Source organism: Corvus cornix, chromosome 7, assembly GCF_000738735.6.
Source record: "Corvus cornix cornix isolate S_Up_H32 chromosome 7, ASM73873v5, whole genome shotgun sequence".
Lineage (NCBI taxonomy): Eukaryota > Metazoa > Chordata > Aves > Passeriformes > Corvidae > Corvus > Corvus cornix.
The window spans coordinates 38,011,352-38,152,554 of record NC_046337.1 but is presented as its reverse complement, the minus strand read 5'-3'; the positions used below and the strand labels follow the sequence as shown (position 1 = coordinate 38,152,554).

The following is a 141,203-nucleotide window of genomic DNA, read 5'->3' as shown; positions in this document are numbered from 1 at the left end:
AAAGCAAAGAAGGAAAGCACATTTGTGTTTCTGGCTCATGACATCAAGGACTGGAAGGGACCACAAGGTGCTGCCCAGCCCCTCCCTGCCCCACAGCAGGATATTTTAGGCCAGTGTTCTAATGTGAGCAGAGCCCCCCTGCTCTGGAGCCAGGCTGGGAGAGCTGGGGGTGCTCACCTGGAGAAAGGAAGGCTCCAGGGAGAGCTCAGAGCCCCTTGCAGGGCCTAAAGGGGCTCCAGGAGAGCTGCAGAGGGACTGCGGACAAGGCATGGAGGGACAGGACACAGGGAATGGCTTCCCACTGCCAGAGGGCAGGGATGGATGGGATATTGGGAAGGAATTGTTCCCTGGGAGGGTGGGCAGGCCCTGGCACAGGGTGCCCAGAGCAGCTGGGGCTGCCCCTGGATCCTTGGAAGTGCCCAAGGCCAGGTGGGACAGGGCTTGGAGCAGCCTGGGACAGTGGAAGGTGTCCCTGCCCATGGAATGAAATGATCTTTAAGGTCCCTTCCCACCCAAGCTATTCTGGGATGCCGTATCAGGGCCATCATACAGGTCCATGGGACACACACGGACCAGCCCCTTTCCACTGGGATAGCCTGAACTGAACAAGCTCACAGCCACATAAAGCAGTTCAAGGCACGTCTTGGTTTCATGCAAAACGCTCTCTAAGAGGAGAGGCAGAGGTCCAAGAAGCCATTAAGCAAACTCCTCATGCTGAACACGAGTGTCAAGGTTTTGAGGAGCTCGAGTTCAAAGGCCCCTGTGACTCGAGCCTGAACCATACCAAGCCAAGTCCCAGAGCTGGCACTGATGGCATCCAATCCACCCATAGATCAAGAGTTTAACACCACACTTTAAATCCCCCAAAACACGAGAGGAGCTGAGCATTTCCTTGTACTCATACACAATGGAATTTATGAAACAGATAGCAAAAGCCATCCATCTTCATTTATAAGTCATGGCTTTTGCCTTTGTTAAATTTAATTGCTTCCCCTGTGGCTTCAAATCAAGGGCAGATTCTATTAAAAGTAATTACTTTGCTGTGCAGCTGGCATAGCAAAGTTGCTTGATAAAGGTTAATCTACTAAGTGATGGCAGCTCCTAAATGAGGGTGATGATTTTCATTAATAACTTCGCGGGGAGGATGATGCTGGAATTCATGCATGCATTGACATGATAGCCACAACAGCTCCAGAGGGTCCTGTGTCCTCATCCAGGAACCAGGACAAACATGACACTGGGACCTTGGGGTCTTGGCTGCCTGCTGGGGACACGGGCCAAGCACTGGCAGCTCGCTCCATGTCGTCACCCACAGGGTTTCCACTCACACTGATCCTCAGGGATGTGCAGACTGGGGTCTGCCCCATCCCTGGCAGCGCCCAAGGCCAGGCTGGACAGGGCTTGGAGCAACCTGGGATAGTGGAAGGTGTCCCTGGCCATGGCAGGGGGTGGCACTGGATGGTTCTGAAGGTCACTCCCAACCCAAACCCTTCAGGGCCAGTGTAGAGGCAGCACCCCCAGGTGATGAGCTCACACCAAGCCATTTGCTTTGGGGGATTCCTTGTGTTTTCCATACTTTCAGCAGAAGGGAAAGCAGGGGCAGGAGGCTCTTAATGACCATCAGATGAAGTGGGACCAAACTCAGGAGGAAGACTTCAGACAAACCCCTCATTTTTGTTTCTTTCCTTCCTCCCTGCAGAGCAGCACCCCCAAAGTGCAGCCCTTCCAGATGGGCTGCAGGATTCTGTGCAAAAGGCCACTTCTGTCACACATAACAGGAGAAATGCTAGAAGATATTAAAAAAAAAAAAAAAAAAAAATCCACTTTCTCCCCCCCGCCCCGATGCCATCTTTCAGCTGTACTGGAGGATTTTACTTCTCCCACTCACAACCAGAACATTCAGTTCCGCAGTAACAGCACTGCTGCTCACTCCAGACTAACTAAAGCTGGACTCAATGATCCTTGTGGATCCCTTCCAACTCAAGATATTCTATGAATCCTGTGGGTTTAGGCACCAGGACACGGCAATCCAGTGCCTACTGTGGCAGATTGACAAAAAAAAAAAAAAAAACAAAAAAACAACAACAAAACACCCAAGCATTTTCATGTTTTTAACCATCAGAACCCAGTTTTATGAGCAAGTTGTAGATATTTCATGGAAAATTAAACCAGCTCTCTCAACCACAGGGAAGTTTTACAGCATAAATCACAAATGCCTCTGAAATCAGGAGCTTGAGCAAAAAAAAAAAAAAAGGTTAAGAATTAGAAGCTTAGCACCAGCTATTTTTAACATAATACTGAGAGTAACACCCTGCGAGCAACACGCACACACGCTCTATGAATAAAGCAAAAATTCAGCCTTCTGCACATGCCTGCCCCTCCGTGAAGGGAGCTGCCATCTGCATGTTGAAAGGATTATTTCCCACGTGGGAGGCCAGAGAAAGGGGTGGGGGGGTGGAAAAAAATTCCCAGAAAACTGCTAGGAAGTGCAGTCAAAAGGGCAGGTTGCCTCCTGTTTCAGCAAGCAGAGGTGGTCCACATGGAATGGCTCAGGCAGACGGGATTGCTGCCTTTCCAGCCTTACACCATTAATTGCCCTTCAGGGAATTAATTAGGGAATTTGGTGCCTTCAGGGAAAGGGCTGGGGCTGCACAGACTGGAAGTTCTGAAAGGGGTGACTTGCTGGATCCCCAACTCTTGAGCATTTAAACTTTGAACCATCTTCCTGCAGGCCGGTAACACATTTTGGCACCTCTCTTCCAACCCAACTGCTCCGTTTTTACCTCATTAACCACAGTCACATAAAGTTCCAGCTACCAGGGCCCAGCCCCTGTCTCAGGCAAGTCCCAAACAGGACATCCAAGCTCCAGTTTCTCTCCCATTGATGAGCAGCCCCCACAAGCACCTCTGTTCCTGCTCCTCCAGCAGGACAAAGCCCTTTGAGAGCAGCAGGTTGCTGCTCCTTCCTTGCCTGCTGCACTTCACAAAGCCACTCGCGGCCATTCCCATCTCCCAAATCCTTGGTTTCCCTGTGGAAGCCAAGCTCTGCCTTGCATCCATGGCACTGAGGGTTTCAATTTCCCCTTGGTAGTTATCACTCCAGAGCAATAAAAATCTCCTCGGGTCAGATGCAAGCAACACGTGGCTCCAACTCCCTCTAAATCAACTTTTACTGGAAAGTCACGGGAAGCTCAACTATTCCCAAGACTAGAAAGAGAAAGGAGCTATTTATTCTTCCAGTTACACCAAGCGAGAGCTGAAAAGGTGTTACATTGCTGCCAGCTTAGCTACACATTCAAAAATAAATGTGCTTTCTTGGTGATGGTGAGAGTGCAAATCTCCAGGGAAAGCAAAATCAGAATGGAAAGGCGGAGAGGCAAAGTTCTTTATTCAGATTACGGCTGTCAGAAGGGTCTGTTCTGATCAAAGGCTGCTCAGGGGGAAAGGTGAGCAGCCCAACCTGCACCTGGCAGGTGAGAAAAGCAAAGAACTCCCCACCATGAGCAGGTGAAGCAGCCCAGCAGGGACATGTGGGACAGCCAAGGGATGAGCACCCAGCACCACCTGTGTGATCCAGCAAGGCAGGGCAGCAGCTGCGGCAAGGCCAGGGCTGTGTCAGGCTCTCCACGAGCAGTTTTTGCTTGCAATTATGTGAGGGAACAGGCAGCAATTTCACCAGAGCCTTCTCGAGTTTAATCAAGCCTTCAGGAGATAAATGGAGCAGTCACCACAGTCCTGCCGGGGTGTCACTGCTCTCATGCTGCTGGCTCCAGAGGAGAGGATGAATCCCTCAGGGACATGAGCAATCCCTCAGGGACAGGACAGGAGGGTGATTCGAGGGGGAAAGGATCAGGCCTCGTGGCACTGGTCAGCAACTGCAGCAACCTAGGTTAATACAAGTCAAGATGATGGATTTTCATTCTGCATCAAACTGCACTCTCAAAAAGAAAAAAAAGAGATTTTAGGCCCGTGGTTTAACATGAGCAGAGCCCCTCTGCCCTGGAGCCAGGCTGGGAGAGCTGAGGGTGCTCACCTGGAGAAGGGAAGGGAACAATCCAGGGAGAGCTCAGAGCCCCTTTCCAGGGCCTAAAGGGACTCCAGGAGAGCTGCAGAGGGACTGGGGACAAGGCATGGAGGGACAGGACACAGGGAATGGCTTCCCAGTGCCAGAGGGCAGGGCTGGATGGGATCTTGGGAATTGGGAATTGTTCCCTGGGAGGGTGGGCAGGCCCTGGCACAGGGTGCCCAGAGCAGCTGGGGCTGCCCCTGGATCCCTGGCAGTGCCCAAGGCCAGGTTGGACATTGGGGCTTGGAGCAGCCTGGGACAGTGGGAGGTGTCCCTGCCCATGGAATGAAATGAGCTTTAAGGTCCTTCTACACCATTCAGTGTGGGTGTGGGCTGGAATAACTTGGAAATAGGATGCGTGCTCCCAAATGATGCCAGCTCAGCCCCACAGCTCCAAGTACTTTCGACTGGCACGTGGCAGAAAAGTAAAATGCAGCCCTAGGCCTTGGGTATGGCTCAGTAAAACCCAGCCATGAACACGCTGAGGAGCATGTGACCCTCTCTGGGTATTTTTGGTAATTTTGGGGTAACAATGTGTACATTACACTGCAAGTCACACGGGTGGAGTGCTGCCAAATCCAAGGCGGGAACTATTCCTAGTGCCTCAAAGCTGAGGAGATATTACATTTCCAGAGCAATCTGATATTAAGAGCTTTAACATAAAAGGAGAAAAGAGGAGCTAAAAGTGAATTATTTTGTTTCAGTATTTATCACTGAGGGGGGGAGGGGAAGAAGGAAGAAAAAAAGCACACCAACACCCTAAAAACACTACCACCCTTCAGATTTTCAGCTAAAAATAGGGTATTGGATGCCACAGAGCTCCCTCTTCATCATTCTCTGTATAAATCAGACTGTGAAAGAGCCCAGTCACCTGCAGAGTGGGATGCTCGTGCACACAAAGCCAAGATTTAGAGCTAACCCAAAGGCAGAGCCTCTAATTCATCGCAGTTTTAATTGGTTTCAGTCCCAAAAGAAATACTTTGGTAGACATGAACTGAACCTGGCAGCCACGCAGGGATGGGAAAGAGGCACACAGAGATTCTAGAGAGAGATCTTTAAACCCCAAGACCGAGCCTCGGACACTCAAATTGGTTTCTGTGGAAAAGCTGTAATGAAATTTTATGGCTCCTTCAGAGCCACAATAGAACTGGCTGAGTTTGAGCCACCTTCAGTGAGAAACATACATAAAACAAACCTTTTCTTCCCCCCTTTTTAAAAGGAAAAAACCTTTCTGCTTTAAAAAATGAGGCAGGAAGGAGAAGCTAAAGAGAAACTGGATAAAAAATGCCCCCTTCCCCCCTCCCCCTTTAAAATCAAAGGTATTTTACCTCCCCTAAGGCACCTGAAAGTAAAGATAATCATGAAAAAGCTGAATGAAGCAAAAGTTTTGTGGAGGTTCATGTGTGGATTTGACCTAGATACAGTGAGCATTCTTGTGATTAATACAGAGGTTATAATTTTATACCAGAGTGCTCCAACTCCAGCTCTAAAACAAATTGGACAGAGTGTCTCATTACTCCCTCATTCCCCTTGATAGATCACTAAATATCTGCGTGCTTTAATTATTTGAAACAGACCACGATTTGTTATTCCCCCTTTGAATTCTGCTACAGAGTTGGATTTTCTTTCATGCCCTGCAAGCTGCATTAGGCTATAAAGGGACTGGGATACTAAAGGAAATATTAAACCCTTTGCCCACACGCCAAAAAATCTGTGGGAGGTACTGAGTGCTCATACCCACGCCACACACTCCACCTGAGAGATTGCTTAAAGCTCTTGCAGTTAAAAAAACGGGTGAAAAGGAAAATTTGAAAAGCAAAATAAAAGCAGGTGAATTAAAAAAAAAAACAAAAAAAACAAACCCAAAAGCATCTTTCTTCTTAGGTTTCAGAGCAATGAGGTTTGTTTGCCATCCCAAAGCAGGATGTTATGGAATGGTTTAGGTTGCAAGCAACCTTAAAGATAATCTAGTTCCAACACCTAGAAGTTTAAAAAGTCTTTAAAAACTCCAAACCAGTGTCACTTTTCCACTTCTGCTCCCATACAGAGCTGGGTTTCTTACTGCCAACAGGGCTTATAGCCAGCCACCCCTTCCCTGTTCCACGTGGGATGCCCCCAGGACCTCCCAGCCATGAGAACACAGCTGCCTGGCCTGGCCCCACTTTGGCTCAGTTACAGCAATTAAGTGACCGTGAATGTCTTCACAGCATCAGCTGATACCTGCACCCACCCAGCACCCGGATTTAGGGGCGGCTACACAAAATTCACAGCCAGCTTCTCCTAAACCAACAGCAGGTCAAGCATTTGCAGGAAACACAGTAGGGGGAAAAACTGAGGGGAGTTTTGTTAGAAAAGTTAAGCCTCCTTAGACATGTATTAAATTTCCTACGAGACACAGTGTCCTGGATCTGGGAAGAGGGAAAACACTCCTGCCTCCCTGACAGGACACATCCCCGGGGGATGCATTCTCACCCCATCTCACTCAATTAGGTGAAAAAATCATAAATTACAGCCTCCCTGCCCGGGCAGAGCTAATCTAAGGCCGGTTTGATGATTACAACCCCTGGCTCTGGCTTGTCAGGTGTGAGCATCAAATCACACCTCCATTCTTAACCTACTTCAGCTGGCTGCTGAGGCTTCCTTCTTTTTCACCAATTAAGCTTCCCCAGATCACCTTTTCTCAGCTTTAATTGTTTCGTGAGCATTCTCCTAGTTACCTGAGTAGCCAGGGCTGATTAATAATGCTCTGCAGGTAATTAATCCACGGATGCCAGCCTGAACAATCACAGAACACGCCAGGCTGGAAGAGACCAACACATTAAACACCATCTCATTCCAACTCCCTCTATCCCAGCCCCGCTTTCTCCATTTGTGGGGACAAATGGAGACAAATTGTAGGGACAAAAAGAAGAATAAAGGTTGCTTTGGGGAGAAGGAGGCAACAGAGGTACATTGATATCTCTATAAATATCTATAATAGCTGCCAGGAGCTTTGCAGTACCCGCTTGAAGAAGCGCAACCACCACCCCCAGTGGCTCCTTTTTCACCCTCCAAGCCCATCACTTGCACTGCAATCTGGCCAAGAGATGTCCCCAGGCAAGCCACGGAACAGGTCTTGGGATGTTTCCTCCAGGGGAAGAGGCCAGCAACGAGAGGGAAGCAGGAATATCAGAGAGCACAGCCAGCTCACTCAGGCATCTCCATCCATTTCACACTCCCAGCGTTCATCCCATACAAATTCATCTTGCCCTACAGACAGCATTCTGAAGAGAAGGGAGGAGAAAGTTCTTCTGTCTTCCTACTTTGCGCCCAGAAGGCCAGAATCAACACATCCCTGCAAACAGACTGGGACAGGTACTAAACAGCTGAGGAATGCACTTCCTCCCCTAGGCTACACACGTCTGAATGACATTTGATTCCACTAACAGCAGATGCATTTGGAAAAGCAAGCATGGAATGCGAGCTTATTTTTGAACGGAATCAGCATTGTGGTAGCCAAAGCTCATTAATTATGAATTTTATCAACTGCTCACTGAAATTTGTTCTGCTAGCACAGTGTAATTGCCTGCAAAAGCAGCGCTTTCAAACGAGAAAACGCCGTGCTATGAAATAACCCACATCCTTCCTTTTCCAGGAGCTATCCCTCCCCTGTTCCGGAACAATTACAAAGCTGGGAGAATCCTTGAGGTTCTCCAAGCATCTTAGCAGAGTATTCACCGCACCAAGAAGTGCTGAAGGGCATAATCAGGTGAAACATTAATCTAGAGCACAGGAAGGAGCTCTGCTGGGGTCCTGGCAGGGTGCTCCACTAAGAAATTCATCACTGAATCTTCCCATATTTTAAGCAGGAGGGGTATTTTCTGCTGCTCAGCCGGACTGTGAAACAAGGACTAAAAGCAACACCACGCCACAGCCCCAGGGCTCAGACAGTGAGTCAGCCCCGCTCAAGCACAGGGTTACACTCGCCCCCAAGAACCCCATTAAGTGCTGAACTCAGAGAAAACATCACCCGGCAGCTCCGCAGGGCACAGGCAGCATTTAACACCGCAATTATTGAGAGACGCTGATTTTAATCAGCAAGCAGAGCCTCTCGACTTAATTTCATTTCACATGCACACAGACCTACCTCGGCCAAGGCAGAGCAGCAGTTTGGAGGTGATGAAGAGGATCATCCTCCACAGAACAGCGCTCCCAAACACCCCTGCTCCTGGAGGAGCCGCCTTTAAACCGAGCCTTCCAGCCCAACCAGCACCCACAAACTCTTTTCACCAACAGCAGCTTTTTCTCCAGTAGCCCCTAGTGCTGCCTTTGCCCTTCCTTAAATACCATTTTTGCAGAGCTGTGGCTGATGGGCCCAGCTGTGCCTTGTGGAGAGTCCATTGGAAACACCTGGGACCTTCACCGGGACCTTCAGGAGAGCCCCTGCACGGGCACACCCCCCCAGTACCCATCACTTAGCACACAGGGATCAACAAGTTATCTATCTGTCTGCATTTGGCAGAGCTAGATGCTCTCTAAGGTCCCTTCCAAGCCAAACCGGCCTGGGATTCCACGCTTCTGCGTGTTCAAAGAGCAGCCTTTGGGCTAAAACCACGCTGCTTCCACCTGGGAAGTGATAAAGGACAGGAGATGTTCTCTCCCAACAGCTGAAATAAACCTGGGGAACAAAGGTGTGGGAGTTCTGCGGGAACTGAGGTCTTCAGAGCCCACTTTGGGTCCCAGCAGCAGGGGAGCTCTGAGTGAGAGCAACATCCCCACAACTGCGGGGTGACCTTCAGGGTTGCATTTCTGTCACCGCAGCGGCTGGAAATGAGGTCTGACTTGTCCCCCTTGTCACCCCGATGGAAGCATTAACTCGGCTGATAATTAGCGAGGCCTCAGCCAGGTATGTTAATGACTGTGTAAAGAGTTTCTGTTAATCAGCTCTCGGTGAACAATGGCGTTTCTCGGATGGTTTCCAGATGCAAAGCTCTTAGAGGGTATTTTCATCAATGAGCTGCATCACATTTCCTCCTAATCAAGTTCCCAGTGATCTTTTGATTGGGATGAAAGGAGATACAGAAGTACTACTCAAGCCTAGAATGATCTGTTTCTCGTGTTAACCCCTTCAGGTGAAAGCCCTTTAAACAGCAGGAGATGCTGGCCACCAGTTGAACCAAATTTTTGGTGACACCAAGAAACAAATCCTGGCCCAGCATGGCAGGAAGTGCAGTGGGGGACTCAAACCTGAGCAGCCAGCTCGGTGTCACCGCAGAGGCAAACTCCAGCAGCCTTGCCTGGTGCGAGCACAAGCCACAAAATGTGCTAAGACGAGATAGATTCACAAAATACCAGCGAGCTACAACGGCTTGAAGGCAGCGGGTGCAGAACAGGGAGCCATCTGTGCCTGGCTCCCAACAGCCAGCCTGCCAGAGCCTGTGATTAGCACTGGCCAGACAGATCTTCTCCTGCCTGCTGTCAGCAGCACTGTCTGTTCCAGAGCCTGCCCATGGCACTAACAGATGTCCCGAGCAGTTCAAACGCTTGCACAGAGCTCTGAGTTCTGCATTTCAATTCCCAACCCCCCACCCCACGGTGTGAGCTCTGGTGCTGGAAGACACGGGAAAGGTGCAAATAAAAATACAAATGGAAAAAATAAAGAAAGAAAGAAATCCTCTTCCTAGGGGGTTCAGTGAATAAGCTAAAAACACCCATTTGGCATCTTCTTGCCGCTGGAGGGAAGCTCAGCAGAGGTACCAGCACAGAAAGGCAGGGCCAGAGCTGAGCTGTCAACCTGAAGCAAGGATCTGCCCTGCGTTGGACCCTCCCTCCCTGACAACCCTCAGCAAACACTCCCAGCTGCTATTTTGGTAACATAACAAAGCTTTTACCTCTTATTTTCAACCTAGGATGTCTTGCAGTTATTCCTACAAGGTGCATTGCTGTTAAAATACAGGAAAAGATCCTGAAAAGTCTCCCAGGGTATGTTTTTCTAACTACAGAGGTCTCAATTAGTGCTTTTCAATCTGTTGACACAGCCTCGAGCCCAGCCAGGTTAGATGACCCAAGCCAGAATTGGAATTCAGCTCCGCTCTCCACTTGCACTTTCCCACTGAGAATTTCTCTCCGAATGAAACAAAAACCCTCCAAATAAATGTAAAAAAATAAAGAGAACAAAGGAAAAAAAAAAAAAATCCATCACAAACCAGACAGCTGAGTAGGAAATAAATAGTCCAGAAACACAGCAACAGCTTATGCATATTTGAAACACCCCACAGCTACGGGGTGTAAGCTGCGTGAAGAGGTCTGAGCAAAGCCTTTGGGGAGTGCTCTGAGTCGTGGTAGCTCGGAGGAGCAATCCCTGGGAGCAGTGAGACAGCAACCCTTCCCAGGAAAAGCCTCTCCGAAGCCACCCAGGGCTGTCAGCTTTGAAAGGAAGCAGCAGGAAAGCCAGGGGGAAGCTCAAGCTGCTGGAAAAAGCGGAGACTTCCTGGCAAGTGTTTTGTTATTAGGCAAAATAATTAGCTTACAAGGCAGTGGTTATTGTTGCTAATTAATAAACAGTGTGCTTAATATAAAGCTCTAATTCGAGTAGCGAGGCAGAGCATTAAAGAGGGATTGGGCAAGTGGAAAAGCACCTCCAGCTCCATGGGTTACAGGGGTCACTCTCCAGGGTGGTGGCCACGTTAGTCTCATCCCAAGTCATGGAATCATATCCCAGAATCCCAGAATGGTTTGGGTTGGAAAGGACCTTAAAGCTCTTCTCGTTCCACGGGCAGGGACACCTTCCACTAGACCAGGCTGCTGCAAGCCTTGTCCAACCTGGCCTTGAGGTCACCAGGAGACAACATAATTTTGGTGCTAAATCATTTAAAAGGACACCACGAGTGCCAGTGTCACCGAAATTCAGGAGGAAAATCAAAACCCTCTGACACTATATTTGAAATGATAGAGAATCAGGTTTTCTGCAGATTTATACACCAAAAAAAAACGCCCTCAAAGCAGTTCCTGGTTCATTGGTCCCAAATGACACAATTTTTCTAATATTTGGTTTCTTACTGGCCACGGATTCCTTCGCTGATTTAGTCCTCACTCCTTGATTTCCTTATCAATCTTTTTTGAACCAGGTGTCTCCAGTCACGCCAGGGGGCAACACCTGGGGGTGATGTTCCTTGATGTTGGTTGATGGCTGTTATCTTTTGTCTATCTTTCGGTGTCCCCTGAAAAAAACTCAAAATTCCTCTCCCCAGGGCAAAGGCGAACCAAGCCTGACTAGGGAAATAAAACCAAAACCTTTAAAAGTTATGTTATTTCCAACACCGGGGATGCTCGGTTTTGCTCCTTCCTTCACGACATCCCTCAGAAACCTGCTGCAAACCATAGCAAAGGTCATTTCCAGACTCGTTTCAGGCTGCTCAGCATCTGCAGAATCCAAGTTCCCTCAATTACCGCTGCAAAGAAAGCTTTTGAAATCCTCCTCGTCCGAGGGTGTTTTATCACCTTGGCTGAGAAGTGACAGGCAGCAAAGCTGGCCCTGAATTGGGAACTCCTAGTCAAGTTTAATGTGTAAAACTTCAGGGTAGTTTTGTCCCACTTTTTTTTGTTGTGAGTTACTGGAAAACCAGCAGGGATGACACCACCCAAAACAGAGAGTTTACATGTGACAACAAGCTGTTTGCCCATGGGAACTAACATCAAACATTCCCTGGTTGGAACCAGATGGTCTTTAAGGTCCCTTCCAACCCAAACCACTCTGGGACTCGATCTCTACCACCACAGCAGCATCACTGACTTGTATTTAAAAGTCATAGCATTTCTTGCGTGGCGCCAAGGTTGGACTCGACGACCTTGGAGGTCTTTTCCAACCTAAATTATCCTGTGATTCTGTGCCATACAGGGAACTGAGTCTGGGGGTTGCAGAGGTCAATTTTAACTGGTGCCTAACTGGGTGGCAAAAACACTCCTGGAAACCAAGCTCATTAAAGGGTGAAACGGGAATTGCCAGCAGCTTATGTATGCATGGACACGTTCTAAATGATCTCAACACCTCAAAGAAACGTTCCTGCCAGGAAGGCAGGAAGCCCTGGCTAGGGGCAGTATCCCCTCCTTCCCAGCTGGAGTGTAAAGAGGGACTGCTAGATCCAAGTGATGTTTTGTCCCAAACTTGTGTTGGCCTTACCAGGCCTGAAGGCAAAGACTCGGATTTTGTGGCTTTGTTTGCTTTTTTTAAGGACACAGCTGATTCATGCTACAAGATAAAAATTAGTCTGGGGGCAGAAGAAATAATCCTGAACGTTGCTGAGGACAGACAACCCGACTACTTGATAGCTCCTTGCATCGAGCCCTACTCTGTCCCAGCTCTTTACTGAAGTCACACCATTTACAGTTGGGCTTCCCCATGTTAAAGGTCTTTTCCAAGCTGACCAATTCTGTGATCTACAGCAGCATCACCACCCGCCCCCAAAAATCTGAGGCACAAACACCATTTAAACCGACTGTGGATGCTATGAAGGATCAGCTGCTGCAGGAAACTGCCCCAAGATCACCCACTGCTGCCCACGCTTGGCGTGAGAGGGACAGGAATAGGAAGAGCTGCCACCGTGAGGCTGGAGAGCAGCAACTGATGCTCCATGCCATCTGCCACTCTCACCACGTGGCACTTTTCCAACCACAGGGCTTCCAGAGCTTCTCTGGAGCCACATCCCACCCCCACGTGCGACCAAGGTCGGCTGCTCCCGCTGGAGGGTAGAGACGCCCTCCCTCCTCATGGCCCAGCTCCTCCTGCCAGCACAGCACAGCCTTTCTCCTCTCACATGTCACACAAGAACTAAATGCTGGAAAATGTGGCTCCCAGCAGCCCTGGTGGAAGATGCCAACATTCACACTGTGACACTTACAGTCTGTCATTGACGGGTGCAGAAGGGTGAGGGGGAGAGAGGTTCTTCTCCTCCACTTCTGACTCCAGCAATCAACAAAATTTCCGCTCCCATGCAGAGAACGTTTGGCTTCTCACCCTGATGAGCACAGGGAAGGTTAAAATACACACGTTTAAGCTCATTCACTTCTCAAGTTTCTGAGCCGTGGGGTGAATTTTAGTGTCTGCTGAAGTCATTCTCAGGGTGAGGAGGCAGGAGCCCTTTCTGGACATGCAGCGGGGTTGTTCCTGCTGTGGAAGAGCAAAGACGTGGCCAGGCTTGGAGTTCCACCTTTCCACCCTGTCTTCACATCAAGGTTAGGAACAAAGCTAATTTAAGGAGAGCCCACAGCTCCACCAGCCCTCTCCCTCTGCCTCTTCCACGCACAGATCCCACTCTCTAACAGGTTCCTTGTTCAACAAGCTGCTATCCGGCTCCTCCTGAATAATTTAAAATCCAGGAACACAAGCAGCAGCAAACAGGCTCATGCAGGACAGGACACACACCCCAAGCCCCTCGAATCCAGCAATGGCTTTGTGCCCGTGCTCAAAAGCTTAGGGAGGAGATGCTTCTGGAATATCACCTCACTTCAGCTTCCCAGCCCTGCTCGGGAAGCCGCCCGGGATCCACGGCATTCCTGCACGCCGCATTAATTCCAGCATCTCATTAGCTCGCTCCTTTCTGCTCTTTAGGTGGATGCCAGTGACACGGAGTGCTCACATTCTCCTTTGGCACGGCTGAAGGCTATGACTGAAGGGTGTTCTCAGCTTGATCCCTGTTCTCCACCAGCTGCTGGCTTCACCTTCTCTTGTCTCGCTCTGCCCTCGCTCTCTGAACTCCGGGAGCCTCCAGGGGCACTGCCAATTCGCAGCAGCTGTTCCCACCCTCCTAACACATTAGCAGGGAGCATTTTCCTGCAGGAGTCCTAAGAAATCTCCTTCCTGCGAAGCGGAAGCGTCAGTTTTCCTCGTGGCAAGGAATGATCCCCCACCCAAAACTTGTCAAGTATTGGAGCTGATATGGGCTCAAGAGTCAGATAGTTCGAGGTGAATACCCGACCAAAGGGTCTCCAAAAATAAAAGGAGCCGTTTCAAAAGAGCTCTCAGAAAGATTTTACAAAGGTGGGGGAATTTTCAGAGGACAAGACTGCAGCTGGGCTCTACCAACAATGGATGTCTTCTGCTTCCTAGAAATAAGCCAGGAACTGGAAGAGTTGAAGGTCTCTCCCTTACAGAAGGAAAATATATTCACATTGCTAGACCAAATAAAAGTGTTTAATGTGGGTTTTAGACCAACCTAGATGAGGCCTGATACATCACTAACAACACAGGGTAGGAAGAGAGAACAGGGACAAGGGGAAACAGAGCATTATTTACACTTGTAAAGATCACAGCCAGTTAGTCAGGGGCTCGGGGAAGAAGTTCTCCTCTAAGATTCAGAAGCTGGATTACAGAGCCCATTTCAGGGCAGTTCCAGGTGATAAAATCCATACACACAGGAGCTCAACACCCATTTCATCATCTTTCAGCAGGCAGAAAGCACCTGGAGCTCTGTGAGCTACTCCTGCCTCAGCATTTGGAGTTCAGCTTCTTCTGGAGCCCAGCTACACCACTGTGGTTACCCTGCTTATTTACAGGTCTCTTGGAAAAGGAGCCTCAGCCAGTTCTGAGTGGCGTAGCCAAAAACACTCCTTCCGAACAAAAAGCTGGGTCCACATCTAATGCATCGCAGGCTGAGTACTCAAAACACATTTTCCTGAGAAAAAGTGGTGGCTCACAGGGGAAAGCAAAGCCAGGAGAAGGGTAGGAAGGTTCTTTACTCCAGATATCCAGCTGGAGTCCTGGCAGCTTCCAGGGACTGGGGGTTTTGCTCAGCTCAGCGCCCAGCTCGGCTCGCCGTGCCATGATGTGGGGGCATTTAACAGGGATGGTGGCTTGGGCCCAGGTTGCTCTGCTCTGGAAGAAGAGCTCAGCTGCCTGGGCTGAAGAAGCAGCTGTTGCTGCTGGAGTAGCTGCCAGAGAAGAAGGGAAGTGGGAGGACCACAGACTTCAGATGCTCTAGCCTGGCTCAACTGGGAGCTGCCTATTTTTGCCCGAACTTTCCTGCCCACCCCACAGGAAACCCAACCCTTGTGGATCTACCCCCAGCCCTGCTTCCTGTTGCTGGGCGAGCCAAGGAGCTCGGACTTCTGCGGTGGCTTGGAGCGCCAAAACCATGAATGCCCTCATGCAAATGCTGCAGTAACACAAACCTGAAGTGACAAGCCATTAAGCAGCCTTTAATTCTCAGCGTTGTAAAGCATTTATTAAACTGCTACGCTTGCAAGGCCAGGACAAACAGGGAAGTGGGAATTCGAAATAACTTGGCCATCTCATGGCACCCTCAAGTAGCACGGTCATCAGCTGAACCCCAAATATTTCTCAAGGCAAGGTCACTGTTGTGTGCTGCACTGGACTTGGAAAGGGAAGCCCTAAGGATAAATCCGTTTGCCTGCAGCCCACATTTCGGATGTCTCGGCCCACGTCCTCCACTGCTGGAGCTGCTCTGCTGCCTCTGCCCGGTACTTCCTGGGGAAAAGTGGGAAGAGGGAGGAATGGCAGAGGAGAGATGTTATGGGCTGACTGCAAGAGTTCCCAGTCCCTCAGGAGACAGGGATAGAAGAGCTGGGAATGAAGGAGCGAAGATGAGCTTGGGCAAAGAGGGTTGGAGAGGAAGTGTTGTTTTAATTTTTGTCTTTGTTTTTCACTATCCACATCTATTTTATTCATAAAATCATGGGGGTTGGAAGGGACCCACCAGGATCATGGATCTAACCCCTGGCCCTGCACAGACCCCCCCACCACTCCCAGTCTGGGCATCCCTGGCAGCGCTGTCCAAACGCTCCTGGAGCTCTGGCAGCCTCGGGGCCGTGCCCATTCCCTGGGGAGCCTGGGCAGTGCCTCTGGGGCAAGAACCTTTCCTAAAATCCAGCCTAAACTTCCCCTGGTCACAGAGAGCTGAGACTGGAGCTGCCCCTCGGGAGGAAGCTGAATTCTGCTCTCAGGTCTCCCTTCAGCCTCCTCTTCTCCAGGCTGCACAAATTTTAGCAATAAATTAAATTAATTTCTCCCTAAGGCAAGTCAGTTTTGCCCATGACAGTAACTGATGAATGATCTCCCTGCCTTTATCCTGATCCAGGAGATTTTCCACCTTATTTTTTCCCTCTGTCCTGCCAAGGAGGAGCAGTGAGAGAGCAGCCAGGAGGGCACCTGGCAGCTGCCCAAGGCCAGCTCACCCCCATGTGGAGAGAAAGGGACCTCTGGAACAGAAAACTGCTCTCAGAGGCAGGCCTAATTTGGCTTGGAGTTCGGTTTTTTGGCTGTCCTATCCTCTCCCCACCCCTGGGATCTCATTTCAGGTTAAGGTGAAAGCAATGACAGCTGATTTTTCAAGGCTGGAGACACTCCCTTGACATTTGCACAATGCTTTCACCTGGGAAAGTGCCGGCAGCAAACTGGCTGCCACTTGCAGAGGAGCATCCAGCACTGCCTTCCGCTCACACCAAGAGCAGAGAGGGTGCAGCATGAAGACACTTGCTTGGAAAAGTGCCTTTTTTTTTTTTTTTTTTTTTGGATAAAATATGAGATGCTGTGAGAGCCAGCAGCTGCTGAAACCACCCTGTCAATCTCTTTCAACCTTCCATTTTGTTCTGCCCCGTTTTCTTCTTATAGCCCATCTTTTTAAAAAAAAAACGATTTGGTTTTTTTCTCTCCCGCTTTACTCAAAGAAACCTCAAATCACAAGTACAGCCTGGCTTCTGGAACAGACTCCAGCAACTGTCAGGATTCCCAACACCCTGAGAAGCGTGTGTCACACCCAGCAGAAGGGAAGGAGGACAGGTGGGAAGAGAGCATGACAAGCAGCTGAGCGTTACCCTCTGTGTTCCCAGCATCCCAGGGAGCCTGCAAGAGGTGCCCTCACAGGTTGCAGAGGAGTCTGGGAGCAAGGAATGGGGCTGTGACGTTTCTTCTGAGGCTTCTCAGCTCCCAAGACCTCACAGGAAAGCGGTGAGACCTCGCCTCAAGTGTTGCCTCCAGCTCTGGGGTTCCCAGCACAGGAAGGACGTGGAGCTGTTGGAGTGAGCCCAGAGCGTGATCTGAGGGATGGAGCAGCTCTGCCCTGGAGCCAGGCTGGGACAGCTGGGGGTGCTCACCTGGAGAAGGGAAGAGAACAATCCAGGGAGAGCTCAGAGCCCCTGGCAGGACCTAAAGGGGCTCCAGGAGAGCTGCAGAGGGACTGGGGACAAGGCATGGAGGGACAGGACACAGGGAATGGCTTCCCAGTGCCAGAGGGCAAGGCTGGATGGGGTATTGGGAAGGAATTGTTCCCTGGGAGGGTGGGCAGGCCCTGGCACAGGGTGCCCAGAGCAGCTGTGGCTGCCCCTGGATCCCTGGCAGTGTCCAAGGCCAGGCTGGACATTGGGGCTGGGAGCAGCCTGGGACAGTGGAAGGTGTCCCTGCCCACAGCAGGGGCTGGAACAGGAGGAGCTTTAAGGTCCCTCTCAACCCAAGCCATTCTATGATCTTATGAGAACAAGAAAAATTAATTCCTTGTGCCACAAAATCTTAACCAGTACCATCCCAGAAGTGACCAGTGCACTTGGCTCTTGTACAGCTCTTTTTTCTCCATTTCATGAGGATGAGATCTTAGAGATCTTTGGTTTCAAAGGCTTCCCATCCAACTCAGCTGCAGTCCAGTATTAGGGGCTGGTCTTGCCAACATGACCCTTGGTAGTGTTCCATGCCCTGGAGGCTTCAGCTGGAGGCAAATCTTTGGTTATTTCAGCAAGAGACACCTTTGCAGCAAAGGAAAGGCTGCAAGGTCTGGTTTTCCTGGGGTCCCACAACTCTGCAGCCTCAAGGAGAGCACAGATTACACACAGATCTCGTTTCTGCCTCCTTGTTTTAATCCCCTCCATTTAGAAAAGATTTGGATGGCATAGAAAGGAAGAAAAAACACCCCAAACCCTGACATTTGGATGCCTGCCTCTTGATGTTCAGCCAAAAAGAGGCACAGCTGCAGTGCCACGCTGGCATTTAACCCTCACAGAGCCCAGGCACGCGGAAAAGCCAAATTGCGATGGGTGATGGTTCACAGGAGTCCCAAGGAGGAGCCACCCGACAGCAGGAGTGAGGCAAAGGATGGCTCCTGTGCTTTCCTAAGAGCTCCTTATCTCCTGATGTCAAGGCCTTGCAGGAGGCTGGCCAAACTCACTGGCTCATGGCTTTGTGCTCACCGAACTGCCAAGCACCTGAAAGCCACCTCAGCGTGTCAAGGGTGGTGGCACCCAGCCCAAGGGTGCCACCCAAGCCTTCCAGAGAGCACAGGCTCCCCAAAGCACGGTTTTAGTGCTGCTAAGAAGAAGAAAAGAATGAGAAAAAGGACAGACATGCTGAAATACATCGGGTTTTTTTCCCCTTGACCTTTCTCCAAGTCATTCCAGAGCTTGCATCCAGCCCAGCGAGTAACCAGCAGAGTTACAGGGCTAAATTCAGGCCAGCTTCAAAACCCAGCTTTCAGTCCTCTGACAATCAGTTTTGTGGAAGTTTATTGCCCTTGGGGAAATGAACGACCTTGATACAGAGCTGGTTTTCCCTGTACAGCTCCCTGCAAAGCCAGCTGACTCTATTTAGCAGGAAAAGCAGGAACAGAGCCCGGACTGGTGTTACTCAGAATATCAGCTCGGCTTCCCGGATTCTCGAAGCAGTCACTTGGGGAAAGGGAGAGGTGAAGAAATATAGCATTTCTGTATTGTATGGCTTCTATACATCAATGTCCTCCTAATCAACAACAGCTGAAGGACTGCAGAGTGCAGGGGGAGAAGAAAATCCTGTAGCTGTTAAAGAAATTTTTAGATCTCTGTGTACACACGCATGGATACGTGCACATCCATACTTAGTCTCCAGCCACCCCAGCCAGCTGGCATTAAGTAACCAGGAGACGCTGTAAATCCTGGGAGAGACAGCATCTCCTGGGTGCAGCTTTTGTTCTAATCTTGGTGGTTTATTTCGGAGGGCGTAGCCACGCCGAAAAGGCGTTAGGTGGCCACGCCAGCCACGGGAAGCCAACGCCTGTGTCTGCACTCTGGAGAGAAGAAAGTTCACCTGATGGCTCCAAAGAGGCAGGTTCTTCAAGCTACCTCCCGATGGACAGGCTGGACTGGCACTATTGTGTGCTGCAAACATTTGGGTCTGAGCAACAGGGGTCTGGCGGAATCACAGAACGAGGCGTTTGTCTTTTAAACTGGCAAAGAACCCCCAACCCTCGAGGGCATGGTTATGTCATTCTAAAGGCTGACTCTATTAATCTAACAGCACATGCAACCAGTTCCCACAAGCACTCCCCTCCTTCCAAAACCTTCCGAGGAGTTCGGGCGGGGGGGGGGGTGTAAACACAGATCGATCTCTTATTTAGACTCCACTGACACAACTATCAGCATGACAGATTAGCTGTTATTTGAACGTCCTGCTTTCCTGAAAGAAGTATCTGCCAGGAAAAAGCAGAATGAGACCGGAACACCCCCCACAACTCCCCCAGGTCACTACTGTCCCCATACAAACAGCCCCTGGAAGCCCAGGAGACCCAAAATTCCTGACACGCCAAAAAAAACCTGGGCAGAGCCCAGGTGTTCAGTGGATGGCAGCGAAGGTAAGAGCAAAAGCGGTGTGTAAAATGAGATTCAAATTAAATTCTTTCTATTTGAGCTGCCTGAACAGAGAGAGAGAGCTGTGCAGATGGCAAATCCTGTACCAAATGATGAGTCAACCCTCCAAACAGGGGGGCATATTTTAGACCCCGGGGTGGGGTGGGGGGACAAGAAAGCCGACGTGAAGTTGACTTGAGTGATCTCCTTGCCTCGTGGGAGATGCTGCCCTTGCCCTTGTTCCTCTGCATCACTCACACCCACCCAGCTCCTCTGGGTTTGTGTCTTTGGGATCCAAACAGGAACGCAGCCCCACGCGGGGCTAATCACACCATTTCATTAATCATTTATCTCATCAATCATTTCGAGCCGTTCCCCTTGGGCCACCCAGCCTTGCCTGCAGCTGCCGAATTTCAGGCTCGTTTCATCTCTAACCTAGTTTCAGAGCTGCCTTGTCTCCCTGCCTTTCATGTCCTCAGCTCGTGTTTCCCTTGCACACTTGGACCGGCTGTCCCTGATCAGCGAAGAGCAGGACGGGGGGTGGGGGGGAGAGGGAAATGAGGGGAAGACAGACTTTTTGTGATGCTTGTTTGCTAAAATCAGTGTCTTGGAACCCAGATGGTGGCTGGCTGGTTTAATTCTCCGCTAGAAGTGGACTCAAAAGAGCAAGTAACCTCCAAGTGGGCAGCACTCCACGCTAGCAAGCACCTGCAGGCCCCTTAACCATGGCAAAACCTTCGCGCTCCGTGCCTCCGTGCAGCAGCGTGTCCTGTGGTGACGTTAATTGGGATTAGTGCAAGGGAACCTGGCGTGCAGTTCTGGCCCACGCTGGGCTCAGCCATTCAGAACATCCTTTACCAGCTCTGGAACGAAGCTGTTGCCATATTTATTAACACCTTAGGGGCTGGGGAGGTGTGTTGTCAGGACAGCAGGGCCATCCCTGTCTGCTCTCCCAGCAGGGAAGTGGTGAGACGTCCGAGGAAGGCAAAGGCAAAGTGCTCACAAGACTTTCAGCTGAGCCTCTCCTGAGCTCTGCCCACGTGTCCTGGGCTGCTAAGGAGTGAATTTACCACTCTTGGCAAATTGCACACATGGGCAAAAATGCATCCCCTTGGGTGAGAGCTGAAAAGCGTCTCTTCCACGTCAACACAGATCTCTTCTGTTTCTCCTTCTCTCTAGGAGCAAAGGGGAGGCACAAGCACCAGAAGCCTTTGGCCAGCTGGCCCTTGGCTCTGGCAGCTTTGAGGTGAAACCAGCCCCGTTCCTTCCACCACTGCACCCACCGAGGCTGTGCAAAGGGTGGCAGGTCTGGGAATGCTTAGGGTTGGAAGGAAAAACCACTCCCACCAGGTCCCACAGAAGCCTCATCCCTAAATGAACAGCCCTGGCATCAAGTAAAGAAAAAGAGAGAGTTTTAAACCCTGGACTTCATCCTTGCAGTTCCTCTGGTTGCTCAGAGGGGCAGATTCCAAAGAGCCCGCTCAGCTCCTGGTTCCTGGGCTTTGGAATCCCCTGCGAGGCCAAGGGCCCTGCAGTATCAGAGCATGGCTGGGAATACAAAACACGGGGAGTCTCCCGCACCAGCAGCACTCACATTCAACCCATGGCAGGCTCCAGCCTCCCAGCACATCCCCGTGGAATTCCAGCCCTCTGCCCCGAGCTGCTCGTCTCCAGCAGAGCCAACACCGCAAATGCCAATCGAAGGCAGGCACGAGCACCACGCTGAGGATCTCTGCTCTTGCTCACCGTGGGAGCGGGCAATGTTTTCAAGAAATAGTAAGTTCTCTTTAAAAACAGGGGTTTTTAGGGGAACTGGATTGCTGGCAACTTTCTGCAGAGCTGTTTCGGCCAGGGAGGGATGAGAAATGCAGAAGTGTCAGGAGACGGCCTGTTGCCCAAGAGCAGATAGCAACCAAAGAGTCATTTCGTGCTGAAATAGTCATAATGAGCAGTCATTTTAAAGACAGATACACAGTCATAGGATCGTGGCAGAAAACCAAGGCCTGTTACTTCAGCTCCAGGCTTTGGTTCCATCCTCTTTCAGTGAAGGAACTGAAATCTGTGCCACTTTCCAAAGAGCACCCAACCACTCCCGTTTGGTCTTTCCTCAGACACCTCCACTTCAACAGGTGTGTTTTCAAACTTTAGCATATAAGCTTTTAGGACAAAAAGCTGTGTTTTGGTTCACTGAACACATTGCAGATGCACAGATCCGCTGCTCCAACCCTTTAAAAGGGGGGGGTGTCTTTCTTGATGCATAAACCTCACGTGTTTGAGTCCCTTTCTCTCTGCTAGGAAAGGTGGTGTGGGGCCTGTTCCAGAAAATTCACCAGCAGGACCTGTGAATGCTTTAAAAGAGCTCAAGAAGCCGGAAAAAACTTTGCATGGACATGTGATTTTTTTTCTTTTTTTTCCAAGAGGATAAGAAGTTGGAAATTAATAAAACATCAGCTTAGAAAACCAAACGACTCGAAGGCTTTTGCAATCGGTTCTAGCATTACCTGTAGTCAGTGCTTCTTCCCCTCAAAACACCCTGGAAGACCATTCCACTAAGCAGGAAAGGTATAAAAATATGCCTTAGCAGCCCCTGCATCAGAGACCATCCCAGGGTTTTCTGGTTTGTCTTTTTTATCCACCCTACCTGCTCCCAAAGCCCCTGGCAAGCCTGCCTAACGGAGAGTTCTCACTGTTGAACAAGGCTGCCTCCAGCATTCAAACACAAAAGGAAATGAAAGACCTTTGAAGCACGCACAGAAAAAGTTACTGGGGTTTTGCTGCCCCATCTTTAGGCTGGCAGTTGGACTCGATGATTTCAAAGGCCTTTTCCAACCTGAAAGATTCGACAAGTCTATCCCAGTAACCCACAGGTGTCATGGAGCCCTAGGTTTAAATGTTTCTGGCCCCCATTCTTCTGCAGGGGACCTCTTCTTGATGAGATTATGGGGTTTCATTTTCTCTTTAAATCCACAGCCTTCCATTTGGGATGCTGGGGGTTTTTTTTTCCCCTCTCCATTATTCATTCCACATCAGGAGGCTCAGCCAGCAGCATCACCTTCCCACTGCTCAGAAAAAAATATTCCTTCTCCAAAAGCACATAAGATTCTTTTTAAACTCTCATTAATCAAGGCCCTGTAATCCCTGGGATCCTGCCAAGCTTTGTGGTTTTCCTGGTGGTCTCCTCCTTCAAGGCTCACAGATAAATAATACCCTAAACCAGTTTGGTCTCTGGAGGCCAACATGAAATCCCAATTTCCTTCTTGGGCTACGTTTCTCCCAGCTTAATCTCCCCCTGATTTAATCTCCAGCGAACATCTAGATCACTTCCAGGAGCTTTACTTCCTTGGAAGAGTTAAGACTCGTGTTTTAAGCTCCCCTTGCCAGGTCTAACGCTGGTTTTCCAGCCCGGACTCCTTGTTTGTCACAGAGGACAAGCAGTGCCCACAGACACGTCACCAGCACCCTCTCAGAAGCCTTCGCCACGGGATGATTGCCAAGTGCTGGCGCTCCATTTCCTTCAGAGAATCCCCACTGTGCCATGAGACAGAGGCAACAATTTGTCCTGGGAGAAAGAGCGGGGGGAGAAAACATCGGGATTTTAAAGCCAGCGGGAGGTTTGAAAGGAGCAAACACTGTGGCAGCTGGGAATGTCAGGCAGCAGCGAATTTCCTCCTGGTTGTGAAAGCATTAATTAGCACACCTAATCTTTAGAGCCATCAGGATGCTCTTGCTAAAGTTAAGCAGCTGCAGTGAATGAGCTGAGCTCCTGAGGAAGAGGAGAGGTGGGAGCTGGGAGCAGGTAGAAGACTTCAACTCTAAAATCAAGCCCTCTCCACAAGCAGCATTTATTTCCCTTAGCTTTCCTCTTACCAAAGGCACTGCACAGCCAAGGCAAGGGGTGGCTGGGAATTTTGATTTAAAGCCATTTTATCAGAAAGGGTAAGTCTGTCATGCAGGAGAAAGAAAATTCCACTGTCCCACGGAGTAAAAAGCAAAACCGTCTTTGTGCCTGGAGCAGAATTTAAGCTCTGGGCTGCCACAGGCAAAACAAGCACTCCAACCCGGCCAGGATTTTTTGTCTCAGTCACTTCTCCTCTACATCCCCTGTTCTCTTCACCATTTAAACACACCGAGCCTCCTTGCACAAAGGTCATTTTATCACGCAGCTGGCCAGAAATCAGAAGGGGAAAAAGAAAAAAGGGGAATAATTTGAGACCGGAGATGCTGCCTCCCTTTGCATTTATTCAATTCTGACATCTAGTGGGCATCAGCACCACTGGGAAGCAGGAGCAGGAGCGGCCAGCCACGCTCACCGACAGCCCTGGAATGAGCTACTGACCTTTTGTGCCACAGAGGATGTTCTCCACCCTCAGCACGGCTGTGTCGCCCCAGAACCCTCCCAAGGGTCCGTGCTGAACTCGCAGAGGCGCTGACAACCCCGCGCTCCACGGCAGAGCCGATGGGAAAACGCTCAGCTCCTGCTCCCAACAGCTCCCCACTCCGAATCAGGACACGGCTTTGGCAAGAAAGGCCTCTCCTTCATTTCAGGGAGATCATCCAGGGGTCAGTCTGGATGAGCAACCCGAGCTGAGGTTGCTGACAGCAGACCGTATGCCCGGAAATCTCCGCATTCCTCCAGGATGAGCAACAGCCTTCTCTCTAACATGGGCTAGGCTCCATCCAGCTGATCATCTCTGCTCTTTGGGAACTCTTTTAGGCTAGTTCCAGGCAGGACTGAACCCCTCCTGATCGCTGGTAGCTCCACCCACTCCCAGCTAGTCCATGTGAACAGAATTTGCCGTAGGGCTACCAACGCACCAGTACCAGTCCCGTGGTGGCACAAACCACACCAGTGCCTGGTGATGATCACAGAATCACAAACTGGGCTGGAAGGGATTGTAAAGACCACCTCAGGGCACCTTCCACTAGCCCAGGTTGCTCCAAGCGCTGTCCAGCCTGGCCTGGAACGCTTCGAGGGGTGGGGTGTCCATCACTGAGCATCTGTGCCATGATGCCAAAAAGAGGGTCTGGGAAATGAGATGCTGTGGCACCCTGGAGCCCAAATTCCACAAGTGCTGACTGAAGGCAGAGAAGGGAACTGAGCCCAGTTTTTCCACATCATCACTGTGTGGTGGTGTCCCTCATCCATCCCACACCACGGGAATTCCTGCCCAGACACTGTCAGCATAAAAAGTGTTGGGGTGTACAAAAAAACCCAGAGAAAATGAATGTGAAAGGAGTGATTCTGCCATGGATGCAGGTTTTACTGCTTTTCTCAGAGAGCAAGAAGTCAGCAGTTTCCACCCTTCCCTGGGGACAGACTGCAGTGCTGGAGGTCAGTGCCCCCACCACTGCGGGCAGCTGCAGTTGCTGCTGCTCATTCCCCAAATTACCACACAAATCCAAACCCTCACTTCTTGCCTCATCCTACAACTGCTTTGCATTGGAAGGGTGACAACGTTTCACCTTCTGGTGAGGCAACAATGCTTGAACAAAGTCCCTGCATGCAGCAAGCCCCGGTCTCATCCCTGACGGCTTTGCTGTCTCCCTTCCTTTTTTTGCTGCCTCAGAGTTTCTGAAGAGCCTCCAAGTCTGCAAGATGAGAATTTCTACTCTGCACATTCCTTCCAGGGCAAGTAGTGTCTCTAAGGGTGTGGGGAAAGCTCCCTCCCTGTCCCTGCTGCTGCATAAATCTTCACTCCCCAAGCAAAATCCACCAACAAAACTCATGGTTTGCTTACACAGACCAAACTCTCAGCCAGGGGAGTTGGAAGGGAGCATCCCTAGCAAGGATCATTGGTATGTTGGAGCATCAAGTGCTTGAGTCAGCGATTTGAGACCAGGAAAAGCTCAGGGAAGTCATGTGGACAAAGGAAATATTGCTCCCTGATGCCAGATAAACATCTGCACAGCAGATGCCACATCAGCTCCTAGGTGTGAAGGCATTTGCATGCGTGCAGCAAGGAGCTTAAAGCAATCATTCTGGCTGGGGGGGGGGATGACCAAAAAAAGTGGGTTTTTTTCCTTTTTTTTTTGTGTGTGTGTGTGTGTAGAGAAGAGCACATTTAATTATCACACATCAGCAAAATACAGAGTCGTGGAATATCATGAGTTGGAGGGGCCCACAAGGATTGTTGAGTCCAACTCCTGGCCCTGAGAACTGCCTGTTGGGAACTGGGAAAAGCAAGAGTGAAACAGGGAAGGGTACAAGCCCAGCCGAAGCTGGTTCCTGTGTCCACCCACCTCATCCCTTCCAGGAAACAAAGGCAGGTCTTGGAGGAACAGGCCAGGAAGGTCCTCTGCTCACCTGGGCCAGTAAGACCTGCATGAGAAGGCCTAAGCCACCATCACTTGAGGTCAGGGGTTTCAGAAAGCACCTGAGTTGTTCCTGTCCAATGAAGAGTCCTGGTTCTACCTAAAACCAGCACAGAGGTGTGAAATCAGCCCTACTGGGAAAGAAGATGCTCAGCAAAAATTGCTCAGCTGCAGCAGAGAGACGGATGATGAAGGACTCCGGCACTGTGCGTTCAGAGCAAAGGAATTGTGGAATCCCAGACTGGTTTGGGCTGGAAAGGACCTTAAAGCCCATCTCATCCCACCCCCCTGCCATGGGCAGGGACACCTTCCACTATCCCAGGCTGCTCCAAGCTCCATCCAACCTGGCCTTGAAGGGGTGATGTTCCCATCCTGTTCATCCAAGCAAAGCAAAACCAGCATGGAAAAGGAAAACATCCCTTTCTCCCTTAGACCTCCACACCTTATCAGCACCTTCTGCTCCCTGCTACCGGTGAGCATCGAGGGCTCTGACTACATTTTCTCAAGCTTTCGAGATGGAAATTCCTACAAATCAGGCTACCTAGCTGCAATCAGGAGGGAAAATAAAGTGAGAGTCAAACTAGGTGGGAGAGCGGCTTTAGAGAGAAAAATCAGTTGATTTTGACTGACAAAGCCTTAAAAAAAGAACCCAACAAGAACCCCCCAAGCTGCACAGTAACCTTTCATTTCCCAAAGAGCCAAAGGGTGGGCTCTGTGCGGGGAGTGGAGAGAACAGGACAAGACTGCTAAGACCTTCTTTCCCAGGTGAGGAACACATCAGAGCTCTGCTCTAACCCGGCCTTCTCCCAAAAGCCACCAGTACCTGACAACCACCGTCATTAGCAGCCCTCAGCTCTCCACATTGGCGCCCAAGTACCCATTAAAGCCACATTCCTGGTGGGCTACAACTCTGGATTTTGAGCAAGCAGGCTTCTCTGTCCGCAGCCCGGGGAGAAAGGAATTAAGTGTGGGTGGATCACTCTGAATAATGAGTAATTAGCCACGAGCATCACCGAAAATTACGAGCAAGCAGGGAGCAACCGCAGAACAAACAGATGGGATAACGAGCTTTTAATAGCATCATTATGGGATGGTGGAAATATCCTGGACACAGATAAATTCCAGTCCTCCCAGGGAGACCTAACACGTCAGAAGGGCTATGGATGGACAAGGGTGTATTTAGCATCTCATGAGCTCCTCCAATTGCCATCAGAGCAGAAAGTGAGTTTGGGGGAAGACTCTCACTCCACTGCAGAACAGTTTTTCACCAAAAAGGAAAGGCCAGGGCACCAGGTTCTTTCTTCCCATGCTGGATCTTTGAATCTTGATTGTTCTCATTCTCCAATCTGCTTTAAAAACAGGGAGGAAGGAGAAATGTCAGAGCTGAGAGTTTGTCTCATACGTCACAGAACCAACCAAACATCCTGGGGAGAAGTGTATTCAGCTCCAACAAGCTGCTTATTAATTTGCTTCCCACCATGTGGAATCTGCAAAAAGAAACCTGCGTACGCAAAACGTTTCATATGTGCTCAAATGTCATGGCAATGGCTAATTAGGGTTAAAAAAAAAAGGGAATGAGAAGAAGCAGACTGTTAGAAAAATTAACAACAGTGAAATAAGTCCCACGGGACACAAATCACCACACACGGTCACGTCTCAGAAGCAGAGGTGGTTGAGGCTAGAAGCTGATGTATGGTCTGCTCTGAAATGGATCTGAATTGAGAGTACAATACTCAGAAGAAGTCGGGGAGGTGTTTTTCGGAGGGAGCGTGTGACAGCTTCCCCAGCACTCCGTAGCCTACACTGTGTCTTCAGCAAGTTGGTCACCATGGCAACCTGAAATTTTTCCGTGAGACAGTTTTGTTAGTAAAATTTTAGACACAGATTCGGGCAAGAAAGGAAAGTCCACACACATGTGGAAGGGATTACATGTAGTGACTCTCTACGAACAGCTTGTCCAGGAGCCCCTGAATCCTGCCCAGCCCTGGAGAAGGGGGATGCCAGGCCCAGCCACTGCAATCGTTGCTGGGGACCAAGGGGCAAGAGAAGAAACAGGGAACCAGTGGGAACACAGGAAATTCCATCTCAGTTTAAGGAGAAAGTCTTCCCCCAGGAGGGTTCCTGTCTGGAGCCCAAAGAGGATGAGGGATCTCTATCCCATGGCATTCCAACCTCAGCTCCACAGCCCTGCTTTGAGAGGTCCTTCCCAACTGCCTGCTTCTTTGACAAGTTCATTTCCAAAATCCAGCACTGAGCAATAGGCTGAGGGCAGTGGAGAGCCCTTTCCATTCCTCCAGCGGAGGAAGCCCCATTGGTTTTCCCCTGGAATTAGATGAAGGGGCTTGTGCAGTGTAAGGGATCATCCAAGCTCTGCGTCCTCCCTAAGCAGGAACAATTTCCTCCATGCAGCTGTGGGTCTGATCCTTCAAAACAGATGGAGAAGAGGGCGACAAAGGGCAAGGAAAAAATAAAATTGCTGCTGTTTCACAGCACCAGGAGACTGTCACAGTGATTCTCCTCTCTGCTGCAACACCTCTGCCCCTTCCCCGCGCCACGCTCTGACCTCAGCAGCGGGAAAGGTCCTGCCTGGCTCTGCTTCACTCCCAGCCCTTTGCCTCTGAACAGACGAAAGCGTGCTGTCCCCTGCCACAGCACATCCCAGCTGCCAGGTGACACCAAGGACTCGGCCCTCACAGCCAGGCTCGGTGGCAGGAGCCATCAAACAGCAGCCTGTCATTTCCCCAAGGCACGAGCTGCTCCAGCTCTCGTTCCCAAAGCTCATCCGACACGGAGCTCACGCACTCTGCAACAGATCCCACTCTGCAGGGATTTTCCTTCCCTCTGGTGCTTCACTTGGGGCTTTTTTTCCTCCACAGAAAGCAATAAGCTGCTTTACGAGCGCTGTAGAAAGTGGGCGGGTGAACAGGAGAGGCAAAAACAAAGACATGAGGATATAAAACCGCAACTAAAATCCAGCAGCTCCTTAATGAGGACGCTGGGGATTAAAGCTCGTTTTTTCATACCCCAGGAGAGCCATGAACCCTGCTCTGTTATTATAGTTACAGGAGACAGATAAACAGGCTTCCATGTCACTCTGAAGGTCTGATCCTGGATTTCTTAGGTATGAAAAGAGGCCCAATGCTGCCTGTTACTCTTCCACTGAAAGAAAAAACCCCACCCTAAGATTTAAGGATGCCAGTCTATCCACTTCTGCACGTGCAGTGCTGCTCATCAGCTCCTCAGAACTGCCACCGCCACCCTCCTGCCAGCAGCAAGCTGTGCCAGGTGACAGAGACCTCAGTCAGAGAGCAATTGTGAGGAAAATACGGAGAACTCGAGGAGGAAATCACAGCCCCTCGGCTGGATGCTGAAGGAGGTTGATTTCCTGTTTCAAAACACTTTCCTTGCGTGATCAATGAGCAAGAGACAATCAGCATTCACCATCTACACGTATTTTGCAAAGGCAGGAACTTGCTCCTTGATCTTCCTGTTCAAGGACATGAAGCATTGCTGGGGAGACTCCAGATATAATTCACGGGTCAGGCTTCACCCTGCACAAGAAAAAACTGCCTTAGGCAGGTGATTTTGGAAGAGCAAAGCATCAGGGCCCTTTTGCTTCCCGAGGATCAAGGTGGTCGGTAAGTTCGAGCCATTTTTTGGCTCCTCGTTGCAATTCAGAGCCATGAGCACCATGAAGCAGATTCCAGCTCGTTGCAGGCTCGGGTTGTTAACAGGTGATCAGCTCTTGTACAGCAGCTTTCCCCCTTCCTGGCACTCCCCATGGGCCCTGAGCTGTTTGTGGGAAAGACCCGGTTCTGGAGATGGACTAGGAAATAAATCCAGAAAATCTGATTAGGACTTGTCACTGAAGTAAGCTCATTAATCATTGATGGAGTTTTTCATATGCAATTTCTAATTCCTGCAGGCACCAGCAGACTGGTGGGTCTGAAGACTGCCGACTTGAAAATGTTCTTTATATAACAATGGCACTGATTTTTTTCCTCTTGAATATTCTAATAAACAAAAAGAGCTACAGAGCACCAGCGAGTTCGTTTAGCCTGGCTTCTTGCACAAAGTCAGGCACAGAATTCTCCTGAAATAATTCCTGTAGCCAAAAAGATAAGAAGGCCTCGCTCAGAGAAATGTAAAATCCAGCATGAAAAACTGTCAGCCACTTGCCTGAGCAATTTTTGCAGCAGTCAGTTACCCATTCTGGTGTGTAAAAGAAAAAAAAAATCACATTTCATTTCTTACCTGAACCTGCCTAGCACTGCCTGTCAGCACCAGGTTCTTTCAGGAAGAGATGAAAGCCTTCTGTTATTAAATTGCTACTTCCCCAGCCTCCCCCGAAATATTCTCAGCTAAGCTAAGCCAGTTGAGCTACTGCCATTTCAAAACTCAGCACTCGTTCCCCGTGCCCCACCAAACACTGCATGGCTTGCAATAATGCCAGCCAGGATCACACACATGCCAAAACCCAGGAAAAACAGCCAGGAATAACTTTTCCTGGCCTCAGACCCATGAAATCTGTTTAATTTTTGGCTTCAAATGAAACCCTCTAATTCTGGATACAAGTGAAATCAGGAAGATTCCTCTCCAGACTTTGCAACTGATAAGTCAAATTGATAAAAGCAAGAGAAACAAGGGGCTTTGGGGATGGGGTTGATATTCTCTTTAAATCTCCTGATGTATCTGCCTCTGAGATGTCCAAATCCCAGGAAACTGGTAGGAAACACAGCTCCATAAATGACACTTACATGAAATACAGCTCCATAAAATGACACTTGCAACCCAGCTTCAAGAGCAAGCAGAAAGTATCAAAGTTTGAACTGCTCTGGGTTTCGAGAACCATAAATTTCTCCCCGTTGGTTTCACGGGGTTTTGGGGTTTTTTCAGGAACATTTTCAATCTTGCTTCTGGTTTGGAGATTTGTTGGGCGTTAGATACAAGAACACAAAGCACTTCTGAGCGCTGCCTGAAGGGGATAGCTCTTCTTGAGAGCCGGAGAATGAAAGATACCTGGCACTTCCCAAATGCAAGAGAAAGTTAGAGATTCCTCTAAGAAGACAGGCAGGGATTAAAAAGGCCTGTTAAAAAGGCTTTAGTGGCTCGGGGATAAACTAAAACAGCGTATGGGTTTAATGAAATAATTCTTACTAACAGAGCAGGGTGCCTGGGTTTTCCTTTGATATCTCCTTTCCAGGAGAGCAGGAGGCTTGTCTCCTTCAGCACATCGAGGTTTACCACGGCTGTGCTTATGAGTAACATGTGTTAGCTTTTGGTGAGTCACCGGTGCTAAATTCCATCTAAAACTGTCTCGTTTCCAACACAGCAGGCTGGAGCTGAGCTCCACACACAGGGAGCACTCAGTTCTGGCACTCCACAGGGACAGAGACCTGCTAATGATATGTACCCAAGAGCTGGAAGCCTTTTTAATCACAAGGACAGAGCACTAAGTAATTTCCCCTTCCTCTCCCGACTACTTTAAACCTGTTCAGCATGCCAAAGAATGAGCTCATTCCGTGTTGCTGAAACTCCTTCTAACCACTTCCCTTTAGATTAACTCCTTAAGATGGCTGGTAAAGCAGCAGCAGCAGCAATTAGAGCTGCTCCCACACAGAGCCGCAGAGGCAGGTCAGCAAAGGTGCTTCGTGTAGGATAGGCCCTGCCAGCTCCAATAATCACGGGTGTCTTTCATTATCATTCCCATTAATTGGGCTCTGAACATCTCCTTCACAGATTTCCCAAGTGCTTTTCCAGGGAAAACTACACTGTGGCTCTCCCAGATGCCTTCAGTTTTTTGTTGGAGGAGCTGCATGGCCCTGGGGCACCTGAGTGGGCACAAAGACACGGCCATTCCTTGAAGAATCTGCAGGATACACACACCAAGCCACGGGTGGGAGGGTGCTCACCCACCAGCACAGGGATGGTGGGTGACTTCCTGAAGCACCAGGACACCCAACAACTCATCTGTCTCTTTGCCAGAGCATGCTCCAGATCCCACAGCCACGTGATACACCCCTGCTGAGGGAAACTGCTCTGGAGGAGGCCCAGAGAATCCACGGAGCATCAGACAGAAACGTGGCTCTGCTGGCCAAGAGAAAAGGAACCACAGAGTTGCTAAGGTTGGAAGAGACCTTTAAGATCACCAAGTCTGGCCATCAAGCCAGCACCACTAGACCAAGTCCTCAGGTGCCACATCCACATAGTTTTTGAAAGCTTCTGGGGATGGTGACTCCATCACCTCCCTGGGCAGCCTGTTCCAAAGCTTTAGAATCATTTCTGTGGAAAAAAAATTCCTAATATCTGATCTAAACCTCCCCTGGCCCAGCCTGAGGCCGTTCCCTCTCCTCCTGTCCCTGTTCCCTGGAAGCAGAGCCCGATTTCCCCCCGGCTGCCCCCTCCTGTCAGGGACTTGTGCAGAGCCACAAGGTCCCCCCTGAGCCTCCTTTGCTCCAGGCTGAGCCCCTTTCCAGCTCCCTCAGCCGCTCCTGGGGCTCCAGCCCCTCCCCAGCTCGGTTCCCTGCCCTGGCCATGCTCCAGCCTCTCAGTGTCCCTCTTGTTGTGAGGAAAATTGAGGCCAAAAGGCTAGAACCCTACACCAAACTCAAACTCTGAGTTTACAGATGGGTTTTCCTGCACACTTTTCACACTACCTGTACCCCAGGACACTGGTGTACACCGGAGGATATGGCATGGACAACTCAAAAGTCAGTGACAGCCACGAGCTCTGTGGCTGGGATGTCTTCCAAGGAGTGAAGCAGCTTGAAGTTCTTCATCCTGAGCAGTCACTTCCGCACCCTGCCACAAAACCTGCAGGCCCAGGGTGTATAAAAGCTAACTCTAACCCTAAGCCCAACCCTAAGCCTACCCTAACCCAACCCCATCACTATGGGTGGTCCAGATCAGGAAGATGGAGGAGCAGCAAAGACGTAGGCCCTGCTGGGACGGCCTTTTCCAGGCCCCATGTTCCTGGAGCTGTAGGCTCTTTGATTCTCTCAACCCTAACCCTAACCCATACTCACCCAAACCAGGTTATTCCATCTTGTCAGTGCCCAAGTAGGTGGGTTTGTTCCAGTCTCCAGGGCTGCTGCCTCTTCCCCTTGAAGGGAAGGCTTCAGGAGCAAAGGCATCATCTAAAAAAAGAACACAGAGACATCTGTGAGCACGAGGTGCTTTCAAGCATGTGTTGACTGCTGCCCAGAGAAGCTGTGGCTGCCCCTGGATCCCTGGAAGTGTCCAGGTCCAGGTGGACAGGGCCTGGAACAACCTGGGATAGTGGCAGGTGTCCCTGCCCACAAGCAGGGGGGTGGAACAAGATGATCTTTCAGATCCCTTCCAACACAAACCACTCTGTGATTCCAGAATAGAAAACATTCAGCGTTCTGCACACAAGTATGGGTTATGAGAGCACAAATCTGGCAACCCAGAAAATGCATAAACCTCAGCACGGCCTGGCTTGGCAGGACAGTGCCCTCCCTGCACCCTCAACTGGACACCCCTCTGCAAGGGAAAAGCCAGTTGTCCAGTGCAAGGAGCAAACAGCTGATTTTTCACATTGTCTTCTCCTTCAGACAGATGACCTTGAGATGTCCCAAAAGGAAAGCACAGGTCAGGGCATTCCAGGGTGGCAGAACTGGCTTACCTTCCCTGCGAGCGCTGCCTCGCCTGTTAGGGGTCGTTATCGGCACATGAATCATCTGGAAATCAAAGACATTTCTTTAAAAACCTCACCTGGCAAGAAGTCCCACCTCTCCATTTCCTCTGGCACTAGGTGATCACTAAAGTAATTCCAAACCTCATTCTTAATTTCGCTGAAAACAAGGTTCTGGCTGATACTCCTGCAGTCCAGGGCTTGGACTCCATGATCCCGTCAGACTCAGGATATTCTGTGATGCCAGCCTCAGTCAATCACACTTCCTTCTCCCATCCAAATACCACCACAGATACACCAACACCACCTCAGCCAAGCTGAGATGCCCTGAGCCGAGTCACAGCTCCACAGCAAGAGCTAACAGTGCACTTGCTGCAGCCCTCTGCAGAGGGCAACACTTCCCTTTCCAAGTGCAGTAATTCCCTTTGGCATTTAGTCCTTATTAACATTGCAGGAAATATATTCCCCACCAGGAATATTGGCAGCAGCGCTGAATTTTAAGTGATGGTTAAGGAAGGCTTGGGGGAAGATGTCTGCTTGTAAAAGCAAGTGTTGGTGCTGAGTGCCCTGTTAAACAACAGTTATGTCAACCCACAGAGGACTGACGGAGCATCCCAGACTGTGTTACACATCCCAGTGCTTCACACATGCTCTGCTTCCTGGGGTGCACTCACTAGCTAGCTCTGAATGGAGATTTTGAGGAGAAAAAAATAAAAGAAAGTATAAATGAAGAGCTAATTTGGCAATTCAAGGCAACGGAAAGTAACAAAGAATCCTATTTGCTTACAAGGCGGCTGGAGAGGGACTTTTCACAAGGGCTTGTAGTGACTGGACAAGAAGAATGGCCTTAAGCTGAAGGAGAGCAGGGTTAGGTGGGATCTTGGGAAGGAATTCATCCCTGTGAGGGTGGGCAGGCCCTGGCACAGGGTGCCCAGAGCAGCTGGGGCTGCCCCTGGATCCCTGGAAGTGTCCAGAGCCAGGTTGGGGCAACCTGGGGTAGTGGAAAGTGTCCCTGCCCATGGCAAGGGGTGGAACAAGATAGGCTTTACGGACCCTTCCAACCCAAACCATTCAGTGATTCTACAATTCAACTTCTTCATTTAGTTCCCAGAATTTTCCAAAAACAAAAGCTGTCCGTATCTTTGCTCATGAAACTTTGCTCCCTCAAGCACAACACCCACTGTAGAGCTGTGTTCCGAGTGCAGACACACAAGTTCAAGAGTCAGTTCATGGATAAAGCAGACACTGGCACGATTTGGAAACAGCCAGCAGGAATTTCCAGGTTAGGTCAGCATTGATAACACCCTAAAAACCAAGAAAGAGCTCAGAAAGGGAGCACAGATCTCAGCAGACCAAATGTCCTTGGGCTGCGCTGTGAGGACCCGCTCAGCTGAGAGCTGGGTTTGGTGACAGAGCCAGAGCCACAGGGATCTCTGTGTGTGTCCAAGAAGTGCCAATCACTGTTCTCCAGGCACATCCTCAGTGAAGGAAGGGTTGGAGTTGATGGATGTGCCAGACTGCCACAGAGAGTCACACTCTCCCAGGCAAGGTCAGAGCCCTCAGCTGGATTTCAAACTGAAGCCACTTTCCTGATCCAGACCTCCAGCTGCAACAGGAGCACACAGAGACACCTGACTTCTCTTTAAAAGAGGGTAGGCAGAATTTTCCCTCCCCCAGGCAGCAAAAATCGGTCTTCCCCTTCCTTACCTCCTCACTGCTCATCGATTCAGAGCTGAATGTGCTGCGATGGCACCGCACGGTGATGTTGGAAATCAGCTCCCCGGAGACTTCCACAACACTCCTGCAGGAAGCAGTGGGCTGCAACAGAACAAAACAGAGCCAATCTCACACAGCAAACACCCAATACAAACCCTCTCGTGGGCGTTTCATTGGGGCTGGGAACCTGCAGAAGGATTTAAAAAACAAATTCCGAGGGAAAGAAACCCAAGAAAGATTATACACGACTACACACAGGTTCCTGCTCCACAACTCCGTGTTTGTTGTACAAACCTCTGAGCCTGCTCAAGGTAGGAGCAAACCTCCACATCCTTTTCACAGCTCTGGCATCACCAAGCACAAAGAGAAGGACTGTGCAGGGCTATGCCAACGGCAGCTCCAGCTCTGGAAGTTTAAACTACCCTTAAAGGTGTTGTCTCTGCAATTTGACAAAAAACTGCAGCAAAACCTGCACTCAGGTTTGGAAAACACATCCTCCCACTACTGTATTGCCCCGAGAAGAAGAGAGGGATGGTGTCAGTTTAGGATACAAGGGATAACACCAACATTTGTGTTTTTAAAGATAAATAGCAAAGCAACAACCAACAATTCTGTGTGCTGCCATCTACACGCACACGTGAGCTGCTCAGCTCCAGAGAAGAGATGTCATTCAGCCCAAGTACCTCTGCACAGAGAAGTCCAGACTCAAAGACAATGTGTTTCCACCAAAGCTGGTGATTTAAGACTCAGAGCAGGGCAAGAGCTGTGTCAAGAGCTTTTTTATTTCAGGCTGGGAGTCAAAAATCTGAAAGAGATCAGCACTGTCAGCACAGAGGGGGGGTCTGCCCTACACAGGAAGATAACGCTTTATATGGCGCCCAGATAGGTAAAAGCAAGAGAAACATCAGCTCTTCTACCCTCTTATCCTACAGAACAAGCCACTCCTTCTAGGATTTGGCCCCAAAAGCACACGTGCCTTCACTACACGCTGCTCCAAGACACAAATCCTCTTTCCAGCTCCCTGCCCTCCCCGCTGACCAGGCAGAAGAGTTTCCCACCACTGACCCTTCCCACCTAACACCCCCTCCATGCTGCAGGTTGCTCCAGAAAGCCAGCCAGCCAGCCGTTCCTCGTTTTTCAGCACCAGCAGCATTCCAACCCGTCCTGAGAAGAACCTGCATGGCAGGGAGGGTTCCCATTCCCACCAGGGGCACCTACCACGAAAGGCCCAGTTTTGAAGTCACAGGTGAAGGGGTCTCTCCCCGAAGCTTTGGTGCAGACGGTCTCACGGATGCTGAACTGCAGATCTAACCTGTAGGCATCGCTGTCCCACATGTCCACCTGGTGAAAGGAGGGTCAACACAACACATCATCAGTCCTTGCCACTCTTCTGTTGCCCTCACTCCCTGGCAATCTCGCTCCTTTGTCAGGCAGAAGATGGCACAAGGGCATTAGGGGTCAGTGCCCAGTTCAGAGCAGATTGATGTGTGTGAGAAAAGCTGCCTCGATGGGCTTTGCCCCAAGCTTTAGACAGTTTTGTTGCTTTTTGATTATTCTTCTCTCTTTCTTGTAGTCTAGTCAATGCTTTAGCTCGAGATGGGAGACTCAAGAAAGAAGAAAAAAAAGCAATGCCCCAAAAAAACCCCAACAAGCAACAAATTCCCACTACTTTCGAATATTTGGGGGTTTTAATCCAAACTATATAAATCCATATGTCATCTTGACATTCATCCTTGCAGAAGACTTGATACAGGCCACCTATAGAAACAGAAAGGTTCTGAGGGTGTTCAGGAGCACGGACATGATAACTTTGGATTAAGAAGCTTTAACTCCTTAACTCGGGGGGCATCTAGGACAATTCTTAGCACCACAAATTAAAACAGACAGGGGTTTCCTGCTTGCACTTAGACTCTAGCAGATCTAAACCAGAATTGGTGCGTAGAGACAGATGACATAAAGATCAGAGAAAGAATCCTGAACTGTGGGGGCATTTAATCAGCAAAGAGCATCAGATGAACCATGTTGCTCGATGCCCAAAGCAAAGCAGTTAGCTGGAGGTATTCAAAAACATCACTTTTGAAAGAAATCCTGCGAGACAACCCTCGAGGACTTCTACTCTAGCCTTGAAAAATCTGAATTCCTAAAGTATTTTAATTAGAAGCTTACATACAAAAGATATTTAGGTTCCTAAAGCCACAGCTTCAGATGATGGCTCAAACCCACCCTCTTCCAAGCAGCATCAGCAAACTCCAACTACATCTGGGTTCCCAGGACTGGGTGGAAAAGAGTTTTCCATCCCAGCAAAGCACATTTCAGGTAAAGGATCTCCGTTGTCTGTGCACTTACTCCCATGACTCTGCTCCTGACAACACCGTACAGGTTTCTGCTCCACGACTGGGAATTGATCCGTGCAATGGAAGCATTGAGAGCCTCTTCTGTGACTGGGAGTTCATAGTCATATGCTGGAAACCCTGAGAGGGAGGCACAGTTCCATCACAAGTTCATCATAGGCTCATACTTTTCACCCCCAAAACCACCCTAAGAAGGAGGACGTGGCTCCAACTCACCTGAACAGGAGAAAATGCTCAGTGTGAGGACAAAAATTAAGATCTTCATAGCGTGTCTTTCAAAATCCTCCAGTCTTTTCCCTTTCCAAGCAAGGATTCCCAGAGCATATCCCTCTGTCTTTATATAAATGCAGCCTTGATCCTACGCCTGACCTCCCCACGTCCAAGCTCTGCTCCAAACATTGCACTTTAAACAGAATTGATCCCAGGGTAAATATTTGTTGTCCGCTTTTCTCCATCTAGCAGTAGCTCTCTGATAAGCGATGGGCTGCAGTGCCTTTTTCCCAGGACTGAATTCCCCACTGGAGAGTTCAGGGAGCACTGGATTCCTGATATCTCCATAGCCAAAGGCAGAACCTAGTTATTTTGTTCACTTTTAGCCATTTGTTTTCCATGGGGTGAGTCAACTCTTCCCTTAGCACTGGACCCAGGACCTTCACGTCTTGGCAGCAACTGGAAGCACTTAGAAGCTGGCATTCCCTGATGATTCCCCAGCACCAGAGGGGAATTCACCCACGTGGAACTGCCACCGTTACCCTGCAGACCAAAGCACCCACGAGAAGCCTCCTAGACCCGAGACACATGGCAGATCACCAGGACCCCCAGTTTCAGCCCAGAAGTTAACGGGATTTTTGGAAAACGATGTTGGAAACTGCTGCCTTTAAGCAAGCTCACCTGTTGCTGCCTGTTCACAAGGCAGAGATGGGTGTAACCATGTCCGTTCTGAAGATCCCATGAGTGACATTCCTCCATTAGCCTTCAAATTGCAGTTCCACTTGAATTCCGTGGCATGGGCTCATTTTAAGAACTTCCCAAATCACGGGAACTTGTGGGAGGCTCAAATTTAATAAGAAAAAGCATGAAGTTCCCCCTGCTTGTAAGCTGTCGGATTGCAGCGTGGCAGCCGGTCACAAGGCTGGACACCGGGAGAATCCGACTCCTCGAGCGACAGAAGGAATTGGGTGTCACTCAACACTACAGGTGTTTTAGGGCAAAGACCCCTAAAGGCCAACAGACTTGATGGTCACTGGATTCGTGCCCTGTTGTTGCTGTGGGATCCTGGAAAAGGAACCTGGGGCTGGTAGCTGGTAGAGCTACGAGCGTGGAAACTGCGCTAGGAACCACAGGGGGACAAGCAGAGGCGGTGCCAAACAGGAACCTCACCACATGTGTGCCATCCCACCCAGGCACTGCCTTGGGAGAGGTGGCTGCAGGTCCATAAGCCAAAAAAGAAAAAGGGGTGGGCACTTTTTACCAGCCAGCCTGGATTTCAGCATTGGGAACGGGGTCCAGTCTGCCAATTGAAACTCTTCCCAATCAAAAGACAGAGCCTCTCTCTACATCCATTCTCCTTGCTCCGTGCAGCTGCAGGTGTTCTCTCCCAGCTCTTGGACAGCCTCACCTGTAGCCAGGAATGTTCTGCTGTGGTTGCAGCCATGCCAGAGCACCACAATGCAAAGGATTTAAACAGAGCTGGAGACTCTCAGGAGTCATGCCCAACTTCCCTGCTGCCAGAGCCAAGACCAGGCTGCCTCAGATCAAGGCAAAACCTTCAGGTGAGCTCTTTGACCAGCTTCTGCCGTGGTTTCTCTGCGATCAGTCAGAGGTGGTGATGAAACACGTGGAATGAGACCGCTCAGACCATTTGAACAGGAAGAACTTGGCATTCAGAGTCCCAAGATCCTTGCTGTTTTTCACCTTGCTGCAGCGGTCTGGACAACATTGAGCCTTCCACTTCATCCCTGAAAAGGGAACCATTTGCCTCTTGTATGCTGGGACCAGCTAATATTCCACTGGAAGCTGAGTATATAAAATTCCTTCCCAACAACCGAGGCACAGTGTTGTAGCAGTCCAAGAGTAATTTTAAATATTGAGCCAACTGCAGAGTTTAAAGACTGTCCTCTTCAAGTAGCTCCTAGGAAATGCTGCCAGCAGGATTGTAGTAATGCTGAGTGGGACTTGGGAATTGTTTAATGAAACCGACGTTCCTCTGCAGAGCCCTGGCTTTACAGCATTTGGACAACGGCGATGTCTGCTATTCCAGCTCCCTGAATCTCTGCTTTCAGTAGACTTAAGCAGTGGAACCAATTTTACATTTTCAGACTCAGAGTGCCCCAAGTTCTGGGTTTACAGCGAGGTCTGAGATTTTCACCACGTTCTCTTTGTGCCCAGTCTCCAGCATTTGCTGATAAGGACTCTGCTAGGAAGCACCAGGTGGTGAGTGGTGCGATGGCACACAGAGAAGCAATGAAAGGTGAGATGGAGAACTGACAGTTTAAGGACTTAATTTGGAGCCTACCACCAGCAAGTTCCAGATGCCAAGGCAGCTTGGGGCAGAGGGAGGGAGTTGTATCCGATTTAATCTACACAGCAAACAGGTGTTAATTAAGAAATGAGGAAATTAAAGCATCTCTCTTAGATGACTATTTTCAGACCCCTTTCACTCCCAGCAGTCAAGTCAGCTCTGTTCCCAGACAACTGGAACAATAACTCCTCTTTGTGAGTGAAATTTTGGTAATTACAAGACTCGTTTTCCTTTAAAATGTAAACCATCCAGCATCACCACGTGCCTGTATGCTGAAAACAGTTTCAACAGCATTCCAGGCACTGAGGAGCTATTCCTGATCCCTTGTTTCCTGGACACTCAGATGACAGATAAGTAATGATGTCCCTCCTGACAAAAGAAAAGTAAATTCACAGCAGTACATTCCTCTGTTTTCCCATAGCTTTTGTGGTGTGCCATTAGCAAAATCAAAAGCTTCCTGACAAGTTCTTTACCATGGGCATGACGTGACAGAACAAGGGGGAATGGCTTCCCAGTGCCAGAGGGCAGCATTAGATGGGATACTGGGAAGAAATCTTTCCCTGTGAGGGTGGGCAGGCCCTGGCACAGGGTGCCCTGAGAAGCTGGGGATGCCCCTGGATCCCTGGAAGAGTTCCAGGCCAGGCTGGACAAAGCTTGGAGCAACCTGGGCTAGTGGAAGGTGTCCCTGCCCATGGCAGGGGGGATCAGAATGAGATGGGCTTTCAGATCCCTTCCAACCCAAAGTGTTCTATGATTCTCTGAGTAACTTCACCACACCTGCGGGAGACTTACATTGACATCAGCTGACAGAGGAAGGAGAAAGGCTTCTAAATTTTGCTCAGACTTACAGAGGGTTTGCAACCTGATCCATAATTCACAGACACAACAGACTCAGCTTTAATTCTCTTCGTACCTCATCTGCTGTGTCCCTTGAGATAGGGGCAGAAAATCATACAGCCCATGCCTGTGGGCTGCTGAATGTTCTCCAACCATTGACGCCCTGGGAAGGAGAAGAAGCTTTTGAGATTCCATTTTCTCTAATTGCTCATGCACTGTCCTAAGCTGGTACCCTCTGCCACACATTTAAGTCATATAAGGAGAGGCTGAGGGAGCTGGGAGGGCTCAGCCTGGAGAACAGGAGGCTCAGAGGGGACCTTCTCACTTCTACAACTCCCTGACAGGAGGGTGCAGCCGGGGGGGGGGTCAAGCTCTGCTCCCAGGGAACAGGGAGAAGATGACAGGAAATGGCCTCAGGCTGTGCCAGGGAAGGGTCAGGCTGGACATCAGGAAGAATTTCTTCAGGGAAACGGTGGTCAGGCATTGGAACTGCCCAGGGTGGAGTGGAGTCCCCATCCCTGGAGGTGTTCCAGGAACACCTGGAGGTGGCACTCAGTGCTCTGGGCTGGTGACAAGGCAGGGATCAGCCACAAGTTGGACTTGATGGTCCTGGAGATCTTCTCCAACCAAAATGATTCTGTGATTCTGTGCAGTGTCTGATCCCTTTGGCACTGCAGGTCCGATGGACACAACCTCACCCTCTGCAGCTCCTACGGGCGTTGCTGGAAGTGAAGCAACAGAAAGCACAGGTTACAGCAACCAAAACCACAGTAACACAGACCAGACGGGTGCTGCGAAACATCACAGCCTGCAGCAGAATCTCAGAGGCCTCACTTCATTACTTTGACCCTTTGAAACTTCAAATATTTGAAGTTTCAGAGGCCTTCCTGTGCCTGCCGGGTAAGCAGGAACAGTTCTTACAGGGTCATTGCACAACTTTGTAGCTGATGCAAAGCAAACATTACCTCCAGACCCAAAGAGTCATGCCTGAAAAGTCACAGAGCTAGATCTATTTTAATTTTCTTTTTTTTTTTGAGTTTTGCAGACCCTGCTGATCATTCTCAAAGTTTTCTCCCTATCCCTAAGGCACATTCTCCAAAAGTTCTGCTGCTACATCCTTTTGCATTTAGTGGAAGTTACCTGCAGTGACCAGTCAAACAAAGCCCTGGGAAAACATGAACTCCTGGGGGAAACCGGGCAAAACATTAATCTCCCACATCTGAAGCCATTAACTGCCAAGTACTGTCTGTCCCCAGTGTCATACCCTGTCCCCTGTAAGTTTACTGATGCCATTTAAAAGGCATTGCCCATGAAAACAAGTTTTAATATTTTTGTCATTTCCGCATTGGCATTCAAATCCTTGACCAGAAAAATCAGATGTCAAAATTTCTAGGATTCTTAAATAGCAAAGCCGTCATTTTCACCTCTGGGTTTTAGAGTCTCTGGGCAGTCACACAAGGTTTTAGACACTCCATAGAAAGTCCCTGGTGTTCAGCTATACCTGTGCATCAGCATATACTCCTGATTATTACTTTAGTCGGGAGCAGCAAACCCAAGAATGAGCCAAACAGGCTGTTCCAAGCACTGTGTTCTCACGTCCTGCACAGTACTAACTGGGAATTCAAGAATGGATTCACAAGTCTCGCGGTGCACAGGAAGCCACAAAGACTTGGGGATGCTGAAAGGGACCAACCTGGAGCCTGTGCCTGGCTCCAACCGTGTGATCTCACAGAGGTGGAACAGACATACCAGGTCCCATTGGAGACTCCTGCTCCTAGTTCCGTGAGCTCCAAAATTCAGCTTTAACCAGCTGATCTTTTCATCTTAGCTTGAAATCCAGGACGGGGAAAGGTAAACATGGATAAATGTTCTTCCATTTCTAGTGACAGGTGTGCCTGCACCCCACCGTGCCCATGGCAGGGTGGTTAGAACTGGATGATCTTGAAGATACCTTCCAACACAAAGGATTCTGTGATTACCCAAGTGGAGAGCAAAACTGAGCCACGGAAGTCCCTGCTTTTCTTCAGCACCTGCTGCTTCTTCCTTTGTTGCAAGCAAGTGCAGGATTTAGTTTGGAAGCTCATGCACGTGTCTGTAAGGTGCTTGCATGGAGGAGAGGGACAACAGCTGCAGCGCAGGGCTTGTGTCCCATCAGAGTCTCTCTCTCACGATGGCACCGATCCCGCTGTCTCAGGACGCCTGACTGTGGAAGGCGATTCTGCCCTCAAGCACGGCCACTGAAGTCAGTCGGGGCACAGGCTGCAGCTGAAGCTGCCAAGTGTCGCTGTGAGGCTGGCAAGGCAAGAGGAAGCCATTGTGGCCAATTCTGCTGGAGCCTTTTGCCAAGCCACGTGCAGCTGTGCCCACAGCGTCGCCCCGTCTGGCGTCCCGGCTGGTGCGGATGCCTTGTTGAGCTGCTGCCGGCATTGGGGCTCCTGCTGTTCCTGTGCACACTCTGCTGCTGTTTCTGTGGTGTCCAGAGCCGCTTTGGCAGCACTGACTCGGCAGCCCTGCTCGAGGAGACATCGCCGCCCTCCCCATGGCGGCAGCAGCTGTGCGGGCCCAGAGCTCTGTGTCGAGGGGCCTCGGTCACAGCTCCGTGGCCTGGGCAGCCGCGGGGGCCCGGGCTGGCCGCCAGCCCTGCCTCTGCCCACTGCCCCTTCTTGGCAGCAGCCAGGGGCCGTGCCCCAGCAGGGCCCCCTGCCCTCCTTGTCCCCAGCCAGCCCAGCCTCAGCACCTCGGGGCTGCCCCCACCCTCCTGCCGAGGCCCGGCCTCCAGGGCTTCTGCCGCAGGCCTGGGAGACGCTTTGGGAAAGCGCCAGAGCAGCCGGGCGGCAGGAACGAGGCGGCTGCCTGGGGGCCTCTGACCCCCAATTCCTCAGGCCTTCCCACCACCCCGGCCTCCTGTCCCCTCGGAGCCTCCTGCCACCCACCCCCTCACACATCCCCTCGTGCCTTCCCACTGCCTTGTCCCGTCAGGGACTCCGCAGCACCTCATCCCTTCACGGCCTCCCACCGCCCCGGCCCCTCAGGCTCTCCCCCAGCCCGGCCAAGCTGCCCGGCAGCGGCGCAGCCCCGAGGGAGCTCCAGAGGAGCCGGAGCAAGAGGCACCTCGGAGCCCTCAGCAATCCAGACAGCAACACATGGGCAGGAGGACACAGATGGCGGCTCCTGCCCGGGACAGGGCTTGGGGCCATCTCCAGGCACCAGCCTCGCAGGGATCCCTGCAGCTCTGGCCCCTCCTGCCCACCCGCTCTGTCGGCAGCGCTAAGGCTTCAGCACAGCCACCAAAGGCCAAAGGGCTTATGGCCATTTTCCCTTCCACGCTGCACTCCCGGGGGACTTGCTGAGCACAAGCACCCTTTTTCTCCTCTTCCCCTGTGCTGTGCAGACACTGGGCACCAAAAGAAAGCTCCTGGGAGTCTGTGTATTATAACACATTCTATATTCACATACTAAAGAAAAATGAAAAGAAAAAAGAGCAATCCTAAAGAAAAGGAAAATCCTTGCTGGCTCAGGTGGGCCCAGCAGACAGAGCCTCCCAGATCACCTCCACACAAGAACTCCAGAAGCGCAGGCAGCCAAGGCCCGGCAGACGAGGCCGTGTCTCCCATGCCCTGTGGAGCTGATCTTGCAGCCTCTGGACTAGGGGGTATGGACCGGTGTCCGCTATGCCAAGGGCAAACAGTGTTTGCAGAGCCAGGCTTCTGATGGCAGGGCTCACGTCTCTCCTCATATGTTCAAGGGCTGGAAGAGAGAGGAAGAGAGCCGTGGTCAGATCCCAGATCTGCAGGGACCCGAGGAGAGCGCCCTGCCAGGGCCATCCCAGCCCGCTCTTGCCATGGCCAGGAGGAGTGACCAACGGGATCAGCCCGAAGGTGCTGGCCACGAATCCCCCACGTGCCCCTGAAAGCTCTCTGTGCTCTGTGCACACCGCCCCTCGTCTGCACAGGGAGCAGAGCCCTCCGCAGCCGGGGCAGGGATTGCAGCTCGCTCTGAAAAGCCCCGGTGATGCCTTGCTGCCCTCACTCACCTAACCAGATGAAGCGGAAATCTGACGATTGCCTCCTCAAGCGCCGTGCAGCGATCTCTGGGAACACAGAGGCGGTCACGGCCCCAGCGGCACAGCTCCCTCCCAGCAGCGCTGCCAGCCCCGTGGCCACACGCTCTCCTGCCCCGGCAGGGCTCAGCCCGGGCCCTTGCCGCATCCTGACGCCCGAGGGCACGGCTGCGGGAGGGCGGCAGCGGCCCCGAGGGCAGGCGGGGCTCCACGGCCCCGGGCCCGGATCCCGCTGCCGGGGCAGCAGCCGGGGCTGGGGCCGAGCTGCGGCGGGGCGGGCAGGGGCCCCGGGCTCATAGCTCACCGATGAACCCGACGGCCGCCTCTCGCAGGGACTCCTGCGGGCTGTCCACGTAGTTGATGGCCTGGTACAGGTGCCTGGCCGCTCGGCTCCTGTCCTCTGCCAGCTGCAGAGAGCGCCAGGAGGGAAGGGTTGGCGCGGGCTCAGCCCCTTGGCCGGGCTCTCCCTGCGCCCAGCCCTGGCCTCCCCTGCCCGCACGGCCCCGAGGCCCGGCCAGCAGCCGCTGGCGCCGGGCTCTGGAGGGGGCCGAGGGCCGGCTGCTGCCCGGGGAGCCGCGGTGCCGCCCCGCACCACGGCCCAGCGGGGCCCGGGCTCCATGGGCACCCGGCTCGGGGCCAGAGGAGCCTGGAAAAGAGCCTGTGCGGCCCCGGGAAGGGAGCAGCGTGTGGGGCGCAGGCTGGCACCCCTGGGTGCAGCGGTGGGCAGGGGCACAGCTGCCAGCGCTACACACTGAGCACGACGAGCAGGGGGCTTCTCCAGGCTGCAGCTTGGGCTTCCACACCGTCCTTACCAGGCACTCGGCAAACTTCCACAGCTGCTGCTTCTTCTTCAGCGGCTTTTCGAAATCCTTCCTCTTCAGGAACTTGGCCACACAAAGCAGCGTTCCCTGAGAGGCCTGGAGAGCAGCAGAGACCCAGAGATGGCACCACAGCCCAGGGCACAGGACCCGCGTCCCTGTGCCAAGGCCAGGAGGAGGCTGCAGCCCGTGTGGCGCCAGGGCAGGAGGCAGCCGAGCCCCCTCCCAGGGGGCCCCCGGCAGCCCACGAGTCCTCACCCATGCCACATGCCGGTTCTCATCATGGCAGTGGAAGAAGAGCGGGACCAGACTCCTGCACACTTGTGTCTTCAGAGGCTTTTCTCCTTCTTCTGCCACAAGAGACATCAAAGTCCGGAAGACAGACATGGACAGCAGCTGCACCTGGCTATCATCCTGTGAGAAAAGAAGACCTCAGCATCAGCTGCTCCGGGCCCACCAGGGCACAGGCCTGAAAATCCCCAGGGCACAAAGTGTCCGGGAGGCACCCAGTGGCTGTGGCTGAGGACACCGAGCCTTACGTTGTCAAAGAGTGGCAGGAGTGCCTCAGCCAGCTGCAGGGCAATGGGGTGTGGTATTGGGGCGCCATTATACGTAAGCAGACTGCTGAGTACAATGATGCTCATCCCAACCACGTCGCTGGCATTTTCCCGCAGGAGCTTCACAAGGCTTTCAGTCAGGCTCCACGTTCTTTCGGCCTGTGTGGAACACAAGGCTGTGCAGCCTCACCCTGCTGCCGCAGGGCCCAGTGGCCAAAGGGCTGTCCGAAGCACTCGGGCAGCTGAGCCGGGAGGCAGGAGAGCTGGGAGCAGCTGCCTCAGCGCCCAAAGCCCAGCCAAGCCCAAGGGACTGCATTCCCCAGCCCCACGGTGCCAAGCGCAGCTTCAGCCGCTGCCCCCTTCTCACCATCGAGGGATCGTCCCTGAGCACGAGGAGGGCCCTGAGTGCCAGGCGACGCATCTGTCTGCGCTCGCTCTGCAGGTATTTTGATGAGATCTCCACAACACTGCCACCACATTCCCTCAAGTCCAGGCACTTGAGCACCTGAAAGACACAGGGCAGTGACAGGGGAGCCGGCCAGCAGGAGCCCAGAACCGCCCAGGGCTGGGCCCAGGCAGCAGCGCAGGGCGTGGGCACCGTCCCAGGCAGCTGCGGCTGCGAGAGGGCAGAGAGCTGGGAGGCAGCTCAGCGAGGCAGCGCTGGCCGTCAGTCTCACCTCCACAAGGAACGCCAGGGCAGGCAGATCCCACTTTGGCTCCACCCTGCTGAGCAGCTCAAGGAGGTGGTGTGCGATCCGGGAACAAAAGGGTATGGATGCACAGTGCATCTCCCTGCAAGTGGAAAAAGGAACCAAGAGCCTGAGCTGGGGGGGAAACCTCTCCCAGGACTGACTCACAGAGGTCTCGTCTTTCTTTCCCCACCACCCTGCCAGGGGACTTGGGCCCTCTGGAAGGCGGCTGCTCCTGGGCACCCTCCTCTCCCGGCCTTTCCTGGTCAGCTCAGCCGTCCCTCAGTGACGAGACCCTCTGGCCCACGACCACGGGGACTGTGGGGGGCACCCCGGGCAAAGGGCACAAATGTCGGGGCAGCGGGGAGTAGGGGCTCTCACCTGGCCAGCAGAGCCACTGCATAGGGGTGGGTGTCAGCACAGAGCAGCACATCCCAGCCACGCTTGCATTGCACTGCCACCACCACATGCTCATACTCCAGTCGGCAGAGCAGAACCTTCAAGGTCTGCACTGCAAACCTGTGTGCAGAGCAAAGCCCAGGTCATGTTGTGGGCACTGGCTCCTGCCCTGGGGACATGGCAGGGACAGGAGGACTGGCATGGAGCACCTGCTGGGCTCGGTGGGAAGGTCGTGTTCCTCCTGGCATAGTCTCCACAAGTTATCGACCTTCTCTGTCATCTCCACTGTACTGAAGAACACTTGGGAGAGCAGATGCACAAAGAGGTGGGGAAAAAACACCCTGGGTGTCACTACACGTGGGCAACAGGACACCTGGAGGATCTTCCACGTCACCACAGTTGCCTGCAAAGGACAAACCACCTCAAGACAGCGCTCACTGCTGAGGCGTCCATGTGGCAGGGCCCGAGCGTGGAAGGGGAGGCCAGGGGAGACGCAGGGGGAGCACCGGGCCTGGTGTCCCTGAACCTGCCCCTAGCCCAGGTTTCAGCCCAGCGCCTGAGGCAGGGAGACGCAGTGGGCGAAGGAGGATGGGGAGCTGCTGGAGCGGCGACCTGGGGGCGAGCAAAAGCCGGTTCCAGAAACTCACAGCCAGGGCAAAGACATCTGTGTTGTCCCCGTCGGAGGTGCGTGTGCTGTGCTCTGGCCAGCTCCCCAGCACATCGAGGAGCAGCAGCAGCACCGGCTCCGCAGTTACGGGCGAGGACATGATGGTCTTCCACACGGTCGTAGCAGCTCTGCAGGGCAAGCATTCTGTGTCAAGGGAGTCTCAGCCACCAGCCCACCGCCCCTTGCCGGCAGCACCCAGGCAGCCCATCCCTGTAGGAACTGGCCCCTGAGGGAGCCTGAGGGAGGGAGCATGGAAGCAGGCTCCGGGGCTGACATGCCAGGGCTGGGAAATGGAGGAGCCAGAGGGCCCTGGACTCTCTGTTTGTCAGACACCTGGGACAGGCTCCGCAGGGTGATGGGCTGGTGAGCCCTGTGGGCAGGTGGGCCCCATACCTGTCACATGATGGGGCCACACGCAGCAGAGTTATCCCCACATCGGCTGGGTGTGCCTCAGCCAGCTCCAGCAGGGTCCTGTCCAGACTCTGCTCATCAGACTCATTGGCCATGAGCCACTGGTGGATGTCCCTGACCATGGCGGGCACCTGGAGAAGGCACGGGGAGAGTTGGAAAGCTGCCAGAGGGAGTAATGTCCCCGGCTTCCCCAGAGAAGTGCTGCCCTTCCCACTACACTGCGATGGACACAAAGGCTTGCAGTGAGTGACCAGCGGGCACAGCTTGGGGGGCCAAACCATTCCTGGGGGAAAAGAATCATGGCCACAGGCTGCTTACTTGCTTTGCAACAGAGACACTCCTCTGCACAAGCAAATCCAGCATGGCAGCACTGGTGTCGGTGCTGTAGACGTCACAGTTTTCCATGGACCCAGTGCCCATGATGCTGGTCTCTTCCTGCCAAACGCACTCGATGAATTTGCAAGTCACCAGCAGGAGAACAAAGGACAGGGAGGAGAGGGATGTTCCATGGGGTGCTCCAAGGGCGGTGCTCGGCTGAGCAGCGACAGCAGGCCCAGCCCAGGTGGGGATGGCTGCAGGTACCTGCGCTGCTCTGCGGAAGCGGCCGTGGGCACCGTTCTGCTCTTGTGTTCGGTCCAGGGCTGCATCTGGCAAAGAGCGAGCGCAGCCAGAGCTGAGGGGCTGCAGGAGAGGCCGGAGAACGCAGCCCAGCCCTGCGCTGCCCAGACAGGGACAGCTCCAGGATAGCCAGGGGATGGAGCACGGCTGCTGCAGCCCCTCTTCTGTCCTGTCCATGGGCATGTTCCCAGGGGATGGGACGTGATGGGATGGGATTGGGCCAAGCTGTCTGCAGGCAGCAGCCCTGTGGCCCAGCTCTGCCACTCACCCTCCTGCGGCAGCTGGAACTGCTCCACCTCTGCAGGCTGCTCTTCTGGGGCAGCTCCAGGGCCTTCTTCCTCCTCCTCCACCCAGGCCAGCTTGGGCACGATCGGGGGTCTCTGCTCCATGTCACCAATGGGATTTAAGGTGACTTCCTGGAGAGAGATCTCAGAAGAGCTCTGACTCATCATGTTCCGCAGTCGTGCCTTGAAGGCACCCGCAAGACAGAAGTTTTGGGAATGCCACAGGACAGCAAGTCCTGCCCTCTGGTCTCGAGGGCTCCTGCTACAATGACAGGAGACTCCTCGTCAAGGATAGTGGTCAGCAAAGCCAACGGTCTTGCCTCGAGGGCACCGGCCACAGGGATGGGAGGTGCCTCAGAAAAGCTCTGGGGCACCAAATCCCACGGTCTGCCCTCGAGGGCACCTGCAGAGAAGCCTCGGGAAGGCCACAGGTCACCAAGTCCCGTGGTCTGGCCTCGAGGTCACCTGCAGGAATAACGCTTCGGAAAAGCTCCGGGTCAGCAAGGAAAGCGTGCGCTGTGCGGGGGCTCCTCACGGCACCGCTCTGTCCCGTCCTGTCCCGTCGCGTGCTCCGAGCACTGTGGCGTGGCCGCGTCGCCGCCAGCCCCGATGTCAGCACGTGTCACAAAGGGCCCTGGGACACCCTGTCCCGTTCCACCCCATGGTGGCCATGCTGCACCGTGTCACAAAGGGCCCTTGCACACGCTGCCACCTGCCCTGGGGCCACCCCCAGCCCAGGCCAAGTGGCCCAGGTTGGAAGGAATCCCTTGTCCCAAGTGTCTAAGGCAGCCCGACAGGAACTTTAGCATCGGCTCCAGCCATAAGCAAGCGCTCCCCTGCTCTGCGGGCTCGGGGCAGCACCAGGAGCCCCCACGGCTGCCACCGCAGCCACCGCGGGAAGGGCTCGGGGTCTTCCACAGAAGCTGGCACGGCCTCCTTGGGACACGTCCCGGCCGGTGGCCATCCTAAAGCCGGAGCTGTGACACAGACAAGGAACGTGTGGGCCTGGGCCCGAATGCTGCTCTGAGCCCTGGGGCCGGGGGAGCGCTGGAATCAGCAGGTGTGGCAGAGTCCCCTCCGAAGCAGACCTGCCACCCCCTGAGCCCTGGCAGCGCTGGTGCCCGTCTCCTGCCCCAGAGACCTGTGCCCCCGGGGGCTTCTGTGCCAGAGGGCAGCCAAAGCCAAGGTGCACTGGGGTCTGTGCTCCTTCCTGCAGGGGGCTGTTGGCAATGCATGCTATCTGTCAGATGATGTTGCTACTTCCTGGAGTGAAGTTTTTCATGCAAGGGATTAGCAGTAGCACAAAAACACCAAGAGCTGCTGAGGTTCAGAGGATGATGAGATTACAAAGAGACACTGTGAAGTTTCTTTGTACTTTCCTGACTGTCTTTCTTGCATTCTCAAAAAAAAAAAAAAGCAGCAGAATCCTAAGTTTATTGCAGTGCTTGCTATGGGTCCAGCTGAGGTCAACAAGTGCTATGCAGTGCATTGGGAACATGCAGAGGACAGGGATAACTCTTGGAGAACAAAAGATTCTGTATCTCTGATAATGGCCACCACCTGGAAGGTGCAGTCAAGGAAAGTGCTAGAAGCAGACTTGCTCTTTTTGTGCACATTGCCGTACGCACTCTGCTGCTGTTTCTGTGGTGTCCAGAGCCGCTTTGGCAGCACTGACTCAGCAGCCCTGCTCGAGGAGACATCGCCGCCCTCCCCATGGTGGCAGCAGCTGTGCGGGCCCAGAGCTCTGTGTCGAGGGGCCTCGGTCACAGCTCCGTGGCCTGGGCAGCCGCGGGGGCCCGGGCTGGCCGCCAGCCCTGCCTCTGCCCACTGCCCCTTCTTGGCAGCAGCCAGGGGCCGTGCCCCAGCAGGGCTCCCTTTTCGCTCCTTGAAGGTGTTGACACCAAATACTGGGCGATGGAGGAGTCAGGGCTCCACAGCCCCAGGGCCCGCTGCCGGGGCAGCAGCCGGGGCGGGGAGGGGCCCCGGGCTTGTGGCTCACCCATGAACCTGGTGGCCGCCTCTCGCAGGGACTCCTGCAGGCTCGCCAGGTACTCGATGGCCTGGTACAGGTGCCTGGCCGCTCGGCTCCTGTCCTCTGCCAGCTGCAGAGAGCGCCAGGAGGGAAGGGTTGGCGCGGGCTCAGCCCCTTGGCCGGGCGCTCCCTGTGCCCAGCCCTGGCCTCCCCTGCCCGCACGGCCCCGAGGCCCGGCCAGCAGCCGCTGGCGCCGGGCTCTGGAGGGGGCCGAGGGCCGGCTGCTGCCCGGGGAGCCGCGGTGCCGCCCCGCGCCACGGCCCAGCGGGGCCCGGGCTCCATGGGCACCCGGCTCGGGGCCAGAGGAGCCTGGAGAAGAGCCTGTGCGGCCCCGGGAAGGGAGCAGCGTGTGGGGCGCAGGCTGGCACCCCTGGGTGCAGCAGTGGACACGTACTGACTTCAGAATTTAGTCCTTACAGAACATTGTTTCACAGTTACATTCACACATTTACAAGAGAACAGATCTCTAGAGCTATGGGCAATCACACAGCAGGTTTTATATAGGGAAGGAGTGAACTAAAAGCACAATTTTCACATCAAATACCTATGAGTGATATGGGAAAATAACTTCTGTAAAGGAAACTTATCTCAAGAATTTATGATGCAAGGTAACTGGCATGTGAATCAATGAAAGCCCAGCTCCTTTCCTTCAACTTTTCAGCAGGAAAACACAAATACTTCCACCTGTAAACTATTACCACTGCTATTGGTAGTGCTGGATCCCCCAGGATCATGTCATGCACAGCATACAGTACAGTTGGGTCATGCCATGCAGTGAGAAAAGAGCAGCAACCTCTCTGATATTATCATAAGGATTTAAAGCTAGCAGAGAGTATCCAAAGAAGAGCATGAAAATGATGAAGGGACAAGAAGGGAAGCTGTATGAGGAACAGCTGAGGTCAGTGTGCTTGTTCAGCTTGGAGAGGAGGAGGAGGAGGATGAGACAGAGAGGAGACCTGATCATGGCCTGCATCTTCCTCCCGAGGGACAGCTCCGATCTCTGCTCTCTGAGACAGGGACAGCACCCAGGGAACGGCTGGAGCTGTGCCAGGGCAGGGTGAGATTGAATCTCAGGGAAAGGCTCTGCCCCCAGAGGGTGCTGGGCACTGCCCAGGCTCCCCAGGGAATGGGCACGGCCCCGAGGCTGCCAGAGCTCCAGGAGCGTTTGGGCAGCGCTGCCAGGGATGCCCAGGGTGGGGTTGGTGGGGGGTCTGTGCAGGGCCAGGGGTTGGATCAGTGATCCTTGTGTGGGTCCTTTCAGCTCTGGAGAGTATGATTCCGTGATTCCTAGACACTGGGAACGAAGACTGATACAATGCTTTACCATGTAAATAAATGACATCTATAGTGCCTTCAGTTGGCTGTGCCCTCAAGTTATACCACACAAAGTGTGACAAAATTCAGCTGCTACCTTAGACAGCACAAAGAGTCACCTCACCATATCAAGCATTGCACTATTTAAAGCTTCCAGCAATATCTTCTCCATTTCCAAATGCAAACACATCAGCAGACAGATGTTGGGAAAGTCAAATGAATTTCAGCATTTCCAGGATACAAATTATCACTAAAGAAACCAGCAAGGATTGCACACAAGGCCTTTGGCAACACTTCCTAGATGAATTCAAGTCTCTCCCATGCAGGGCTGTTAATAGTTGAGCTGCTGCACGGTTCCAGGTAGAGTGGCAACAAGTCCACAGTGGTCATGTAGAGTCTGAAATAAGGATGCAGGGTTGGATCAAGGGCTTTCCTCGGGGGAATGATTCCGAAATCCACAGCATTCTGGCACGCCAGCATTCCAGACCTCAGCAGGTCTGACAGACAGCCCACGCAAGGAACAAGCGCGATCTGGCTACTACAGGACGGAATGGGGAGGGAGATGGATTCACCCAGACAAGCAATTAGTGCCTGAAGGAAACCCATGCATGGGCCCCTTTGAGTGAAATGGAAAAGCAAAGGGATTTTGGCAACAGCAGCAGAACTCTTGGAAATAGGAGTGCTTTGCAACAGCAGCTTACAGGGACTAATTGCTGCCACTGGACATTAGGGCAGATGAAAAGAAGAAGAGTTTGGGTAACGTGGGAATCCTGCCGGAGATAAGCAGTCATCTCCTGTTTCACCACCACCTTGCAACAAGCAGAAAGGGCTGTTTGATCAACAAAAATCAAAGTAGCAAGCAAATCCTGCTGATTCCTGCTGAGACACTGACACACTGGTGCCTCCGTTACCGTCTGCTTGGGGGTTACTGCCAGCTCCGAGCAATTTTCTTCATGAATTGGTACCTGTGTGAGCAACAGAAAGAATTGGAGAATAGAGAGCTCCCAGCCCACCTCAAGGCTTTGCTTTCATCCTCACAACATGAGCTCAGGTGACTGGATGCCTTGTTGCAACTCTTGGGCTCCAGGAGCTCTTTGCAGCACTGATCCAGCACACAGCGTTTTGCTGGAGGAGCAGAGACACCATCAGAAGCAAAAGCAAAAGAAACACCTGCATGAAAAGCACCTGTAAGGGCCATCTTCCCTGAGAGGGTGCTGAGGCCCTGGCACAGGCTGCCCAGAGCAGCTGTGGCTGCCCCTGGATCCCTGGCAGTGTCCAAGGGCGAACTGGATGAACCTGGTCTAGTGGAAGGTGTCCCTGCCCATGGCAGAGAGTGGAACTAGGTGAGCTTTAAGGTCCCTTCCAACCCAAACCATTCTGGGATTTTAGGATTCTTTTGACAGCACTATTATCTATAATGAGAGGTCTTTTCCACAAGCTCCATTATAAACCAATGTCCCCTTTCCCAGGCTACGCCACTGTATCTAATTACAACCACTTTTCCAGCCTCACTGCAGCTCCCTTTGACCTGAGCTGGCACTCTTAGAGCAACATTGGACTAAACGGCCTCCAGAATTCCACTATTCTACAGTCTACGGAACTTGGAGTGCAGGGCATCCTAGAACCAGCCCAGGAACTGGTGATCTTTGTAGATTTTATTAGGTGGTTGCAAGTCATTCATGACTAAATGGAACTCAGGTCAAGTGAGTATTCAATTCTCCCAGGGAAATGGTGAGACAGCTGACTGGGGAATGCTTGGCACAGGTTTAAGTTCTGTTGGACAAAACCTCTTTGTGGAAGAAGGAGCCAGGCCCCAATGTCCAGGCTGATCAAGTTGTTCCAGGTTATCTTGCTCAACAGTTACACTTCTTAACCTGCTGTCTCTAAGGGTGACAGTGTTCTCTGCATCCATCTGTATTCTGTTTGCCTTTCACATCCCACCAGTACCTTTGGCTCCAAGCCAGTTCTTCCACACAACTGGAGGCAAAAGGACACAAAGCTCATGACCAGACACTCAACTGGACCAGAAACTTTGGATCAGCTATTCACACTGCAGCTTATTGTACAGGACACGGGAAGGCTACAGCAATCCAGCCTAACGGCCCACTTGGGTAGTGGGAAAATAAACCTTATTCCTGCCCTCACTTCTGTCTTTTCTATTTGGGTTGCCTGTTCTTTAGAGTTAAAAGGGTACCAAGGGCAAAAGATCCAGCACAGCATTCCTCATTTTGTAGAGGGCCTCCAGCACAAAGACAACTAAAATAACCTTGGGTTAGTCACAGTTTTTGAAAGGCAAAGAAGCAAAATAAGGTATTTTAAACTGTGCCAAAAACTGATAGAAACCCCAAATGGAAAATGGTACTTTTCAGGAAGAGAAACACAAACGAGGAATAGACTTTGGGTCTCCTTCCTTCCCAGTATCAGACAATACAAATACAAGCATCAACAATTAATACTAACTCTTCCTCCAAAGCCACACCAATTTAACACCACAAATGCTGGTAAACTTTTTTCAGGGCTGAGAAGGGATTTAAAGAGGGCTTACCCTGCTCTGGTAGCTGCTCTTGGATTTCAGCTGCACTCATTTAATTTTACTGGAAATCTCTTTCAGAAGGCCTTTCAAATCAGAGAGCTTAAAAAAAAGAAGAAGGAGGTTATTATTTTTGTGAAGTCCATCTAGCTGAAGGAAAGCAATGCTAATGAGTAACATAAGTAACGAGTAATTGCCTCTCCAAATATCACACCAAATACAGGAGTGCTCAAAAGGACACTCCCAATTAGCATGTTCATCAGGGTAATTAATGCAGCAAGCCCTGATGCCTCTGTATTTTAGTGAGTTAACCAGCAGTTACCAGAAGAGAGAAGCAAGAGATGGGTATTTATTTTCAGGAGAGAATCAAGGTTAGCAGATCTCCTTTCAGTTTCAAGAGCCGCAGACTCACTCGCCATTTCCCTTTCAGTCTGGGAAGCAAGCTATATTTTGCAATCTAAATTATTTGACAGCAGTCAAAACACTTGGAAGCATGTGTGGGTCTTTTCACCTGTGAGCTTCTCAAAAGTCTGTTCTCCATATCAAAGCCACTCCCCACTTCAGAGGCCAAATATGTATGATTCAATCAAGCCTCAGAAAAACACCCATTGTGAATGTCTTTTCAGCATCACAGTCATAAAAAGAGTATTTGTATGACAATTCTGAGAACATACTCTCTGGTAGATTGGTAGCTTTATATTGCCTAATTACCCCATGCCTACAGCACCAGAAGCTAAACTTGACAGACACCTTTGGGAAGGGGACCTTTCCAGTGTCTGACACCCCTTCTTCCCATCAGTGTTTTCATGGGCCTGTTACACAGCCTAATGATGCAGTTTTACTCTAAGATGGAAATTGCTTTTATTCTGTTCCATTCCACAGTCAATACTGAGAAACACTCCTCCAGTGCTAAGCAAGTGTCTTTCTACTTCATTTTCCAGCACAGTATGAAGCTCTCGTGGCTTGGAAGGGATCTTACAGCTCGCTGTGTCCCACCCCTGCTGTGGGCAGGGACACAGGCTGCTCCAAGCCCTGTCCAGCCTGGCCTTGGACACTTCCAAGAATCCAGGGGCAGCCACAGCTTTCCCTGGGCAACCTGTGCCAGGGCCTCGCCACCCTCAAAGCCAAGAATTTCTTCCCAATATCTCATCTAAACCTGCTCTCAAAATTCAAAACCATTCCCTCTTGTCCTAATCCCTACGTGCCCTACACATTCCTACCACGGAATCGAAGCAGCACGATAAAAAATCCCAATTAAATTGGGTCCTCGTGACAATAACAAAGACTGCACATGGCTCTGGGAGGCTCATTTTCCTTGCCATGGCACACCCCCTGCTTTAGCAGAGAATCACGTTCCCCAGAGCAATCTGAGACAGAAGTACCTTTGCATCCAGTTGTCTAAATCGATGCACCATCCTAAAAGCAGAAGGAGAACACGGAGCAAAGGGATCAGTCTGGATACCAAGGAAAACTTGGCGAACTACCGTGCCCCAACTCCCCCCACTGTCCCATCCTCCCCCAGAGGCAGGGCTGCACGTGACTGGCATCATTTTTATTACAAGTAAATGAACTAACACCATTAATTACTAATAGTAGGATGCTCTCCCATTTTTCTTCTCAAGGTACTTTTGCTTCCAGTACCAAAGAGACGTTTTTGGTATTTGTTTGGCTTCTTAGCCAATGCTACGTGTCTCTGGGTAGTCTTAACCTCAGCACTTATTTGTGGACAGCAATGTTCATGCCCACAGACATGGAAGGGCGTGGTTTTTCTTGCCCATTCCTATCAGCTCTCTCTCTTTGATTAAGGGAAATACTCAAGCTGCTGGAAGTTAGCAAAGTTCAGGAATCACACAGAGCAGGTTCTGTAGCAGTGTTCTGTTTCCTTACTTTCTTTCTGTTTCTTTTTTCTCTTCTATTATTACTCTGAAAACACTGAGACAGATCCCAAAGATAATGTTTTCATGAGCTGGCAGTCGAAGAAACATCAAAGTCTAAGTCTCCCAGCTTCAAATACCAAGATTCCAAAGAGCCTTCTCCCCTCCTCTGAGGTCTTCCCTACTCATGCTACTAAGTACAGATCTCCATCTGGATTACTGCTGTGGGAATGTCTGATATTCCAAGCCTAATGGTAAACATTCTCTGCTAGCTGTATAATCACAGAATTCTATAGGTTGGAAAAGATTGGGTCCAACCATTCCCCCAGCACTGCCAATTCCACCACTAACTCGTGTCCCCAGGTGTCACATCCACGCGGCTTTTAAACCCCCGCCCCGAGATGGGGGTTCCACCACTGCCTTGGGCAGCCTGTTCCAGGGCTGGACAACCCTTTCCATAAAGAACTTTTTCCTGATATCCAGCCTCAACTAATGCTACAGAAGAGTCAGCTGTAGCAGTGCTTCCCAGGATGAGATCTCAAGACACCACGGGAAGACATTTTCTTCTCTGCAGCAGACATAAAAGCGCCACCGTGTTGCTTCAGAACTAAAAAGCACATTTATGCCGAGTTTATTGACTTACTCCTTAGTTTGTAAACATTTAGAGCTGCTAAAAACTCGCCTTCACTAGAAGTGTTCAAGAGAAAATGAAGAGGATGAGAACAAAGAAGGGTAGACTTACTCTTCTGATGAATCATTTGCTTTTGTATTGATTTTGACAAGGTAATTTTCCTTCATGACAGCTTCCCATGCCAGGATTTCATTGTCCTCATTTCTTGAGCCTGGGAAATGTATTTGAAGAAAAAAAATAGTTAATTTGTCTTTCCAAAGCCAAGATGCAAAAAGGCTGGGTCGTTGTGTGCATTCAGAGGTTAATGTTCCCTTCTCCACATCCTGAGCACTCGCAGCCCCACTGCCCACCCAGGACACAGCTCTGACAGAGGTGACACCAATGCCTTTCATCAAATGCTCCTGGCAACCAGAGGCACTTAAAAATACAAACTACGAGCAAACATAAAACCCAAAAACCCCCACACAAACAAACAAACAAACAAACACCTTAAAAACCCCCAACCTTACAAGCTCCAAAAATCTTTCTGGATTTTTCTGAGTCTTGGTTAACACAGGTGCCTCTGCTTCAACAAGCACAGGATATTCCAGCAAGTTCCCATCTAGGTTTGAGCTTTCCATTTGTTTCTACGTTATCCCCTACTGGACCATTAAGAGTAACACATGTTAAGAAGCATGATTTTTCATTGAATTGAAACACTCCAGAACGATGAAGAATTGTCTTCTCTAAAAAGCATTTTGTAGTGATGCTGTAAATTCAGGAGTGATACATAGCAGCCCACTCTGAAGCATGAAAGTCCTCCAGGGTAGTACTTCAGCATTTTATCCTGTTCCAAGAGGACAGCACAAACCACATGGGTTTAAATAAAAAAAAAAAAAAATAACTGAGACAAAAGAAGCCCGGAGCTGGCAAATGACTGAAGACCTGTTTCTTCCACCCAGAGCTCCTCGGACCTCTCACAGCCCTCAACTGTTCTCCCACATTCCATTTAAGCACCCAAATCCCAACCATTTCCAGAGGAGTTAAATGGGGAAGGCAGGATTTTACAACAGTCAATACATCAGTGTGCTTCCTCCACGCAGTTCTCGGTTCTATCATCAGCAAAACCACAATCATTTTCTAGCTCTAATTAATTCTCCCGTTCTTTCAGAGCTGCAACATCAACTTGCATCATTTGAGCAGGAATATCTGCCATCAAACAGCTTCCCCAGCAAGGAATCCACACAGCCAGATCTGGACAGCCAAAATGATTTAGTGCTAAGCAATTTTATACCCCAAAGCAGGCTCTTCCTCCTAAACTAGTAACAAATCCAGCCTGTGCTGCAGGGCAACAGGCAGGTTGCTGATGGATGGGAATGAGCCTGTCAATTAACTCAACTTATCCTCTCCCAGCTGAGAAAACAGTACATTTGTTGGGGGGGAAGCTTGTTAAAACAATTCCTATCTGTGTCCTCTGACAGAGAAATCAAAGGAGAAACAGCTAGAGAACTGACTTGCCATGTTTTTGAGGTGGTTTGCTCATTTAGCTACATCCAGAGGGCCAGGAAACTGTTTATTCTCTTTCAGTTGCTCCCTAGCAAGCAGAATGAATTACAAAGAAGCCAAACCCACAACCTTGCAAAACTGGGAAACAGCACAGGCAGCCCTTAAGAGTTAGGATTAATTTGAAGTCTTAATTGATTTACATACACGAGGCAATTCTACCTCGAAATGGCTCGGACAAGAAAGCATTGCATAAATCTCACTTGAAAACTTGAATCTTGCTGCAGAGATTTCCAGCAGCACAGAGGATTTGCATGACAGAGCTCTACACTGCCCCTGGAAATTTCCCAGCACGGCACAAAATGCTTGGAATGAGCACAGGATGCCAGGGAGGAACTGCAATGCACCTGCTGCAGAGCTGACTTTGGGGCACCAAGGAAAAACATCCAACTCACAACAGATCGATGGCTCTTTGCTCTCCTTATTACAGCAGCACTTGAAGCATTTCCTCAGCACCATGAATATGTAGGCAAAGATGACAAAGGGGAAGGGGATGGTCAAGCGGCTGCAGTACTCCTGGACCAGGAAGTAACGCTGGAACTTCCACACCTGGTCGTTGTTCTCCTGCACGGATCCAACAGTGTAACTAGGGGGAAGAGAGAACACACCCAGGGTTAGCTGTTCACCCAAGAGCTGCACCAGAGCCAAGGAACACAGAGAGCATTCCTCCACTGTACCAGGGCATGGTTTGATAGTCACAGGATCCCACAGCGGTTTGGGTTGGGAGTGACCCTAAAGCCCATCCCATTCCACCCCTTCCATGGGCAGGGACACCTCCCACTGTCCCAGGCTGCTCCCAGCCCCAATGTCCAGCCTGGCCTTGGACACTGCCAGGGATCCAGGGGCAGCCCCAGCTGCTCTGGGCACCCTGTGCCAGGGCCTGCCCACCCTGCCAGGGAACAATTCCTTCCCAATCTCCCATCCATCCCTGCCCTCTGGCACTGGGAAGCCATTCCCTGTGTCCTGTCCCTCCATGCCTTGTCCCCAGTCCCTCTGCAGCTCTCCTGGAGCCCCTTTAGGCTCTGCAAGGAGCTCTGAGCTCTCCCTGGAGCCTTCCCTTCTCCAGGTGAGCACCCCCAGCTCTCCCAGCCTGGCTCCAGAGGGGCTCCAGCCCTTGGAGCATCCCCGCTGGACTCGCTCCAGCAGCTCTGTGGCCTTCTGATATTAGGGGCCCCAGTCATTCCGAAGGTGGTAATTTTTATTGAGTAGGAGGTTATTTGGTTTGTTCTCCTCCTTAGAGAGTAATGTGCAAATGGGAGGAACTAAGCAGGAAAAAAAAACCCTTGAAGTTACAAATCAACCAGAAAAAATCTGAATAGGGAGAAAATACTCCATGTACTTTTACTACCTCAGTCCTAGGCAATCTTCTTCTAGCCTAGACACACGAAAACAGGATGCTTCTTCACAAGATATTGCATCTTTTTAATTCACCAGATAACTTCTTTCTTAGGAATAAAACCCAAACCTAAAACTAAAACACTTACAAATAACTTGAAAAGCTCCTGAGATTTTCAGTAGAGGTATTAAGGACACTCCAAGCACGGATCAAACCCACGGCACTAAGCAGTGTATGAACCCAGCAAAGCAACAACCCACAGGAGTGAACAGTGAAAGGCTGCCTGGCCTTTAAATGGCAGATAGATGCTCCCAAAATGCCTCTGCTGGGAGCCTAATGGACCTTTACATGAGATAAATGAAAACCTTCACCTGGTGGAAATTGTCTTTTTGTTTAAAAGATAAACACAACTGGTAAAAACTAGGGATTTTTTTTACTGGCAAACCAGCATAAATTAGAGCATTTACCATTGGGTGCTGTATAAGTAAGTGTTCTAGCAAATACTAAAGGTTTTTAGGGTAGCTCTGGCTTATTGCTACACCTTCCTTCATTATTGTGAGGTACTCGCACCCTTCCTAGGGAGTATGAGCATGATTGTCTGTCCCCAGGTCCTTGCAGGTCAGGAAAACACAGATGTGCTGCGCCAGTCCTGGCTGCCTTGCCAAAAATCACATTTCTGACTGTCTTTAGAGTCCAGGTCAGCCTGGGGACAAAGGTTCAGAGCTGAGGGGAGAGCAGATCCTACATCTGAGGCGTTCTCAGCCCTATCACATGCAAACATATCAAGCCAGGAAACACCGGCAGTGTCCTTCAGATGGGAGATCCTCTTGAGGAGCACCAAGAGTCCTGTCAATACTCCTGTTGCCAAAGCAAGCACCTGCCAAGGTACCATCAAAACACAAAAATAAACCTAGTGGTCCTCAAGAAGGGTGGCCAGAGGTTTTGAGTACTCTTGTTATGTTGTGAGTGAGTGTAAAGCAGAAAAGGAGCAGGGCTAGGAATGGGAACAGAGCCACAGCACTAATGCAACTGCATTCCCAAGTGAGACAGGAAGGCAACACACCCCTCTAAAGTCTGATATGAAAGACTTCCCATGATTAACTCAACTCTCTGCCAGAGCTTGCAGTGGAAACAACAAAGATTTCTGGAAGAAGCTGAGGAAGATTTTCCCTACTCTTGCTGGTCTAGAGATGATGGCACTTTGCAAGACAAAGTCCTTTTCTGTGTCCCAAGGGGATGTGGTCCATCGCCTGTGGTGCAAGTCAGAACAATAAATGGCAGGTCCATCAAAGCAGTAACAGACCCATCCTCAGCACAGGGCAGTTCAGGTTAATAAAACCACAGTGCCCTGAAGAGACAATGATAACAACTCATTTATTCACTCCAGCAAGGTCACTTGGGCAGCAACTCCCACCTGGAAAGGCCCTGACCCAGTGTGGCCCACGGGGGGTCACACCAAGCCCACCGTGCAGAGGATGCTTAGAGATGGAGTCAAAGGACAGGCAGCAATCCCTCCCCAGGACCCTGCACCAGCTTCCACCAAGCTGCTGTCAGAGATGCAGAGGCAAGGGCTGGCTCCCTGCTGTTTCCCAGCACTCCACTCCCTTTCCCAGAGATGTGTCACTGGCCGGGAAGCCACCGCTGCGTCGTTACGTACCCGAACATGGCCACGAGCAGGTTCACAAGAAGGATGTTGGTGGAGAGCATGTAGATGCACACGAGGGGAATGGTGATCCACTCCGGGAAGCGGGGCTGGTTGTTGGCATCCAGCTCCACGCACAAGGGCTTGGACTCGTTCCCAGAAAAAGTGCAGTGGTCAAAGTTGTAGGTGGTACCTCAGAGGGCGAGAGGGGAGAGCAAACAGTGAACTCCTCATTCTGCTGGGCCCAGCCCCAGGTCCTGCCCTCATCCCTGTGGCCTCCCCATCAGACTTGGAGGCAAGGGGTCAGCACAGGGCTGGACAACCTCTAGGACAGAGCCTTCCACCCTCCCAGAAGATAAATACCATCAATATCATCAGGGTACTGGCCAAACATGGCCAGGTAGGGCTCGTAGATGACCGACCGGAAGATCCACTCCCAGCGGTGCTCGTTCTTCCTCAGGATGCCTTGCCTGGCCACACCAAAGGCCACCATCCACACAGCGAAGAGGAAGAGGAAGAAGAAGACATCTATCATCTGAAAAAGGACAACAGGCATCAGTGCCCCCCTGCAGGTCTGTTGCGAGCCACGTGTGGCTTTTTGCTCCCACCTTCACCAACGCACACGGTGATAACTGACCGCTCCCATGCGGGGAACTTCAACAGTGTTTATGCAACCATAAAAGCCAGGCATGCTCTGGAACACAGGATACCCCCCTGGCATCAGACAGGCTCCACAAAAGCCAGAACCACATACAAGGACTGTGGCTGCAGCCCCTGCAGCCAGCTATGAGGTGAAAGCTTCTGGAAATGCCACTCCGGATGGCTTCCAACCAGCATTTACAGCCCAGACCCTCTGGCCAATAGTTTCATGAATTTCTAGCCCTGTATGAGAGGCTCCTCAGCACCCTCTTCCTCAGGTACTTGTGTGATGGATGCAGGGGAGGACCAAAATCCTTCTCTTGTACCATCTATCATCCCTGTCTTGTTAGGGGAACACTCATGTGAGCAACAGAAATACCACTGAAATGTTTGAGACATGGAAGACAAAAGCTACTAGGAAGCAATTTTCCTCTTCTGTTCTTCAGCCTGACCCTTATTCTTTCCCTTGGCACAGAAAAATGCCCTGCTCTTAATCAGCTCCCATTTAAATCTTAATTCATCCTGTTTAGCAGATTTAACTTGCTGCCATCATCAGAATGTGCTGATTTCACTCTTAAGGAAAGAGGGGAAAAAAAAAAAGTGTCACATCATTTATTTAGACACTCTTGAATAGCTGCCAGAATCTTACCATCCTCTGCAGCATAATAATTTTGGGTCCTAGATTCCTGCTAACTGTGAAAATATGGATGAGCCTCAGGGTAAAAACTATGTAGTCCAAACAGAAAATGACTCTCCCAGAATACCAAGAGCTTTCATCAGAGTGAAGCCTGATGGAGACAGTAAAAGAAAACAAAGAGAAGCCTTGGGTGAATCATGCAGAAATCAGAAGAAAACACACAAACATTGAAATGGGGAGGGCAAAATGAGTAACTGGAAAGCAGAGCACAGCTATCCTGGGCCCCCACCCCCCCCCATCTAACAACAGGTGACAGAAATGGTTAATGCACACCTTGTTTACACCCCTTCCTCCTTACATGCATCATCCCTGCATTTTGTCTTACCCTTAAAGCTATTAACAGCAAAGGAATTTGTACCTGGAGCTACTGCCATGGCCCCCCACAAGCACCACACTGCACTGAGGCAACATGGACCAAGTTACAGCTGACTGAACAATTGCTTCGGACAATGTGTTTCCATCATTTCACTGCCATGGTTTTTAACTCACCCCATCATGTAAAACAGCTTCTGGGAGATAACGACACTGTTAGGCTGCTGTAGGGGCAATCACAATCCCCTTAAATACAACACAGAGCCCAGACAGTCATACTAAATAGTCAGTAACAGGAGCCGGAGAAAATCCTAAAGATCTCCTGACCTTTTTATAAGTCAATACTTGGCAATGCTTGGGGCCTTCAGAAAGGACAGGGAATTTCATGAACACACTGCTTCCCCAAAATTTCATTACAGGTTGTAGTCAAAACCCAGCAAGGAAGCAAAGCCATACCATGGACGCAAGAAAAGGTACGACTCACCTGAACACAATCCCTGCTATGAAGTAGAAGATTGCAAGAGTATCCATAACATTCCACAGGTCTGAGAAATACTTGCTGCCGTTCATGTACCACTGGGAAGGGAAGAGAACAGAAAGTAACCCCCACACAGCACAGTTTCCTTGCCCAATTCACTTTTTGTCACACAACAGGTACACCAGAGTTCAGATGGCTTTCAATTTCCCCAAAAAGAGGGGTGTAATGTATCCAGCAATGGCACAAGTTACTGGTAACCTCTCTTCTGGGGTCTTGGTGTGACCCATGAAGCACTGTGGGGAAATAGAGGTCACAGTCTAAGGGTAGCTGATGTATCCTGGCTGCTCTTCCTTCACAGAGCTCATTCCCTAACCTGTCCCCGGCTACAGGCACATGCTTTGGATCCAAGATGCAGATTTAATTTATTCTTTTAATTACGCAGCTCCCATTTCTGAATTGCAAGCCTAGTGAGAATCTCTGCTCATTCCCAGATTGACTGGCGCAGCAGCCTGGATCCAAAGCCTGTGCAAGAACCAACTTCTGGAGTCAATTCAGAGGTGACTTGTAAGAACAAGAAGCTTAATCAGGAGAAACCTCTGCCAGGCCTGGAGAAATAAACTGTGTCCCCAGCCATTATTATTTTTAATTTCAGTTTTCATTGGAATAATCAAAGCTGCAGGGAGTACTGCCCAGTGACTCTCTTAACTGGCATATCCAAGGAAGGTAATTCTGCCCTTAGTATTTCTACAGGAAACAGAAATCAAGGGGAGTTTTCTCCTAGGTGCTGTCTCTGCCCAGTAGCTCCCTAAATCAAACACTCAGGGTTAAAGTGCACAGAGGTTGTGCCCAGATTCCTTCTCCACTGGAGAGAACAGGGCTTTCCTTCACACCCCACCAGTCTACCCACTCACCTGGCTGGAGGCTACCTCCATGTGGCTAAGGAGACAGCAGGGAAAAGGCCCCTCCGATTTCACTATGGCCACGACAGCTCTAAATGAGACTGAGAGCAGCTCCAGCTACTTACAACTCCCTGGGACCATCAGAGCTGAAATCAGGGCTGAGCCCATGGCTTACAGGTCAGAGATTGCCCCAGACCAAGGGCTGCTTTCTCCCCAAAACTGGTTATTCAACTGCAGCAGCTACAGTGGAACCCCAGGCACGCTACTCTTACTTAGCCTTGGATGTGAAAACAAAACCTGAGATACCCCTCTCTTCTTTTTTCCTTTAAATATAAAGGACACAGATACAATTTTGATGCAGAGTTAGACCAAGGCATATATGGTCTATCTCAGAGGATGCCAGGGAGGAAATTCCCTGAGAAGTTTAGAGGATTGGGACGCTGCTCTGCATTCTGCTCCGTTTCTCCTCCCCAGGACAACAGCTTTGCAGCCAGAACAGTGGCTACAGAACTTTAAATCTTCAATGAAGTCTATGTTTTAGCTGCCTCCACTGTCAAACTGGTAGAGTCTGGCCACCAGTTACTAATGGGAATTGCAGCAGCTCTATCCGCTCAGGGTAGTGAGAAAAAGGGACATTGTGAGCAAAATAAGGTTTCTATCCCTAAGGCTTTCCCCCAGGACTTTTGCTGGGTATACACAGGATGTGCAAGGACAGGTCCAGAGACACCAGAACCTAAATCAGCAGAAACAAACACTCCATTAGTGTTCTCATTGCAAAGAAATATTTTACTTTCCCCCCCATTTTCTTAGCAAGTAAAGTTGCCATAAACAGGGTTCCACCTTGACTATTAAAAGGGGAAAAGACCACAGGAACATCAGCAGCACAAACATCATCTGAGCTCACGTAAAAAACATTACTGCAGGGTGGGATGATCCCACAGATCACCCACAAACACTTGTGAGGCCACTCAGGCCTTACAGGAGAGCCAGAAAGCAGCACTGCACCAAACCCACACACCCACTGCTCTTCTGACTCCCCCAGCATCCTCCCACTGCTCTGACCACAGCCTGGCAGAGACCAGCTTGCCCAAAACCCAACAGATTCCATGGGAAGTGAGGAGAAGATACCAGCTACGTGGCTGGCCATAAAGGCACTCCCACATGGTGTTCCCACACCACAAGTAATCCAAAGCTGGTCCCTGAGTCCACACTAAACCAGCAGAAACTGTACAGATGATTAAAAGCTAACAGAAATGCATAAAGATATGTGGCTTATCAGCAAAATAAAAAAATAAAAGGGGTGGGATGTAGAGAAGAGAGGCAGGAATGACCTAATCTAAAGGTATGCACCCAGACAAACGTGCTAAATCTGACCCTTTATTATCAACTGCTTTGGCAAGCCCAGCATTCCTGGGAAATAGCTGCACTGGCATCAGCTTATCCTCTTGGTGCACAGACACTGCAGCTACAGGGCCACAAGCAGGAATTAAACATCAGAGGAAAAAAATCCCTCGTTGAGCCCTGAACTGCCTGAACATCTCTCCTAGGAAGTGGTTCCCCTGCCCCTGAGCACCACCCAGCACTGCCTTGGAGGGGAAAAACCACCCGGCTTTGGCTCTAACACTAAACTTTTTGGGGTTGCAAGCGCTGCCTACTTGTCTCACTTCATCACAAAGCAGAATGAAGACCAGCACGTAAAGGATGATCTCCAGGGCTGTGGGTTCCTTCTGGAAATCCATAAGCAACACGTAGGCGAAGAGCAACAGGAAAGCAATGTAGAAGATGACGTTCCAGGAGAAGACCACAAAGGGAGAAGTGAAGAAAGACACATAATACAAGAAGAGTTTCTTACTCTTCTCCACAGGCTTTTTCCTGAGGAATTAAAAGAGGGAAAAGGTCTCAAAGCATAGCTTTTATGCCTGGAAACATTTGTGTTCTTCAAGGTCAAAGTGAGAAAGGTGCAAAGTCCAGCTCAGGGTGTTACTTTAGAGGTAAGGACATCCCACATCCACTGCCCTCAGGCACTTTCCAGTGAACTGGTACATCTTCCAGCTTGGATAGGGCTTGGAGAGACCTGGGCTAGTGGAAGGTGTCCCTGCTCATGGCAGGGGCTGAAACAAGGTAAGCTTCAAGGTCCCTTCCAACCCAAACCGTCCTGTGATTCTATGATCTCAAATCCAAGATCAGAGTGAAACACTGTCAGAAGCTCGTTCAGCTTTTCACTACCTTTATTTAAGACTGACTGAACACTAGGACACGTCCCCCAGAGTGGCTGTGGAGTCTCCACCCTTGGAGATATCCAAAACTGGACACAGTCATGGGCAACCTGCTCCAGCTGATCCTGTTAGCTGGAAGATCATCACCCAGCCCGACTTACCCTAAGATTCTACAACTAACTGACTTCCTCTCCCTCTGAAAAAATTTCCCATTAATGAAAAACCAGTTATTACCTGAAGGAGATGAAACCACAGCCTATTAAAGGGAAAAAGAACAGGCACAGTATGATCTTCCAGTTCTTAGTGTCTCTTGAAATCTCTCCATACCACTGCTTAGAAAGGAAATTCTGCAAGGAAGAAGGAAACACCCTCATTTGTTCTAACAGCAACAAAATAACCTAGGAATGCTATTAGAGAACGTTTGATTTGGGAAAAATAAACCCTAAACTTTCAGATTTCAATCAAAATACTTGAGATTCCTGTTTCAACAACACAGAAAGCTTTCTGCATCAGCAACAGCATGCTGGCTCCTTAGTGCAGCCATCCTCCATCTACATGATGAGGAGTTTAAAATGAGGCTGAGCAGGACCTGACCTGATTGATGGAACACTTATAAACCATTGCAATATATGCAATGCTCATCCATGCTGGCTGTTACACCCACACTGTGCACACCCAGAGCTGTGCCAGAGCAGAAATCACTTCAGGCAGCCTTTATTACCCAGCTCATTACGATTTATAGCCTGAAGTAAAGGTTTTTCCCTCATGATTTACATCTGTGGGTAAATCAGCCACCCCCTGTTTCCAGAGGGGGAGCCACACCCCCTGTTAGATCACAAGAGGTACAGTACACCTTTTCTACACTGCCATTACCTGCACACCTGGCTGGGCAATAAACTGCTGGTCCTTGGCTTCCACGGCTAGCTCCAGACAGTTGCTCACTCCCCAGGCTTCACAGGAGTAAGTCAGCAGCTGCTCAGCCAGGTCTTCATCGTTGCTGTAGCACTCAGTGAACAGCTCTGGAAGAAAGAAGCAGCTCCACACTGAGCTCCAACTTCAATTTCCCACCAGCCCGGGTGCAAACATCTTCAGGGTAATATTTGTAACATCAAAGCATGCAGACACAAGAACGCTTCTCATGTTTTCAGCACTGCAGAACGACTGTGCATCGCTTTACAACCCCACTGCACATCTTAAACTTCCATACAGAACTCATGTCTGGATGGAAACCAGAACACTAAATGGACACAGAGAGCACTTAGTTCTGCATGAAAAGATTGAGTAAAAAACATTAATTTCTCCTTAAATGACTCAGTAAATCTACTTATTTTGCCCTCTTTTCTTAAATTCCATCTGGCACTGACCTAATCAATTACAGTCAGACCCATATTAACATCTGGGTTGGAAAAGTCCGAATCTGATGCCTTTTCACTGGGAAATGCACTGTTCACTCCTTAGTGACTTGCTATATCATCAGGCCTGAGGGATGTAGATACTTTTTAAAAAGTCTATCTAAGCAGTTTTTGCTCTGTGGAGTAGGAGATACTCTCTGGAAACAAGCAAGATACTTCCAGTGTGGCCTTGTACTGCTCCTTATAAAGTCACAGAATCATTTAGGTTGGAAAAGACCTCTAAGGTCAAGTCCAACCATTAAGTCAGCACTGCTAGGTCCACCACCAAAGCCATTCCCCAAGTGCCAAAAACCAAGGCCCACCCATGGGGATTTTCCAGACATGGCTAAATGAGGCCAGGACAGAACTGGTTTGGTCCTGTGGTGACATCACCTCAGTGAGAAGATTGGACTGGACACTTCCAGAAGCCCTTTCCAGCAGCACTCCTGTGGTTTCCTATTCAGCTGTTTCCAATTACCCTTTACCTGTCACCTGCTCTGACTTGGGGAGGTTTTCAGCACAGGCAAGACATAACCCCTGAAAAAGTCCCCAAGGTACCACTGTGTTGCATCTCCCTCCAAATTAAGACGCCACCATCCTGCACCACAGGATCTTGTCATCTTATTGTAAGTAAGGCCTATGATTTTGCTGTTCAAAACTTAGGAATTCAATCTACTTTTTACATGCAACTTGTTCTCAATTCCCCAAAAGCACACCCACAAATCTGAAGGGTGGATTTTCCCAACTTGCATTTTACAAGTACTCAATATGGAAAGTTTCCCTTTTTCCATATTCTCCTTCCTGTTTGTTGGCACCCTTCTTCAGCCTTGCCAGTAGAGCTTTTCTTCAGCAGCTTTTCTTCCCCATGAAAGAAGTTCTCTACCCCAAAATAAACACCTCAGAACACCCATCTTTTGAAGCCAAGCTTTTAAGACAGGACACAAAATTACTACTGGGAACAAATGGCGTGGAAGAAATTTCCAAGCAGTAAAAACGCATGCTGACATTAAAGAAAAATTTTATTTCATGTTACATATCTATAGTTTTTAATTCCCTGGTCTCTGGCCCTTCCTACTGAATTCCTAAAGGACTCACAGAGCAGGCACTTACCTACTGCTCTTGTCTCATACTCGTTAGCGAGTTCCTCAGACTCACCAGCAGCATTTATATCGTTCTTCACCTTGGCCATGCTTTTCAGGAGCTTACTGGCCCCCAGGGCTGCCAAAGTGCAGCCTCTGGTCTGTGGGGAGAGAGTGAAGTCATGCAAATCCCTCTGTGAAGGGAACATGATCAGAGAATCCTAAAATCACAATGATTTGGGTTGGAAAGGACTTTAAAGACCATCTCATCCCAACCCCCTGCCATGCAGGGACACCTTCCACTATACCAGGTGGAATCCTTTAAAGATTATTCTCCATTTTGCAGCTTCTCAGTTCCCAGTCCAGAATCATCTATTTGATTCTACAATCATTAAATGACTGTCTAATCCAAGTTAGAAATTGGATTTCAGTCAAACACTCGGAACCAGAACCATCCAACCAGTGTCATCCAGCAATCACCTCCTCTTGTGGGGCTGTGTTTGCAGTTGGATGTGGAGCCTTCAAACACCTACAAACCAAAGACACACAACCCCACTGCACTGCCTGCAAGGAGGAATAAAGGAGAACTCAACTTACTTGCTCCCAAATGACTTTGGACAGCTCCTTCTTGTTCTGAAGAACTGACCAAATAAACAGAGCTTGCAACGGGTGCCTTGTGATAGGACACTCCTCCTGAAAAAGAGAGCAGGAACTCAGACCTAAGCTCACCAAATGTTTTCCAACTGGAACAAATCTGAGCCTGGATTCTCCTGCTTTCGTATTTTCTTCCTTTCACAGCCACCCCACCAACCCCTTCTCTCAGCTCTCTGCCAGTTGTCACACACTACCATGAGTGAAGTTATATTTGATATTTATACGAAAGGTTTGCATCTGACAAGGAAGAATCAGCCTCCCTGTTTCTCCTGAAGCTGGCATTAAAGGATATTTGGGTCAAAGGCATTTCCTGCTTTAACCACTGCAGTCCAGATCACCTCACTGACAGCAGGATCAAATTGCTCAGCACTCACTGCAAGCTGTATCTCCATCTCATCCTTGCTGTTTTTGTAGTCTCTCTTGAGACCCCTCCGGAAGTCCTCCACCATCTTCCACACGAAGGTGAGGAGGGCATCGTTGTAGGAGTTCTTGGCAATCTGCAGGTTCTTGAACACCAGGCTGCTGAAGTTGTTGGTGTACAGCTCCCTCAGGACCTCTGTGGTGAGGAACTTCCGCAGATTCAAGCCGTTTTCCAGGAAGAGTCGGACAAATTTGGGCCTGTCTTTCACCAAGGCTGTGAACATCACGTCCTGTAGGTCAGCAGACTAGGAAGAAATGAAAAAGTGTTAGGTAAAATTAGGTGCTTCCTAAGGCCTGACACATGGTACCTGTCACACTTTCATCAGAATCAGGTTTTTTCTGCAAGCAATTGCCTTTGCTGGATGGCCCAGAGCATTTTTGGCATGGGCAGATCACCTTTGCAACCAGTGATCCTAGAATAGATCATCATGGAACAATGAATCATGGCTTCATGGAGTAACCCGAGGTAGGAAAGGACCCACAAGGATCATGGAGCCCAACTCCTGGCCCTGCACAGACACCCCACCAACCCCACCCTGGGCATCCCTGAGAGAGTTGGCCCAGTGCTCCTTGGGCTCTGGCAGCCTCGGGGCCGTGCCCATTCCCTGGGGAGCCTGGGCAGTGCCCAGCAGCCTCTGGGGGAAGAGCCTTTCCCTGATACCCAACCTAACCCTGCCCTGGCACAGCTCCAGCCGTTCCCTGGGGCGCTGTCCCTGGCCACAGCAGAGACAAGAGGAGGAAGCAGCAGCTCCCAATGAGGAATGACCTGCTCTTCTCCAGGTTGAATGGAATGTGACAGGAGGAACAGACACTCTCTTACAGAGCCTGAGGTGCTGAGACAGTGCTTCCTGCTGGGATGTGTCCCTCCCCACAGCTCCCTGCACTCACACAGAAGGGGGCTGTACCTCCCAGTTTCGGTCATTGGTGAAGATCTCATCGCTGGCCAGGTCCAGCTGGTTCCACTCCAGCAGCAGCTTCAGCTGCCCATTCCAGTTATCCCTGTCATGCTCATTGGTGCTGAAAGCTGCAGAGGAGGAACAACCTCTGGTAAAGACCAGGCACATTTATCATCTCTGCCTCTCACACTACCAGGGCAAGACTCCTTCTAAGTGTCTTTCCCCAAACTCATGCACATCCTCCTGACTGGGGGTTGGAGGATGCTGGAGGCTCAGGGACATATTTATGGTCCAAGACAGGCCACAAAGGAGCTGCTAAGAGCACCTCATAACCAAGATCAGCACAGTGCTTCCTCCAGGCTCCTCAGTGTCCTGCACCCTCTACACTGAAGAGATTCTGCAGGATTCCCATTGGGGCCCTACCAGCATCCCCAAGGCTCTCAAAAACGCCTTCCCAATCATGTGGTTTGGATCTTGCCCACACTGAGGGATCCCATACTGCTGCTGTAGCCTGCCCACACCCCTTCAGAGAAAGACAAGCTCCACACTGTGGCAGGAGCTTACCTCTAGAGAGACAGCACTACTCTAAGGAAAGCTGTTCTAGAAAACAAACAGCCATCCTTTTTCTACTTACTCTTAAATCCCCAAATGAACCCAGAAAAACAATTACTTGCCTTTGTACAGGGCAAAGGAAATGGCATTGCTCACAATTTCATCTCCTGCTTCTTCTATTTTGATCACTGTCAGTAAATGAGGGCTCTCAAGGACTTCTTTGATCTACAAAAAGGAAAAGTTCCATTTCAAAGCAATCAAGGCTGTTTAGCAGCACTTCTCCTAGAGCCTTTTAAAAAGAAATTTGCCACCACATCGTAGCAAAGCTGCTTCTCATCAGTCCTGGTTTTTAACAAATTTAAGCAAGCCCAAATAGAAGCAGATAATGAGCTTGATTTTAAAGTCACCAAAGGACAATATTAATTATCCTCTGAACATACAGCAAATAACTGTGATTCCCCTATGTAGATCATCATTAACAAAAAGATATAATCTCAGTAATTAGAAGCTACTCCTAAAGTAGAAAAGATTGTGACAGCATAAGTCTCAACTTATGCCACGCAGTTTGTTAGAGAACAGTCTCTGTCTCCTTGAGCTTTATCAAAAATAGAGCTAATTCCTCACATTATGAAGTTTGATAAAGTTAGTTTCATTGTAGCACATAGAAGACAAATAATCTTAGCCATTTCTGATGCAGGAGGGAGGTACACTCCAAAGCATGGCCAGACAGGGAACACTGCCTTCAGCAGCTCCACACTCCACATGGAAAAGATCCTTCTGGAACCTTCTTAGCTTTCCTGTGACCAGCCATGGGCTGACTTGATTGCAGCCCCCACCCCCCACCGCTTTTGTTCTAATCCCTGTAGATTCAGAATTTCCCTTCTTTCAATCTGCACAGGTCTAACATGGCAAGGGGCCCTGCACACCCCGTAGGTATCACCAGATAGCAACAGCCCGGACTTGGAAGTCACCAGCTGCTCCCTCCCCACCCTCCTCCCACTTTCAGCTCCCACAGCACCCCACACTCACCCACTTGATCCAGCTCTCAGTCTCCTCTTCTGAGAGCCTGGAAATGGTGCGAGGCAGGAACCTGAGGAGGCTCTCCTTGACACAGGATGAGGCAAGAGTGCCTTCTGCCTCCATCAGGCTCGCAATGACATCAGCAATGCGGCCAGAGCCCTCCACCACCACACAGGGAATCTTGCTCTTGATGGCCACGTTGATGGACTAGGGAGGCAGAGAGGGAGAGCACATCACTTGAAGCATGACTGTTATTAGAGCCTGTTACTGAGTAAGGAAGCCTAGAGAACAACAGAAACCCAGGGTCCACAACAAGGAGTTTTATTATTATCCACTAATCCATTACCAGTGACAACCCTTTAAAGCATCATCCACCTAGTGAGAGAGGGCTGTGGAGAGCCCCACAGAGACTGGGGGTCAGAAATCACCATATGCCAAATTTTCATGGAATCACACAACAGCTTGTGTCAGGAGGGACCTTGAAGCTCATCCTGTCCCACCCCCTGCCACAGGCAGGGACACCTTCTACCGGACCAGGCTGCTCAGTGTTAGAGTGGATCAGCAGATCAGGACAACGGCCAAGTGGAAATGGCACTCGGGTCACACAGCAGTGCTACAGTCACTGCTGGTTTATGGCACAGCACTGCTCAGCCAAGACCAAAGGCTCTGGATTTATTTGCTGGAGGCAGAAGCAGCAGTATTTTACAGAGAGATCACTTCTGTAGCATCACAAGAACATCAAACTTGGTTACTGAAAGCCTCCAAGTATCCACTTACATCATTTCTCACACAGCAACATCGTACACGGATTAACAGCAAGACAAAAAGTCACTGAAATCATGCTGGAAGGACCATTAGCCCTCCTGGTGCAAAGACCACAACAGGAAACACTGATCTCATTTGCATCACTATACTGAGAACAGAGTCACAGGAACATAAAGTGCCAGCAAATTGTACAAAGGGAGTTGATGCAAGTTATCATCAAGAACATCTCTTAGTTAAGAGAATTTCTGGAGAACAAACAAAAAAAAAAAATCAACTTGGAGTCATCAAAACCGTGTGCACATTCCTTCTGTCAGCTGGAGAGCAGGTCTGTGACAAAAGGAGGTTTTTCTTATCAGCTAGATGAAAGTGGTCTTCTAAAGAAGGGTTCAGCTAAAGTGCATGTTTTACACCACAGGGAATTTAAAACAGAAGCTTGGCACAGTTTTACTTCTCCTCTGCTAAAGCTGATTCTTGTCATCATGCACCACTCACAGAGGCTGAGAAAGAGGGAGCCTTTCCTGGCCAGCACTGCTCCGACCAAGGCATGGCAAGGACAGACGTGCACAGCATGGAGTCTGCTGTGTCATTTGGGCTGGTCAGAGACTCAATTTACTCCTTGCAAAAATGGCTTCACTTACAAAGGAGCAAGAGGGCAGGCACGAATATCTCAGTGCACTTACAACACTGAGAAATAAAAACTCAGCACAAAACAGCCTTAAGTTGCACCAGGGAAGGTTTAGGTTGGAGATCACTTAAAATTCTCCACAGAAAGGGTTGCCAAGGACTGGAACAAGATGCTTAAGGAAGTCACCATCCCTGAAGTGTTCAAAAAAATGTGTGGACGTAGCACCTGAGGACATGGTTCAGCGGTGAACATGATGATGGTGCTACACTGACTATGGGACCTTGTGATCTTAGAAGTCTTTTCCAACCTCAGTGTTAACTGTGATGCTACAAAATAGCCAAGAGAGCAGCATGAACCCTTAATTGAACCATCATCCAGGTACTTCCCAGAGGAACCTCTTGCCAGCAATTATGCATTTGATTTAACAAGGCTTTTACTCATTCTGATTAGGCGGCCACTAAACCTGTGTTATGTATCACTGCTTAACAGTGGGTTTGAGGTCTCTCCAAAAAATGTGTAATCCTAAGTCTGCCCAGCTACAGCACTTGGCAGGAGTCAGCTCCTTCAGTGCTGGCCAAATCCTTTCTCAAACGTCAGCAATTTGGAGCTAAAAGGAGATGGACATAGTCAACACAACCCTCTGAGCACAGCTTTATCCCAAAAGCTGAATGGATGCTTCATTTCATCTCAGGATCTCTGGTTAACACTGCACCTGTATTCACCTACAATTTACCTACAGGCAAAGATAAAATTTGTCACACAAATGGAACAAAACTCCCAGGGAGCTGGGATAGTGATCTGGAATTTCACACAGTGGTTCAGACCCACTGATTAACACTAGCAATGAAGTGGTAGCAGAGACCCTGCTTTGAATTCACATTGTTCATCCTCCTGACAAGCAAAACAGTTTGATTAACCTTGACAGGAACAGCACAGCTCCGGCCAGAACAGGAAGTACCAAGGTAACATCCACAAACAAAATAAGCAGGAATATCATGCTGTTTTCAACTTTATTTTTGCTGCATCCTACTCTCTTGCAAAATCCAGCCCCTTCCCCAGGCCTTTAGTACAGGCTAAAATAAATCAGCTCTTCCTTGAGTTGGTCAGAGCTCGTCCTCACTGTTACTGTTCCCTCCTCACCACAGCCTGACTCCACATCCCCTCAATTTTGAAATCCCTGGAGTGAGGTCCCTTTGCTCCCTCAGGCCACTCATCTTCACTCTGGCAAGGTGGATGGAGAAGCAGCAACCCTCGTTTTTAACACTGAGACAGATTTAGAAGCCATCTCCCTTTCCCCCTTCCCTAAGTGTCCCTTAGACATCCTGTTTCAAGAAACCTCTTTGTTCTGCTCATCCTCCTCCTACCTGTCATCTGTTTGAAGATGATGCCTGCTCCTTCCCCAAAGAGGCTTGGAAGGGTCAGAGTCAGCAGAGCCCTCCTGCCCTGCTCAGATGCCAACATTTCAACTAGGTCCACATCTAAACTAGATTTAAAATGGGGCCTTTCAGTACTTAAGAGACCAGGAGAGCAGCCTTTCACACAGGCAGACGGTGATGGGCAAAGAGGGGAGGGTTTTAAATCACAAGAGGAGAGATCTGTATTCACATTAGGAAGAAATGATTGACTATGAGGGTGGGCAGGCCCTGGCACAGGGTGCCCAGAGCAGCTGGGGCTGCCCTTGGATCCCTGGCAGTGCCCAAGGCCAGATTGGACAGGGCTTGGAGCAGCCTGGGATGGTGGAAGGTGTCCCTGCCTGTGGCAGGGGTGGAACTGGGTGGTCTTCAAGGTCCCTTCACGTTCTGGGATGTGGAAGAACTAAGACAGCTGAACTATCCTAGCCAACAGTTTTCCAGGATGTCAGCCCAAGGCAGAAATTTTGCACAGTAATTTTAACTGAAACAAACTTCCTCAGCTTAAATTGCAAATAAGGTCCTTGTGTACCAAGTGCTGGTCAAGCTTCAGTAAATAACAGCACTGTCAACTTCATGAAGTTTCTTGTTGAGTAATCAGCCTTCAGTATTAGAGCAATGTCCCTACAGTCATTCCTGGAAATAAATGAAAGAAACAGACTTACTTTCAAAGTCTCTTTCCCTCCACCTTGGGCAAAACACACAATTGGGATCTTCCCACCGTAATTAGATTCTGTGAAATATGAAAAAAAAAAAAAACCCAAAAAACAAAAAACAAAAAAAAAAACACACACAGAAGGAAGAAGATTAAATCAATTAATGCAGTTTGAACAACTTATTTTTCCTGAGTACAATGAAGGAATTTCCAAGCCATTCATGCAGATACTACTTTGCTGGGTTTTTTGCCAGAGTTACTAATAGCTGTTTTTAATGAAAACTCAATTTTGCTCAACATTTTGCACAGCTGACTTCAGACAGCCTTCTCCAACAGAAGCTTTTCCCTTCTAGAAATCCTAATTTTTGCTATCTATAAAGTCCTTACAGTGTAATTCTATTGCATTTATCCACTGCTTTTACCATTTGAAGTCTCAGCAAAAAGTTCTTATCACAATTTCAAGACATAGAACCTCTGAGCTCACACTTTCAATTGTAAAAGAAAGGTAAGAATTCTGTAATTCTAGAAGCTAGTGTTTCAGAGACATTCCAAAAAAACCCCTAGCACAAACAACACCACCCCCTAAAGCTTTTTAAGAATTTCCTGCTAAGGCCTTTAAATTTGGTTTGTTTGGGTTTTTTTTTTCACTTTGGTAAAGAAGTAGGTGAAAGAGAAATTATTTAGCAGCAGGTTGGCAGACGGTTCAGTCACCCTCATAAACACTTCAGGAAAAGCCTAATTTCAGCTCCTGCATAGTTGTGCTTCAGCTACCTGGAATGCAGGTGGGATGTATATATAGAAGGGTCAGCTTCCAAGAAGAAGGGAGGGAAGGGCTGTGTGACTGAAGTGAAGCATTTGCTGGGACACAAAGGATGTACAGAAAGGAAGACGAGGGGAAGTGTTGCTCCTGAAAGAGCTCCAGCTGCAATGCAGTAAACACACAGACCCCCTCCAGCTCAGCAGCCACAGGATGCCGCATCTACTTTTTTATTCCAAGAAAATCTGTGTGCATCAGCCCCAAAGCATGCAGAGACAGGAGGAGGAGGATACCTGGGATAACCAGCTCCGAGATGTACTTCTCCAGCTGGGTGCGCACTTTGGCCTCTATCGTGGGGTGCCCGTGGGTGCCATTATCAACCAGCAGGAGATGGGTGTGGTTGTTATCCAGGCAGTACAGGGGGTCTCTCTTCAGGTCATCCATGATGTAGTGGGCCAAGTAGTTCCCCTAGGAGCACAAGCACAGCCTTGGACAGAGATTCAAGGACACACCCACATCATTTATGTGGTGAGATCATTTTTTAGACATATTCTATCATGTTTAGGGGACAAGAGACAAGGGGAGCTACCCCAGTGTGTCTGACAGGTAGGATAGCAGTATCAATGAAGATCCTCCACAGCAGCAGCAGCAGGTACAATGTGTCTTAGCTCATGGGAATCCCTACTGTGGGGGAGTGTGTGGGGATTTCAGAGCTAGAACAATCATGGGAGCAGTGGTTATTCCCTAAAGTAATGCCAGACACAGGTTCAGGGCAGCTGAACTCCCACACAGATGCACCAAAATCTGGCACAGCTGAAATCCTCCTCACCAGGCCTGATGTGTGACTACCTTGGGCGTGAGAACATCTTACTTTCCTCCTGTTCTGGGAAGAGCTCCTGATGTTTTGAGGCCGAGCCTCCTCTTTCTTTCCCCACCAACCCATCCACGTGGCACTTGAAGACATGGTTTAATGGTGAATGTGGTGGCAGTGCTGGGCTGACAGCTGGACTTGATGATCTCAGAGGCCCAAGTTTTTCAGCCTTACCATTAACCCCATTAACGTTCTCCCAACCTTAACGATCCCGTGATCCTTACGTCACTGTCGGCCGTGCGGACTAGCGTTTCCCGGTTGGAGATCATGCCCCAGGCCGCGATGCCGATGGCCACCACGTTCTCCTCGGAGCTGCGACTGATGGTGTTGTCTCTGACCACCTCCCCAATGTACTTCATCAGCCCGTAGTGCGTGCCCCCGGTGAAAATCCAGGCTCCTGGAACAACACCCAATCACCTGGGGGAACACAGCCAAACACCCACCCTGCCAAGGCTCTGAACACATAACCCACACCCCTTTTGTGACCTTGGAAGAGGAGTTTATTCTTCAATTAAACACAAAGAGATGCTACACAACTCACCTTATGTTACACCACGTGCATCCCCTGACTAACTCTCAATCCCATCAATTCCAAACCATTCATGCCACACGTGTCCTAAGTGCAGCAGCTGAGCAGAAGCAAACTGACCACTCTGCTTCCTCACGGACCCTTTGAGCTGCTACCTCTGCACCCCTGTTCTGCAGCAATAAAGAAACAGAGGCACAGAAGCAGCTGTTTACCCTTGGACTGGGCGATGTAGATCAGCCTGCTGAATATCTTGCGCATGCGGGGCTTGAGCGCGAAGTTCTTGGCACCGCCGGTGACGGAGATGACGAGGTTTGGGGTTTTCAGGTGCCAGTGCTGGGTCATGAGATCGTAGAGCGTTTCTGAGTCTGTGTCACACGACAGGCGGATGTACTTGGGGGAGAGAAAACGGGAGAACAAATACAGCAGGAGATAAATGGAGGTGGCTGGGAACAACGCAGGGATTGCATTTTCTTCTCTGCTGCACACCCTCCTTTCAAGAGCCAGCAGGTAAAAGGCAAGGTGATAATGAAATTCTTGTCTCTTCCTCTGAAGCACCTTCATCCTTCCCCTACACCAGGTACCCAACCCACCTTCCTCTAGAGGAGGCAAGAGCAGTGACCATGGGCTTCAGAGGAACTCTGCAAGGATGAACACACCACCACTGTAACAACTTAAACTCTAACAGCACGACTTAAAGCTTAGATGATGAATCAGTGGCAGCATCATTGCAGTGAACTACTAATAATGACAGCTTATTTTGATTATACTATTCAAACAAACCCCAGGCTCCATGTGCGTGGTGTCCCTGTTTCACAACACACATCCACTCCAGGGCTTCAATCGTAACACAAAACAAATACATCAAATATGTAGTAAAGCTTACTCGTGCCAGAAAGCACATGAGAGAGATAATCTGGCTTCAGGTGGACCCAATAGGTCTCCCATTTACATGAAAGACTCTCTGGCCTTATCTTGCTTTGCTATTCAAAAACCTCTTCGCAGTTTCATCACTGGCGTGAGGTACTTTAGGATGGCTGCACAACCCAAATGAGGGGATGAAAAGGAGTAGCTTGGACCTGAGTCACAGAGGATTTTGTATCGATTGTCCAGTATTTGCAGGAGAGCAAAATAGAAGGATTGGTTTAAGGAACAAGCGTCCCCATCTTGAGAGACACAGAACTTGAATGAAAATCTTTGTGTGTTCCAGGACAGGCTCCCAGGAGAAGCTAAGGCATTTAGGGCATCACAGAGGATGCTGAGCAGGCTCCAGCAGCTATACAGGAGAGCTAAGGGACTCCCACAGCTTCTGCCCTAAGAAGCTTCTGTTTTTCAGGAAAGGATCCCATATGAGAGGGAGGCTACCAGGAAAATTACCTGGTGAGCCCTGCCCACAGCAAACCCCGCCAGCTCCACTCCAGCGGCTGAACGCCTCGGCTCAGCCGCCTCCCTCCTCCGAAATACAACGCTGCCATCTCCTGGTGCAGCTGGATGCTGCTCCCACACCATGGCTGTGATTCAGAGACGCCCTATTGGGGTTTGGGCTCACAGAACATAAAACACAGCGACTGCGATGCTCGTGGGTGTTAGAGGGTCTGAGCAGCACAGCAGAAACACAGAGCTCCAAAGCTGGACTTACAGAGGGTGAGATTTTATAGAATCCCAGAGCAGTTCGGGTTGGAAGGGACCCTGAAGCTCATCCCATTCCACCCCTGCCGTGGGCAGGGACACCTCCCACTGTCCCAGGCTGCTCCAAGCCCCAATGTCCAACCTGGCCTTGGGCACTGCCAGGGATCCAGGGGCAGCCCCAGCTGCTCTGGGCACCCTGTGCCAGGGCCTGCCCACCCTCCCAGGGAACAATTCCTGCCCAATATCCCATCCATCCCTGCCCTCTGGCAGTGGGAAGCCACTTCCCCTTGTCTTGTCACTCCAGACCCTGGCCCCAGTCCCTCTGCAGCTCTCCTGGAGCCCCTTTAGGCTCTGCAAGGGGCTCTAAGGTCTCCCTGGAACCATCTCTTCTCCAGGGTTAAGCACCACCAGCTCTCCCTGCCTGTCCCTCAAACCTCTTTATGGGTCTGTTCACATCCCATTTCTGCTCAGAACTTTTAAAAACTCATCTGTCCTAAAAAAAGCACAAGGTATAAAAATTCCCATCCCTCACTGGTAATTGACAGCAATTCTTAGGTCACCCTGAGTTTGAAGCCCTCCGTGTTGCACATCAATCAACAGAAAACACTTGGCAATCTTCAAGGAGCAGCAGGTGCCTTGCTGTGTAGGGAATGAGAACAGGGAATAGATGTGATTCCAGCCAACATGCTCATGGGAAGGACAGGGAGACCTATATGCAGTGTTTGAACAAACATATATGCTCTGAAATACGCAAAGCGGCCTTGAGAGTCCTCATGAAACAACTATGGGCACATGAACTGAATTCCAAAGCTGGAAGTGGGGAAGACAAAGCCTAAGGAAAGAACATCGAACCTTTGAGAAGTCTGAAATATTACAAGAGAGCAAAGCACTTCTCGTTCCCGTGAAGTCACACAGCAGCTTACAACAAAGTAGTACAAAGCTAAACTGTGCATATCAAGAAATATGTGAACTACGGGGATCTGTTTAAGTGTGATTTGAAACTTCCAGTCTCATTTCCCACTGAAATGCCTTACTTCTGCTACTTTGCATAAAACAAACCAAATTAATTTACATAGCAGGCTCTGATTTTCCTCATTTATTTTGCTTGTCTCAAGCAACCTGCACTGGTGTTAAATATCAGCCATTTAGAGGAGGCAGATGAGCTCAGCCACATGTGACTCCTCACAAGCATCAGTATACATCATCAAAAACACCAAGAGCAGCTATTTTCTTCTTCCCACACCTCCGCTGTCCCCACTCCAAGCAAAAGCACGAGGAAAACAAAACAACAAATGGACTAAAACTTTGGAAGTTCCACAGCTATCTTACATCCCTCCAGAACTTGTCACTGTCTCATCTGCACCCTGGGGAATACTCAATATTCAACTGGCTATAGGCCTGAGCAAGCTGGTCCATGTGGATATAAAATACTACTTGAATATCACCCTCATTCACCCATTCTCCTGCCATGCCTGGAAACACAACCACCTCTTTTCACTCCCATCACCAGCCTAACCAGCAAATAACACGAGAAGAAATTAACCTTTGTTACCTATCTTCAGAGCTTGAGAAACGAGCTCGTGTCCCTTGTAGCTCAACTCCTGCCTGCCATTAGAATAAAATACCTTTGCCTTCCTTGCTTTTGAGGAGTTCCCACTGGTACCCAACAGGGGCCTCGTGAATTTCCTTAATATATCCACTTACCTTTCCTCTTTTTCCCAGGTTTTCAAACTGAATGTCCCCAAAGGCATCGGTAGGAAGCTCCCTCGTGTGCTTCTTGTAGTTCCATTTTTCAGTGGTGTTAACCTGAGTGCCCTCTATGTGCTGATTTTCAGGGTATCCACACTTACATAAGTTGCCCCTGAAAGAAGAGTGAATAGACATGAGACCCCTGAGGAATCCTGAGCATGGGAAAGTGAGCTCTGACAGCAAGGAAAGCAGCAGGTGGAGCTGTAGAAGCAGTTGTGTCTGGGACTCTACTGGGATTTGCCACCTGACAAAGCAGAGCAGCACCTAATCCTGCCTCCTCCCCCATAACCTGCTTCTGCCCAGCAGTGGGAAGAGGAATGCAGCTCGGGAACCAGGCTGTGCTGAGGGATGAGCTGGCACTGCTGGATGGGCCTTACCTAAGTGCCAAACCAAGGGTCACCAGCAGTGTAATGCTACACTCTACAACTCAGCACTGAAATGAAGAAATCAAACCAGAACGTGGCACCAGTGACCTCACCTGCTGCTAACCCAAGGTGTATGAGGGGTTTCTTTCCCTTTTTGTGCTCTTAACCACACAGGATGAGTTCACTGCATCTCCTCTCCCAGGTAACAAGTGACAGGACAAGAGGAAAAGGCCTCAAGTTGTGGCTGGGGAGGTTCAGATTGGATAGCAGGAAAAAAGAAAATTTCATGGAAAGGGTTGTCAGGTATTGGTACAGCCTGCCCAGGGTTGTGGTGGAGTCACCAACCCAGGAAATGTTCCAAAACCACGTGGATGTGGTACTTGAGGACAGGGTTCAGTGATGGTGCTGGGCTGACCTGATTTTAAAGGTCCTCTCCAACATTAACAAATCTCTGATCCTCTAATTGCTACGTGCAATTGTTTTCCCTCCAACTCGGGGTCTGGCTGCTATCTAAGCACACCCAAGACACTCATTCACATCAAGAAGGAAGGGGCCTCAGGTCTCTGAGCAGGTTTTCCAGGCCGTTTGCTCTGTTCCCAGCCCAGCACATGGCTGGTGCATGGCAAGGTGTGCAGGCACTGCCAGTGCTCTCCTCACCAACACAAACTGCAGCAGGGCAGGAACAATCTGCACTTGGGTTGTGCAGCACGAGTAGTTGGGAAGGTTAGGAGAATTCTTTTCCTAGGAAAAGCTGCAGCACTATCCATGAAGTGCTTTCCATAGTTCATATTCCTGCTTCCTCCGAGGAACAAGGAGGAGGGGTAATTGCTTGTCTCCTTTACAGAGGTTTTTCCTACTCTGCTGTAACTTGTAAATCAAGCCAGCTTACCTTAAAAATATCTAGACAAAAATAACCCAGCAAGTTCTGCAATCCTTTCCCAGTGGGCCTGCAGGAAGAGAAGCTGATGAGAACCAGCTGCTCCATCCTTCGTTGGTGCTTTGCCAGACATCCCATTTTTGGTGGCAGAGGAGGACCCTAAGGGAGACTTTCTGAAATGAGACTAATTTCCCTCCCTCTCTCTGAGGCATTTTTCCTCCCAGCTTCAGAGAAGAGCGAGGTCAGAGAGCTCAATATTAGGATTTCTGCAGCTGTGTTAGTTTGATCACTTTTCTCCTGAGACCAAAAAAAAAAACCCCAAAAACCCAAAGCAATGTTATGGTCCTCAAACAAGCACTGTACAGGTACCTGTGCCTGAAAATGGATTTTCCTCCTTTACTTTGACTGCCTCAAGCAACCTGCAGTGGTGTTAAGTATCAGCCATTTAGAGGAGGCAGATGAGCACCCTCAGGAAGTTGCATCCTCCTGAGACCATCAGCCTGAGCTAAACCTAGTGTCTGTGTAAAGGCTTGTGCATGAAATTTGTGATTTGGGTTTAAAAGGAAAATTTAAATCATGCAAACCTCTGATACATACACACCTTGTCATACACCAACACCAGAGCTACATCCTTAAAAGCACCTATATATTGCAACAGTTGTGCTTCAAATAGGGGAATTGGTATTAAACCCTGTGACAGAGCTGCTACAAGATCAGATCCCTAGTTTCACATCAAGTTACTTGTGGAGTAACTCAAACAAGGGGACCAAGGTGAGATTGCACTGCTAGATCCAGGCTCTGAACAAAAAAAACCCCAGAACTTTACTCCTTATCTTTGCAGACAGAAAGAGCCTCATCTTCCAGCCCCCCATTCTTGAGAAACAAGAGAAAAGTATCTCCTTACATTGACTTGGTGTCCTTTGTGAAAAAAACACATTCTCTCTTCTTAAAGTTTTCTTGGATGAAGTTGACCAAATCCTGGAAAACAATTTTTTAAAGTTTATTTCTGATAAGTCACGAAACAGAAGGGACCTCAGTAACAGCACAGTCAGTTTGAACACAAAGACACTGCTTAAAACACTACAGCAAACAGTCTTCCCAATGATAAAGAAAAATAAAGATAAAACAAGAGAAGACAGTAACGTGCTTCAGGGTAGGGGCTGTTTTAATTCAACACACAAAGACCCCAGAACAACTTCAAGTCCTCTTTTAAGGGAGCTCAGCAGAACGGGAAGTCTCTCCAGCTTGTTTAACCATTAACTCTTGAATTAACCTTGAAACTCCCCGAAGCTTTCACACCAGGGGAATGCAAATTCATCCCTAATGTGCCTCTTGAGCTAAGAAAGCAACTAGAAATTCTCACTTGCTGATAAAGGGTTGGGGAGTTTTTTGTTTGCTTTCAAGCACAGCTTGGATTTGCGGGGCAAGACTTCACTCGGGACACGAAGGGAAGACAAGCAGCTACAGTTTAGCTTACCCATTGGTAAAAGAAGTTATTCCAAGTAGGAAAAACATAACAAGCATTATATCCAAAACAAGGAAAATGGAAGGGAATGCATTCAACCAGTAGAAGTCACAACCGTGCACGACCAAAAAAAAAAAAAATAGAATAAAAGGAGGTTGAAGCACTTGCTGAAGTCCTAAAATCGGCCATCAGGTCTTCTGCAAGCCCATCAGGAGCAGGGAACCTGCCAGGCAATTGCTGGGATCAGCAAATCCTTCAGGCATGGAAGGATGTTTAACACAACTATATGCTGTCTGCCTTGGCCATCAAGCTGCGAGAAGAGCTTGGGGTGGTTCTTTATGCAGACAAATCTGTCTCTTGACATGAAAAAGGATTTCAAACCAGAAGTGACAAAGAAAGCACAATAAAGAACTACAGGGTGCAAAATGAACACAACACACCGCTGAAGTTTCACCATGTCAGCTGCTGCTTGAGGGTCACTGGCTATGGAAACTTCTCCATAAAGGGAAAAGTGACAAATCCGTCATCCTGCTCCCGATTTGACCGAATTCGCCACCACTGCGGCCCCTCCCGAGACACCAGCATGTACCAGGTACTCACAGCATCGCTGCAAGCCACGTCTATGCTGCGAGACATGCTGGAATACAGGAGCCTGGAACTCTCAAAATTGCCATTTCTTCGGTGTCTCATGCTGCCCATGGAAACCTGGAAAAGCATGGCAGAGGGGGAGATGGAGGAGCACTAGGCAACAGCAAGGACACCTTGCATCCTAGGAAGGCAAGGAAGAGGTTATTTGAACCCAACATAAAGAATTAGGAAGGGTATTAGTCCTAAAATGTGAAACAAAAATTCAGAAAAAAAAAAAAAATCTTTTCTGTTATTTCATACCACAAAGAGACTTTTTTTTCTTTCCCCTCTCCAAAAGAGCTCCAAGTCAACATGCTTTGAGAAAGGAACAGACCTTTTATGCCATCCCATTCAATTCATTCCTGTATCTTAACTCTTTTGTCTCTGATGAGCAAGCTCAGGATGTGACTATTCTGTGCTTATATACATGAACAATCCTTAATCCAATGTATTTACAAATTAAAGGGGATACTAAGAAGAAACATTTCAGGCACAGAGGAAAAACTGCAGTGCTAAAGCAGTTGACCCCAGGAGCCTAGAGGAGCAGCACCCATCTCTGATTCCACTCCTGGAACAAGCACAGCCAACACGTGTAAGCTGAACAGTCGGTGGATTTAAAGGATATTGGATACAAAAGCCAGGAAGTGATCTGTGGAAGCAAACATTTCAACTACCCTCTAAAGCAGATCCCTGTGTTGAAATCACTGTCTTTGAAGGAGCATTACTGCACTTGCAGCAAAGCACAGAACAAAATCATATTTATTCTAACAAAAATATTTCAACTCCCTTCGTGTTACTCTGTAAATAATACTGGAAAAGGCCTTTTCCTGAAAGAAAAGCTGTCAGCCAGCTAACACGGGGAGCTCAGAGCCTACTTGTGCTTCCACCACTGTTTTCTCTCCTGCCTTTTCCCTGGCTGTGTGTTTTGGGTTTGCCTGCGGGGTGACACTGCCACTGCACGGCACACAGAACATCCCTCCCGGGCACAGCAACATTGAAGCATCACCCTGTAAACACAGAACTCCTGAGAGCCAAGAACCAGCAAGTGTGAACATTTCCTTGGGGCACTCAACACAGTAGGAATGGCACAGGCAGGGGGAAGCAGCAGCTGTAAACAGAATGATGAAATGTGATGTGAGCAAGCCCCCAAAGCAGTATGAAAAGCCAAGTTTCCACAAAAACATGTGTATTTATGTGTTATCGTTATTGCAAAAATCCTTTTTAAAACATTTTGTGTTGAGGGGGTGCATGATTGACTCGGTGTTGTTTACTGTGCATGGCAGAAGCCCTCAGCTACTTCCCCCAAATTCTGCAGCATGCCCAGGATCTGTGTCGCTCTATCACTGGTAAGTGATGGAAGAGCACAGGAAAAGCCCTCTTCCTCCTTCCCAGCTTCTGCACGGAACAGGAGTAATTTCAACCCAAGAAAAGGCAAAAATACCAGGTTGGAAAGTGAACGGCTGGAAGGCTGGCCCCAGAGAAGGGGGGAACAGAATTACATCCAGCTGGTGGCCTGTCACCAGTGCTGCTCCCCAGGGCTCAGTACTGGGCCCAGTCCTGCTCCATATTTTATTTTTATCAGTGATGTGGGTGAGGGGATCGAGGGCACCCTGGGGAAGCTGCAGACCCCAAGCTGCTGGGCTGTGGATCTGCTGCAGGGATCTGCACAGCCGGGATCCGTGGGCTCAGCAAGGCCAAGGGCCCGCTCCTGTCCTTGGGGCACAACAACCCCGTGCAACACTCCAGGCTGGGGCAAGAGCAGCTGGAAAAGGCCCTGGGAGTGCTGGGGACAGGGCTGAACACGAGCCCAGGTGGGCGAGAGGCCGATGGCCGCTGGGCTGTGCCAGCCACGGTGTGGCCACAGCCCCAGGGCAGGGCCCGTCCCCTGCCCGGCCCTGCTGAGGCCCCTCGGGGCCGTGTCCAGCTCGGGGCCCTCCGGCCAGAGGGACCCTGAGGGGCTGGAGCAGGGCCAGGGCAGGGAACGGAGCTGGGGAGGGGCTGGAGCCCCAGGAGCGGCTGAGGGAGCTGGAAAGGGGCTCAGCCTGGAGCAAAGGAGGCTCAGGGGGGACCTTGTGGCTCTGCACAAGTCCCTGACAGGAGGGGGCAGCCGGGGGGGAAATCGGGCTCTGCTGCCAGGGACAGGAGGAGAGGGAACAGCCTCAAGTTATGCTAGGGAAGGCTTAAATACGTTATTAGGGAAAATTTAGTCACTGAAAGGGTTGTCAGGCATCAGAATGAAGGGGCTGCCCAGGGCAGTGGTGGAGTCACCTTCCACAGAGCCCCACCACAGGTACTCGGGATTCCCAGAGGAACAACAACCACCACCCCCTTTCCTCTGAACCCCTCTGTTGTGTGATCCCTTCAGCACTGATCCAAAAGTGACCGAGGAGGAAAACCTGACTGACAGAGAATAAGGGACCCAAACCTGGTCAGCGCCAGTAATCGATAAGGGTACGAGGAATGCAGGAATGTTTATTCCAAAAAGGTTGTCTCTGACAGGGCAGGCTTGTCAAATAGGATACTAAGGAGAAGAGGGAAGCTGTACACAAAATACAGAGAAGCTCAAAACTGGCAAACATCACAGAGACATGAAAAAACACCTTGACAGTCACAGGCAGCAAGAAACTCCATGAAACTGGGACTTGGCAGCTGTTACAGGTGGAAACCTGAGGTTTAAGGACACTGGCAACTCTGCACTGGGAGATGTATTTCTTAGTTTCCTAACAACCCAGAAAGCAATTCTTAATGTTTCATATAATAATGTTCAGTATAAAGATGGTTTTAAAGCTGTAATTCAAGATAAAAGCCCCATGGAGGGAAATTATGTTTAGGTCTGGATCGACGCAACTTATTTATCGACCGTTTTACTTGCATTGTTGATTTGTTTAATAAAGTTTAACACCAGAAAAGTGACTATGGACATAACTGTAGAGACAGAAGATTAAAAGGAAACAAGGGCATTAAATTATTAATTCCAAACGCTACAGGATTTCAAGTTTGCCTTGCTGCCTTTGTAAATAATTGATAAGAGCAAACATGCAGCAAACAAACTAAAACAGTTAGCGAGAGTGAAAGAAACCCCCTGAAAACCTGGGATTTTAATTTTAAATTCTGAAAAGCCTCATTGATAGCACAGTGTTTAGCTGATACCAGTGAGCAATGCCGTGAGTGTTGGAGATAACACAGCAATTATACAGATTTTAAAAGATGTGACACAGCTGCAGTCCAAGAAACAGGCAAACAGTTCTTTTTCTATCACATTTCCAACCCATTAAATTAAATATAGAAAATCTTTAAGGCACTGAAGCATAACTTTCTTAAAACAGCACATACTGGGGAAAATAACCATTAGATAAACTCCAAAATAATCCTCTAAAGTGTAAGACTGTAACTTCCACGGCAATTCAAGGAGCATATTCCAAGGAAAACTTCGGCTTGAGATGACTTTAAAAAAAAAAATTAAAATCTAGTTCTAAAGAGACAAATGAAGAGGCTTTTAAAAACTTGCCTGCAACCGGAAAAGCAACACCAGCTTAATTCTCAGGAAGTTTCCAGATAAACATAACCACTATTTGCATTAACTATTCCCAAAATTGGCTTTATAAGAAACCTCTCCAACAGCAGAGGATGTCGCCGAACTTCAGCTGCAGCCGCTCCCACAATTTCAGCAAAATCAAAGTATTTTCTCTTAAGGACAGAAAAATCAACATTTGATCAGTAGCACAGACTTACCAAAGTCTCCAGAATATGCCCCAGGACTGCTTCTGCAATCATGACTCCAAGAGAGGAAGGCTTTGAAATACTCGAGCTGGCAAAGCCCCACCTTTATCTGTGTCATGCCTTCCTTTTAAGGGAGGGAGGGATCACGGCCAGGAGCAAGGAACAGCAGAGTTATTCACCAGTTACTAATGAAGGCTTAATTGCAGCAGGGTGCAGGGAATAGCAGCTGCAGGTTATTTGTGAGAGATGCTGTCCCACCTGCTGCCCACGGACTGCAGGAATAGACAACACCGCAGCTCGTCTGTGTCACCAACAGCACCAGTAAAAAGCCAGAAGTAAAAGAAAACGATTGTGGGAATAAATAATTAGATTTTAATGTAGCAGAAGATAATGAGACGAAGTTGTAAAATCAACACCTATTAATCTAATTTGCTACAAGGTTGTTGAAGCACTGTTGAGTGCAATAGAAGATTTTACAAGTGTTTTTACTCAAGAAAAATCAGACTGTTCCTTAGTTTTTTGTTTTCCTGTTTTTCTCCAGCCTTTAACTTAAAGCTTCTCGCTCAGGTAAAAGCAATTTCTATTGCTGTGATAGTCAGTGACTCCTTGGAGAGATGGATTGGCCCCAGGCCACCTTCCTTGCAGAAAGCAGTGCTATCCCCATTTGCTGCTGGAGAACCTTCTGCAGCCTCTTCATCACCCAATTTGGGCCCACTTTAGGCCAGGTTGGATGGGGCTTGGAGCAACCTGGTCTAGTGGAAGGGTCCCTGCCCATGGAAGCCATGGAAGGGGGTGGAAAAGTTGAGCTTTGAGGTCCCTTCAAATCGAAATCATTCCAGGATTTTAAGTCTCAGAGTCATCTTTCCTTCTGTGATGGAAGGCAGGTTTATTGTTTTAAATCTCACATTACCTTGGCATATACACGTCTGCATAGCACAAAGGCAGAACACATCCAGTGATTCGCTGCTCCTAAGGAACACAAAGAAAACAGGTCTCAAGGACTTGCAGCTAAACCTGAGAAGGAGCTAAATGGCTCCTGTGCATTTTCTGTCACCCCATTTCCCTAAACCACAGTTTTCATGGACAGCAGCACTACGGTCATGCAGCAACAACATTCCTGAAGTACTGAACATGAATCTTTAGCGTGGTTTAGACCTGCGGATAGTCCCTTAACCACTGCCCTGTGAAACCTGCCTGGCTGGTAACTCTCAAGAAAAATAACCACCCAGTACATAAATGGGGAGCTCAACTATTCCTTTTAAAAATTCAGCTAAGTCAAAGATGCTCTCTGAAAGTTTTTAGGGTAAGGATGATCAATATTTTCCAAAGACAAGAGCACCTCCACGGGCAATAATTCACACTTCCCAGCATTCCTGCATTCTTGGTCTGAGAATACACATACAGGTATTCCAAATCTACAGGAATATGTTAATATTTACTGTATTCCAGCAAAATCAGGGCTGACTCCAGCAGAGAGATTTCACTAAACACTTGCCAAACTGCACAGCACGTCCTGTCTCTCCTAATTCACAGAAGGTATGTAACTGTGCTTTTGGACTAGACAGAGCTATTTGTGAACAATCAAAAAGGTGTTGTTATGGATCCTGGCCAAAGAGCTCCTCCCTGTCTTTCTGGTAAATGAAGTAAAAGCTGACATCCTCGGGATCCGAATCCTTCTTATCTATGCAGGAGTCAAAATGCAGCATGCACTTGTGTTATTAAGAAGCAGAATTTCACACAGATACAAAAATATTTTCCATTGTATTGAGAGCAGTGGAGAGACTGTAAAGAAAAAAGATTCTTTGGCATCTGAAAAAGCCTTATGATTGTTTTAAAAGAAGCATAAAGCCAGAGAGCAGATTTAAGGAAAGTGGTACCTTTTAAGGCACCTTTTAAGGAAAGAGCTACAGGGATTTGAGCCCTGCAGCCCCCACTGTGCAAAAGAAAAGGTACAATGGGATTTGATGCAGTGGTTGGCAGAAAATCACTTTCTATCCCAGAACCTGTGAAAGCTTGAGAGGGGCTTCTTAAGGGTGAAGGAGAATTGACAATGCACCTGCGACATCAAGCAGTATCACAGAATTCCAGAATGGTTTGGGTTGAAAGGGAACCAAAAGCCCATCCCATTCCACCCCTGCCATGGGCAGGGACACCTCCCTCTGTCCCAGGCTGCTCCAAGCCCCAATGTCCAGCCTGGCCTTGGGCACTGCCAGGGATCCAGGGGCAGCCCCAGCTGCTCTGGGCACCCTGTGCCAGGGCCTGCCCACCCTCACAGGGAATAATTCCTTCCCAATATCCCTTCTAAATTTTTCTTGTTTCAGTTTAAAACCACTTCACCTTGCCCTATCACTATCTCCCTGTGTAATATATATTAACTTTCCTGTAGAGTTTATTTTGTGGGGGGGTTTTGTGTGTCTTTCTAAAACTAAGTTAGTCTCAGTTCACCACACCAAGCAACATTTTTAATGCCAAGGAGACTGTCGTGGGCTGGCAGCATTGAGATCACCATTAAAAGGAATGAAATCCTTTTCAGGAGCAAGGTTACTTTGCTAAGCTTTGAGCACACATTGGAACAACCTGGGATAGTGGAAGGTGTCCCTGCCCATGGCAGAGGGTGGAACAAGATGAACTTTAAGGACCCTTCCAACTCAAACCATTCTGGGATTCTACCATTATTATCCCACTGTTTCAAGGCAATGTCTTACTGGAGATTTGAACGTGGGGTTTCAAAGCTTAGGCTTCACCGAATCCCATAGTTAAAAGTATGATGGATCAAATAGGCAAGAAACCTCAAATACTTACCCTGTTGAGTGCTAATCACCACCATTCCCTCCTGTCAACTCTCCCCACGGATTGCCAGAGAGAACAAAATGTCAAACACTGTCGCAGAACAGACAGGTACTTACTAATTACAGCAGCTCCAGCAGAGAGTTACATGGAGATTCAAGAACATTTCTGTCCCCAAAATCCCTCTGGATTTCTCTTGCTTTGGCTGCAAGCTGGTAACACTGCTCCCATTTCTGAGCAGGAAACAGGCACTGATGCAGTTGCACACCGAATTTCATCTGCTGTGCATGAGCTGCCTTCTGTACCCCTTTACTGCCTGTATAAAAGCCCACTTCTCCCCTTTCTATCCAAGCTGCAGAAACCCACCTTGAACAGGGGTAACAGCTTCTGTGTGGCTCCTCAGCCTTTCTGTGCTGGGATTTTGGATTCAAAACCTCAATGGGAGCTGCAAGGTAACGCCTGAGCACTTCTCATCCTCAGAAGCGCCTCGAACATAAACAAGCACAAGCACAACAAACCTGGGGAGGAACACAGAGAATTATCTGCCATAGTAATACAGGCAACTTGTTGGCTTAATTTCGGGTTGCATTAAGGCACAGTAAAATGAGGAGCCACAGGTGCTCTTCTTCACTGCAAGAAGGGTCAATGGTACTACTCCAACTACACCCGAGTCCTCCCTGAAGCACAGATGGGGTAAGTCCTGTTACATACAAGTTTGGCAACAAAAGCACAGACAGCACAACTTCTCTGGGGTCTGGGTCTTCAGAAATCTTGGGAAAGCCTGAAGAGCACTTTCCTGTGGTGACAACTGCTCAGGTTCTGTGTGCAGGCAACGCTTTCTGGTTCCTCGCTTCTTCCTGCATTCAGCAAGGCCTGCTGGAGACAAACAAAGTTTCATAGCAGCTCCAGCGATTCTTACTCATTTTGAATGGAAGATGTTGAAGAATGGCAGATTTCCACATGGCTGCTCGAGTCCCAGGGATTTTAAATTTAATATTAATTACTGAAAGCAGTTTTTAGCCATTTACCTAAGGATGTAAGAGACTATTCCATCAAGCCCACAATGATGCACTAAAGGACACACCGAAGAGAAGACAACCTGGTGCAAAATGGCAATATTTTGGCAATTACTGATGTTGGAACTGTTCAAAAAGGGGATTTTTTTAATGGAATTTAAATCTATTAGAAGCACTTCTGACTAGTCTGTCAAACTAGCCTTGCTGAAAGAGAAAAGTCTGGAAAATTTAAGTGTGACCCTGCAGAGACAAAGACCTAATGCTTGAAAAGCTGGGATACAACAAAGCAGGGAGCTGTGGTCCTACCCTCCCTCATCACCCATCCTGCTGTCCACAAGCATTTAAAACCCTTTTTAACAATTTACATTCCTAAATGCAGACACTTGTATTTCCTTTCAGTGTGAGAGTGCATTGCATTTGAAGAACAATGAAATCATTCCGATGTGCATGTCAGCCCAGAAAGCTTTAAAAGTGCATTTTGGTGTGAAATATTAATAGGTAGGAACAGAACACTGGCAGATTCTTTCTGTAAAAGCCCTAAAAATAAAAAAAAAAAAACCAAAAAATTATGTAATTTTCAGTTTATCAGCGTTGAGTGACTAGAAAACTGTGCACCTCAGGTTTTTATGCACTTAATTTGATGGAAATGTTCTGAGAAAGTGTTCATCAAGCTTTAAAAATGAGGAGAGGTGAGGAGAGGAGATGAATGCTTGAGATTAGCTAAAAAAAAACCCCCCAAACCCAAACAAAAAGGAACAAGAAGGCTGTAATCAACACAGTAGTCAACTGGAGACTCACTCCCACCTGTTTCAGTGCAGTAGGCTCACGGCTACAGCTCCATGGATTTCTTGGAATTTAGCTAGGATCGAAATAAAAATGTGCATTAATCCAGACCAACCCAACTGATGACAATCACAGGGCAGGCTACAACATTAACACAAGATATGGGCTTGGTAATCAAAACTTTCAAAACTAAAAAAATCCCTTAGTATTTAAAGTAACGAATAAATTCTTTTCGCTTTTGCATCAGAACCTCATGAAAACCACCTTCAGGAAAAGGAAGGACACGTTTCAATAATCAAGTATATCTGAATATAGCTGGAATATTTAAGGAAAATATCAGCTTCATTACTTTTTGGAGGCTCATGGTAATACTGTTACAAGATTCAGAGTATTATCCTTAGTGCTAACTGGTACACTCACTGTTGTGAAGTTCAGCACTCAGCCAAACAATGTCATTTTTCTGTTTGAAGCGTTTATGCATAATTTCCTGTGCCTATTTTGCACGAACTGAGATCATATACATAAATCAAAGCCATACAGCACCAAGACAAGTGGTAACACCAAAGGAAAAGCTCTCAAATGTTCATTTAATCCAAAGAAACTCCTCCAGTGAGGAAGTACATCTGTTTCCACAAAGCCATATGACTAAAACACGCTCTCATATTCATCTAATATTCAGTGAAAATTAACATATGCTTGGGACTATTTTGGTCTCCATTCTCTGGGAGCTGGGTGTAACATGCAAACCTTGCACATCTATTCCAATCTCACACCACTCTGTGGATAATGGTGTGTCAGCAGCAGGCAGTAGATTATCCCCCCCAAAAAGCTACACTTAATCAGAGATCCAAATATATCTCGGATAAAATGCCTTTAATCCACGGAAATCAGAGCCATGTAAGCAGCAAGGTACCTCTAGAGGTCCAAGTAAGTCAGAACTAAACTACACATGACTCAAGAGCTCAAAGAACATAATGAACATCCTCAGGTGCATTTTTTCCCCCACTGTCAGAAAATCCCAGAGTGGTTTGGGTTGGGAGGGACCCTAGAGCCCATCTCAGCCCATAGGCAGTGACACCACCTTCCACTAGACCAGGCTGCTCTCCTACTCACCCCTTTGTTCCAGCTTGTGTCCAGTGCCCCACTCCTGCACACCTCTGACAAGCCTGGATCCATTTTCTCTCCATATTCCCATGTCAGGAAGTTGCAGATACCGCAAAGATCCCACAGCACATTTCCATCTTAAGCTCTCCTTGTGCACTGGGGTTGGAACTAGATGATATTTAAGGTTCTTTTCCAAGCAGGAAGATCCCAGGACATTTTTACTAACCTAGGACAGGATTTACCTGGGAGGGGACCAAAAACATGCAGTCAGGCAGTTACAAACCTCTAGCTAAGACATGGAAAAAAACCCACCAGCTTTTAGGAATATGCTGCCTATTCCCAATCCCTGACCAGGCTGACAGATAACTGGTCCAAGTCCTGTTGCTTTCTGCTTTCCTGCTGCCACAGAAGAAACAGGGACAGAAAACATGAATCATCAATCCCATGGAGATAATATTAAGACAGTGCCAGGAGAAGTGTTCAGCTGAAAAGTGTGGTTGGGAATCAAATGATCTGTGACATTTACCCCAGATCACTCTGAACAATTTGCTTTCTAAAAACAACACAGTGATGGGAGGCCAAGGACACCTTGGAGTTTTGAAATGAAAAAGCTGGATTCAGTTGAACTTGCTGCAATAGGAAGCAATGAAAAAGTAACTGTCAGGGAATTCAGAGATGACAAACAGAACACAAGAACCCTTGCCAAATTCACAAGGCAAAAAATTAAACAGCCACGCTCCAGGGTTTGAGGCAGGAAAACCCAGCTGAATGATCCATTTTGAATGGTGTTCATACAGAAGACCCAACTCCTTGAAGGCTCTAAAATGCTTTGCATTACTTAATAATTTGTTCTCAGCACTGCTGCTGCTGGAAAATCAGTTTGAGAAAAGTAGGAGGATGGGAGGAAACCACTTCCAAGAAACTTACCTCGGGTCAGAGTCATCAAGAACTGGCTGTCATCCCCCCCCACCCCAAGATGGGAACGTTCAGAAAAAGTTTTGGGCTAAAAAGAGTCTCAAAAATGGAAGCACTAAAGGCAACAGAGTTAGCAGCTCTGACAAGAATTTCAGCACACAGGGAGAGGCGAGGAGGAAGAGGTAGAGAGTCAATGGAAAAAAATCCCCTGGAGGCTGAGGTCAGACTGATTAAGATACTGTTTCAGTCAATATCCGCTGAAAACCATAGCTGAAAGCAAACAAACACTAAATATACTTTTTCAGAGCCTTACAAGGAAAAGACTCTCATGGAAAATGTATGAAGAAGCTTCCAAGTAATTATAGATTGGCAAAGGTATATTTCTTCCCCTGACCATTATTTTAATTAATTATTAATCAACTCCTGCTGTCAAGCCTATGTGCTGAAAAACACCGAGCAGTGCGTTCTTTCTAAGGGGTAGTTTATCAGCTTGATTTTATGTCCATCACACAGCAGTATAATGAAAGATAAGTGATTTAGAGTAAACCATGAATTTGATCCACTCACTTATACATTTCATTGCTTTCCCGAGCCCACGAGGAGCTTGGTGTCTGGGGAGGTGGGTGGCTTTGATCGGCTTTGAGAGTAAGAACAGCACAAGCCCAAGGTCAGGCATGAAGGGGAAGTGCCTGATTTGTCTGGAGTTTCACTTCTGGAGAGCTGCTGCTGCTTCTGAGACACCCCCCAGGTTCCAGATGCAGAAGTGGAGGATACAGAGCGTCGCTTTCACCCAAACCAGAGAGTGTCTCCCCAGAGTCACAGCCAGCTGCACAAAGGGGACCACAAACACCTGCCTCACTCTCCCTGCCCAAACAGGTACCACCAGCTCAGTTAATGAATGTCTCTAGAACCTTTAGTACTGCTTCCAGAATATCCATTTCTGTAAGGCTTGGACTTTCTCCAGAGAAAGTCTGTCACGTTTTGATCCTCTGCTTGCCTTTTTTCCAGTACATTCTTAGCACAGGACCAATGCAAACCATACACTCATTCTTTCCCCAAGACATTTTGTTCACAAGGTTAAAGACCACTCAAAATCCCAGGAGCAGAAGTTTCCTCCTAAGGACAGCAAGGATGTTCGAGTGTACTTTATTTATTCTGTGCTGTAGCTGTCCTGGTCCATCAGTGGCCTGCAGTGAGGCTGGAGCAGCTCCCTGGGTTCTGTGCTGCCACCAGCCTTGGTGCCAGCTGGAAGCACAGCCTGAAAAAAGCAGTGGAAAAAGGTATCAGCTGGGAAATGTGACCAAGATGGGGGCTGAAAAAAATGCCAATATCTTCATCCCCACAGTCACATCAATTGATGAGAGCAGGTTAGAGTGTGAGAGCATTTACTCCAGCAATGTTATCTGATTGGGGACTCTGTCAGTTGGGAATTCCAAGGGAAAAAAGGGAGAAACCAGGAAAAAATATAGTCACAGACCTGACAAAACCACCATGGAGACACTGACAAGGAACAAACCTCGCCAGTCCCACTAATGGATGGGCTGCTCAGAAACCACAGGCACCACTTCCAGCGGCATCAGCATGAGGCAGGAATGGTATGTGTCCCAAAAAACCAGCTACTGGGGGAGACTAATGGGAATGAGGAGCCTTGGAAAAGTGGTGGAGAGGAAGAGACTGTAAATAAACCCTACAAAACCGGCAGAATTTTGCCAGGATTAACCTCCCTACTTGAAATACCAAGCATTAAGGCCTTTAGGCTTGGCCTAGATCCTGCCCATGGCAGATTTGGCCCATCCATAAATAAAGATTTAAAGTTACCTTCCAGGATGTCAAACCCTACATCAAGTTTATGAACTCAAAAAACGCTTTAAAATGTTGATAAGGCAAGGCTGAAGCTGTCTGGGCTTTTTAAGCCACAGAGAGATTTTAAATGGGGTGTTTGCTGAGACTGAAAAAGCCCTCTAAGAACACCAAGTCCAACCATTAACCCAGCACTAAACAGTGCCTTTAAGCACCAAGACTCCATTGTTTTGAGCAATGCTGCTGGGGATGGTGACTCCACCACTTCCCTAAGCAGCCTGTTCCAATGCCTGACCATCCTTTCAGGAAGAAATCTTTCCTAATATCCAACCTGAACCTTCCCTGGGGCAACCTGAGGCCATTTTCTCTGGTCCTGCCACTTGTCACCTGGGAGGAGAGAGACAATTACCAGTTCTAGACTCATTTTAGACAACTATTTCTGAATAAGAGTAATGGTAATACAACAGGCCTTTCTTTACAACTGCAAATCTTTCAAAGATGGCCAAATTTTCCAAGGTTTCTCCCTTGCTTCCCTGCGGACATCTGAAGCCAAACCTCCTCTTTGATGTTTCACTGCACTTCCCACCCAGCACCCAGATTTGGGATTCTCACCATCACTACACAGGTTTGGTACATCCAGTTCTATGTTGATTAGAGTTTGAGGACCTCAAAGAGGTTGTGGGATCTTTAGTTTATGGCAAGAGCTGTGTGCTGTGAAGACTTTAAAGAAAATAATTGCTTATAGATTATTTGGGAAAGCCTAGATCAGGCAGCCGTTCCAGGCAGATCCTACAGCAAGCAAAGCTTCATAGCCACTCTCCACAAAATGCTGAATTAAGGACAAAGCACCACGACACATTGCAGGAAATCCTGCCCAGTCTCAGAAAGAGCCTCTGAAGGAGTAAAGAAGCACCCTCAGCTGCAGCAGCGGATGTCTGGGACCTCTTTATATCCTCCATTTATCTCCCTGCTTGCCACAGGGAGTGCAGTAATTGTACCAGCTCCTTGCTCCTCCCCGTTGCAGAGTGGAAGGTGCAGTAGATGTTGAGATGAAGAGAAGTCAAACATGGCCCTGAACTGAGGTCTTGTACCTGGCAGGGCTCAGTCTTGGAGAGAGCAACAGCAGCAATAACTCTCCAAAGATTTCCAAGCCTGCAAGTTATGGATGGCACTGGGAACGTTTTTTGGTCTCAGGCTCTCACCAGAACACAGACCCCACAAAGACATGGCCCTGAGCTTGATGAATGACTGCAATTATTGCTAATTAACAGGCCTTCAAGAGCCAAAACAAGAAAGGCTGTGAGTACACTGACAGAGGAGGACCAGAGACATTGCACACAGAGCTGTGGAAGGAAACGGGAAGGGTATGGAATACTGCTAAAATATGAGGAGGATATTAAAGCCAGCTTCAATTACCTAGATTACAAATGCATATACCATCTGCTAGCAATCTTTTGCATCTCAAAAGGAGTCTCAATCGAGTCAGCACCATTCAGCTTTTCACACTCCAAGTGGCAGTATTAGAAAGATCCGTTCTGAACTTCCCCATCATCCCCAAATCTCCAGCTTCTCCAGCCCACCAGATGGCTGAAACCACAAAAGTAAAGTAAAGAATGTGTTTGAAACCGCCGCTCCCTAATTTAGGAGGGAACACATTCTTGATCAATTGAAAAAATAATGAAAACATTTATGAATTCCAGCTTCTCTGAAGCTGCAGAGAAAGGTTTTCACTCTGACAACTTGTATTAGCTGGCCTGGAATCTGCAGGCAGCAACATTTAAGAAGTAATTTGAAACTGGAAGAGTACTTTTGGGGAAAGTGTCTCAAATGTCAGACAGATCTATTAAGACGGCTCTTGACAGACTAATCTATAAGCCTTTCTTTTTTAGTGTGAGATTTGTATCGATTTTTAAAATAGCAATCCCATTACTACACATTAACAGCATGGATAAACATCTCTCCAAATATTTAGGATTACAACAGGACAAAGAGAGAATATGAGGGCAGTAATTTTCCATCACACGGGAGGCGAGTTTAACTCAGTATCTGCAAATCAAGTCCATCTCTAAAGCAAATTTTCGGCCCAGCAGGAGCTCTGATGACCTTTTGTTACCCAAATCCACACTGTACTCGTGACTCTGCTCCCTTCCCAGCAGTCAGCTGAGCATCCTCTTACTCACCTTACTGCGCTACCCACTGCCAGACCTGGAAATTCCCTTTCTAATGTATCCCATTGTCACAACTTTTGGGGTAATGGAAGAAAACCAGGATCGGGTGTACCTATGCATGTGGCTCAATCGGCAGGAATGCAGGAAATGGACTCCATCTCAGAGGTCTTTTCCAACCTCAGTGATTCTGTGGAAAGAAACACCCCAAACAGAAGAAAAGTGGGAGAGGCAGGCATTTCACTTCACAGCAGTTTGGATTTCCAGGGCCAGAAAGACCAGACCCTCCCCTCCCTGAGCCCAAAGGCTGCTCATGACTTGTGCCATCATCAGACCTGTAAGACTGACCGGACTCCCAGCAGCACCACTGCCACACCAAAACAAACAAATGCTATTGCAGTAAATCCTGCCGTTCCCTATCCCAGAGATTCCTTGTGCTCAGCAGGCTGGTGCATGCATCAGCCTCAGAGTAGATCACAGAATCCCAGAGTGGTTTGGGTTGGAAGGGAGCTAAAAGCCCATCTCATTCCCACCCCCTGCCATGGGCAGCGACACCTTCCATTATCCCAGGCTGCTCCAAGCCCCAATGTCCAGCCTGGCCTTGGACACTGCCAGGGATCCAGGGGGAGCCCCAGCTTCTCTGGGCACCCTGTGCCAGGGCATCACATCCCATCACAATGAGGAATTTCTTCCCAATATCCCATCTAACCTGTCCTGTGGCAGTGGGAAGCCATTCCCCCCTGTCCTGTCACTCCAGCCCCTTGTCTCCCGTCTCTCTCCATCTTTCCTGTAGGCTCCCTTCAGGACCTGGATGGGTCAGTTTTGTCACCCTGGAGCCTTGTCCAGATTGAACAATCCCAATTCTCTCAGCCTTTCCTTTTGTCTCCACCAGCTGCCAGAGTTGTGTAAAAACAACGTACCTTATTCACCACCCTTGATTCCAGCTATGGAATAAGCTACTGGAATTCCAAGATTTCTCTCAAAATCCAGTGTTTATGCCACACACAGACTGGAGCCCAAGAATGCTCGGTTGTGTAAAACCTGTGACAGCGTGGCTGAACCTGGGTGAGGTCAGGGGCCCTAACTTTGGATGTGAAAGAATTAAGCTAGAGATCCATGGTGGTGCTGCCTGCACTGTTCTTTGGTTTAAAAATGGAATTAATCCAAAACACCCGAAGAGATTTTCAGAGAGAAAACTTAGATCTTATCCAAGTGTGATCTGCAAGTGCTACCTGATCAATGAGGGAGGCAGGGAAAATGGGAATACAAAGAGAGTTTGCAGAGAAGTCTCTCTCCTGACCCGCAGTTGAGGGTCCCACCTCTCCAACTGTGGCATTCCTAGTGATAACAGATTCCGCAGAGTTCTGAGTCTCTCCAAAATGTCTTGTAGTGTTGGAGGCCTAGATGGGTGCCTTTAAAGCCACCGGACTTCACTCCTGAAGCCTTCCTGCTCCGTGTATGCCTGCTCTGGGAGCTCCTCGGGTGATACTATCCCAGAGAGCCACACCCCTCTCTCCAGGGGCTGGGAGAGGACAGCCTGCTCCCTGGTGTCCGAAGGCAGCACAGGACACAGCCACCAAACATGCAGGAAACATGCAAACACACTCGGTGACTCCATCGCAGCTGGGAATACACCCTGGAGGCAGCAGGAGATGAGCTGGGAAGGGAAACACCAGCTCACACACACACACACACACTTAAGCAATGTGAAGCAACTGCATCCAAGACGAGTTGCCTGGCTCTTTAGTATGTACCACCGAAAATGCAGGACACCAGGAAAGCCCAGAGCTGCTAAATGAAAAAATTCCTATCAGCAGGAAATATACCTTGGTTCCACTTGTACATGACAAATATGATTTTGAGTCCAGCTGTTCTGGTAAGGGACTGCAAAGGTTCAAAACAACACCCCAAAAAATCCCCTGCTCCTTCACCTCTCAAGGGTGGTCTGTAGGACCTCAGACCCTGTGGAAATAACAGCAGCTGATTCCTAGGATGCACCACCATAGTTTGGAGCTTCTATTTCAACCTCCCAGCAGCCAGGCTGGGAGCAAACAGTTCTGCTGCACCAGAGGCAAAAATGTCACAGCCACACCTTCCCACCACCACCACTCACAGCGACTGCAAGGCAACGTTTTCCCACCACGATGAAAAAAGCTGCCATTCCTGATGCACTTTCCCAGCTGAGCATGGAGCAAACTCTGCAGGCACCAGGGAGACACCTGAGGAGGTGGTGTCACCCACTCCTGCTCCTCCAAGCCTGCTGCCTGCAGGCACGTCTCTTTTCCAAGTGCCATTCCCTCTCTTCCACCTCAGACAACTTCTGCTCATGTCCTGCAGTTGCTTTTTCAGCATCCCCTCTTACAGAACTGGAAAAGAGTCACAAGAATGGACTTAATTGCTGCTCCAGCTTCTTTTGGGAGGCAAATAGCCTTGAATATCAGTGGAGACAGCTCCACACACAGACAGCCCGCCTGGCACAGCTCCACCTTGTTCCTGCATACTTTAGCAACCAGTGCTAGTAGTGGGCCTTGGACCACCTCGACCTGGAGTGGCTGGATCACCTCAGAACCAGTACAGCTGACCAAAGGGATAGCCCACACCGTGTAGCACCCGTGCTCAGCCAAGAAAAAGAAAGGGAAACTTTGGGTCTTTATTTTGTTCCCCATTCTACTGAGGGGGACAGGGAGCGAGTGTGGGGCCGTGTGGGGCTATGCCATGAGAGAGCATCACTGGGCTCTGAAGACGTCACCCAACATCCAAAAGCTCAGATGTTACCTGGCTGACTGCAAAGGGCAGAGCCATGATCTTCTTCAGACTGTCAAGTGCAGAAATGTACTGACAGAGCTCAGAAAGTTTGGCTAATAATTCCATTAGGGCCCTGCTACACACACTCCCAAAAGCAAGGGTCAGAGGAGTTATCAATTTGCTTTCTGAGTGGATTCTGTGCCCTTAAGGCTACAGATAGTAATGGGGAAAAAACTAAAAAACCCTCAAGCAGGTCAAGTACTAGAAAGGTGATAAACCCCACACCATTAAAGCAGAGATTTAAAGGCAGGTACATATTCTACCTGATCTGATTCTGCTATGAAATATCCAAGGCTGTTACAGAAGTTCACAATAGTTCTTCCAGCTCCATCAAGAAAGAATGTTTGCATGGGCTTTGCCAAGAAGAGTGGAAAGTTCAAAAATAAAAGAGAAAAAGGAAGAACACTCCACTGTTTCCACAATTATTCTTACAGAGCCAGTGGAGTGGGACAGCAGAACAATGCCCAGGAAACCTCCTGCTGCGCAAGCTCACTGCCACCCTGAGCCCAGGGCTGCTGTCTGTTAGAAAACTCCTCTTGCATCCATTATTTGGACTGTGCTGCACCTCTCCCTGGCCTAGAAAGAGGAACACAGAAGGGGAAAAGGGAGTTGTCCCATCCCAGGCCATACCCATTAAAAGCCTGAGCTTCTTTCTGCAAAATATTTCTAGCACAATACATTGAATAGCAAGGTTTGAGCACAACACTTTTTTTTTCCTGCCACCCACCTCACTATTCACCTGTTATTTCCAAATTCTCACAGCCAGGCTGAGCCATCAGCTCCATCTGCTGAGGAGCCCCACACCTGGCCTGAGAAGCTCAGGGCCAACAGCAGGATATACCAGACAGAGAAACCATCAAGGGGAAATAAAAGGTACAAACAGCCTGTCAAAGGAGCAGTTGGGTGTCATAAATGACACTCAGGGAGGCTGGAACAGCGATCAGTCTTGACCAGGGAAAACTTCTCTTGTAGCTATTTCTCAACAGAGCAGCACTAAGAAAAGCAAGTTGCAGTTTGTCCCTGCTGCTCCCACACAAACTGCTTTTGTTGACTAAAAGCCAAAACTGTTTTCAAACATCGATATTAAAAACCCACACAATTCTTTCAGCCTCCAGCCATCACGAAGAAAAAGGTCTCAGTGTCCTTTTTGAAAGGAAGAATCCCATTTTTAAATACCATCTTGTCTCCCAAGATCCAGTCTCCTTTCTGCCACTAGATGTCCCACAAGTAAGAGGAGAATCCAGATGGGAGCACTGTGAGGTAATTGTAATTTAGATTTTCATATGAGCTGCTTTGAACTCAGCCTATTACTCAACTCAGCAAAAGCTTTCCCAAATGTGTAAATACAACTAAAGACTCTTGCTGGATTGATATATTCATTAAACAGTAATTTTGATGGTATAATATTAGATGTTAATCCCATATTCAGGTTGTTTCTATGCCTTAGTTCTCTAAGTTTTAAATATAAAGCAATTCTAGCAGGGAAGCATTGCAGTGAAAGTACCACCCCACGGGAGCAGGTTTTTTTGATGTTTATTTCAGCATTAAAATAAACATCAGAGCAAAAAACTATCATTGAAAAAACTACATATTAGAGCTAACACTCTTAGGAGAAAATAGTATAGATAATTTGATGTCCCTTCAGATGCTGGGAACTGCAGGTGGTGGAGCATCAAACCAAGCCATGTGGTCAATGCTGAGTAGACCCCATCCATAACAAGATACTGTTCCATTCGAGTCATTTGAGGTAAAGTAAGATTTTCTTATAAGGAAACCACTATTCCTTGTTTCTACAGTCAGCCAGAAGAAAATAGTCATATGAGAACTTCTTGCTGCACTGTGAATGGGAAGGAGAAACCCTGCAAAGGGAAACCCTGCGCTGCTGCTTATCCTGCACCTCATTCCCTGCAAGGCACCAGCCCCTTTTCACTTTCCTCAAAAATCTGGGGAGAAGGAAGAGACATTTTGAATGTTTTATCTTTTAAAACACTGCCTGCATCAGGGTTGCTTCTGACCATATGAGATGGTTCTGTGCCGAATTTTGTCACTCTGAAGGAGGTGGAGCCTCCTTCTTCCGGTAACACTTCAGGTGTTACACTCATCAAATACATGAAAGAGCAAAAGGAACAAGAAAATCAAGGTCAGAGCACTGGGAACCCCTCCTGTACAGTCAGTAGGAGGTTTGTGGGGAGACACAAAGGGTCCATGCAGTTGCAGAGTTACAGAATCATTACGGTTTGAGAAGACCTCCCAGGCCATCGACTCCAACCTGTGCCTGGTCCCCACCTTGTCACCAGCCCAGAGCACCCAGTGCCACCTCCAGGCCTTCCTGGGACACCTCCAGGGATGGGGACTCCACTCCAAGGCCTGACCACCCTTTCCATGGAGGAATTCCCCCGATGTCCACCCTGAGCCTCCCCTGGCCCAGCCTGAGGCCGTTCCCTCTCCTCCTGTCCCTGTTCCCTGGCAGCAGAGCCCGATTTCCCCCCGGCTGCCCCCTCCTGTCAGGGACTTGTGCAGAGCCACAAGGTCCCCCCTGAGCCTCCTTTGCTCCAGGCTGAGCCCCGTTCCAGCTCCTTTACCCTCCTCATGCCTTACTCTAACTCTTCATCAGTCCTTCACTTTTGTTGCCTTTGATGCCCCTCCAAGTCCCAGCTCCACCCATCAGCCACAGCGAGTTCTCATGTACCCCAGACCCCTCCATGTGCCTTTGAGTGCTTCCTAGCAACCCTATCACCCCTGGGCTCCCTCAGTGCCTCCCCAGTACTGGTGTGCAGCACAGAGGGTCTGGGTCGCTTTAAGGGCAGCTAAGGGATCCCCAATTCCCCTTGCCCTGAGGTGCTGGCAACACCACCAAGGGCAACCCCATCCTTGGAGGTGTTCAGGGCCAGGTTGGATGAGGCTCTGAACAATCTGGTCTGGTGGAAGGTATCCCTGCCCATAGCAGGGGGTGGAAAGAGATGGGCTTTCAGGTCCCTTCCAACCCAAAGCAGTCTGTGACCCTAGGGGGACGATATGCTGTGTGCCATCAGCCAGGTAATTAATGACAATCGATATAATCAATCCTCAGCGCACCTTAACAGCAACTACTCTGCAGCTGGGCTTTGTGCCACTGTTCAGCACCCTCTGGGCGTTTGGCCAGTGTTCAGTATGCCCCACTGGCCACTTCCTTGACCTGCCCTTTATCAGCCCCTGTGTAAGGATGGTGTGGGAGACAGTATCAAAGGCTTTCCTAAAAGCTGAGGTAGACACTCCCCACTGCTCCTCCCCCATACCCCACGGAGCCATGGCATCATGGAAAGCTGCCAGGTTGGTTGAACACAATTCTGCCTCCCTAAACACAGGCAGACTGTCATTAATCACTCTGCTGTTCTTCTTGTGCCTAGAAATGGTTTGCAGAATTCATTTCACCACCTTCCCAATGACTGAAGTGAAGCTGATCAGCCCAGATCCTCCTTCCTGAAGACAGGAGTGATGATTATCCTCTTCCAGTCCTTGGGAACCCCACCAAGTCACCATGACCTCCCAAAAGGTGGCCTTGCAATGACACCAGCCAGCTCCCACAGCACTCCTGGCTGCATCCCATCCCATCAAGTCACAAGGATCTATGTATTTCCAGTTTAAGTGCTCCCTAACCCAATTCCCCTCCAGTGAGGCTGTTTTCCTTAGTGGGGAGTGGCGATGTCCCTATCCATGCAAGAATCTTCTCACCCCTGCCTGGCTGTAAGATCCCAGGGGCTTCTCTGTGTTTTCCTGGAGGCAAGAAAGGACAGAAAAGACAACTCCAGTGGCAGCAGAAAACTCAATCCCAGTGAGACTGGAAACCTCTGAAGCTTGACTTGAACTGGTCAAGATATATAAGGCAACAGGATTTCATCCCACAGCTGGCAGAGCCCCGTGTGCAACAGAGATTTTCTGCTACAAGGGGTGGATCATTTCAGCCCAGCGTGGACACCAAACATCTGACAGCCACATAAATAAACCCTGTTTTTATTTCACCTAACAGCTTCCTGATTTTTTGTCACCGCTCGTGTCAGCACACAAAACCCCGAAGTAACCCAAGGAGGGAGATATTTTATTCATGAGCACAAAGCCCAGCTGAGTTCTGAGAAAGCTTACGGCTGCTTTTGAGGTGTCTCATCTCCAGGCATGGAGCTGTGCAGCACAGGGGAAAGTGTCACAAGTCCCCAGCCTAACAAAACTGGCAGAAGATGCACAGGGAATGACCAGTGTGTGAGAAGAGGCTCCTGTGATCCATCATCAGGCTGGAATCTGGTCCCAGCTCTATTTTGTGTATTCTAGCTGCTTAATCCAGTTATGAGACCAGCTAAGGATGTGAGAAGGAAGCCAAGGAAGTGACTTTGGCCCAGGACTCAGCTGACAGATGCCAAGTTCCACAGTACAGTTCCCTTGGTAAACCTGGATTTATTTCTGTAACAGTTCTCTTCAGCAGATAAACAACTCGGCAGCGTCTTCAGCTCAGGAGTTTTGCCCTCAAGACTGTCAAAACACAGCTAAGCTCAGACTCATCTCCTGCTTCATTAAACTGGGGGGCTGACCTACGTAAGCCACAGGAAAAGCCGCTGTTGTGTTTGTCCTTGCTTTTCCCAGTGATACTGGGAACACTGCTTGAATGTGGGAAGTCAGAAACGCGGATTCACTGCCTGTTCAATATTTATCTGTGAAAACACTCCCCCATTCTTACAAGCGCAGGGGGAGCAGCAAACATTCCAGTAGTATCAGCACATGGAAAAGTCGGTGAAGATGGAGCTGGAAGCAGGAGGCTGGCTGAGCACAGAGCCACAAGAACCAGCACCCCGATGGCACCTACCTGTCCTGAGCAGCCTCTACCTGCAGTCCTGTCCAGAGGGTCCCTTCCAGCTCCATGCCTGGCACCCAGTCCTGGCCTGGTCTAGAAAGCAGGTGACCCCTTGGACCCATCTGCAACCTTGCCTACAGCCCCAATTCCTGCTGCTCCTGTCTGGAGCCCTGGGTGGATCCTGGTCCCTCCCCTCACAGGGGCTGGGGCTTTCCCTAGACCCTTTTACCTGCACCCAGCTCTGTTGCTGCATTCCCACAGGCCTGAGGGAAAAGTTTCAAATGGCAAAGCCCAGCCCTGGCAGTGGTTCTGGTGGTGTTGGTGGAGGCATTTTGTGGCTGTCCCAGTGGATTGCAGGGGACCCTGGCAGCTGTGTTTACCAGCCTGAAGTGCCCTGAACTGCTCAGAAGTTTCACAGACACAGCTCACAGGCACACCACCAGTGGAGACAGCCCTCAAGGAAGTCAGGCTTCCAAAAGACAGGAAAGAGGTTTCACTTTGCTATCAGCACTAGGAAGCCCATGTTAAGCACTTCTGAGCCCCTCAAGCTTTAATTTATTGTACAATCCCTCTAGCAGCTTTTGGTGTCCCACTACCTCCTTTTCATGATCCTCCTGGCTCTTTGGAGAGCCACAACATTGCTCTCACTGGGATTCAGCTGGATGTTGGATTTGGCCACATTTCACACCCACCCACCCACCCCTGCCAGCTCCCACAGGCACCATGCAGGTGAGTGCAGCAGCTTCCTGCCGAGATGCAAACCTGTTCCCAGCCCAGCAGCCAAACATCCCTGCAGACACCTGCACAGGTGTCACCAACCACTGCCCCTGGAAACAGCCTGGCTCCTGGTCTCAAAGGCCACTGGGTATCTGCTATCCCAAAGCCCAAGGACCTGGGGCAGCCACACACAAACCCAACCCTGGGAACAGCCTGTGGATCCAAGTTTCCCTGGAAGAGCAAGTGACAGGGGACTGGCCAACACCTGGAGCTGCAACAGCAGGCTGCAGGAGAGCTCCTCGGAAACTGGGTTTGCCTGAACTGCACTGGAACTGTTTGTAAGTACTAGACCAATGCCTTGCAGACAGAATAAACCCACTGTGCTTGGGAATGAGGAGACTGAGCACGTATTTCAGTCTCTTGCCTAAGATATATGCCACCTCTGCAAGCTGGAAGGAGAAGCAGGCAAAGAGTATTTTGAATTTTAAAGGTTGTACCAACACAAGCTGATGGAACACACAAATGGGAAGAACCCCACACAGTTTGCATTATTACTTCCTTATCAATTAGTCCAAGAGGCCCACGGATTGCTAGCTGAACTCTTTGGAATAGTGTTACTTAATTTAAGTGCTCTAGTCCCAGTTCTGGTTTACATATTTACATTACATTTTTAACTCTCCCTTCCCACACAAGCTCTGTATTTTAACAAATAACTCATTTCTTCAGTGGGTTATTCTGCCTTTAAGGATAGCACTGTTGGGGAAGGTCACTGGGTTTGGCAATCTTTAAGCTTAATTCCATTTAACCCACCAGCCCCCAACCTTATTTTTCTGATTTGGCTGAAGGTGGAGCTGTCTGGGTGCCTGTGCTGACTCGCCTAAGAAGATGGCATTTTCCTTCCCCAGCTGAGACAAAGGCATTCCCAGAGCAATTCAAACCCTTCCACACTGCCATCCTCTGGCAAGATATGCATTTACAATATTAATGACAGTTATTTTTGTCCTGTGGCATGTTCAGTCCTAGAAGAATAGCAGGAATCTTTTCCTAGTTACTGAAGAATCCTTACTGGAAAAGATCCTGTAAGTCCGATCAAAACAGAAAGTAGAAGGGTGTTTTCCCCCCCTCCCTCCCCACCCAAATGCATCTTTCTTGTATTACTTCTGTGAAGATGAATATATAGTTATCCATAAAGGTACCACATGTATAACAGGATAACCAAGGGCAGTATTATTAGAGTGCATGTTTTTCAAGCTCAGGAGCTGCAGGACAGAAAAAAGGTCTAAGCAGACTCAATACAGAAAGGAGTTTGCTTTTGAGATGTCTGACCTGAGCCAGATCCTGGATGACTGATCCTGTCTGGGGGCCTGTCCTGTACAAGGATGACAAACAACCCAGTCAGGACCCGCCTGAATGTGCAATAAACTTCGGCACTTGTGTGGTTACCTAAAGTACCTGGACTCAAATAAGATCCTGGCATTGCTGCCTGAAGTTCCACCTCTAATCCAGGTTGCCAGCAGGAAAACTACCAGGCATCACCTGTGGCAAACAAGGAGAACAATTCCTCAATCACAGACAACACGGTACCAGGGTTTTCTGCCAATCCAGCTACAGCAAACTTACTTGAACTCTTCCAGGGATGGGGCAGCCACAGCTTCTCTGGGCAACCTGTGCCAGGGCCTCACCACCCTCACAGTCAATAATTTTTCCCTAATACGAATCTAAACCTGATGTAAATATGACTGCAGAGCTCTCATGTTAAGAAATCCCAGCAGGCTCTTCTGTAATGAAGATGAATTTACCCCAGGACTGTGTCCAGGCAATTCTCTCTGCTGTGGACCTCAGCCATGAAATGAAAACAGAGACTACAACAGCAAAGAAAATAAAACTGACCAGTGCCATGACTGCGTGCAGTGAGAATTGCAGAAGTGGCTCCCTTAGTGCCATTAGGCAAATAATCCTTGACAGAAAACAGCAAGCACTGAGACATCACCTAAAATTAAAAGCTGCAACACCTGCTGGGCTTTAAGTATCACACAGAAGGTGCCAACCCAGGTGTTAGAGAACAACAGTGCCTGAACTGGAGAGGATGTGGTCCAGAAGGCTGCTGCAGAGGCGCTGTGCAGTGATGGCTTTCTCCTTAACTCCAGGCTCTGAGCGCCAGAATTCAGGAGCAGATTGACACCTCCAGGCTGTGAGGCTCAGTAAGCTGCACCAACAGGCTGACAAAGAGCTACCCCAGGAGCCTGGAGCAGGCTGAAGCCACGAGATGGGTAATTTACAACACCAGAGTCACAGTGCCAGCAGTGTCACCCGCTTCTGTGCAGGCCTGGAGCAGGAGGAGCCATTCACCTTCCTCAGAAGGGTTCCACCAAATCTCAGTGCACACCCCGGTGATTCCCCCGGCTTCCAGCTCACATGTGAACCCACTTGCAAACACGGCTCCAATCCTGGGATGCATGCACTGGATAAAGCCTGGGAACCACTCAGGGAAGCACAGACCCCCACACTTACACTGTACAGCATCCACTTGCAAATTTAGCTGCATTCATTTAGCTGAGACCTTAATTTGGCATTTCAGACTGCTGCATTTGCTTTGGTAGTTTTCCTATTACTGTTGTGAATAGTGTCTGGGCTCCTACATAATTAACAGCAGCATAATGCCTACCAAGTGCTTCTAATTTGCTAGGCTGCCTTTTCATGCAAGGGAAAAAAATTTAAGCAGACATTAGCAAGCAAGAGGCAGAACCCCAAACATGCTGCTGGTAGAGGAATCTTGAGTTCCTGCTCGGAGTAGAAACCTGAAACGATGAAACTATCCACCAAAAAATCTGAACAGTAAAACCCAACAGATACCAGGTGATTCCTTTGCACTGAAAGGGGGAGTCCATCCTACTACGAGGTATGAGGCCATGAGTGAGGTCCAGCCTTCAGTTTTGAGACTGAGATACAGCAATGTGTCATTTCTAACAGATGTCCTGTCATTTTCTGCCCCACACAGATCTCCCTGGTACTCTCCAGTGTCTAATACTGATCCAGGCACTGCAGCAATTCCTGTTTCCCCAGATTCAAGAAAAAGCCTAACAGATTCAACCTCCCAGCCCTGGAGCAGCTCTCTCCCTCAAGTACTCCATACAAATCTCCCATGAGACAATCTCTCCTTACTCTCCTTCCTCCTGAATCTCTTTAATAAGCCATTCACTTTTATCAGAACCCTTTCTATCTTTGCTTTTTTTGGACCATCTCTTCTCCCTCCCCCCCCTTTTTTTTTCTGCCAGAAAAAGAAGTTCTCACAGAGTGCAGCTGCGTTTAACTAAGGGTTTGGAATTCTGCAAGATGCCCTGGGTTGCTGTGGACAGCATACCAACCAAGCCTTTAAAAAGCTAGAGTAAGAACCACACACAGCTCCTACATCTCAAGTGATTCCCACGTTCCTGTCAACTGATGTTTTGGTGCTGCAGTGATTTTCCCCGAGCCTCAGAATGGGAAGCAGGCACAGCTGGGTGTTTATCTTTTGGCAAGTGCTCGTTCCCTTCGGTATCCAACAAGCCTCTTCTTAAGTTCCCCGATGACAAGTACACTGTTTACAGCAAACGTTCTCACAGAAGAATGTAGCTTGTACCCGAGGTCAGACTCGGGGAGATGTTCATTAGCACAGCTGAAAGGATGTGCAGCAGGTAATTCTGCCTCTGTTTTTCTCTAGTATCAAAGAAGCGACATGGAACTATGTAGATTTACAGATGCAAAGTTTCATGTTCTTCCCTATGAAATGAAGTTTTACCTGAACACCCCCCCACCCCTCCTATTTTCCATTAGCTCCTAATGCCAAGGACAACACAGAATCCCAGAATGGTTTGGGCTGGAAGGGACCTAAAAGCTCATCTCATTCCACCCCTGCCATGGGCAGGGACACCTTCCACTAGCCCAGGGTGCTCCAACCTGGCCTTTGACACTGCCAGGGATCCAGGGGCAGCCACAGCTTCTCTGGGCAATGTCTCCTCATGCAGCATGAAATATCCCTGTGGCTGGTTCAGGTCAGGTGTCCTTGTTTTTGTCCTCTCCCTGTTCCTCACTCAACCCCAGCACAGCCGAGCAACAGCCAAAACATCCCAGTCCTATCAACACTGCATCAATCACAAATCCAAAACTGCACCCTACAGGCTGCTGTCAAGAAAATTGACTCCATCCCATCCATACTAGAACAGCAAGACAGGCATCATTACCTTCCTGTTATATCCTTTAAAGAAACACAGGCTGGTCCCACCACTGTTTTTGTATTTAATCCCTGAGCTTTCTGAATGAATATTGGTACAACAATCTGAAAAAATTCCAGTTCAGAATAATTATTTTTTTTTTTTAAAACCACTAATAATTTTTAGCACTGATTTTTCAAGCTTGTTGCAGCTGCAACAGGGATTCAATCCCTGCATGTCAGTGTTCTGTGCTGCCCCTTTGGGAATAAGACTGTTCCTCAAGAACTGACACAGCAGCAGGGACCAGCGACAGCCCCTTCCTCACCTGTGGGAGGTCAGTAACCAGGAAAGAACGAGCATGTAGCTCCCTGAGCAGCTCCACCTGGGACCTCCATCCGCAGACCAGGATCTCCACTCCAACCAGGACAGTCCTGGCCTGAGTTACAGCAAAGGAATGTGCCAGGAGTGTCTCCAGCACATTTCTTGCATGGACCTCTGGACCCACATTGCCTTTTCACCTCCAGCCCTGTCTCTGACCCCATCTTGTGACTGGGAGGTCAGTGCAAAGGAATTCCCTTGGACCATCCCTGAATGAAGCCCTTCCATTTGCCAAAGGCAGTGATGCCTGGAGGACAGCACCATTTCCATCCAATAAACACTGCCACCATCTCCACCCATTGTTCAGAGGCTGATGGGGCCAAAAGCTCAGGATTGCTCCTTAAGGGTTGTAAAAGCACTGAAACAGGCTGCCCAGGGCAGTGGCAGAGTCACCATCCCCTGGAAGTGTTCAAACAATGTGGCACTTGATGACAAGATCAGTGCTCAACATGCTGGTGCTGCTGGGTTGACTGCTGCACTTGATGATCTTAGAGGGGTTTTCCAACCTTAAGGACTCCAAGATATTCTTCTGGGAAGTGTTTTAGCTCCTGAAGGGAACAGAGGGAGGCTGTATTCACCTGCCTTCAGGGGATGATCTCGCTGATGAACTGCTGAACTCCCCAGCTAAGTGATCGATGTCCCCTGACACTCCGGTGCAGCAAGCCAACTAAATCCCTGGAGCAGTGCTCCTTCTGCCTGGGATCAGCTGGCAGGCAACCTGCCAGCCTAGCAGCGATTTACCTCAGGATCTTCCCGTCCCACTAATGGAAGGGCTGTGAAGTGAAAGGGGCTGTGCCAGGAATGCCCCCAACAGGTTCAAGCACGAAGCTTCTCAAAGGACTCTGGCAGCAGGCAACAAAGGAAGGGCTTTCAACCACTACAGGGACACACAGAGCCCACTTCAATGGGACTCCTTCACCTCCCAATCTAATCATACGACCTCTTTAACTGTACACCCTTCCTTCTCCAGCAGGTTGGATACTCCTCTGCACTAAAGACCAAACCTAACCCAAATTAAATTCTGTTACGTGTGGCCACAAACTTATCCTCCTTCAAACAGCATCGCTATTCAATGTGTTCATCCATGTTCCTCAGCAGCTTTGAGTGAGTATCCATTTCTGTGTTCCTCTTGGCTTTAACATAGGAGACTGTGCACGTTTGACGCAAGGCCGCTGCTCAGCACTCGCTCCTGGGAAGAGGATGAAAGGATGAACAGCACGTGTCAGATATTCTCAGTCACCTCACACACTGCTGGGATGGTGCTGGGATACTGCAGCAGCAGCAGCACAGCCCAGGAATGCATGGAACAAGCAGCTTTGCTGCTCCTTTCCTTTCCAAGCTGCAGAACAGACTTTGGGATCTCCAAGACGTCAATATGTCCCCGCAGCAAAACCTGTGGCACGAAGGACAAGCAATTGCAGTGAGCCCCCAAAGTGAGAATGTATCTTCAGCCACTGCATTCATCGTGCACAACACCAAACGCTCAAACAGATAATTAGGTCAGAATCTTGGGCATGAGAGGGAAAACAATCCCCCTCCCCTGCCAAGCTTACAGGCTTCATCAGCCAAACGCTCCAGAACTCCGAATTACAGTTTCAAAGTGCTGAGGGCACAGGTTTAGCTACTCCCCCCCAGGATGGGAAGTGCTGGCATACCTTTTTTCACCATTAAGCGTCTACATTTGCAAACAAATCCCGGGCAGAGCTCCGGCGCCTGCTGTTTGATGGCTTTCACCAGAGCCAGGCAGATGAACCGAAGGGAATTAGCGCCTGGGTTTAACAAAGCCCAGCTACAGCGCCTGGGTTTAGCAAAGCCCAGCTACAAAGCAGCTGACGCGGGGCTGTCAGCACGCTCGTGAGACTTCAGAGGGAGGAAGCAAGGTTGTTCCTGCACAATAGAGCAACGTGCCACGGACAGACTGGAGTGAGGACTGAAGATAAAAAGAGGATTACAGCTTAAGGGAAGCTGGCACTCCAGCTAGGGAGCAGCCCGGGCCTTCCAGCCATGCTCCATCACAACAGCACAGCTCAGCATCTCATAGCTGTTAGATTTGTGTGTGTCCACGGTCTTGTGCCTGTAGAATCCCAGAATGGTTTGAGTTGGACGGGACTTTAAAGCTCATCTTGTTCCAGCCCCTGCCATGGGCAGGGGCACCTTCTATGAGACCAGGTTGCTCCAAACCCTGTTCTGTCCAGACTGCCCATGTACATTCCCAGGGATGGGGCAGCCACAGTTTCTCTGGGCAACCTGTGCCAGGGCCACCCCTCCCTCACAGGGGAGAATTTCTTCCTAACATCTGATCTAACCTTGCCCTCTGTGATTTTTAAAACCATTGCCCCTTGTGCTGTCACTGTCGGCCCACCTCCTCTGCAAACATTGAAAAGTTGAAACCTCTTGTTTACATTCCAAGCTTGCAAAGCAGATGATGGTTTCATGCCCAGATTCAGTGCCTTTGTGCATCTGTAGAAACGGGAATTTAAAACCTGTACTGTTCTCCCATCCATCCAGAGAGCTTCCTCCTCAGAGCAGGACACAGCACACTGATGTGTGCTCCAAGCCCCTCCAGGTGCAACAGATGTGCTCTTTCCTTTTCTGCCACTCGACTCTGTGCTCACTTTCTACTACCTGACAGGTCACTGGACACCTAGAAGGGCCTAGGACTGTCAACTACTTGGGAGCATCAAGCTTCCAATGTCATTTACCCCACCCAAGCTGAGAGGCAGAGGACATTCCCAGACAAAGGGGGTGTCTCAGTCTGGAAAGAAGAGCTCTCTCTCAGGCTGTAAGAGAGCCCAGCACATTCTGGGCAGTTGTTTGCTCACACACCATCCCATCCCAGAGCCAGCCTGAATTCCTTGTCCAGATCAGTCTGTGCTTGTTCTTTCCTTGTTTGCTTCACGGTTGCCATTGTTTGTTCTCCTTCTCTGAGTCCCTGCTGTTTCAGCCAGTCTTTTCAAGGCTTTCCCTAAATGCTGTCACAGAATCTTTTAATCACTAAGGCTGGAAAAGAGCCCCAAGATTATCAAGTCCATGCCTTGAGGGGCTGCAAGTCGTCAACCTAAGCCAAGGTGCTTACTGCTTGAATTCAGAAGCATTGCCAGAAGCCACTTTACCAAGTTCTTCACTTGACAAACAGATTTTCTTCTCCACTGAGATCAGCCTAAGTTTTCTGACCCGGAACACAACACCCATCTAGAAGGAGGTTTACTTTCCAGGTACCAAATCCCAAGTCAGGGCTGTGTAGCCCTGAAAGAGAACCAACCTGTTTATGTCTCCAGCTGCCCTGCCTCCAGTGCCCCCCCTTGTAACACCGCAGTAGATTCTCCCCGGCAGGCCTCCTTCACTTCCCTCATCCTCTGCCGTCCCTGGAAACCCAACTGCATTTTTCTTTGCACATCCCAGGAACCCCAAGCAAAAGCCACAACAAATCTGTATGAGCAGCCCTCTGGATTTCTTTCTAATCCTTTGTTTTGTTCTCAGTCTTTCGGAGGACACGCCCATAGATGTGCCACCAGACGCACACCACCGGCCAAACAGCTCATCCAGCTGGCAGCAGGGGCTCCCTCCTCACAGCTCCCCAAGAGCAGGAGGGAAGGGCAGAAACATTTCAAATTCCTTCCACTACAGCACTAACTGCTCTGCTAAGCTTTTACACCCGGTAAGAGATGGGAATCCTCCTCAAATGCAGGGCAGGGAGCTCCCCAGCACTTCACCTGTGAGCTCAAGCAGCAGCTCACACAGAGGAGCAAGAGGCAGAGCCTGAACTGGAGGCAAATTGTCATTTTGTTGTTGTCATAGCCACTAAAAACTAAACCTGGTGGAGGACAGCACAGCAGAGCAGTGCCCCAGCTCCTCCAGAATGCCACTGACTCGAGTTACTCCATCAAAAGCACTTATTTGTGCTTAGCTACACTTAGGCACATTACTAGAAAGTGCCAAAACACGCAAAAATTTTGGTTGAGTTGTTATATCCACATGCTCTGTAGAAACTCAGTGTGTTTTTCTACAGGACAAGAGACTGACAGTTCATTCCTACTTACAGAAAAGGGATCCAGCTTAAATCCTAGGAGCTGAGTTAACTGACAGAGGTTACAGCAGATCCAGCTATTGCCTGTGCTGAAGCACAAACTCCACTGGGTATGATCACTGCTGAGCACAGGATGGCCAGGCAGTGCTGAACAGAGCTTAGTTTCCCCTTTCCCCTCCCCTTTCTACCTTTTTGTTTTCCTTTAGCCACATATTAGAGCCCCACTGAACACTCTCCTCCTCATCTGCAGGCTGAGGGATTGTGCCAGGGAAAGGCCTTCATGTCTAAGAGCAGATTAAAGGTCTCTTCTCTCTGGTTCAGGCACAGCACTACTCAGAGCTCACTCTCCCTGCCTCCTTTATTGCCCATTAGTGCATGTAAAACAAATGTCCACTTTGGCCACCATTATTTGTAACAGTCTGGGCCCATAAAAGTCAAAAAAGAGGATTTATGCTTGCCTGGGTGCAGAGGTTAAGTGATACAGTACTGAGCCCCACTCAAAATACATCTGACACAAGGGTTTAAATTATTTTAGTAGTGAACTCCAAATCTGAACTGTGCCAGTGCTGTCCAAATCCTCCTAAGCCAGTTAGAAGTCAGTTTCTGCATTTAGTAATGGGTTGGGATGGGTTCACAAAATGGTGGCTGTAAGTTCGACAGAACAACACATATGGACCTAAAAAAAAAAAGGGGGGGGGGGGCACAAAATCAGGTAATTACATGCCAACAGGGAGAGCTGATAGAGTTTAATACTGTTGGTGCTGTTAAAAGGTGAAAGCCTCATCCTTTTTGTTTATCTGATGGTTCTGATTTAAAACCCACTTAACGAACACAACGAATGAGACTGCTGGGCAGACTGGACGTGGTCTGGTCAATACTTGCAAACTTGTATTTCAATGAAGTGCTGCTCCCAGCCAGTTCTACAAACAACTTGTTTGAGCCCACTGGAGGTCATGCCTGTTAGCACCCTGTCAGCTTAGGAAAGATAGTCAGTATTTAAACAAAAAACCTATGAGCTGGCAGTAGGCTGGGGTGTAATGCAGTGGAGCAGCTTCTCTTGCTGGGTTCATCTGCTCAGAGCCAAAGGAACCACACCCATGAAGTGGGTCTGCCTCAGGAGGGCTCTCTTCAAATCCCTGTGCCAGAACCTGGTCCAACACCACAGGCCACGAGCTGGGGGTGCTCACCTGGAGAACAATCCAGGGAGAGCTCAGAGCCCCTTTCCAGGGCCTAAAGGGGCTCCAGGAGAGCTGCAGAGGGACTGGGGACAAGGCATGGAGGGACAGGACACAGGGAATGGCTTCCCAGTGCCAGAGAGCAGGGATGGGTGGGATCTTGGGAATTGGGAATTGTTCCCTGGGAGGGTGGGCAGGCCCTGGCACAGGGTGCCCAGAGCAGCTGGGGCTGCCCCTGGATCCCTGGCAGTGTCCAAGGCCAGGCTGGACATTGGGGCTTGGAGCAGCCTGGCACAGTGGAAAGTGTGGAAGTGCTCATGGCAGGGAGTGGAATGGGATGAGCTTTAAGGTCCCTTTCAACCCAAACCACTCTGGAATTCTGTATGCATGGCATGCAGTTTCCGTACTATCTGCTTGAAGTGCAGCTACTTTTGCTGACAAATCCTGTACACCAGCTCATAAATTCTGTGTATTTCTTATTTTTTATAAATCTCTTCTCTAGATATATAGCTTAAGGATAATGCTTTTTGTGAAGGGATTTATTTTGAGCTCATCTTTCCCATTCTCAGTTAAAGAAACAGTATTTCCATAATTCTAATTGAGCTGTATTAACCCAAATTTTAAACAGCTTCAGATCACTATTCTTCCACAGGCATCTCATTGACACAGTTATCATCAGACTTCTCTGCAGGACCACAGAATGGTTTGGATTGGAAGGGACCTTATAAACCATTTAGTTCCAACCCCTGCATGGGAGGGACACCTTCCCTTTTTGTTTTCTGCCAGCCTGAAAAAAATACCTCCTTAGTTAAAATTATACTGTTAATGTCTCCCCAAAAGGTTTTAACTAATTATTTTCAAGGGCAAGAGGAAACAAATAACAAAACTACTCCATTTTAGTGTCAAATACCCACACCTCCTGCTTTGAAACCAACTCACCTCCAGGGAACAAATCCCTGGGAATGGAGCGAGACCTAGTTTTCAAATTCACTCCATCAGCAGCTTGTGTTCTGAGCTCATGAAACAGAAACGGTTTGGAGGCAAAACAGATACCCAAGCTCTTTTTTAATGTTTCAATGATTTCCAAGTAACACTTGCAGACTCATCACCCGGGTGCCACATGAATTGCAAATGACTGGAGGAAGGTGAGGGGGGAGGATAGAAATCCTAACTGTTTCAAAGGTGTTCAGCCTCAATTCCTGCTGAAGGGTTATAAGAATCTTTTGCTTCAGCTGCACATGACCTGTTTGGCATATTTTGATATTTGGGAGCAGAATAGAGGTGGCAGCACAGCCTGAAGAGGCACCTTTATCCCAAATAAGAAAGGGGTCAAGCACTACAGATATAAAGAGGCCTGGGACATGCAGAAGAATCAGGCCACACAGGTTCTCTCCCTGCTGATAAAAGCCCATTTGGAATCTTCCCTCCCCAGTTATTCCACCGTAAAGAAGCAATCACACTTGGTTTCCAAGGTTTAGCTAGTTAAGTCGTGCCAACACAGATTATACTGGACCACCAACACCTGAAAGAACACTGTGGGAACTTTCAGATACTAAGCAAGCAATCAAGCCAAGCACTGTAACTCTGGGGATATACAAGTGCATCACTCCCATGTGGAAGGCATCCAGGAATGATTTCCCAGGGTCAGAGAGGTGCAAACCTGCAGCTGCACACTGTCACACTGACAAACTACTGCAACGTGCAATTAAGAGGAGTAGAGGTAAAAAAAAAGCTCTTAGTGGGTACACACCAGCATTATTTACAAACTAAGTGGAAGGTTTCTAGACATAACCTGTATAAGGGAACTTGGGAAGGCTTGATCCTTGCACTGGAGGTAGGAGGTGGAACCAAACAGCACGATGCAAGGATCAGAATGAGCAGGACTGCAAAGCCAACAGCTGTTTCTTGCTTGCTCCTCTCTTTGTTTTTCTTCCCAGGACCGAAGATTGAGCTCACACTGTAAACAGAAGATGCTGACTGCCAACAAGGAGCACTGCAGGCTGGAGCCTTGTTCAAGGACAGCTGATCAGAACAGCCAGGTCCCTGCAATCACTCCAGCACTCCCCAGCCTCTCTGAAGGCGCTGCTTGTCATAGCGCAGCACTTACTACAGCAAATATGTTGTGGGAGGGCTGCTGTTGAAATGAAGCCTTCGGTTTCTAGAGAGAACAGACAAACGATTGTTTGGGAAAAGCTATCTACCCCCCTTCTTCCCACCAGTTTCATCCCTGGGTGAAAACTCCCTTTTCCCACCAGCTTGAGCCCACCCCTAAGACTTCTTGACACCGAAGCTGAACTGGTTAAATAGAAAAATCTGTTAAATAGATGCTGGTTTTTGCCACTCCTACACAAACTGACATAATCACAGCACAGAAACCAGTCAGTGGAGGATCCGTGACCATCCCGCCACTGGCAGAACATCCAGTCCACAAAGAGATGAATAGGGATGAGATGATCCTTTCTCAAATAAAAGGACATAGAGCTACAGGTGCAAGGGGCTCCTGCAGGCTCAAAGTGCTCTTCACCTGAAAAATGCCATTTTAAAGTCACTTCTGGTAACAGCTCTAATTAATTGTTGTCGATACAACCCCAGTGAGTGTAAATGAGCCCTCTTTAGCAGCATTTCACACTTCTCATTTCTAGCTTAGCAACAGGAGTAGAAGAGGAGTGAAAGATTGGAGATTATTGGTTTATTCAGGTGTTGGAGAAGAGGTTCATGTGTCCTGGCTGTTACTATGGGAAAAACAGAAAGGCAATAAACCTTACCCCCATAGCTTCTGAATGGGGAGTAGGGGCAAAAATTTAGTTCTAGTTTGTTACTATGCTGCTCTATTTTTATTCAGCAATAAATTAATCTTCCCCAAGTCAAGCCTGTTTTGCCTATGACTGACTGGTGAGGGATCTGCTGCCTTCATCTGAAGGCACAAGATTTTTCACCTCGTTTTCTCCCCTGTCCCGCTGAGGAAGGGGGACTGAGTGGCTTGGTGGTCACCTGGTGACTCACCAAGGTTCATCCCTGCCAAGTAAAAAGGAAGCTCGAGCAGATCAGTATCAGAAATCAGGTACTTTGCTTGATGACGAACTTGGAGAAAGCTGGCTGGCCACTGGCTTATCAGTGAAGATAAGATCCTACATCTGTAAGGGATTAACCTGCTCATCCTCAGAGGGCAGCACATTGCAAAAGAGAAGAGTTTGGCTCAATATAAAAAAGCAGCTGCTCCCCCAGCCTTGGGGGAAGTCCTTGGCTGTGCTGGCAGCTCAGCATCCTATAAGGATCAGCTCATGTCTCCTGCAAGCCTTGTACCAGAGATGCTGGGTTAGCAAACTGCAGACCAGGCCTGTGTGTGTGTATGCTGGGGCAGCATCCCACCGACCAGGAAACACACAAGCCTGGAGGGAAAAAAAGGACTAAAAGGAAAGGATAAAATTACTTAAGCAATGCTGACATTTCCAGCAACAGAAAATTCAGGGCGGAGGGGAAGATGCAAAACAACGAGTAACCAGCCTGACAAGGGTAAGGGGCAGGAAAATAGTGACCCTGGTTGTCATCTACCCTGCTCCAAACACGACTCTGTGCAGCCACCAGGACACCGAGCATGGGACTTGCACAACATTATCTGCCCGGTGCCTGAGCTGGGGCTACAAACATACTGAGCCTGCTCCTGCAGGTCTGCAGCAAACCCAGCCTCAGCAAAGCCACGGTGCAGCGTGTCGGAGCAATTCCGTGTGCTCATGATGAGCTCTTTGTCCTCTTCACAGCCAGTTTCACCCTTTGTGCAGAGCAGTGAGCCAAAGCCCACAGACAAATTTAATTCAGGATAAAAATGCGTTTGCCAGCACAGTTTAGTCACACTTCACTGCCTCATGCTCGGTTCCACTGCGAACAGACAGATGCAGTTGAGTTCTGTCCAGTCACTTTGGTTTTGCTTCATTTGGGAATATAACACAAGAATAGCATTTGTGCTTTAGCACAAGCACAAAACTGGAGATTTATTTTCCCAACACAACTTTCGTTTGTACAATATGTACCACAGAAATCCAGGGTGAAAATGTTAATTCCAGGAACCACAGTGTGCTCAGAAAGCCTTTCCCAGGCAACTTACAATCACCCATCATAAAGTACTTGCTGTACAAGGTCCTGCCCAGTGGGTGCCTCTGCAGTTTTTTTCCCAGCCAGGAATCTCTGGGACTGTCTCCCTCTGCTATCACCAGGACAGCAAGGGTTTCACTGCTGTTTCAGGGACTAGCACTTAAACATAGCCTACAGTTTTTGTTGTCCCTTCAGTGCAGCCCAAAACTTCTGAAAACACCTTAAAAAGAAATGCAAATCCTGTGATAAACCAGAAGTTCTATCACAAAGCACACTGCAGCAGGGGAGTAATGTAGGAAGTTATGAATAAAGAGCCTGGGGCAAAAAAACCAACCAACCACAAGCACCTTTAAATTGTGAATGAAGGTTAATGATACACGAATTACTGTGCTCCCAAATTTCCATCTGCAAGCAACTGGATGCTACAGTGCTCAGCACACTCAGCCATCAATAACTTCATTCACATCAGCTCTGGGCTCAGGTTTCCAGTGCTACAGCCCCTCGTGGAGTTTTTTTGGAGTAAAGGATTCAAAACCTCTTCTGTCACCTCTCTGGGGTCATGACCTGTTTATGAAAGTAATTAATACAAAGGTAAACTCCAGAGATCCTGTGTCCTTTCAGAACAAATTTGATCTTCAGAGGTGCCCTGGCAGAGCTATCAGGTAAGTGAGCAGAAGGAGAGGATTGCAAAGTCACTGCTCCTGTGTGCACAGGTGAGGTGCTAACACTGAACTCAACCTCCATCCTTTTAACAAGGGGATTAAAACCAGTCCTTTGTTCAACCAGCACACACTGAGCACCTTGAAGCACATATTGGTACCAAAACACTCCCTGTAGCATCACAGAATCATGGAATGGTTTGGGTTGGAAAGGACTTTAAAGCTCATCCCATTCCACCCCCTGCCACGGGCAGGGACACCTCCCACTGTCCCAGGCTGCTCCAAGCCCCAATGTCCAGCCTGGCCTTGGGCACTGCCAGGGATCCAGGGGCAGCCCCAGCTGCTCTGGGCACCCTGTGCCAGGGCCTGCCCACCCTCCCAGGGAAGGATTTCTTCCCAATATCCAATCTAAATCTACTCTTTCAACTTAAAGCCATTCCCCCTTGCCCTATCACGACGCCCAATTTATTTCTGCACTAGCAAATTATGCAAGCATGATGAGGATTATTAAATACCTCACCACAAGCAACCAGTGTAATTCCCAAAGTACTGACTTGATGATGAAGTAGCATTATTACAGGAGACCTTAAACACTGGGAAATTAAAACACTGGATGGCTGTGAGTGACTCCTGTCATTAAAGGGCTTAGCAATCCTGCGTGGAGAACATCTCTAACACTTTTAAAATATGCTTACATGCCATAAATCACTGCCCCACAATCATACATGCACTTTATATTTGTAACAGCATAATTACATGACAATTACCATACAACAGTAATTAAAGGCAAACCCTGTGTGCCATCCAAGGCAGCTTCTTTGAAACAGACTAAGTATACAAGGAAAATATAATTAAGCAACAGAAGGTGAGCTGTTTCCTGATGATAATTACATTACTGGCTGTATTTTCAATTAGGTCACTTCTAAAACATCAGACTAGTTCAGGGGAGGCTGAACTCGTTCAGGATTTTGATGTCCACAGGAATCCTGCTGCACAGGAGCCCAGGTGGTCATGGACTTACCTACCAATCTCATTTGTTAAAAGCTTTCATGGCAAGTAGGTTTTGCCCCTTGGCAGACTTTTGGGCAGCTGCCTAATTTCTATACTGGTCTGACACAGACTTCAGCCAAAAGCAGAGCCACTCCATGTTGCTGAAGAAAACATTCAGCTTGGGAAAGCTGAATAAATGTGATTTTTTTCAGCTGAAGGAAGACCTTGCAGAGGTCCTTGCAGAAGGAGCTCCATGTCTATGCACTTTGGTAAAGCTCTGCCAAATGAAAGCGCCTGAGGAGTAAGCCAGATGAGAGGGGAAGGCACAGGAAAGAATGTGCAGTGCTCACAGTGGGGTTTACACAGAGCTCAGGCTCGCTGGGGACACACAACCGGCCCGGGGAGCACAGCTGAGCTCTCCCCACTGGCATCAGAGGCACTGAAGAATTTAAGGACTCCATTTGGAACAACTCATTTAAACGCCTCGGACTCCAAGCAGCAGCCTAGAGGTGGGGGAATGCAATAATGAATGCCAGTGCTCAGGTCACTTCCATTACAGAGGCATTTTAACCTCTTTGGAGAAGCTGCAGCAACTGGTGAGCTGCAAAGCTGAGCCTACAGACATGTGCTCCATGGCTAGAGAGGGCTGACTGCTATTTTTATATGTGCTTTCCTGGGAAAAGCCAGCATTTCACAAACAAGTTCAGCTAGAGAAATCATTGTATATTCATTCCTTGCTCCCTCAAAGGATACCACTTCCAGGATCCTCCCCAAGAGCAGCTCCAGCAAAGCACAGATGGATGACTCTGGATTTACCCTTCCCCAGGTTGTCTGAGGCACTGAGTTATTATTAAACTCTAGCTGTTCTCATCATTATCATAATCTAATAGGTCACAGATGGCTCAAAACATTATGGCATCCTGAATTTCATGCCCATTCATGCTGTTGTTTGTTCAAAAAAAAAATTAATCTCAAAGGCTGCCAACCCTGGTCCTGCTCAGAATCACCTTTTTACCTTCTCACCATCTGCTCTGAGACCTCAGGGGCAAACCAGTGTTGAGTCCAGCCTCAGCTACAGCTCATTTGGTTGCATCAGATTTGAAATCCTCCAGCACAAAGTGTACCTAACTGCTCCTGATCCCCTCCAGGAGAGGCAGCACTTCACTGCCCTATCCAGCATGACCAGGACCACTGCAGAGAGAACACATTTTGGAGGTGTGTACCCTCAGTCTGAGTCCACCTACAGCACAGCCTCAACCATCAAAACCCTTCTTTAAAATCAGCCAAGCCTGATAATGGGTAACATCCAAATCCAGACTCACCTGGTCCACTGTCTCCTGAAACCTCATCAGACAAGCTGAATTATTCCCCATTTTTCATCTGGTACCTCTTTGCTAGCATGGATACTCTTGTCTTAAAAAAAAATCCACCTCATTGATTTTAGGCCTTTGCTACTTGAAGAGTCACTTCAAGCTCTCCTCTGGCCTCCAATACTTATTTCCATGCCAGTTAGGCCAAAAGGAGACGTTTTTTGCAGGTTAAATAAACAGAGAAAAGGATGAAAGAGGAGGTCACAGTCCAGATTTCAGCACTGAACATGCCATACACGGCCTTTTCTGTACAAAAAGCCTAGATAAACCCCAAAATCTGATTATGTAGATTATTCTCTCACGTCACACTTTGATACTCTTATGCATTTTAAGGCTTCTAACGTGCCTTTCAGAGAGAAGGGCTTGCATGAGTCCCTCAGCAGAGAGCTAGGAAGGAAGGGGGGGAAAAAGTGGATTTATCCTATCATTCAGCAAGCCGCCACAACCCCAGCAGGAAGGTGGGGGAGCCTGGCATTCTGCCACAAGAGAAAGCCCAAAGCAAGCTGTTCTCTTTTAAGGCAGCCGTATGGAAATGCAGCTTTCAGCTGCAGCTTGGTGAAAGCTGCTCCTACAGCAGCGTTGCTCTGCTCTTAGAGCAGACCTGCTACACACAGGCAAGAGGCGAGTGGAGTGGGTGGGCTCACCAAGCCTACAGAGAAACCAGGATCAACAGCAAGTTCCTCTGAAAACAGAGCTGGTGATCCAATGGGGAAGGATATAAAGCTGCAGATAAACCATGCAACAGCATCAGCTCCTCTGGAGCGTGCAGAGCTCAGCCAGAGGAGTGGTAGTGACGCACCTGAAGGATGGGCTCAGCCAGAGGGACCCGGACAAGCTCGAGCACTGGGTCCCTGGGAATCTCATGAGGCTTAACAAGACCAAGTGCTGCTGCTGCACTGGGGTCCGGGCAACCCCCAGAATTAATCCAGGCTGGGGATGAGCAGATGGAGCAGCCCTGGGAGAAGGACTTGGGGGTGCTGGTGGGTGAGAGCTAGACCTGTCCCAGCCCTGAACCCCCCTGTGCCCTGGGCTGATCCCACAGTGTGGGCAGCAGGAGAGGGGGAATTCTGTCCCTCTGCCGTGCTCAGGTGAGACCCCACTTGCAGAGCTGCCTCCAGCCCTGGGGCCAACAGCAGAAGATGTGGAGCTGCTGGAGAGAGTCCAGAGGAGGCCATAGAAATTATCAGAGGTCTGGAGCACCTCTGCTATAGGGAAAGGCTGGGAAAATTGGGATAGTTCAGTCTGGAAGAGGCTTTGGGGTAACCTTATTGTGGCCTTCCAGCAGCTGAAGGGACCCAACAAGGAAGATTTAGCATTCTAGCAGTACTCAGCCAGCAGAATGAAGTTCAGAGTCAAATTAAATTCTGAAAATCTTTGGAAGAAAGTTCTGTGTCTTTTCTAGTGAGTCACTGGTCTGTTACCATTGCCAAAGGAAAGAAAGGGTAAGCAAAGCACTGCTGTTACCCAGGACTACCTAAATAGTTGTGGGTTTAGTAACCAAGGGGAGATACAGCTGTACTGGGGGGGGCTGCACTGCAGCACAGCAAAAAACCAGCCCTGTCCCGCTGGCCACCCTGTTTGCACAACCACTCAAGCCCAACCCTACTGCCAGCCTCATAAATCTCAGATAAGAGAGATGTCTCTGTGGTAAGATGCTGGCTGGGGCACAGGGCCCCACACTGAGGGGCCTGCTTCAAGCCCCATGGAAAAGCTGAGCCAGCCACTTCTGAGCTCCACCTCCTTCTGGTTCAAAGGGAGCGAGAAATACACCCTCACTGAAAGGTGAGAGCCATTAGCAACCACAGGGACTAATTGCACCCACAGTGGTCTGACAAAATGGGACTACAGAGTACGTACTGCACTGCTCTAAAAGATACCAGCGAAGTTTTACCCCAAACTTTGTTTCCTTTTGCACATACTTTCAACTCCCTCCAAGCCTTCAAAGTTGCAGTCAAGTCATTTTTAACAGTTCAAAGTGAGCTGAGCCTGATACTTTTACTCAGTGCATTTAAAACTGATTTAGTTACCAAAAGCTGCCTAAAATATGTGGAGTTCAACTTGAATGTGTTAGACTTGGCTAAAAGCCACCCTATTCTCTATTGAAGGCAGGAGTGCTGTAGAAGGTAAATACCATCCTACTGTCTCCAGGTTTCTGTTAATCCCTTAGGAAAAAAAAATAGTTAATTTTTTTTTTAAAAATTGTATTTGACAGTTACTTTCATACCATGAAATACAGTAACACTTGAGCTGCACTAAGGATTAAAACATGTATTGCCAGGGCCAGCTTAGAGCACAGTTACACAACCAAAATAAGAATATAATGAAATAGGAGATTCATGTCTACAGCATTCTCACAACCCTGTTTAGTATTCTTTGCTTCCTGCATTACACCAAAGACATTTCCAAGTGTCCTGCAGCTTTCACAGCCCCTTGTTTATTAAAGGCTCGTATTTGAAGCGGAATTTGGCACCGACTTCACTTGCTTCCTCCTTGTCCCCCTTACCTTTTTCCTTTGATTGTTACTCCAGAAAGAACCAGGAGTACAATCCCTGCCTTTTCTCTGAGTGTGCTCACTCTTTAAACTCCTTGGTCCTCCCCTCTATTCAGCCCTTGCTCTGCAGAGCTCCCCCGCACAGAGCTTGAACCATCAGTGCCTTTGCTGCTGCTTTCTCATCTTCCCACGCTGCGGGCTGCTATTGCATTTCCCCGGCTGACTCCACCTCTCCTCTTCCCACTCTCTTTCCTCTTTAGATTCACTTCAAGGCCAACTTCCCTTCCTTGCTGCTGGACTCACACAGCTGGGAGTGTAGTAAAGCAGGGGGAGGGGAGCAGAGCAGGGAGCTTTTATTCAGCAATGCTTCCTTAAGCAAGCAGCTGCTTTGAAGCCCCAAGGTCCAATTTCAACTGCTGAAGTTGCCAGTAATAAAAAAAAACAGCTAAATATAACACTGCTTTCAAAAGGCAGGTTGGAGATGGGGGACTCCACTGTTAAAGCTCTCCAGCTGAAACACGATCAGAATCTGTAAATACACAGCTTAGATGTAATAGCCAATAAACACTTGCTGGAATGAGTATTTGAAAGAGGAATGCCAGACCCACAGGGTCTCACCACACCTCTCCTGCTCTACTCCAAGCCCTGTGCCAGGTGCTCCTGCTCAGACTTGCTACCCCCACGCAGCTCCTCACTCAAGGATGGAGCACAGGTGAGAGCAGGGAGAGAGACACGGCAGGGAGCACCCACAGCTCTGCTCCCAAATCTCTGCTGGCTGTTCTGCAGGCACACCCCCCCCGTCAAGGCAAATGGGATTCATGGAATCACAGAATGGGGCTGGGAGGGACCTTCAAGCTCATCTTGTCCCACCCCCTGCCATGGGGTTGCTCCAAGCCCCATCCAACCTGGAGAGCTTCTTTATATTCTTTACATATAAAAGGAATGTTCCATTGATCTTGGTAGTCTGTTTGGATGTGTAAAACTCAGCTGCAGCAAAGCCTGAAAGGTGCTGGTAAGAAAGCTGCTAAGGAATAGGCCGAGTGGCACAGAAAATCACACCAGCAGTACTGTCACTGCAAAGACCAGACTCTGCTCTGCAAAGAAAGTTTGACTGCCACGTCTTAGACGTCTACAAAAATCACACCTCCAGGTCACTAGAGCCAAAATAACCCACTGAGAAAAAAACCCAAACAGGAATAACAAGTCTAAAAATAGCAGTATTTGAGTTTACAGTTTTGGACAATGGTATTTTCCACCCAATTCATTTAGCCAGTACAAATTCTCACCTCCTCCAGTGTCTGAATTTGAAATTCCTGGTGGCCATTTATTCCTGCAGCACTCCTCTTTCCCTGCTGCCCTTTCCCTAGCTATTTCCTCATAAAACAAATGCATTTTGCCCCCGTACAGCCCATCACTGCAATGCACACCACTCCCAAAATCTATATTCAGTAGTTTCCACTCTCTCCCTCTCTTTACATATATTTTTCTGATATAAGAAGTCTATGCATGAAAATATTCTTAAAATTATAACCAAGCTGCATTGGAAATAATACTTTTTACACAACTGGGTTTGGGATTTTGCTGTTGTTATTCCTAATGACGACTGTGGTTGTAAATGAAAGGCACGATTTCCTTCCCTTTCTGAAGGGACTGAAGGATGGGGAGGGAGGTGATCAGTGAGGCTACACCTGGAAGAGTGTTGTTACATTGGGGCTCCCCTGTACAAGATATGGATTTACAGGAGAAAATCCAGGAAAGGACCAGAAGAGGATGAAGGGGCTGGAGCATTTCGTGCAAGAATAGGTTGAGAGAGCTCTGACTGCTCAGAGATGATCATATCAATGTGCCCAAGTACCTGATGGGCAGGAACAAGGCACAAACACACCCATGAAAATTCCATCTGAGCACAAGATAACCCTTTCTGACCATGAGAGTGGTCACACACTGGAACAGGCTGCCCAGAGAGGTTGTGCAATCTCCAGCCGTGGGGATATTCAGACCCCAATTGGACATTCCTGGACAGGCTGCTCTCAGTGACCCCACTGCAGCAGGAGGTTTGGGCTGATCCCTTCCAGCCTAAACATGAGTTCAAAGTGAGGATGTCTGGGAAATTAGGCAAAACCCTATTGTGAGACTGCCCCACCAGTTACCACCACAGCTCTGAGCCAGGCCCAGGGCCCATGCAGGAAACAATTCTACAACCTCCTTCCTTCCCTGACCAGGGAACAGCTGGCAAACCTCACCCAGCCCTCTCTGGGACTAGAAATGCCAATAACATGGAGTTTATCTTCTCCTCACTGGAAGGGAATGGTTGATTATCTGCAGCTTTTGATGTGCATTTCTCAGAGCTCAAACACATCCCTCCCCAAAGAAATTGGTAAGTCAGCTTGCCTTGAGCAGCATCTGGATCAGCTTTGGACATGTGTGTGGGCAAGAGATGATGTTGCACACTGGCTCAATTCATAAAAAACGTGATTAAATGTCCACACTGCTGGCTACTTACACACCCTTGTTTGAAGAGTGAAGATTTGATGCATCTGGAGGACAAATCCTTTTTCATCCCTATTTGTTTCCAAAAGCTGCCTGTGGCTGGCTCAGTTCTCCAGCTAAGCAGCCATGGATCTATGCCAGGCATCACAGCAAGTAAGATCAGCACCTGATTTAACTGCAGCTTCCTTAATGCAGGGGATGCCTTCTGATACTTCCAGGGGGTCTATTTTTCTTTCACAAGTCTTATCTTAGATGTCCTGACCAGTAGCTTTGACCACAGCTGCATTCTCACACCAGTCACTGCACACACCTTGAGTCAGGAGAGCTCACTTAGCTCCTTTTTTAAAGCTGAACAGAGACAGCACAAAAGTCATTCCCTTTTAGTCAGAGTTGAAATTAAGGCCTTTGTATGCAGTCACAAAATGCAGTCAACTGACTCACAGCTGAGTGAAAAAATAAAACCAATTTGGTTTTAAAGCACACTTTAAACCCACTTTTTCCCTAGGAAGGGTTTAAGAACAAAAACTGGATTAATAATACATCAGAAAACCTCAAGGTAAACAGGAGCTTAATTGCGAAGAACAGAATAAAAGCGGGGTTTGCTGCTGCCAGATGCCTCCTCTCCTAGTGTGTGACTAAGCCAAAGGCCTGGCAACACTGAACTGCCAACAAAGATACCTCCTCTTCACAGCTCTTACGTAAGCATCATAAATCCAAACTATTCACTGCACCCAGAAGATAACACCGAGGTTTGTAAAGCCCTGGAACAGGCTGCCCAGGGCGGGGATGGAGTCACCATCCCTGGAAGTGCTCAAAAAACCACATGGATGTGGCACTTGAAGACGTGGTTTAGGGGTGAGCACGGTGCTGGGTTGAGGACCTTAAAGGTCTTTTCCAGCCTTCAGAATTCTGTGATTCTGTGGCCATCAGGCAGAGCAGAGGAACCTGCAGAGAAGCGCTCGTGCTTCTCATCTCTTCACAATCTTCAGTGCACCTGCCAAGAGCCCACAAGCACAGACCCCTTTGGCCTCAAAGCCCTTGAAGACGTGATTGCATAAAAACACATCCCTTTTTAGGTAGGGGATGATGGGTAGTTTTGGAGCAACCCCAGCCAGAGGCTTGGCTTTATACAAAGCTTCTGCAGGAAACCCTGGCAAGAGGGAAAGAAAGGGAAGTTCTATTACAGAGAATCATGGGATCCCAGACTGGGTTGGGTTGGAAGGGACCTTAAAGCTCGTCTCATTCCACCCCCTACCATGGGCAGGGACACCTTCCACTAGACCAGAGTGCTCCAAACCCTGTCCAGCCTTGACCACTTCAAGGGATGGCAAGTCCACAACCTCTCTGGGCAACAGCAAAATGGGTTAAGTGTCAAGTGAATGCCCCAAGAAAGAGGTATTATTCAGCAAAAACCAAATTAAACCTCAAATCACAGACTCCCACTCAAATAGTTTAGAGCTACAGCAGTCCCCTTAGGGACAGGACAATGTCACCTTGCTGGAAAAGGCTGGAAGGAGCACCTTTCCCCACACTGCAAGCAGCAGCCAGTCTTAATGCCTTGATCTGTTGCTGAGCCTAGAAACAGGAGAGCCAACTTGTCTTCTGTTCTGCCCATTTTTGTGCAGGGCTTGGAAGATTTATTCTGTGCAATAATGAGCACAACTACAGCCCTTACTTCTTTCTTGGCAGCTTTATTAAAACATTGCATTGCTTGATTAGGTTAAACCATTTCATGTCAAGATTTACACCAACCCTAAAATAAGTAATTTTGCCATGTAGGACTTTTTCTTTACTAAGCTTGGGGGAAACATTCCCTAACCTCTAAACAAAACTGCAGTTAAGAGCTCAGTGCTCACAGGCTCTGAAAAACAGAAGCTTGGCATCCCCAAGAGATGGCTCTATCTAGAGGTCTGGAAGAGCCACGTCGTAACAGATTTATTTCTAAAACGATTATCTGACAAACACTGACAGCTTCTCAACTTGGCTGTCCAACTGAGCCCTGTTTCCCTGCTCAGTCCTGCTCACCCCTACTACAGGCAGCAGGAAGAGCAGGGCAGTACCACAGTTCCACTCCACAGTCTTGCCTCCAACATGTCCATTCCTAGTCACAGAAATCCAAATCCAACCAAGTTTTTGGCCTCAGCATGATCCTGGAATTCTTGGCTAGACAAGCTTAAGCCTAGTTCCTGAGGCAGGTGCTGATGGGACATTCCAGGTGCCCGAAAGTCCAGCACTGCCAGCTGGCACTTGCCGCTTCTCCGCGTCAAAGGGACCAGCAAAGTAAAACCCTGATGGCCAAGGCAAAGAGAACTTGTTATTGGAACTTGTTGGATTATTGCACTGCCAATCCCTTGAGTTCCCATGTGATTATTTTACAAGCTAAAACACCCAGGCAGCAGTAATTCTCCAAAAACAAACAAAGAGGCCTAGACTCAGAAGGAAGTAAGCGACTTGTTTTCTTGGGCAGTTTTTAAAGATACAGCCTACCTCTTGCAGGGATCTTTTCTCCACCCCCCTCATCGTGTACAACTCCCTGCAGTTCAGAAGCTCAAGCTGTACTTGGGGTTATCTCTGCTCAAGACTTTACAGGATACTTTACACTGGCAAGACTTTGCTCCTGCCACAGACAAGGAGACAAAGCTTTGAAGTCGCAGCTGAAAGATCCAGTTTAAAGACACACCGAAAGTTTTACTGAGCAAAGAAACCTCCAATAAGGAAAGGAATAACCACAAATATTGGTCAATCATTAACTTAGTCAAAAGACAAAGGAACCTTGTTTCTGTGTGGAGTGTCCTCCAGAGCAAGAAATGTAATGAGATCATGTTGGTCCATTCTCACTGCAGAATTCACACAAATGAGGCCAAAGCACCTCTCACCATCACTTCTAAATTGCAAAGCAATGGATAATTATTTAACTCACTTTCCAAAATAGGAAGTCCACTATGGCACCTAAATCCAACTCTTTCCCTCAGTGCACTGATTAAATACATGAGAGTTGTTTGCATCAGGTGTTTTATCATTCCAGCAATGCCATACTCACGGCACACAGAGAGGTGGAAGATCACAGGAGAAGGAAATCAACAGCTCCTGGTGGCCAATTTCCTCAGGTTCCAACGCTGCAGGAGGTGCAGGGCCTCTCCCAGGAGTGCATTCCTGAGGAAAGCAGGCAAAAACAAACCACAGACTTCAATAAAACAGTCTAAACCCCTACAAGGCATTTCGTAATCTTACAGCACTCAGGCTTAGAGCAGGCTGTGTACCTGCCTTCCTGTCTGCACATTAAAGGCAGAATCAGAAACATTAAAGCATCTTCCAGCAGGCTCAGTGGATCATGACAAAACCCTGCAGCACAGAATCACACGGAGAGCCTGGCATGTGGCCAGGGGGGCCTCCAGCAGCATCCAAGGACAGCAGGCACACAAAGCCCATCCTCATATTCTTGTGCAGCACAGAAGGTAACTCAAGACTCTGGAAAGGCAGATCTAGATTTGAAGACTTGCAGCTTCCCTCTCTTCTCTTCTTATCCCTACCCAAGTTACAGCCCCACACTGCATTTCAGCCTCACTTACAGCCTCGTGAGGAACGAGGCACAGCTGGGGCAGAGCCTGTGCCCTCCCAGCTGCCTTCACCCAACCAGCTGCACCTGGAGGATCTCTCCAGTAGCACAAAGAGCCATCCTGCTCACTGTGGCTCCAGCAGGGAAGTGCCAAGAGATAATGGGAGATTGAAAAACACAGCACCCACCACAACCACGGCAAGGGAACCTAGGGCAAAACCTGGGGGGGGTTATTTTGTTTGAGCCTCTACTCCACTGCTGTAGAACATCCTAGCAGCAGTCTAGGACCTGAGGGAGCTGCTAGAGCTGGGCCAGGGCAGGGTTAGGTTGGATTAGGGAAAGGTTCTTTCCCCAGAGGCTGCTGGGCACTGCCCAGGCTCCCCAGGGGAATGGGCACGGCCCAGATGCTGCCAGAGCTCCAGGAGCATTTGGACAGTGCTGCCAGGGATGCCCAGGGTGGGATCGGTGGGGGGTCTGTGCAGGGCCAGGGGCTGGATGGGATGATCCTTGTGGGTCCCTTCCAGCTCAGGATATTCTGTGATTCTATGATTTGTTGACATAGGAGGCTTGTGAGCACAAAACTGATCAGTGCTCAGCACCCAAACTCCACCACATAAAAAGAGAATTCTGCCTTGCAGACCTACTCTGCTCTTGACAACCACCTCCTATCTTAAGGTTTTGATAGCTTGGATTCCATGAAGAGCTCTCCTTGGGATTACGCTGAGCTATGATATTAACTTTTATTTATTAAATTCCCAACGAGCAGCCCTACTGCAAGTTTCTTTTTATAGCTGCTCAAATTAAACATGTATGACCTGTCACCCTGCAGTCAGTCTCAGTGTTACCTCTTTGCTGGGAAACACAACAGAGAACAACAACATTCTCTCTTCCACAGCCAAACAACTTTTAATCACCTTAGCCACAGGATCCCTATTGGTAATCTGTCCTCTGGGCCCTCCTCGTTCTAAAAGCAGAAGCTGACAGAGAATTCAATTAACGTGTCCCCTAAGGATAACATGTTCAATCACACTAAGAGAGGAAAAGCATGCTCAGATGGAAAAGGAAGCTCCAAACTTCCAGTGGCACGTCTGTGTCCCAGCAGAGTACCATCAGACTCATGAAGTAAGGAAAGGCTTTGGGTTTTCACCTTGGCAACAAAAAGCTTTGTTGCTGCTGAATTTTCCCCCTTTTAGGATGATCTGCCACCTTAATCCGGGGAAGCCCAAAGGAGTTCTCGGGGTCAAACCTTCAGAAGATCAGCGGCGGGTCTGTTGCACTGATTTGGTTTTCCCCATCTGTTGAAGAGTATGTAAATCCTATATGCCACCACTTCCACTGCTCAGGTGCCTAAAACATTATCCAGTTAGCAGAGAAAAAAGCATGAATTAAATTCCAACCCTTTTTGAAGGGCAAAACTCTCAAAGGAAAACTGTAGTCCGTCTAAGGCTTTGCCTAGTTGGAATTTTCTGCAGTAGTAAGGTATTTATCATTGAGTAACATAATCACAGAACATCCTGAGCTGGAAGGGACCCACAAGGATCATTGAATCCAACTTCTGGCCCTGTGCAGGACACCCCACAATCCCACCCTGTTGCCTGAGAGCGTTGTCCAAATGCTCCTTGGGCTCTGACTTGCTTGGGACCATGACCACTGCCCGACCATCTGGCCAGAACATCATCTGGGGAAAGAACCTTTTCCTAATATCCTGCCTAAACCCGCCCTGACACAGCTCCAGCCATTTAGCTCAGCTTCACCCCATCATCTTCAAACAGAATACTGTGTCCCAGTCCCACAGACCTTGAAGAAAACCAACCAATGGCCTGCTCAAGCAGGGTAAAGTGTGAAGAACTTCAAGCTTACCACACATGGTAAAAAGGGTCAAAACCAATTCAACCACAGAACAAACGTGCAGCTCTTAATGGACTTGCTCTCCGTGTCACATGTTACCATGGGTCAGAACCAGATGATCTTTAAGGTCCCTTCCAGCCCAAACCACTCCATGATTCTATGATCATTTCCATTGGACCTGAAGGCATTCTGCAACTCCAGAGGAGTAAAGCTTAAAAACACACGTTTAAAATAAATTTTCCACACATCCTGTCACACCAACCTAAAATATGCAGGTGCTGGGTAGAAACCCAGCTTCCCAAACCATCGTGTTGTCAGCAGCTTCAACGCTGCATAAACATACCCAGGGACAACTGCTGAGTCACAGCAGCAGCACGAGATTTTCCAAGGTTTGAAAAGTCTGGATTTCAGAACAGAAACCGCTGTGGTGCTGTCAGTTAGTGGCAAAACAAAACACAGCATGGGGGGAGGGCAGGGGAAGAGAAAAGAAAGCCAAACTGTTGGCTATGTTGGGTAACTTTTCCAGTCTTCCCAGCTTGTGATAGTGGCAGATGGCCCAGTCTGTAAATTAGCAGTTACCAGATGGGCCCCCTAAGTAGCTTTACTGCAGTAAATTGATTTGTTCGTGGATTTGGTATTAAAATGTCCTTCACTGTCTGGGTAGTGTTTGGCCACAGAGCTGCAAATTCCACTTGATTGCAGGGAAGGCCAAAACCCCAAACATTCCTACTGGGAAGCTGCCCCTACATGTGGTGGTTACTGGTGAGTCCCAGTCACCAGTCAGGTGGGCACACTGGAGGTACCTGGCTCTGCCGGAGAGGCCAGAGCAGACTCAGGAGTTGAATGATCCTCATGAACCCCTTCCAACTCAGGATGTTCTAGGACTCTATCATTTAATTCTGGCCATGGATGACAAATACAGACAACACTGCAGTGAGGAGCTGGGAAAGGACACCCTGACCCAGGGTTGACAAAACCATTTCAGGACAAAATTCTCATCATTGTGGCTGAAAATGGGGAAGGAATTCAGTTTATCAGATAACTTCAGTGCCACCTGTCTCTCTCCTTCTTCCCTCTATACCCTTTGCCCCTCCTCCAACCATTTTCACAGAATCACAAAACTCCTCTGGAAATCATCCAGCCCAACCCCCTGGGTCACCTAGAGCAGGTGACACAGGAGTGCATCCAGGTGGGTTTGGAATGCCTCCAGAGAGGGAGGCTCCACGCCCTCCCTCGGCAGCAGTTCCAGCGCTCTGCCACCCTCCATGAGCAAAAGTTCTCTCTCACATTGAGGTGGAACTTCTCATGGTTTTGTTTACAGCCATTGCTCCTCGTCCTGCTGCTGGGCACCACTGAGAGGAGTCTGGCACCAGCCTCTTGCTATCCAGGGGGAACTCTGGGTGCTGAAAGGCACCTTTATTTTGTACTACTAACCAGGACTTCTACTCCTGTGTCAGCATCTCAAAGAGAATGGAATTAGTGGAAAGAAAAGAAGGTCAATATGTTATTTTCCTTCATTTCATGGCAGAGGCTGATAGCCAACATTCTCTACTTGGTTGTTATCCTTCCAGACCTCTGCTCAAATAAGAGGAAATTGTCTCAGCAGCAGTGAGCCGGAAGCCAGAGATTGACATTTATTGAAGTGAAATACTCCACATTCCTTAGATTTCTTAATAAACCCGCAAGCGTTTCCATCTTCCTAGAGCTCCTCTGGCATGTCCTGGTATGATATCCCATAAGACTCGGTCCCAAAAGCCTTTGCCTACATTTTAGTTCATGTCAAAGGCTGGCAAACCATGACTTAATCCTCCCAGTGGTCCTCTGCAGCTGCAAGGGCTATAAAGTCACCAGGGAAGAGTGACAAACAAAGAGAAATTACTCAAATTTCTCCAAGAGTACTGTCACATGATGCTTTATAGTACTAATATCTGGATATTAGATATATCCAAACAAAACAAACCAGTTTTCCTCCTCAAGCCTGGAGAATTAAATCATTTGTCAGCCTGAAAGCTCATATTTCCTCAAGTTATGTTGCTGACAACAAACAAATGGGCAGTGGAGGATTCTTCCATCTCCCTTTTTTCCTCAATCTCCATGTCTCCCATTGTTTCAAAAGAGCTTCAAGTTAGATCTCCTACCACAGGTGTAAGTACACATTATTGTTCCTAATTATTACTAACTTCACTCAAACATCTTCACAGGCCGACTTGGTCCTTAATCCAACACGTAATGATCAAAACTGAATCCTGAAAACACATGGAAGGAGCACCAATGGCTGGACATCAGTGGCTACGACTAAGGTACTTCCTGCCTCAGTACTTAGTGAATGTATCCAGCACTGAGACAGGCAGCATGCAAAGCCAAACTGCCGTGCTACAAACCATTACTGCTGAATTTTGTGGGTTTTGGCTGGAAGAGAGGCAACAAGGCCATTTTCTAAACCAACTTTTTTACAGGGGAATGTGCGGTTTCAAGGGCTTCACGCTCCAGCTGATGAGACTGTTCAAATTCAGTGAGCTGTAACTATTACACACAAGCTAACACACAAGTATTATTCTCCAAAAAAAGCCTGGTTTACAACAGTGTCAGTCCAAGGAAACCACAGGGTGCAAAGCCTGCTGCATCAAGAGCTGGAGGAAGTAAACCCTGGGCTCAAGGGAGTGCTGGGAATGACAAGCAGCTCTCTCCCTCTTCTCCTCCAGCACTTCACCCAGTGTCTGGATATCTGGCACGTCACATTTTCCCCAGAGAACTACTTGTTTTCTTTACTATCCCACCAAGCAGCATCCTACCCTGAGAACCAAGGCAGATATTCCTACTGGAATGCAAAACAATCTGGCATTTTTCAGGATAAGGTTTACTGTTGGAGCTTCATTTCCTGTTGGTCATTCTTCCTTCTCCAACTCTCCTCTGCTAAATCTCAGTTTGTCTTCAGATTTTACCCATGACCTGGGCTGACCTGCCTTTTAACCTCTGTCTCTCGAGCTGCTTGGTAAGCCCACGTTCACAAAAAAATTCGGGTCTCTGGGCAGTGAAGCACAGGGATTTGCATTTAACAATTTAAATAGCAGGAACGGAAGTCCATGGTTCAGGAAATCTGTCTCTGCTGCTCATCCTCACACAGAGGAGACTCTGCCTGCACTGCCCCTCCAGCTACACCTCAGCTTTCTGCTGCCTTCCAGACCGTCAGAGTCTTTTCCATGGAAGCCTGAACTGATTCTTCTAGATTCTTTTGCCAGTCAAGTGGCTTATTTGTGGACTTTTATCAACCTGCCCTGGAGCTAGGGAAGGCAAGCAGCGAGGGGACACGTTCCAGTCCCTGCTCATTGAAACCAAGTCCTGTTTCTCAATAAACAACTGATATGCAATGAAAACATTCAATTATCGTTCAAAAAGGAAAGGCCACCCTTTAGAACTCATGTGCTCACTGCACTGCAGGTTTATCCCACCCCACTACCAGCAACTGCCTTGTCCTTCCTCCCTCTTCCCAGACAGCAAATCCGCAGTACGCCCCTTCCAGCTGTTTCCAGTCACTAATCCCTCCCAGTTCGAACCCTTCCTGAGGAGACTGAAGCAAAAACTCACCGGTAGGTTCGCAGCCGGGATTCCTCATCGGGGGATCGCTCGCCACGTTATTGCCGCCGGGATTCCTCGTCGGGGAATCGTTCACCCCCTTTTCACAGCCGGGATTCCTCGTCGGGGGATCGCTCGTCCCGTTTTCACAGCCGGGACTCCTCGTCGGGGGATCGCTCGCCCACCACGTTTTTGCAGCCGGGATTCCTCGTCGGGGAATCGCTCGTCCCGTTTGCACAGCCGCGATTCCTCATCGGGGGATCGCTCGCCACGCTTTCACAGCCGGGATTCCTCATCGGGGGATCGCTCGCCACGCTTTCACAGCCGGGATTCCTCGTCGGGGGATCGCTCGCCACGCTTTCACAGCCGGGATTCCTCGTCGGGGGATCGCTCGTCCCGTTTTCACAGCCGGGATTCCTCGTCGGGGGATCGCTCGCCACGCTTTCACAGCCGGGATTCCTCGTCGGGGGATCGCTCGCCACGCTTTCACAGCCGGGATTCCTCGTCGGGGGATCGCTCGCCACGCTTTCACAGCCGGGATTCCTCGTCGGGGGATCGCTCGTCCCGTTTTCACAGCCGGGATTCCTCGTCGGGGGATCGCTCGCCACGTTTTCACAGCCGGGATTCCTCGTCGGGGGATCGCTCGCCACGTTTTCACAGCCGGGATTCCTCGTCGGGGGATCGCTCGCCACGTTTTCACAGCCGGGATTCCTCGTCGGGGGATCGCTCGCCACGTTTTCACAGCCGGGATTCCTCGTCGGGGGATCGCTCGCCACGTTTTCACAGCCGGGATTCCTCGTCGGGGGATCGCTCGCCACGTTTTCACAGCCGGGATTCCTCGTCGGGGGATCGCTCGCCACGTTGTCGCCACCAGCCACGTGGCTCCTGCCGCCGGGGCGTGGGCGGAGCCGGCTCCATCGAGCGCCGCTCTTCGTGAGGGCCACGGAAAGGAGAAGCCACCGCCGCCCTTCTGCTCGCGGCACGGCTGGCTAAAAGCGGCCAGGCGGGCAAAGGTCACTGCCAGCCCTGTCGAGATGGCTCACAAAGCCGGGACAGCCCCAGCCCCGACACCACATCAACCCCGCGAAGAAAATGTACACGCCTTTTTTTTCTTCTTCTTAAATAAGTCATCACAGGGGCGTTACCAGCTTCTCTAATTGGGCCAGCAGTGTGTCCATCTTCAGAGCACTCAGAGATTGGCTCTGCCGGACGTACTAGAAACTTCCAGCAGCTTCTCACAGGAGCCATCGCTGTGGCTTCCCCCGCCGCCACCAAAAACCAGGCTGTGTTAACCTGATGCAGACACCTCCAGGGATGGGGACTCCACGCTGCCCCGGGCAGCCACTTCCAAGGCCTGACCACCCTTCTTTGTGAAGAAAGTCTTCTGGTGTCCAACCTGACTCTCCCCTGGCACAGCGAGGCCATTTCCCTTCATCCTCTCCCTGTTCCCTGGGAGCAGAGCCCGATTTCCCCTCCCGGCTGCCCTCTCCTGTCAGGGACTTGTGCAGAGCCACAAGGTCCCCCCTGAGCCTCCTTTGCTCCAGGCTGAGCCTCCTTTGCTCCAGGCTTCCTGTCCCCCAGGCTGAAGCCAGCAATGCCTGCGAGGCTGGAAGCTCTCCAGCCACAGGCAGTCACACTGCACACCATGTCCCGACCTTTGGCACAGCTTTGTTTTGCATGGCATCAGTGTCACTTGCACTAGTGACAACGCTGGAGCTTATGCAAA

At 49.1% G+C, this 141,203-nt stretch overlaps 3 protein-coding genes and 1 long non-coding RNA gene across 16 annotated transcripts; all 4 read right to left on the bottom strand.

The window, feature by feature from the left end:
- Positions 1–15,242: 15,242 nt before the first annotated feature.
- Positions 15,243–22,059, bottom strand: LOC120410261. The gene is made up of 3 exons (XR_005602278.1): positions 21,237–22,059; positions 16,874–17,152; positions 15,243–15,527 (listed from the first exon to the last, which is right to left on the bottom strand). It is a non-coding gene; the product is annotated as an uncharacterized LOC120410261 (long non-coding RNA).
- A 4,951-nt stretch (positions 22,060–27,010) lies between these two features.
- Positions 27,011–38,052, bottom strand: SPP2 (secreted phosphoprotein 2). Of its 2 annotated transcripts, none has more exons than XM_010407903.4 (7): positions 37,892–38,052; positions 37,671–37,795; positions 36,543–36,665; positions 35,316–35,426; positions 33,600–33,654; positions 32,980–33,090; positions 27,011–27,303 (listed from the first exon to the last, which is right to left on the bottom strand). In XM_010407903.4, exons 1-6 carry the CDS (start codon positions 37,938–37,940, stop codon positions 32,990–32,992), a joined length of 564 nt encoding a protein of 187 aa, XP_010406205.1. In that variant the 5' UTR covers positions 37,941–38,052; the 3' UTR covers positions 27,011–27,303; positions 32,980–32,989. The 2 variants fall into 2 exon arrangements, with proteins under 2 accessions (XP_010406205.1, XP_010406203.1); XM_010407901.4 differs by having other exon boundaries at positions 27,011–27,300; positions 37,892–38,051.
- Positions 38,053–44,455: 6,403 nt separating this feature from the next.
- LOC104694590 lies at positions 44,456–51,732 on the bottom strand. 2 transcript variants are annotated; one of them, XM_039555160.1, is made up of 15 exons: positions 49,521–51,714; positions 49,217–49,281; positions 48,953–49,069; positions 48,617–48,765; positions 48,204–48,351; positions 47,766–47,959; positions 47,539–47,676; positions 47,146–47,260; positions 46,836–46,973; positions 46,451–46,627; positions 46,170–46,325; positions 45,906–46,010; positions 45,398–45,500; positions 45,067–45,123; positions 44,456–44,780 (listed from the first exon to the last, which is right to left on the bottom strand). In XM_039555160.1, exons 1-15 carry the CDS (start codon positions 49,702–49,704, stop codon positions 44,548–44,550), a joined length of 2,079 nt encoding a protein of 692 aa, XP_039411094.1. In that variant the 5' UTR covers positions 49,705–51,714; the 3' UTR covers positions 44,456–44,547. The 2 variants fall into 2 exon arrangements, with proteins under 2 accessions (XP_039411094.1, XP_039411093.1); XM_039555159.1 differs by having other exon boundaries at positions 48,953–49,281; positions 49,521–51,732.
- Positions 51,733–53,010: 1,278 nt separating this feature from the next.
- Positions 53,011–140,543, bottom strand: TRPM8 (transient receptor potential cation channel subfamily M member 8). Of its 11 annotated transcripts, none has more exons than XM_039555156.1 (31): positions 139,490–140,543; positions 133,541–133,653; positions 94,338–94,392; positions 93,229–93,393; positions 92,884–93,035; positions 90,641–90,699; positions 85,984–86,088; positions 84,823–84,896; positions 82,632–82,788; positions 79,514–79,691; positions 78,997–79,169; positions 78,195–78,369; positions 77,155–77,222; positions 73,700–73,897; positions 72,793–72,895; positions 72,128–72,246; positions 71,177–71,467; positions 70,746–70,841; positions 70,180–70,342; positions 68,552–68,697; positions 67,913–68,025; positions 67,118–67,334; positions 64,570–64,661; positions 63,726–63,864; positions 62,801–62,972; positions 62,453–62,630; positions 59,855–60,045; positions 58,029–58,128; positions 56,795–56,828; positions 55,428–55,514; positions 53,011–53,847 (listed from the first exon to the last, which is right to left on the bottom strand). In XM_039555156.1, the coding sequence occupies exons 6-30, from the start codon at positions 90,680–90,682 to the stop codon at positions 55,464–55,466; spliced, it is 3,375 nt and encodes a 1,124-aa protein (XP_039411090.1). In that variant the 5' UTR covers positions 90,683–90,699; positions 92,884–93,035; positions 93,229–93,393; positions 94,338–94,392; positions 133,541–133,653; positions 139,490–140,543; the 3' UTR covers positions 53,011–53,847; positions 55,428–55,463. The 11 variants fall into 11 exon arrangements, 10 of the variants coding, with proteins under 10 accessions (XP_039411090.1, XP_039411089.1, XP_019146560.2 ...); XM_039555155.1 differs by having other exon boundaries at positions 93,229–93,390; XM_019291015.3 differs by lacking the exons at positions 133,541–133,653; positions 139,490–140,543 and adding an exon at positions 95,430–95,628.
- Between the last annotated feature and the right edge of the window lie 660 nt (positions 140,544–141,203).

Bases quoted from the DNA above. Each gene is read 5' to 3' on its own strand.
- LOC104694590 (XM_039555159.1), bottom strand. From the start codon at position 49,704: ATGATGAGTCAGAGCTCTTCTGAGATCTCTCTCCAGGAAGTCACCTTA. The intron at 46,326-46,450 runs GTAAGGCTCGGT...CTTTTCTCACAG, and splicing joins TCCTGCCACTCTTTGACAAC to GATGATAGCCAGGTGCAGCT. The intron at 44,781-45,066 runs GTGAGTGAGGGC...TCTCTCTTCCAG, and splicing joins TTTCCGCTTCATCTGGTTAG to CCCTTGAACATATGAGGAGA.
- TRPM8 (XM_039555156.1), bottom strand. From the start codon at position 90,682: ATGTGTTCTGCCTTTGTGCTATGCAGACGTGTATATGCCAAG. The intron at 78,370-78,996 runs GTAAGGATCACG...TTGTGCTCCTAG, and splicing joins TCCGCACGGCCGACAGTGAC to GGGAACTACTTGGCCCACTA. The intron at 67,335-67,912 runs GTAATAACTGGT...TTAATTCCTCAG, and splicing joins TGTGGTTTCATCTCCTTCAG to GAAAAAGCCTGTGGAGAAGA.
- SPP2 (XM_010407903.4), bottom strand. From the start codon at position 37,940: ATGAAGATCTTAATTTTTGTCCTCACACTGAGCATTTTCTCCTGTTCA. The intron at 35,427-36,542 runs GTAGGTGCCCCT...GTTCTGTTGCAG, and splicing joins TCAAAACTGGGCCTTTCGTG to CCCACTGCTTCCTGCAGGAG. The intron at 33,091-33,599 runs GTAAGCCAGTTC...TTCTTTTTTTAG, and splicing joins AGGCAGCGCTCGCAGGGAAG to ATGATGCCTTTGCTCCTGAA.